Raw genomic sequence first — 120,658 nt, 5'->3', positions numbered from 1 at the left:
CCACAGACAATTCTGTGAGCAAGTTAATAATTTGAGGGAACGTTAAAATAATACTATGCATAATTAATTCAAATGATAATACCAGGGATAGAATACAGTGTCTCCATTCTAGGCACTTTTCAACAAAAGAGTTCAAAACCATTAATGTGAACTGCAAATAAAGAGTTCAATTATATCCACTAAGAACCTGAGTCTCTGGAGAGGAAGAAATGTCACTTCACTTCTCCCAAGCATTGATGCCTGGAGGAGTTATACCTTTATAAGACATAATATCTCCAGACACACTAAGAGAATGAGCTGGACAGTTGCTACTGTGGAAAATGAGTAGTTAATGCTTTCTCCAGGGTAGCTCTTCCAATGCACAGGGTCAGATGGATCATAGCCTGTCCCTTGCATGGTTATGGCTAAGGCTACAATTTACTCACAGGTATTTTTAGTAAAAGTCATGGACAGGTCATGGGCAATAAACAAAAATTCACGGTGTGGGAGAGTGTGGGGGTGGAGCCACTGCTGAAGGGAGATGTCTGGGGAGGCCAGTGCTAGGGGCGGTGGGGCACCCAAGGCCAGCAGGACCAGCTGCCAGGGGCCAGCGGACCGCAGCTGCAAAGTCACAGGGGTCGCAAAAAGTCACAGAATCCATTACTTCTGTGACCTCCGTGACAGACATGGAGCCCTACTTATGACTCCTCTGGGGCTAGCTAGTTCTCCTGGCTGTACTAGCTGCCTGCTACAGCAGTGACCTTCTCAGCTCAGACTCCTGAATTATATATGTTTCCTATATGGGTGTGCTAGGTGTTGGGTGGGTTTTCTATGCATTCACATCCCTCTAGATCACCTATGCAAGGGCAGCAACAACCAGACTCAAAACATAGAAGATAAAATTGGTACATGTATAACAGAAAATCATCTCACTTGATTCATTTTAAAAGAAAGAACCAAATGGAGTGAGTTATTTTTTTCATAAAATTACAAAAACTGTGGCCTGAAAGTCTAAAGGGCAAAAAGCTCTCTGTCAATATCTGTTGCGAAAAAGCAGAAAGTACAGCCTTAGAGAGAGCTTTATTTGCATAATCTTTCTATCCAGAATTCCTTGAGTGATATGATATTTTGAAAGCCATCGTTTCTGTACATAAACTCAGAACTGGTCAGATAGTGAAACTGAGAAGTGGGAGAGGGATGGAGCAAGAATTCAGCTCAAGACTCCTCTCCACAGCAAATCCTCCACTGTTAAGAGATCTTCAAAATGAGAGATGGCACAGATTGAGGACTTTACTATGGTAGATGACACAAATGTGGCACTGAAATCCCAGAGAAGAACAGCAGAGATGCGTGGATTCTGGTGAAGCCCCTTCTATCCAGCCAATAAATGAAGTTGAAATCACCACAGTTGGGTTAGATGGAGGATCCTCAGTCCCAAGGGACTCGGATGAGCCTGCTTGAATGTGTCTGAGGACTCTGGGGCTACACTACCTACTGACACCTAACTGAGAGTGGAGTTTAGTGGATGGGGAAAAGGAGAGTGATGAGGTAAGGAGACATTTGCCACTTGGATGTTCACACCAGCTGGTGGAAAACTCAGTTAATTGTCCACTGCCAAAGTTACTATGAGGAAGTATGTTACTTATTCTTAAGAACATAAGATCGGCCATACAGGATTAGACCAATTGTCCATCTAGCCAAATATTCTGTCTTCCGAGAGTGGCCAGTGCCAGGTGCTTCAGATGGAATGAACAGAACAGGGGAATACATCCCCTGCTTCATGGGTGGCACATAAACCACCAGCCCAGCCCAGACCCTTTTGCCTGAGGCCCCACCCCTTCTGTGCCCCCACTGCAGCTGCTGATCCCTGCCCCAAGCCCAAGGCTTGCTCCTCAGGTGCAGCTGAAGCCCCCAGAGTGCCGGAGCACCAGGAGGGCAGGCACTGTGGCCGCAGCTTCCTCAGCCCTGGAGCACCAGGAGGGTGAGTGGTGTGGTTGCATTTCCCACCATCCCAGAGCAATGGAAGAGTGGGTTGCTTGACAGCAGCCCAGGAGCACCGGTAGAGAAGGCAGTGGGGTCACAGCCCTGCCCAGCCCTGGAGTTCCGGGAGGGTGTGTGGCATGGTTTGAACTGGAGCCACCCCACAGGGAGACTGGAGCCACAGTGAGCAGGAACCGTGTGTTGTGGGGGAGGAGAGCTATGAGTGGAGGGTGAGCCTCCCCCAGCCTTTGATACTGACTGCCCATGCCCTGCCGTCCACTCCCAGTTTCTGGAAGTCAGAGTTTAGGAACACCCAGCGCATGCAGTTGCGTCCCTGACCAGGTTGGCTAATACCCATTAATGGACCTATCATCTATGAACTTATCTAATCTTTTTTAAACCCAGTTATACTTTTGGCCTTCACCACATCCCCTGGTAACAAGTTCCATAAGCTGATTGTGCATTGTGTGAAGTATTTCTTTTAGTTTGTTTTAAACCTGCTGCCTACTAATTTCATTGGGTGACCCCAGGTTCTTGTGTTATATAAAGAAGTAGATAATCAGTTCCTTATTCACTTTCTCCATACCATTCATGATTATACCTCTACTATACCCCTTTCAGTCCTCGATTGTCCAAGCTGAAAAGTCCAAGTCTTTTTCAGTTCTCCTCTAATGGAAGCTGTTCCATACTCTTAATAAAGTTGTTGCCCTTTTCTACTATATATTTTTATTGATGGGAACAACCAGAACACTGTATGGTATTCAAGGTGTGGGCATACCATGAATTTATATAGTATTATTATAATTTCTTTCTAATTATCTATTACAGGGGTCGGCAACCTCTGGCATGCAGCTCACCAGGGTAAGCACCCTGGTGGGCCGGGCCAGTTTGTTTACCTGCCGCGTTGGCAGGTTCAGCTGATCGCGGCTCCCACTGGCTGCGGTTCACCGTCCCAGGCCAATTGGGGTGTCGGGAAGCCGCGGCCAGCACATCCCTCACCTGCTTGAGTGCCATTGCACATTGAGTGGATATTTTCAGAGAACTATCCACGACTCCAAGATCTTTTTCTTGAGTGTGAACAGCTAATTTAGATCCCACCATTTTGTATGTATATTTGGGATTCTGTTTTCCAAGGTGCATTACTTTGCATTTATCAGCATTGAAATTCATCTGCCATTGTGTTGCCCAGTCACCCAGTATTGTGAGGTCCCTTTGAAACTTTTTGCAGTCTGCTCTGGACTTAACTATCTTGAATAATTTTGTATCATCTGCAAATTTTGCCACCTCATTGTTTACTCATTTTTACAGATCATTTTTGAATATGCTGAATGGCACTGGTCCCAGTACAGATATCTGGGGGCCACCACTATTTACTGCTTTCCATTCTGAAAACTGAACATTTATTCCTACCCTTTGTTTCCAATCTTTTAACAAGTTCCTGATCCATGACAGGAGCTTCTCTTTTATCCCATGACTGGTTTACTTTGGTTAAGATCATTTGGTGACAGACCCTGTCATAGGCTTTCTGAAAAGTCTAAGTACACTATATCCCACTGAATCAAACGGGTTCACACTGGTTTGTTGATTCCCTCACAGAATTCTCATAGATTGGTGATGCATAATTTCCCTTTACATTCATTTAGACATATTCTTGCTGTGTTTCCCAAGTTGGTGCTGTGATCCTTTTTTCTGCCCAAGAAAGTTTTCCTTGTTTCATATACAGACTCAGTGGTTGTGAATGGGGAAGTATTGTTATTAAAGACAACCAGGGAAGGTATTTTGTGATTCCAGAAATTCTGGGTGGGGGTTCAAGCTGATAGTGTTTGTTAGGTTTAAGAGGGACCCCTATCTATTTGAACTTGGCCCTTGTTGCTGCTGACTGCACTTGGTGGAAGGATTATGTAAATAAAAGCAAGAAAACCTCTTCTTACTCACTTTCAGCTACTAAGATGCTTCTAGAGGTTAGTATTGTGAGGAAAAAGGAGGAAGATCCCTTACAATTCAGTTCTACGAAATCAAATGTCAGGACCCATAAAATAGCTGTTTCCTTATGGTACCCCAAGAGGAACAATATTTAAATAACAACATGACAACAAACCATTTTGAAGTTTAAAACCATCAGAGCCATATGAGGTGTCCTTTACCTTTAATTAAAGTTGGCCCAAAATGGCAACAACCAAAACTGTAAATATTTCCTCAGAAAATTGAACTATGGAAAACTGTCACCAACTCCACCTGTAAAGGTAAAGATGACAGAAGCCATAACATTTTAGCAACATATTAACATTAAGGAAAATCAGGCAATTTGCTAGTGAGTGGGGGCCCTGAAGTGAGAGGTGCCCAGTGTCCTTCACTCGCATGGACTTCCGTGGAAATTGAAAGCACTCTGCACCTCACAGAATCAGGCCTCACTTGTTTTCCTCTTTCCATGTAATGGAAGTAACAAACCTATGAATTTTAGTAAGCCTTGCTACTTTTCTATCTGTTCTAGACGCTACTGCTATTAGCCATATAAAGCTTTGGCTCCACCCCAATCAACCTGTTTCATCACATATCAACCATTACCCACTCCTCTTGTCTTCCCCACACTCCCTCTCGTCAGCTACCTTCCCCAAACAAAACCTCCTCTCTCTGCCTCCAACCATCCCACCCCTCCTGAGTTCTTTATTCCTCCTACACATCCAGTGGGAGATCTACTGTCTGGAGCTATTTGGGTGGAATGAAATTCACTCTTCTCCCTTATCTTCAAGGATGGATGTTGCAGGACCTGGCTGCCACTGTGACCTGCTGACACAGGGATGGAGCGGATTCTTCATTTCACACCTACACTTAATCTCAGAGGAAGGGGAGTTGTCAGGTGATTTTCATGCCCCATAGAAGGGATAAGATAAAGGGTGCGGAGGTGCTGGCAGACAGATTAGGCTATCAGTGTCCTCTGTTTCCCTGCAAATTGGCTGGCTAACCAAATGTTTACTGCCATCTCTTCAAAGCACTGAGTTCTCAATCAGTATCTTAGGGGCAGTACATTTGATTGCATACTTTATATGTCCCCTCATGACCAACTATTTGAAACCAACAAAACTCACCTAGGAAATTGCTAAGATTCATTTAACCTGGTACAAAGCATATCACAAAGATGGGTGTGGGTTGGTTTTGAGTTCTGACTGGGTCTGCTCTATCCAGGTCTAGTCTCACAGATTTCACACCCACCTCCAGCCCTGGGCTCCTATCCACTGAAGGATGCTGTCTTCTTTCTTTTCTGCTATCTACTCAGCCTCATTATATGCTGGTATCTTCTCTTCTACCTCCCTGCCCCCACCAGACCCCCGATTGGGTGAATATAGAAACCAGATAGGCTACTGGCATCATAAGGCAAAAGTAGTGGAAGAGAACAGCAGCTAAAATAATAAAATAAAAGTATAGAAAGTTTCACAGAGGGATTCTTACCAGTCCCCAAGGCAGCAGCAGAGGCAGAAGCAGCAAGAACATCAGAAGACTCGGTACGGTCTAGATAATCAGGAGAGATATAAAGGTGAACCCAGGCAGCTTCCCGCCAGTAACTCCGGTTGGCTCCCCCTCTTACAGGGAGGAGAGAAGGCAGGGAAAAGACTGCAGGCAGCCACAGAGACATGCCTTGGCAGAGTCCTGTGCAATAGGTGACTCAAAAGCACATGAGGTCTATGACTCATGCTCAGGATCTTAAAAACACAATAGGTCTTGCAGCTCTGGACATTGCCTACCCTACACCAAGCCCAGGTTTAACAAGGTGATAACAGGACTAACCCTTTGAACAGGGCAGTGGTCCCACTTAGCACGCAGCACAAGTGGCCATTCCTTTGAGAAGAGCAATGGCTCTTGTTAAACAATTTAAGGGGCCCTCCCTTTGAGAAGGGCAGTGGCCCTGGTAAACAACTTAACAGCCAGGGAGGGGCGGCCACAGGAGGAGAACAAGAACAAAATGGAGTAAGGGGACAGCTGTAAGAACAAAATGGAGCTGTAACAGACAGCTGCCATTCAGTAGTCTCCACCTACAGCTGCCTTACACTACCTATTATATAGACCATTTATATGGGCCTGGTGTGGAATCCAGGAATAGATCCCAGATGCTTAGACTCTTATGCAGAAGTTTATTAATGAATAATGGACTAATGGAAATAATAGACTAATTCTTCAAGCTATCATGACTTTTAGGTGCCAGTATATCCATGCAAAACAGTCATATGCAATACTTTGGAAATCTAACCCAGAATGACTTGCTTGCAAACCTTTGAAAATACTGCCTATTGTTTTAATCTCATACAGTAGTACGTACCATTGGGTTACTGAAAAGATCAGCTAGAAAACAACTGTTGTATAACAAGCAGGTCTTGCCTTAATTCTGAAAATTAAGTTTTATTGAGAGGCTTGAGATTAAGACATTCCAGAGAATCAATTACTGAAAAATGGAGTTCACTGCCAATGTAAAAGAATAAAGAAGCAGAGAGAGAGAGAGTAGCTCTTGTTTCTGTGGCTTCAGTACAGCCCTATTCACTTCTTACGCCTTTCAGTGAATTTTGCACTGCTCATTGCAACACAAATGGCTAATTTATTTGAAACTCAGTTATTTCTAACAATGTCTTTCCTAAGTACAAGGAACTATAAAAGAGAAGGCAATAAGAATAAAATATCCATTTTTGTCATGTAAAGCACAGGGGGAAAGAGAAATGAGGGTTTAAGAGAATGCTTTGCAATAGATTTAAATAATGCTAAACAATTAGCACTGCTTTGTGGGAGTAAGAACCATAAAGCTTTTGGCCGAAAGGCATTGTAATATAATGACACTGGGCTCTGTTTTCAGAGCATGATGTTCTGGGAGAACTGTAGCATTCAGATGAAACTGGGGAAGATAAAACTATTCAGACCAATACACAGCATTTTTTCTGTTTGGTTTTTCTTAACTCTGAAGTAGCTCTGATGATGCCCAGCTTGTTTGTACTATTGTCTGTGGTCATGCATTTTCACCTGTCCAAAGAAGAATTCCCAATCTTCCAAATACTGTGTAGTTAAAAACAGTCCTGCTCTCACTAAAATGGATTGTTTGGCCCCAACACTGAGCCAAGTCTCTGATTTAAGTGTCAATATGCAGGGAAGCTATTCCATATGACGCTAGCTCCCCATAGATGTAAAATTTCATAATCAGTGCTGCAAGATACAAGCAATGAGGTTGTGTACTCTCTCTGCAGTCACAGAACCTCAATCTTTACATGGGGAGATATGAATTAAGACAATTTTCACAATGATTTTCCATATGCTTCTTACTTTCAGTGAACACATAAATTTATTAAGTTATATTTCAGTATTCAATTAAAGACCCAAAGATGCTGAGTCCCAAGTCAAATACTTTTTGGCATGTTTCCTCTTCAAAATCACTTTCCCCAACAGAAGGTCATAGTGCTGTACAACCTGCTGTAAAAATAACTTCTTCTCCTGAGCAGTGAAAGGAAAATTAGGTTTCTTCTTTTCATTTCAGTGGTTCCTGAATCGCAGACAAGGAATTAATCCTGCTGTTTCAGGAATTTATATCAGAAATCCAAGCAAGAATATTTAACTGCTGAATAGACAGTAACTATTGCAGAATGATCACAAGCAGGCCCAGTAAAAACCTCAGTAGTGGCATGTTATTCCTCCCAGAGAGCATATGAAAGCCATATCACTATAAAACACCCACAGTGCTGTGTGCTAATTATTGTACCTGGACACCCTGTTAGTCTTAACACATTAGTTGGTACTAGACTTTAACTATTTATTGAGAAATGGAGGCATCAGTATAACAAATGACCTTAAGACCTTAATGCAAGGTCTTTCATTTCTAAATACCATTTGTTACTGGTCTCTAAACACAGATGCATTGACTTCCTTGAACCAGTTAGCATCAAAGGCTATGAAACAGCTATTTCAAAGTCTACTGAAATAAGTGTAAATAGTCATTGATAAAATGATATCTACATAGAAAATATGCTTGCATTACATCCAATAATATTTTACCATGTGCTGTTTTCAGGAAACAGCAGAGTTCTAAATCAGAACAAAACCAAATTTCAAAATATTAATATCATCCCCAAAACAGAATAACCTTTCTCTGTCAGTTCTAATGACTAACCACTGGAACAAACTAGCGAGTGAAGTAGTGATTCTCCATCTTTTGATATCTTCAGATCAAGTCTGGATGCCTTCCTGGGAGATATAATTTAGCCGAACAGTTTATGTTTTACTCAAACACGAGTTGTGTGGCTGAATATAGGGGTAAGTGGGTGAAATATAATGAGATATATGTAAGGTCAGATTGGATGATTTAATATGATTACTTCTGGCCTTAAACTCTATGAATGAATCTTTGAATCTTTATTTATTTGTGTAATTGCTATCCCTTTTAATAGTGAAGTTAATCTCTAAATATGATTCCAATGGAAGTCAATGCTGCCTTTGAGTCTACAGGCAGTCTAAAATAATGGGCCAAATTCTCTGCTGATGTAAGTTTATGAAGCTCCTTTGATGCGAAGAGAGTCTCACCATTTACATGAGTAAAGAATCTGACTCAATACTTCTAAGAAAACTGTAATGTGGACCTATTCATCCCAATGGTTGCTTAACTGAAGGCTAGCTATAGCAAATGGTATTTAATGCGGTATTTAGCAGTAAGGGCGGAATGAAATCAGTGAATGATTTGATCCCCATGACTATGCTAACAGGATGGAGTGGAAAGAATTGATGCCAGAGCAGCATTGGAATAAGCTAACAGGAGTAGCAGGGCAACTATGAAGTGGGAAGGGGTAAAAAGAGAGAGAGAGAAAGAGAGAGAGAGAGAAGAAGAAAGTAATAAGATACGTAACTGATGTCCCCTCACATGTTTGCCTGTCAAAGGTTTATATTGTTTTTCAAGTGTTGTCTTAGACAAGCTCTAAGCAGTTTGGGCCAGGGACCATATATTTCTAGATATTTAGATAATGCCATGCACTAGAGTCCAGATCCTGAGATGGTCTCTGTGCACTACCACAATACAAATAATAATAAAGAATAATAATTTTTGAGGGAAAAAGTGACAGGATTTAAAGACAGTCTCAATGTGGGAAGAGAAAGAAAGAGGAATTAAATATATTGAGGTTATGCATTTGGGAAAAAGGATGACTTTTCATTTATCAATAGTGATGGAAAACCCAGGATTTAAGGAGGAAAGATGAGGGAGCAAGTTAATCCATATCTATCTAATGCCTAAAGGTACTTATATGATGTCCATTATCACTGTATCTGAGCTCCTCACAATCTTTAATGGATTTATTCCTGGAATAAGAAGGTTCAATTCCAATAAAGTTGAGAGCTAAACAGAATTTCCCCCCAAAGATTTCAAAGTTCATCATGTTATGTTTGAACTGGTAGTGGGACCTCCAGGATGATATGTCGCAGAGACCTAAATGCAAGACTAAATGGAGCGCTACGCTCCATTGTGAAAAAGTAGATGATGTGTAGGGGGGTTAGTGATGAGATACTATATTTGAAATAGCTAGTCACAGTCTATAGCTGTATTAGAAACAGTAAGGAAGGGAAGACATGCTTTATAGTATGCTTTTCTGGGTATAAAAATAGAATTCTTGTGAATGCTGATGAACCTAATCCTTCTTGAAAGCTGATGAATTCTTATATCAAGAACTGAAACCAAACTCTTTTCAAATGGTTTTTATTTTAAGTTTTTTTATTGAGATGGGCTATTTAGATTGATGATTATTTGGCTATATGGAACACTGGTTTGAGTTTGAGCTCATTGTAAACCCTGTTTCTTCCAGGAAACATCATTGATTCATTTCAGCTTAAAAAAAAAGTGTTTTGTGCTTGCCGAAGGGTGATTTGCTTGTATTGTTTACAGACTGGAAGTAAAATTGAACAGTAGGCAATTTGATTATTTCTACTTATCAATAATATTTAGGGCATTTTCAGACCTACTATTTTGTTAAAACCAAAGATTTCTGATAATACAAAAAGCTGAAAATTGGTTTTGACTGCTAAATCTGAAGTATTGAAAACCACATGGAGCTGGTCACGAAATGTCTAGTTTGCAGATATTTGTACAATTTGAAATGAGACCACATCCACTGGTTCATTTAGATGCACTTTATGTTGAGTTTGCTAGTGCCATTCTGGAAAATATACAGTGGAATATGACATCATATTTTAACTTTGTTATATCCAAAATCAATGGCAAAGCCATACTTCATATTTATCTATTAATGTAATAGATTTGGTTCTGCAGCAGTACCCTAAAAGGAAGATAAATTGGTCAGACTCTTCAGTGACCTTTGTACAAGAACAGAGAATACAGAGTCTGTTATTACTAGAAACAAAATAAATAAATAAATAAACAAACATTAGCTACCTTCTTGTTATTTCAGTATACATAGTGCAATTTAATGGACATAAGTATTTGCCTTTTTCAGAAATGTCAAAAGCATATCACAGTGCTGGCCAGAAAAAAAAACAAAAAGCATTTCTGTTTCTTGAAAATTCAAGGTTTTGGTTTTGTTCCAATGGAGAATACAATAGAGACCTTTTGAATTGTTTGTGAAATAAGGAGAAAGAGTAAGAAAGAGTAAGAAAGAGTGAGAGAGAGAGACTGACTCTGCTGCAGTGGTGGGCAACCTGTGGCCTGCGGGCCGCATGCAGTCCATCAGAGTAATCCACTGGCGGGCTGCAAGACAGTTTGTTTACATTGATCATCCGCAGGCACAGCTGGCCGTGGTTTGTCGTTCCTGGACAATGGGAGCTGCAGGCAGCCATGCCTGTGGATGGTCAATATAAACAAATTGTCTTGCGGCCTGCCAGTGGATTACCCTGATGGACCACAGGTTGAGCACCACTGCTCTATACCTAGCGGTTAATGCATGAGTCTGGGATGTGGGAGATCTTTCTCTCCCTGCAATGAAAATGTCATTGAAACCTACCTGGTTCCACAAAACATTTCCATTTTGATGAAACACTGTATTCCATCAGAGAACTGTTTAATCAAAAATGCTCCAACGAGCTCTACATATCAAGTAGATTCAAAGCAGTGTTTTTGGATCAATTCCCTTAAAGCCTTGATTTTCCACAGCACATAACTTCCTCCTCTTACTTTCTACTATTGTACAGAAAATGGAGATTTTACATTCTTCAAAGGGAGTCTCACAGCTCCTTTCTTTACTTTGGCTTGCTGCAGCTGTCACTTTAGTTCCAACAGAGTCATAAATATTGGGAGGCAGAACTTCTCTCATCTCCTGAAGAAAACAAACATTGAAAAGCAAAATGAAATTTTATAGGTTTCTCTAGAAAGATCAGTGGGTAAGAAAGCTGAATTTGGAGCCATGGATTCTGGCATGATTATTAACTTGTCCCCAACTTTTCTCTGTGTCTTTGGGTATATAACTAAAGGCCAAATTTTCAGAAATTTGCATATACAATTGCACATATATTTGCATACCTAATATGCACACGCAGCTGCTATAAGTGCACATGAAACAGTGGCAGATGCATATGTAAATGACCAGTTATGTTGTGACACTCTGTACCCAAAAGCAACACCCTGGTATTTCACCCCCCCCCCATTTACCATGGTGATATGACTATGACATGTTTTGTGAAAAGTATGACTTGTATGGTAACATTTTAAAAGTCTTAATCTGTTGAATATTAATATCTTGTTGAATTGTATGTGCTATCATTGTATGTGGAATTATGAAGTTTTGCTATATGTTACTGAAATATGTTGTGAAGCTGGTAACACCCACAACCAGCCTTTCAGATACAACAATGGGGCAGCCAGACACTGATGATGGTCCATTAAGGGGAATACATGCTTACAAGGACTACCCCAGGATCTGTATAAAACAGAGACCTCTCAGAGACAGCAGGTAGGCAATGGAGACTGCTTGACTCATGTCATAGCAAAAGATCTTTCCAGTAAGCTAGAGGAACCTATAAAGGAGGGGAAGTGACATAACCATTTGTTCTCACTCCCCCCCACAACTCAACCCCTGGAAACACATCTGGAGGACAAAGACTGTGTAGGAAGGAACTATACCATCAGGGTAAGACACTTCTTGATTCAAATCCTGTCTAGTTTACAGAACTCAGATTGCTATTCTACTTTTATTTTGTAGGTGACCAACACTATCTGTACACCTATAACTTATAATCACTTAAAATCTATCTTTCTGTAGTTAATAAATATGTTTTATATTTGAACTAAAATAGTGGGTTTTGCTTGAAGTAAATCTGATCAGGAACAAGAGTTGGTGCATGTCCTCTCTACATTGAGGGAAGGGCGGACTGGGTAACAAACGTACCTGATCAGGCTTCTGACCAGGGTAATACAGTGCAGGTCTGGGTCCTAGGCTGGTGAGCTGTGAGGAATTGGCTGGAGCCTCTCTATTGTTAGAGAGGAACTTGTCACATATGTAATTTACATGCACTGTTACTTCAGGTAATATCAATAAGTGCATGTAAAAATTACCCTATAACATTTTCCAGTTCAAAAGAATGAAACAATCCTGTAGAATTCCATATCAGGACTATAATTTTCTATTGAATTTTATAAGGTGATAAAAAAAACACACACAAACAGCTATAAAACAGTTATGATTTTCTATTAAATTCCATAGGAATTTTCTACAAGTATAGGCATTCAAGTCTGCAAACGGTGTTTTGACAATTTTACCCTTATTCATTTTGTCTCCGTTTCTTACATACCTAACTTGAAAGGTGTTGAGGATCAACTAATGAATAAATGAGCTGAAATGTATTAAAGGGGTAGGAAAATTAAAAGCATTATATAACTGCTAAATATTATTACTACTTGAATAATTGTCTCAGTCCTCACACAGTACTCTGCCCACTTCTACAAGACTTCATGGCTTTATGTGACTGGAAAAATATGTTTTTTAAATTGCAAAGTTAATCCAGCTCAGAAACGGATTAGCAACAGCACATTACTTTAGCAATGGCACCAAAGCTGATGAAGGGCAGCCATGTCAATGTCTCCAGCTGGGATTACGGCTTTTTAAAAACATATTACATCTACATAAATGTTCTTTTGGCTGCCTGCATCGAGGACCATCTGTTTGGATGGTTAGATGCTCACGTACATGTTGGTAGGACCCCTGCCACTAGGCAGAGGTGCCAGATAACAATGGGTTTAAGATGGGCAGGCCTGCAGAATGCTATGTAGGGCATCTGTTCTATAGGAACAGAGGAGGGAAGTCCATCTTCTGTGACAGCCCCCCACACAGTCACCACATTCCTGCTTGCACTTAGTGACACCTGTTCATAGTTGTGTGCCAAAAAAATAAAGAGTTCAAAAAAGGATCATTCTTAAACAATGGGAAAAGTAAAACTGTTTACAGGCATGTCTGGCTGGCAAAATAAAAATAGGTTGCACTGCAGTGGTCATTTGGGAAACCCCACGGAAGGCTGTCTAACTGGGCAATGAACAGAACTACAAAGAGTAAATCAGACACAGCTATAACCACAACTTCTGCATTTGACAATAGAAATAGGCAACAAATTCCTGATCCCCAGCTGGGTGTGTGATTCCCTTTTTAGAGTTGTAGCAGTTTTTGAACGTTCTAGAAAATAAGCAAAAACTACATGAACCTTCTGTTATATTGGTATAATCTTGCTACATTGATATAATATTATTCTTCTGAATGCATGACCAAATGACTCCAGTGTTTATGAATGCTTCAAACTGAAATAGCAGTGTAAAATCTACATAAATAACAGATATGCATTTACATTGTTTCACAGTCCTGTACATATTAAATGAACAAGGAAATTTCAACATGCATGTGCAAAACTGATTTTCAAATCTTCTATAATTTAAAATAATTTGTAAGTCAGCCTGTAGTTGTCATCAGAAACGAGTCATTTGGGAAATGTCAGCCTGTAATATCTAACTAATTCTAAGTCATGGATACACACACATATCTTTGAAAAAAAAATCCCCCCCCGAACCTTACAACGTATGTTTTCCCATCAAGAATAGCTGAAAGACTTTACCCAAGCTTTTAAAAAGAAAAGAAAAAAACGCCTTTAGGCTGAGACCCTACCTGAAAAGTAATGGTTAAGAATTAGATTTTAAAAATAAAATAAAAGAGGCATAGAGCTGATTACACTCTTTGTTATATATGATACTCACTTAGGGCAGGTCTACACTAAGGGCGGGGGTCGAACTAGGGTACGCAAGTTCAGCTACGTGAATAGCGTAGCTGAATTCGAAGTACCCTAGTTCGAACTACTCACCCGTCCAGACGCCGCGGAATCGAAGTCCGCGGCTCCAAGGTCGACTCCGCCACCGCCTTTTGCAGTGGTGGAGTACCGGAGTCGACCGCGGTGCTTCCGGAGTTCGAACTATCGCGTCCAGATTAGACGCGATAGTTCGAACTCAGAGAAGTCGAACTCACCGCGTCGACCCGGCTGGTAAGTGTAGACTAGCCCTTAGACAGACATTTTGACACTCTTACTCTGAGTGCTACATTACTGTGCAATTAGAGTGTGATCCAGAATCCAGTGAAGTCAATGGTGGTATTACTGAATGTAATGGGTAAAGGATCAGCTCATTAGTCCCATTGGTCTGATTGATAAAAGTATGGGACAATTTGAGTAAGCATCATAATTAAGAGGTTCTTGCAAACCAATCACAATTTCATTTGAATCCATTTGCTGAACAGTTTGAACAAGTTATTTTCCAGACTATTGCGGTGGTTGCAAACAGTTCACTTAGGCTAGTCACTATTCATATTTGCATTGTGTGGTTGGTCTTCTAAGTCACATGACATTTTTCCTGCTTCCTGATTTGATGACTGAACATTTTTAAGATGGAAACTAAGGAAAGGTGAATAGAAACTTTTTCGTGCAAATAACTTGTGCTAAACATTTGGGAAACTTTTGGTATTTAGAACACAGTCTTTAATTCCTAGTAGTATTTCACATACCCATGAATAACAAATAATATGATGCTACAGAACATAGTAAACTAAACGCTTTACTTTTTTACATGAAACACATTTGAGAATATTTAGTAATATATAATTAATATCATAATAATTAAATATAATGTTGAAATATTAGTAATATATATCACCATTAGACCAGTTCTAGTTTAAGCATGTACAAATGAGTATATAATGGAAGCCGCAATGTTAGTTTAACTGCAACATTCATTACTAACTCTGTAATAATGAAGTTGTCAGGCAGAATTTGAGAGACTTCCCTATATGTGATTGTCGTGCTCCAGTGAGTTCTTCTGACTTTATCAGACTAGATACACTTCCACATCTGAGGGAAATTTGGCTTTGTGCTCCATGGCAGTCCTTGGGGGGTGGCATCATCTTCGTTGCCTGAGTACTTCTGCCTTTCTTACAACACGTGCCAAGGTGACAGAGGTGCTTTCATGAGTTGTAGATCATTTTTCTTTATGGACTCAATCATAATGTATCCATGGTTTCATCCATGGTGAATTCCTTTGTATGAAACTCACTCAGCCTGTCTTAATTCCAGTCTTATCCCAAAAGCAAAATGACCTCTAAAGACTCTGATAACTTTCTACAAGAAATGACAGGTGCTAGAGTGAAGCTTCTTCCTCATCTTTTTTCAGGGGGAGAGGGGCATGGGAACTGAATAAAAAACACAGGTATTCCACTTGTCTCCTTAGATGAAACATCTTTAATCTAAAAAGCCTTTTTTGGTGAAAAATGATTTTTAAGTACCTCTATTGAGTTCCATCTCACCCAGCTCACCTGGAAAACAAGTTTTTAAGTACAGCAAATGTTCACTTTTCCAATCAAAGTTGATTTCTTGCCATTATTTTTAATAGTGTTTGCAGTAAAAATTCTAAATTTCTATTTCATATTTTACATCTTTTTTATTATATGGGAAATGTCTATATTTACAAAAGTGGCCATTTTAATTCTTCCATTTTTCTTTTCTCTCATAGGAACCTGTTTACTGCTTTTTTTTTCACTTTCTGAGCCAATTGTTGATGAGTTATTTTTCCATTCATAAGAAAAATATATATACTTAAGTCTAACTTTTATTTTAGATAAACAATAAAACATACAAGAAAAAGATAAATAATATAAAGTCTACATGGGATCATACAGAATATGTGCTGAAATGAACACAAAATGGCTATGTAGAAGGGCTTGGCCGAGGCTCGTCCCTCCGTGGGGTAGTGGGGGATCCCACTGCCTTGCAATAGTTCACTATGATCCCAAGCCCTGGGTCAGGAATGGCCAGTAAACAGTCAGGAGCTCGGGCCCTTAGGCAGGGGCTGAACCAAGAGTTCAAATAGAAGCCCAGGCCCTGGGACAGGGCAGGGCAACAAACACAAAGTCAGGAGCTCAGGCTTCTGAGTGCTGGTGCGAGGGGGAGACTGCCACCCGTGAGTGGGGTGGCAGGGGGGACGCAGGCCCACCCACTCCACTGCGTCCCAGCCCAGGCCCTAACAGTGGCAGGAGACTCACTAGGAGACTCTACTTCCTGTCCTGTGCCCTACCCTCTGTGGGGCGGGTGCAGGACACACTGGCTCTGTCCATGTGAGTGCTAGGGGAGGCTTGTCCCTCCACGGGGCAGTGGGGGATCCCACCGCCTTGTTACAGGCTACCTATCTCTGTAGACCTACATGATTTAGATGATCATTCATACACTATAAAAAATTAACAGTGAATAATCAAAGTGATCCATTTGTCTTTAAACAGGCTGCCCATCCTCTCTCCCCACCAAAGAAACCCCACTATCTGGCAAATATTGTGCATACAAATAAGGAGTACAGCAGCTAAACATAAGATTCTCTAGTGGAAATTCTGCAGAAATACAGTTTTAAATAAAATAGAGCTAAATTCACATGAACTGACTTGCACCAGATAATTCTACCTCTTCTTACTTCTGGCTTCCTCTGACCCTAGTTCCAGAGGGGTCCCAGAACACTGGAGGAGGCTGACTCTTTACCAAATGCTTTCCAACAGTAAGATTTCTTTTTTTATAGTATAGCTGGTAGGAAAACAGAATTCTGTAATGTGACCTCTACGGGCTGGCTCCTCATTTATTCTTTGGGATTCCATATTATAGAAAAGGAGGCAGGTGCCATTTAACTAATATCCTTTTGGGGTTTCATCCTTCAGTGTCTATCTCTGAATTGGACCTTAAATATAGCTCTCGCTCTCTCTCTCCACACATGAAACTGTACGCACATATCTACTTCTTTGAATGTACAATACCACTTTTTTATTAGTTATGTTTCATTTAATTATATTAAAATTCTAGCAAGAAACATTAAACAAAATTAAAATCTCTTTCAGATATGGGGAAGTTTTTGTTTTAAACTGTGCAACTAATTTGTCCAAAAAAGCCATATTTGTCATAGGATAGTTGCTTGAAAATATATTACATGTTATTTTTTTTCTCAGACATAGTTTTATAGGGCAGTTTTTATCCTTGTGTGGTCTTAATCTCAGAAGCATCACCATCAAGTCATTTAACAAAATAAAGCAGGTTACAGTTTGGGAATAATATATTGTGAGGTACCCAGTTCTTCTAATTCTAGGTAGAGGAGATTGGATATCATTATTTAACTGGATTTCCACACACTATATTAATTACAATTACTGCAGTATTTTTGGCACCCCCAGTACGGTACTTACAATGGTAAATATCTTTGACTACTGTGGGTAGTAACTATTCAGTTTTTAATGACAGCAATTGTATATACAGCACACATAACAGACCTATTTATAGGCATGAGATGTTCAAGGCCAATATACTAAATGACATTATTGGAAGAACTGTCATCCCTAAAAGTGGTTTTTAGCCAAGAATTAAGTGACTAGAAGAGAAATTGTAAGAAACTTTTTCTCCCCTCCCCCCACAGCTCCTCTCCCCCCGCCCAAAAAAAGGTTTAATTAATAGAATCCTAGAACCTTAAGATGGACCTTGAGAAGTCATCTAGACCATTCCCTTGCACTGAGTCAGGACCAAATGAACCTAAACCATCCCTGACAAGTGTTTGTCTACCCGGTTCTTAAAAACCTCCAGTGACAATATTTCACAACTTCTATTAGAAGCCTCTTTTAGTACTTTACTATTCTTATAATTAGAATATTTTCCCTAATATTGAACCTAAATCTTCCTTCTTTCAGAGTAAGTCAATTATTTCTTGTCCTACCCTCAGTGGACATGGAGAACAATAGATTTCTGTCCTCTTTATCACAGCCTTAAACATATTGGAAGACTCTTAACAGGTCCCCTTTCAATCTTATTTCCTGAAGACTAAATATGCCCATTTTTTTTAAAAAAACAACCCTTTCCTCATAGGTCAGGTGTCCTAAACATTTGATCATTTCTGTTGCTGTCCTCTGGCAATTTGTCCCCATCATTCTTAAAGTGTGGTGCCCAAAACTGTACTGAATACTCTAGCTGAGGTCTCACCAATGGCAAGTAAAGCAGAATGATTACATCCATCTCCTTAGATATGACACTCCCATTATTATGCCCAAAAGTAACATTAGCATTTTAACAACTATATCACATTGTTAGCTCTTTTTCAATTTGTGATCCTCTACAACATCCAGATCCTTTTCCACAGTACTACTGCCTAGACAGTTATTGCCCCTTTTGTATTTGCTCATTTGATTTTTCATTCCCAAGTGTAATACTTTACACTCGTCTTTACTGAATTTTAAATCTTTGATTTCAGATCAATTCTACAATTTATCAAGGTTGTTTTGAAGTCTAATCCTGTCCTCCAAAGTGCTAGCAATCCCTCAAGATCAGTGTCATCCTCAAATTTTATAAGCATACTCTCTATTCCATTATCTAAGCCATTAATTAAACTATTCAACAGTATCAGACCCAGGATAGACCCCCACAAGACCCTACTGGATATGTCACCCATTTTGACATGGAACCGATGATAATTCTTTGAGTAAGTTCTTTCAACTGTTTATGCACCCACTTATGGCAATTTAATCTAGACCACATTTCCTTAGTTTGCTTATGAGAATGTCATGTGAGACTGTATCAATAGTCTTACAAAAATCAAGATATATCATATCTGCTGCATCCCTTGAAACCACTAGGCCTGTAACAGTGCCAAAGCAGGAAAATATGTTGGTTTGGCGTGATTTGGTCTTGACCAATCTATGTTGGCTATTACTTTTTACCCTTTTATCCTCAAAGTGATTACAAATTGGTTGTTTAATAGTTTATTCCAGTATCTTTCCAGGTATCAGAGTTAGGCTAAGAGATATATAATTCCTCGTGTCCTCTTTTTAAAGATAGGTACTATGTTTGCCCTTCTCTACTCCTCTTGGACCTCACCTGTCCTCCATGAGTCCTCTAAGATAACTGCTAATTGTTCTGAGTTTGCTTCAGCTAGTTCCATAAGTGCCCCAGGATGAATTTCATCAGGTCTTGCAGAACTGAATACATCTAACTTATCTAAATATTCTTTAACCTGGTCTTTCCCCATTCTGGCTTGTGTTCCGGCTTCCCCTTGATGTTGTAAATAATAATTGTGTTAAATATCTGATCAAAATTCATTGATATCTAAAGCTAAATAGGCATTGAACTCCTCAGCCTTCTGTATATCATCCATTATTACCTCTCCTTCCTCATTACGTAGTGAACCTACACTCTCCTTTTCCTTTCTCTTGCTCCTAATGTACTTATAGTACCCCTTTGTATTGCCTTTCATGTCCCTTACTATGTGTTACTCATTTGGTGCCTTAGCCTTTCTTACTTTGTTCCTACATGCTTAATTAGTCTTTTGAATTCATCCTTATAACTTTGTCCATATTTCCACTTTTTTGTAAGATTTAAAAAAAAATTTCAGGTCATTAAAGAACTCCAGATGGATCCATATTGGCCCCTTTCTATTCTTCATATATTTCTTTCCATTAGAATAGTTTTGTTGTACTTTTAATATTGTCTCTTTAAGAAACTGCTAACAGTTTTATCACAACAGTTTTATTGATTAGGAATGATTAATGATTACCTCATTGCCCACACATTACTAAAAAAGCTATTGCAGTTTGTTGTGGATAAAATCTGCTGTATCCCTTTAAAAAAATAGCAGATCAACTATCAGATCTCCTTTATCCCTGCAGCTAAGCACTTGCCACTACTGTAAATAATTGAGAAAGTAGGATGGTAAAGAAAACAGGACAGACTCTTTCAATGAGGTAAAGAAGGATAAAGCTGAAAATCAAAGCCTTCCCAGAGATATTGCTTAAAACCTGTATTCTGAGAAAACCATTAGCATTCTGAATAAAAACAGTAGTGCCAATTAATAGAATAAATGTTTTCCTCATTAAATTTCCAAACATTATGAGAAAATGCTAGATTGAGCCTTGGGGAACAAAATTTATTATGAGCATGAAAAATGTTTCAGTTCTGATGCTGTTCTTAAATGACAGCATAATATGTTCTGGATCATTTGATTTTTTGTATGAAAATACTATTCAGTGCCCAAAAAGGCATATGCTGCTAACGGCATGTGTTGCAGTCCTTTCTTTATGACATCTGGCAACTAGCAAATGCCAGTCAAAACAGAAAATGTCAAGCAGAAACTTTTCCAATAAAAGTATTAGTTCAGATAATAACATAAATAAGCTTCAGTAACTTGCTTCATTAATCCCAGAACACAGTGTGTATAAACAATCTGTAATTTTAACCCCTGAACATTGCATAAGAAAAGACTCATACCATTTTTTTTAAGACTCAGTTAGTTTTTTGCCAACTCATTCATTTAAAAGAGAGGGTGAATTCCAGAGAGGAAAGGGTAAAAAATTAGGGTCTCCAGTAAATTAAGTACTAAAACTGTAAATGCAGTAATTAAATAGCAATAATAAAAATAGTTGGACAACAGGAAATGGACCAGGAGGAGCCAGAGCTGCCTCATGCTTATCTTGTGGGCTTTTGAAGGATAAAGTATGTTAAAGATAGGAGATTTCATTATCATAAGGAAAAAAGTGAAGTGGGATTGTTGCCAAATATGTAACACGATCATCTTAGACCAGAAGCAAATTAGATTCTAGTAAAAGGAAAAAGTGATATCAGAGAGAATGAAAGGATGTTTCTTGATCCTTGTGACAGGTGTGGGCAATTTTGAGAAAGGAGAGTGAGGTGCTGACTAACTTATCTTGGTTCAATAGTATGTGAGGGTATTTGGAGACAGGAACAGACTTAGACATTTTGACAACCAGGCAGAAAACATTTTTGAGATCCTGCAGTGGCCTACCAATCAGCAGAGCAAACCAACAAACCAAACAGCTAAACGGTTTTATGCCCTCTGAAAGCTGGTACCCAGAGTAGCGACTGCCTAGATCACCCACCCCTAGAACCATCTCTATGTGTAGACTAGGATGAAAGTTTATTTCCTAACACAATTTTAATTCTAGAGTGATTATCACAAGTTGTATTTTAATATATTAGCTGTCAAGATAAACCCTTTGTGGGGAGTGTAATGGGGTTCACCCACCACTGTGGTGCCTCCTGCTGGCTGTCTTGGGAATTAGCTCAGTGCCCTCTTCAGGTGGTGTCTCACCACCATCACTCCTGCTCTAGGACCTACATCTCTCCTAGGACCACAGTGTCCTCTCCAGCAACACAGCCCTCCGGCCGTGCCACACATTGTGCTCCCCCCTTCCAGGGGACTTGCAGTCCATTGTTCAGCCACTTCCTTTAGTGGCTACTGCACTGAACTGTCAGGCCATTTTCTCATGGCACCAGCATCCTCTTTGCCCTTGCATCAGGGCCTCAGCCTGCAAACCCCAGCAGCCAGAAGGAGCTGTCTCTCACTTCCCTGGTCCCTGCTAGCAGCACTGCTGTCCAGTGTATTAGCAGCTTCTCTCAGCCCTCCAGAGACAGTCCTTCCTCCCTGGGCTCCCAGCAGAGAACTGCCTTCCTCTGCCCTGCAGCTCCCTTTTTATTTGGGCCTGCAGGACAGGGGCTAAAAGAGGAAGAATTATTAAAATGTAGAGTTAGGATATATCATTTTGTTCCTGTCTCTGCAGCAGGTTTCCAGTGGAATCTTGGTCAAGTTACTCAACATCTCATCTGTAACAGGGGGAAAATCAGACAGTTGTCACACCCTTAGAAATTCAAAGTTCTCTAAGAGTTATCACAACTTCATATCTGAGATGCCATAATTGTTTTTTCTATACTTAGATGAGAAAAAAGTGTGGTCTAGTAGCCTGAGCAAATAATTGAATCTTAGGAACTTCAGACTTCTAATTCTCACACTAATTCTAATAGAACAACAACAATGACAACCAATGTAGAAGTCTTTACTAAGCCAAAATTTCAGGTAGTTAGTGGAAACAATTGATTATAAGCACATGATATAAAGAAAGGAATATCTGAAAATTAAAGGGGGAGGAGGGATATATAAAGTTTGTGGAACACCATATGGATTTTTACCAGGTTTGTGGAAATTTAGCAAAGATTTTCCTTATTTCCAGGGTTTTTACCCAGATTTAAGAGAATCTTTTAAAATACTTTTCTCAAATTTTGCAATGGTCTTTCACATACTGCATCTTAGTAGAAAATTCTAGGCAGGGCTACCAGAAAGTGCTATACAAATATGCAAAATTGGTGGTGAATTTCCTCAGTTTATTGTACCCTTCTGCAAACCACTTAAATACTTGCACCCAGTAACTTACATGCCACTGACTCTTTAAAATAACATTGACGGTTCCTATGTACAGTAGCTACAACAAAGAGCAAAGTGAGATCCATGCTTAGATTTGGGCTTAGTCTTGCCCTCTGCCATTATTTAAGGCCCTGTACCCATTTCTGTTTTTAAACCTCTAAAACGAAAGTAAAATGGCTTGCATTATACCACACTCCTTTTGGTTTTGTTTTTGTTTTTTTCAACATCAGTGTTTGAACTCTGAAACGGGATAATCTTAAACATGATTCTGGTCTACTGAAAAATGAGCACAGCAGCCAGTTGAAAGATAGGAATTGCAGTTTCTCTTTGAACCACTGCCTGGGAGAAGTGTTAATAACAGCACTTGAAAGGGAAAACACTGAACAAAGGTAGCCAAGCTGCTTCTAACTAAACTGGTACTTGAAAGGTTGAACCAGTAGATAGTTTAAGGCTTAGATTTCAGTTTTTAAGTATATTACAACTTTAAAGACGCTTAGATTTGGGGAAAAGGGCAAATGGGACAAATGAGGGGCCGTGGTGAATCGAATCAGCTTGTGGGGAGGCAAAGAGACAGAAGGAAATGTTCCCAGTATCTCCATGAACCTTAAATGCTGCAGTGCATCCAATTTTTTTAATGGATTTTTAAAATGAAATGTAAAATTATGCAACTGTATTTGAATAGCAATAAACCATGCCAGGGAATAATAATGCATGTATGGATTAAGTGTCTACAGTGTATGAGACACAGATATGAAGACAGCTTGCAATTTATAGTCCCAGTCCTTCACAGTGAAGTCAATAGGGCTAAGTGAAATCAATGAGGAGCCATGCAGACACTAGGCATGCTATATTCCTGAAGCAAGCAGAGAAGGAGATAGACACACAGGTGTCTGCTTTGCTGGCTTTATTGTCTGGCTGCAAAACTGAAACTAACAGGAAAGTGAGGCTGTGCACTGGGAACGAAAAGAGTATTGATCCCCCTGAACATTTAAAGGGACAGGGTATCACAAGGTCCACTCCACAGAGATTGCTCTAGGAAGAAAGATATAGTTTTAATCTAATAACTTTTTAATTTTTATATTCATGGGCTAACAGAAAAAATATGGATCCTCAGGAAGAATTTGAATAAAGACAGCATCAGGGTCTGTCTCGCTAAGAAGGCATAATTTATGTTAGTAGGCTACTGGCCTCTTGCTCAGGTGACTGAAGGCACTTAACCTTGATCCTCACAATGCAACAGTGGTATATACACCAAGAGCTTTATCCAAAGCCAACCAAAGTTAGTGGAAAGATCCTTATTTACTGCACTGGGCTTCGGATCAGGCCCAATAGCCTATTAATTTCAGCACATACAGTTGGATCTTTTGCAGCATAATTGTTATACTAATTGTTATTATTAGTTATTTATTTTGTATTGTAGTAACCCTTAGACCAGGACCCCATTGTGCTAGGAGCTATTTGAATGTCTAACATTTAATAGCAGGTTGGAATAAAGAAATGGCTATTATATCATTTTCCAATCCCTAACCCCCTTCCTAATTCCAAACCGTTCCCACAAAAATTCCACTTCGCCATAAAAATAAAAGCTGACATCAAATTATCTGCTACATGTCAGGTGTATCACAGCTTTCAGCTGTGCTGGAGAGGAACCAAAAGATTTTAACAAAAGAGCCCCAACAGCAAAATTCCTAGTGGAACATCTGTCCATGTCCCTCGTGTAGTGCACTTCAATAACATGCCTCTGCCAAGGCATCCTAGCATAGTGTTTCCATTGTGAAGCGTCCTGCCCAGAAGCCTGATCCTGACGGGTTGTGACTGCTGCATAGGATTTCTCCCTTGGTGTCACTGCAGGTGTTCCTGGCTGGAAACAGGTACCTCATGTCCTTCCTTATTGTCACTGCTGCTCAACTGCTCACTCATGACAGGTCTTTGTGTACCCTCATTAGCACTAGCCTCTCTCTTTTTGTAGCTGGGACCCACTGAAGTAAAACAAAAGACCTCACTTCAGATTTTAAAAAATGCCTCTTTTCTGCCACTTTTTCCTCTGGTGGACTCCTACCCCTAATAATCCTCTGACTGGAATCCCTTAAAGTGAATGGAGCCACTGCAACTAAGGAAACCCCAGTAACAGCCCCCTCTCCACTTACTGGGAAGGGGAAGTCAGAGGTATGGCTGCTAAACTACCTTTTATTCTTGCCTTTCTGATACAGTCTTACTATGGCAAAGCTCCACTATATTCCCTCCCCTCTTCAAGACCCCATGCAGTGTTTGAAATGCAGAACATGCCCTAGTAACCATTTCCCACAGTGAGGGTCCTTAGTTCCACCCCCTCCCATATCCAGAGCTCCCTCTGACAGCTCCTCCCCACCAGAGGAAGCTGTAGCAATCTCTTTTTCCTTTTGAACACATACTCCTACTGCCTATCCCTTCATCCAAAATTCTCCCTCCAATTCACTTTCCAAATCAGCTTCCCCATAAGTACATTTGGGCCTGGGGCACAATCCCCATGCACCACAGGCACCATCCCCAGCCACCACTATCATAATGTTGGCCGATAGCACCATTGGCAGGATCCATCAGTCTACACACAATAACTTCTCCATCAGTCTCCAAACAAATGGACTCCTCCACAATCACATCCTGAGAACTTGCTGGAGCAACAAAGCCTCCTCAGAGCCCACCAGCTGAAGTCATCTTGGCAGGACAAGAAAGTAAGAGCTCTCATTCCTTCTCTTGCTAGACAGGACATCCCGCCTTAATACAATTCAGACAATTATTACATAATTTATTGATATTCAGCGCTTGCTTCTGCTTTTATTTAATCCAGTGGGAGCTTCCCATTGACTTTTATGGCAGAAGGAATGTATCCTGAGACATTATTACTTTTAAAATCTACAATATTCATTTTATAAACTGTGCACATGCTAAAATCTATGCAATAGCCCCCTTAATCAAATAACGCACCAAAGAGGCAAAGTTAAGGTTAAGTGGGTGAAAGATATTGGATGGGTAATATGACCATTACTGCTATTAGTAACAATAATATTAGAAAATACCCAGAGACCCAATCAGGATTAGGCCCCATTGTGCTAGGTGCTGTACAAATGCACTTGTACATAGGCACAGTTCCGACTCTAAAGAGAAGACAATCTAAGATAAGACACAAAAAATGAGTGTAACAAGCAAATAGAAGGCATGAAGCAGTGATGGAGAAAATGGGGGAAAATGTTTTATATACAGTCTAAGGTTACATGACCATTGGTAGTGAATATTCATTTATTACATGTCTGGGTACCTTAAATGCACATTTCCTTTCTTTCTAATGTTTTAAGTTAGGGACCTATATGTAAGCAGAGTCAGGATGAGCTCTATCCTGACATCTGGCGGTGAATTGTGGCAAGTTGTGGAAAAGAACCTCAGAGGCTGATCTTGTTTCATAGGGACACCCACCCCGCCTAGCATGAGCCCACAGCAGCCCAAATGGTCACTTTGGCTGCTGTGGGACCCCCAGTTTCTCTGTTATTGGAGCAGGAAGAATAAAGTGTTGTTACCCTGCTTATGTGAATCAAGGACAATGAAACTGTTTTAGGACAGAGAGACTCACCATCAACTAAGTAGCACTCGCTAGACAAGGGACATGGGTTCCAAAACCCAGTGAATTGAGAGATGTTGGGGACAGGTATTTGTACCTGATACTATGGGCCCCTTTTGAGTGCCTGAAATGCCAATTGCTGCTCCTCCTCCCCCTCCCTCTACTGTAGAATATCAGAGCTAATCTTGATCCCATTAGGTGTCAAGTTACAGGCTGCTGAGCTGAATTCATGTTGGGCCAATGGTGCACTAGCACTGAGGCTCCCCTATTACAAGCTGAAATCACTAAAGAGCTAAAATCACTGAGTGCTGTGAGGGGGCCTGAAGCTATGTTGCTGAGTGGCTGGCAGAGCAGAGCAGAGCAGTTTGCGGGATGACTGAAGCGGCTTGCAGGACAGCTGGTGGAGCGTAGCGGCTGGGGGAGTGGAGCAGTTCGTGGAACAGCTGGAGTGGCTCACAGGATGGCTGGTGGAGAGGAGCGGCTGGTGGAGTGGCTCGCGGTGAAGGCTGCAGCAGAACCCCATGGAGAGGTGGGGCAGTCGGCCTTGGATCATGTAAGGTGCCCCTTAACACCGTTGTGCTGCCCCCCCCCCCACAGGCTGGGAGGTACAACTCTGCAGATAAACTTTTGAACTCTGGGGCTGCACTCTCCAGAGACAGAAACTTTTGGATTGTTGGACTTTTGGGTGATTTTTGGGTTGCTGGACTCAAGAGACTTTTGGGGTGTTGGACTTTTGGGACTTTGGGGTGATCTTTTGGGTTGTTGGGTTGTTCATTTATATAAAGCAGACATTCACCTCTATTTTAATTTATTTTAGAAACTTCCTATTTCTAGTATTCACCCTGTCAAGGCAAAACCACAATTGTTTAAAATGTTTAAGAAAGATAACTCAGATTGAGACAATAAAATATACCAAAGTAGTAATCTTTAAATCAGAAATGAATTCCTTCACCATAAATAAAATTTTCCATATGTGTAGTTTGGTGAAAAAGATACTGCCACACTACTTTGGGGTGGGTCTTTTGCTCATGGTTTGTGTTATGAATCCTGTTTGTGGTGTTTCCCCAACATAATGCTGCATTGTTTCCCTCCTTTATTAAAAGGATTTTGCTACACTCAGACTCTGTGCTTGCAAGAGGGGAAGTATTGCCTCTTAGAGGTGCCCAGGGGGTGGTATGTAATTTTTATGGAAAGCAGATAGATATTTTTTGCTTGGTGTCATGCCACAATCCCACCACTCATGAATGTGCTGATCACAGAATAACAGATGAGAAAAGGGAAGTAAAGACGAAAAAAAGAGAGGAAGAAGATCTGAAGAAGAGTCAAGGAGCAAGGATGAGATTCCAATGATTACAATTCCATCATTCGTAACAGATACACGGTTTTCTGTAAGTTATGTATGGAAGTATGTAATCTACACACAGAGATACATTAGAGCTTCTGTAAATAATTCACATTAAATTGTTTATTTTGTGAATTTTTCCTTCTTTTTGGTTTGCAATTTGTCAGTGAATTGATTTCAAAATTTTCAAATATATTATGATGTTTTCAAAAACTGATTTCTATATTTAATAATTCTTAGTCTGCATAATGTTCACTGATGGTGAATTATAAAAATTCACAAATTGTCTTGTATTGTTAGGGCCTGATTCAAAACTCAAATTAGTAAGAGTTTCCACTGATTTGAATTAACGTTGGATCAGCTGGTCATGGGGTATTGTTTCTGTTCTCTGATTGGATAATTTATGTAACTTACTAAAAATAGTGCAAATTTCAAGTTAAATATTCAGATATAACATTCAAAATTTGTAATTCATAAATGCGAAATGTGCACACTTGATTAGTTATTCAGTGTGAAATACACTTTTGGCAAAATACATTCTGGCTAAAAGGTTACTTTTTGTGATTCTGTCTAGCCAAGATTTTTTTATATTATGACAATCATCACAATACCCCGATGCAGCCAAATTGTCTCCCAGCAGCCCTGTGGGAGGGGGAACACAGAGATAAAGTCACCCTTGGACTCTCACCAGGGCCTGAAGATTGGGAACTATTACTATTAATTCCTATGGTTAAATTACTTCAAAACCATTTTTTTTTCAATTGAGGCTATTGATATAACAGCCATGCTAATATTTATAGACTGAGAACATCACAGAAGTGAAGAAAAGCTTGTTCAGTGTTGTTCTAATTGTCTAAATTGCATCTGCATATTATTGGCCTGTAATGTCATGTACTGTGTCCCATGATCTTGTTCTATATAAAACCATTCCACAAGACTTGATAACTTCTGATATTTTCTAATTGTTTTGTGCATCAGTGTGGTCCTGTTTGGTTGTATTATCCATCACCTACTTGTTTTTCAGCTCCCCAAACGGCCAGGTCATATGTTAAAAAAGGTAAAATGACTGAACCGTGTGAGTTTTTTTGCCCCTTCTTGTCAGTACCTTCTGAAGATGTATAGGTAGAGGAGCTGTCAGAATATAACCAATACTTGAGGCCTCATGTTAGTCAGAGTAGCCATTTTTTTTATTGTGATGCTGATTTAATATGACTGTGTGCCTTTAAAGATATTAAAATAGGGAAACTACTTAGATACATTAAGCGATGCAGTGTAATCGGTCTGCAAGCTATTTTAAGTGCTGGAAGCCTTGTCTTTGAAGTGCTATTATTTAAAGAGACAGAAGTCTACTTTTGTATTACTGTATTAATTTGGAAAAAGAAAGCTTAGTTCTTTCTGCCTACCCTGACAGTCCTTCTTACTTCTAAAAAATTACAGTATTTAATTTTATTACCTGATTACAACTGATTTTTAAGTATCCTCATCTCTAAACCATGAAAGAAAAAATAACTCATATAATCTTATGTCATATGCAGGCATATATTACCCTCTAAGAAGTATAATCCTGTTGAATTACATCATGTCAATTTTTTTTCACTTGGTTTGCCCCATCTTTAGCTTCTATAATGTTGGCATTTTTGCTGGTGTACATAGCAGTTCTTAAAACTATGTGCCAAATTCCTAGTTGAATATGTAGATGAGCTGTATGGCTGCCATTGCATTTTCCTCTAGGGTATCTTTGAATAAGACAAGCCAGGAATATCTTGTTCAATTTTGGTAGAAACAAATTGAACAAAAATGAAGAGTTAAGGTGTACATTTCCTCTGACTATATAAAGGAAATGATACAGTATATAGGAGAAACCTGATATTTTGATTTAGGGGTATCTATCTTGGAAATATATACTTAAAACTGTGTGAAGAGTCTGTTTTAGTTACTTTAGCAATGCATGGTTGTTATTTTGATATATTGCATATGAAGCCTACAATGACACATAACATTCTTTCTGGAGTAAAGTTATATTTAGTTGGAAGTTATAATCATTCTTCAATAGTTATGATGGTTCCTTCCAATACATTTTCTCTAGGGTTACTGTAGTACTGCAGAGAAACATTAGCCAATCATTGGCAAACAAGTCATTTGAAATATTAAATTTGTTCCTTTGATGTATCAAATTCCCAGTTGTATTAAACCCATACAAGAAATAAACTAATTTAATATTATCATTGAGTTTATTGCTGTCACAGAAGTGCTAGTCCCCTGCAGTAGTTCCTGTTGCACATTTTCCATATTTAGTCACCTTCAATACCGCAGAACTACATTGCTGAACTGGACATTTGGCATGTCCTTCCATTTGTCCAGGATTGCCTGCAGTCCTGCATAAACAGTACATGGAGGAGTAGCAATGGGAGATTGGTAAACAGCTGGGAAAGCAAGGGGGGAGAGAAGGAAGAGTTCATTTTGAATTCTTTAACTGACAACACTGATTTTAGAGGAAAATAAAGTATATAACTTCCATAGCAAAATGAGAGTGAAGCCATTTGCTCACAGGACAAAGTGTTGTGTTTGTGACAGAGATGGTATAATAAAGTTCAATACAAAAGTAAATCACTTGGATATGTTGCACAGGTCCTTCCCTCTTCAAGCACAGCTTGCTGTTTCAGCACAAACCAGGCAAGTATCTGTGTGACAGAGAGCACCCAGGGTAACTGTAAATCTTCCAAGCTCACACTGATGGAGAAACAGAAGGCTTCCAATGCATTTCCCCCCAGAAATACCATCCTTATGGAACATTGAATATGAACATTATTTATTTGCATGAGCAGGAGCCAGGTGAAGTGGTTTGTAGGGGGAGACACCTGTTCTTTAAGGAGACTTGTGTTTGACAAGCAAGGAAGAACATATAGTGGGTTTTGGAGACCAATTAAATATCTTGAATGCTTATTATAGAACAGGAAAAAATATAGTCTTTAGACAGATATTCCTGATCTGACAAAGGACCACTGTTGGGTTAAAAAAATAGTTGCAATGGAAGAATAACTTGTCACTGTCACAAGACTGCTTGCCTGTTTTGTGCTGAAAGAGCAAGCGGTGCTTGATGAGGGAAGGACCTGTGCAACATATCCAAGCAATGTACTTTTGTACCACAAACCATGAAGTGTTGAGTGGACTCAAAAAGTTTTGATAAAACCATAATGTTTCTGACTGACATCTGAACATTTTCAAAACATTCTAAATTATGTAACCTATTTAGATTGGCTGTTATGGAGCCAGGGGCGGCTCTAGCCATTTCACCGCCCCCAAGCACGGTGCCGGTCGCCGGTTCCGTGGCTCCGGTGGACCTCCCGCAGATGTGCCTGCGGAAGGTCCGCTGGTCCCGTGGCTCCAGTGGACCTCCGAAGCCGCGGGACCAGCGGAACCTCCGCAGGCACGCCTGCGGGAGGTCCACCGGAGCCGCCTGCTGCCCTCGCGGCGACCGGCAGAGCACCCCCTGCGGCATGCCACCCCAAGCACGCACTTGGCATGCTGGGGCCTGGAGCCGCCCCTGTATGGAGCTCTACTACAAGACCACTGCCTATTAGATCACCAGGCCTATTTTTATTCCAAGTTAAACATAAAGGGTCAAGCTCTACCATCATATATGTATAGCCCATTGACTTCAGTGGGAGCTGGATGTGTGTATCTCTTCACAAAGCATGGCTGGAAGAGTTTTACCTTTTTTTTTTTAAGTAATTCCTCGTCTATCTTGAATACCACTTGCTGCAGTTTTAATTTAACATTTATTAGGCCCAAATCTCTCCCTTTACTTTAAAGCAGTTTTGGAAGGCATCTCATGGTATCCACTTACTCAGTACAAAATATTATGGTATTCAACCAAGATTTCAAGGTTGGACATGCAAAATGATAGCTCCCAGTGACAAATTCATTAGTTTGATCTTGCTCTTTCCTTATTGTTGCTAGCAATCCCATAAACTCTACTCACTTGAAATGAAGCTTTGTTAGCTCCATCAACAACAATAAAAAGATCTGAACAGTTAATTTTTTTTTAAACTGAAACACCTGTAAGCAAAGAGTAGGGGATTTTTATAGACTATGGAGATGGAAGCTGAACCAGTGGATTTAGCAGCAAGGGAATTGTGCTGATGGGGGAAAATTTTGCATGCTGTTTCCACCAAATCAATCAATTATCACAGGATAACTTGGATAAAACCTGGACAAGGGGAAAGAAACTAAAAGAGATATATTTTAGCATTGTGAATAGGGCTTATGGAATGAATCAACTGACCCCATACTGAACCAGAGTGGGGAGCAGAATAATATTGTGCTAGAGAAGCCCTGCCCCTCAGTAGGTGCAACACATGTTCCCAATAGAGGAACAGTTTAAAAAAGCAGACTGGTAGCCCAGGAGAAGGGGAAAGATCTCCATGTGGCACCAGAAAGCAAGGGTGATGTGAGGCAATGTGCAGGGGATGGCAACAGCTTTGTAAAGGCTGCTTTATCTGCAAGAATTTGGTACCCCTCACTTTGGGAATTGAACCCCTGAGAGAGATTGACAAACTGAATTGGGGAGTCCGAATTGGAGAGTCTAAAAAGCCTGTGACCATGTCCCATTGTGAGGAGCTCTAGGCTGGTAGGAAGTGACCCAGGGAATAACAGAATTTGAAGGAGCTCAGTAACAGGGCTGGACTCTTTAAAAAATGCCCAAGGGCCTAGGGTTGGAAGCTGGTGGTGTGGGTTGGCCTGGGTCCCCCTACTCTTTGTAGTGATGAGCTCTGCAGGAGCAATTGGAACATGATGGGGCAATTGAGGCTGCAGCTTGGACTCCCTCAGGAAAAACTAGATTGGCAGAACCTATTGGAGGGGAGGGATAGCTCAGTGGCTTGAGCATTGGCCTGCTAAACCCAGGGTTGTGAGTTCAATCCTTAAGGGGGACATTTAGGGATCTGGGGCAAATATCTGTATGGGGATTGGTCCTGCTTTGAGCAGGGGGTTGGACTAGATGACCTCCTGAGGTGTCCCTTCCAACCCTATCATTCTATGAAATATAAGGCCATGAGCTGACCACTAGCCCTGCAGATCGCCAGACCTTCCTGCTACAACTCAGATTAAGATTGACAAGTATAATTACTACAAAGGAATTAGACCCTGGCCTTGGCCCTTCCCTGTGTCTTTGGAGAAGGCTATTGTTCACAGTTGTGATTGACACAGTTAGTCCTTGTTAGGTTTCTTGCACTCTCTCCTTGCACACCCAGGCAGGGGATGTGCAGAAATGAGCTGGCTCCCCAACACTCCACTTTTTCTCTGCAAGCTAATGAGCTTGACCTCCTGTGAAGCAGGCACAAAAGGTACTCCATGGATTAATGAAGAGAGATGCTGTGAGTTGACTGTGGCTGGCACATGTCCCCTAAACTGCTTTATGTGCTCAATCTCCACTGGCCTCGAGGAATGCTCTTTACACACAGAGATCACCTTCTGCACAGTAAACTGCATTAATATGCAGTAGCTGTGCCAAGAGGCTGGCCGTTCTCCTTTATTAATTTAAACATTTTAATATTCTCTATATGCAAAACATAATTAGAATTAATGGACTTTAGTGCTAATGTGGTGCTTGAAGCTAGCTAGTGCATTAATCTTCTGCATATGATAAACATGAATTTTGAATCCTTTTACCACCAGCAAGGCTAGAAGCTCAGCTCAGTCTGCTGATGTAGTGTGTCCAGATAATGATCATATCAACTGACAGAGAGAAGGAATCATCCTCCTTTTGATGAGAGAAGCAATTGGTCCTCCAGGGATGAAATAAAACATGACTGAGTTGGAATGATTGTTAAACAAGATATTATTATTAATCTATGAAGACATTGCCACTAGTGGGGCTTCAGTAGCCTGTATCAGATAAAAAATAGATATGGGTTTCTACAGACCCTCCAACATACTGTACCTGAATGGTCTCTGAGATTTTCCTGATGAAGAATCACCATTTGCAAGAGCTGTTAGTGCTTGCACATGGCTTGCTATTTCAAATTGTCCTGGAGAGAGATGAAAAGGAAACATCTGTATTTATGGAATATGTTAAAAATTCAGTTTGACAGCGAATCTGGAAAATAAGGAAAACAACCAAAAAAAGGGATTACAGTGCTTACTAAGTTACCACACTGAATATACTGAAATATTTCCCTTTCTTAGATCAGGAAATAACAGCAGTAGCTAAGGGCTCATCTACACTGAAGATGCTAGAGCGGCACACTGCTGAATCTCTGTAGTGCTTCAGTGTATACATTACTTACACAGATTGTTCTCCCATCAGCATAGGTAATCCACATCCCTGAGAGATGGTAGCTAGATCAATTTTTTTTTCTTCTGTTGACCTAATGTTGTCTACATGGCGACTTAGGTTAGCTTAACTACACTGCTCTAGGGTATGGATTTTTCACACCTGTGAGTGACATAGTTATGCTGACCTAGTTTTCTAGTATAGATTAGGCCTAAGATACAATGCCGTGTCTATTACACCAGATGGAGATTGTCAGAGAGCAGCAACTCTCCATCCATGCATTTCCCCCTCCTTCTGAAATATGCCCTTTATGCTGGGGTTTGTGAGGCTGGCAAAGAGTTAGTACAAAGCGGTCAAACTAGAGGCCAAGATCTAGTCCAAAATGTATCAGCTTACCCTCATTCTCTGATCACTTTCTGTGACATTCTCTCACATGTCAGATCTGGCTCCCACCTGCTGTTTTGTCTTATAGGAAGATCCAGCTGCAGTTATTTCTGACATTAGTCTTCAAGGGATGGTCAGGCACCTTGCTGCTCTGCTTTGCCTTTATTTTTCATGGATAGTTTGTTCCCCTTATTCTGGTAAGGTCTCATCTTCTGTGAAGGGTCAGACAGCCTGTTCCCTACCTCTAGTGAAGCAGGAAGCAGCAACCCTTTTAATGGTGCCCACTGATTTACTACTTTCACACTGAGTGACACTCAGGAGTGTTGTTAGTGCTGTGGAATGTTGTTGCTGGTGCTGTAGTATTGTTACTGCTGCCAATGTTGTGGTTCTTGGAGCTCTGATGTCAGCTGCACTGACTGCCAGTGCAGCATGTTAATTCAGCAGACCTCAATGTTATTCACTAGAAAGACTACAGGCTTGGTTCTCTGAATAAGGTGTTTGGCCAGGTTTATTGTCAACAAAGCACAGTACTAACACTGCATAGAAGCTACAGATACACTAACGCATGTATGCCCACTACAGTGGTACCTGCTCAGTCAGCACACCTAGATGCTGTCCGCTCAGAAAGTATAAAGATGCCCCTCCTGTGGCTTCCCTTTTTATACAATGATACAAGGAAGTTATGTATTACACTCCAGATGTTTTTAGTTACCACTCTTATCCTTGTACCTACTAGTTCAAACAAAACATCCTCATCCATTATCCAGTCATCCCATCCTTATCTTACAAGGTTTTGATGTGTTTCTATACAACCTCTTGGGAACTTGCTTATGTAGTTTCATGAGAACTCTGGGTGTTGTACCATTCTCTCTGTCAGGAAGGTGCTTACTTGGTTAGCCAACACCTGGTGTGGTACTAGTCTGCCAAGGCCAGGCCTACTCTTGTTCACAGCCTTTGGTTCATACTGCTAGTTATGACTAGGGCCCCTGCAAGGCCTACAAGGAGTACCTATGTCCCAAAGTGCTTCTGAGTACTGCAAGATCTCTTTCTCTCCCTGTGAAAATTTAGAATTAGAGATGTGCCTAAGCCCGAACTTGAATGTAAATCTAGATTTATAATGACCCGCAGTGTAAGGTTGTGTAGTTATGAGCTTCTGGATTGGTTCCATCTCAATTTATAACCTAAAACAAATATCCCTGATATAATGGCACACATAGATACAGCACTAGAACCCTTCATGTCATAATTATATAGCAAGAGCAGCAGTTGGTACAAGCCCCACACAGAACACCTCCTTTACTTCCTTACATCAACCTTGTTGATACTGCTCTGTGTCACAGTTGCATTTAAGGATGGAAGACCTGATTCTCTACCCTCTTATACTTTTTGTAGTCAGTGTGTGAAGTGGGTGCAAAATGCCACTACTACATTGGCACCACTTGCCTGAGTAACGCAGGTGGGATTTGTCCCACAGTTTATAATCCATCAATGTGCTGATTTCTTACACACATAATTGATTGCAAAACTCTGGTTGGTTATTTCCCTATCATAGTCAAATTCCACAGATCCATATAGTCCCACAAGTGCACCCTTGGGATCTTCAGCAAAATAGTAGATAGTTTTTGTCTTGTATGTAAGTTATAAATGCCACAAAAAAAGTCATGAATGCTTTTTAAGAATAAAGGAGGTGGACATGCTTATCTTAGGTCTGATCACCACACCTCTCAAGCAGGCATGAACTTGGTGCACTTCTGAGGGATGTTCAGGTTCCCTTCTCTATAAATTCCACATATTCCTCCATTATTAATAAGCTGATTATTTCTTTGTGAAAAAGTCTTTCAGGAACAAATTAAAATACAATTTTAACATGCGAATTTTTGTTTGTAACAAACTGGGGCGGTGTGCGTCTATATAAACCATTAGGCCATGGAGCAACTGAATAAGCAGGAATAGAACAATTTAATATGTACAAGTTCCCTACAGTGAATTTAATATTCCCTCTGAAGCAGTTATCCTCATCATATCATGAATTCTATAAAAATTAACAATGAAATCACAACTGCATATTACTTACACTTTTTTTTCTGTCAAACTTCATATTCAAAATTTTATTTATAGTACATTTGGAGATTGTGCTTTGCAAAATAAATTATGATTCTAAGCAAAATTTCACACACATGGATGTGACAGTCCTATTTGTATATTTCAGAAGGATCTCTCCCTTCTCTGACAAGAAATAAAAGGGATTAATTATAATGATGAAAAAGAAAATAATATGAAAGAAGTTAAGGAAAACAAGGAATGAATAACAAACTCCAGACAAACAAACATGAAGTGCAAGCTCCCTGAGCCTATATATGGTAAGAAATAGGAATGTTATCATACATTATCTTTTTTACTACAATATTATGGTAATTGTTTTATTTTCTTCATAGGTGCATTCATGTAGAGTTAAACATTGGTGAAATGTTCACAAAAAATGGCATAATTGCAATGTCCCATAACAGAGATTCAGACCTTGGAGCTTGTATACAGATATATCAAAATAAACCTTTGAAGCTTGATCCTGTTCCTTACCTTGTTAATTCTCACCATTCATTTTGAGGTGGATAATCTAGGTTTGTCATCCAGCCTCTGACTTGGCCTGTGTTTGCAGTCAACCTGACCTTCTGTTTATTAACATTTTTAAACTGTAGTGCAAGTTAAGCAGATGTGAATGGCATAGAACCAAGCTAGGCCTCAGTCCGGCCATCTCATGTGCATGCCGCTTTCTCTAGCACCACTGATGTCTACCATATAAAATACCTTGCAATACTGGAGCCTATGGGCCCAGGCCTATAAGCTGTTGTGAGTAGTTCTCATTCATGTGAGCGATCCCACTGAAGAAGTATCACTGAGAACAGCTCATATGAGTAAAGTATTCACACACCATATTTTTGATAGGCAACTTTTGAGTAAATACATCATGAATCACAGCTAAAGATTTAGCTTATGTCATTTACATAATGAATTCCAGTTGTGAATACACACTCACTGGCATTTGAAGATTCATACAGAGAACATGTAAAACTAGTTAAAAGGCTGGTTCCATTTCAAGTTTGAAAAGAGTCTGATTCATATAAGAGACTACACTGACTTGCATTTGTAATCGTATTTTCTTAAAATAACAGGGGAATATTTGAGCACTAATATAAACACTATTTTGAAGGGTTTCATCTTTTTTTAAAAATTGTGATATTTACAATAATAATAAATTATCTACCTAATACTTGATAAATGGCTGTGGTCATTTAAGAGGAAAAGATAATGCATATTATGTAAAAGCCAGACACTTATATTGGTGAGCAGTTGCAGCAATATTACTACCCTGTGTAAGTAATTGCTCACCTCTGTAAGCAAGGAGTTAACAATGTATTTTTTTCTCTCTACTTTATTAGTGTATGTATTTTGCTGCATCATGATGTGGCATTATCATGACGCTTATTTAGCCCTGTATGAATCAAGTATTTCTTGCATTATAATTGCATCAGAGATTTCAATATAATAAAACTTGTACATAAAAAATAATCACCTCCTGGCCAATAATATGCATAACAAGTTTCAATTTTATGTGAGCCACAATGGGAAGTTTTAATGAAAATGTTGACAGATCTATAACCATCTCAGGGTAGTGTCCTCATGCTTTAGTACCAAAACCTACTGAGCTCCACTAGCTCTTTGATTATTCTTATTCCCACATAATGTATACTGAGCTTAACTAGTATAAATAATCAGGTGCACCTGCATAATACCACTTAACAGGGTTTCACATATTTGATTAATAAATTTTCTTTCTGTGCTGAGAACATTTAATACTGAACCATAGCTAAGAACAGAAGCAATGGGAATTTACTTTTCCAGTCATAAAGACAAATATTAACCAGTATTAACACTTCTATTGTATACGGTTAAGTGCAACTTCCTAAACTACTGAACAATATACAAACTTACTATTTTTGTATTTTTGGGAAAGGTAAGAAGCATTTTTTTCTTTAAAAAGTGGCTGAATGTGAGGTGAAAAATGCTGCACAGCACTTAAGCAGTGTGTGATGTTGCACTCTATATGATTTTATGAAAATATGCTAATGAGTGTGAATATAATGTAACTGGATTATGCTTCATGCAAAAGGTCTCTTGTAAGGTATCATTACAAAGCTTATAATCTACTGAGTGTGGTCATCCTATTTGTATAAATGTATAACTCTTGTATCTGAAACTAGAAATATGAGATATAACTCTGAGGTCCTATTGTAGTTTTGCAAACTGTGGGCCATTAATGGTGGTTTGGAATCTTGATGGCTCCCATCAACCAGGACAACTGACTGTGGATGGCTCTGTTTGCTTGCAGGCCTTTCTGTGAGTCAGGCTGGGAGGAATGAGGACTTGGAGTCTTACAGTGACATATGATCATGTCACCTGAACTGGAATCCATCTTTAACCTCGTGCTTTTCCATTTAGAAGGAGGGGTGGGAACCCAGAGAGGGACAAAGGATTCCCGCCCTGTGCAAAACTTATATAAGGGGGTGGAATAGAACAAAAGGGGCTGCAATCATGAGAAATCCCCGAGCTACCACCTGAGCTGGAACAAGGACTTGTACCAGAGGAAAGGATTGTTTCCAGACTAGGAAGGCATGCAGTCTGTGACAGAAGCTTATTGAAACATTTCTGAAGGTAAGATTTTCATCTGTAATCACTTTCTTACTGTATTAGGCTAAGACTTGTGTGTTTTATTTTATTTTGCTTGGTAATTCACTTTGTTCTGTTTGTTATTACTTTGAACCACTTAAATCCTACTTTTTGTATTTAATAAAATAACTTTTTACTTATTAATTAACCCAGAATATGTATTAATGCCTGGGGGGGAGGGAGCAAACAGCTGTGCATATCTCTCTATCAGTGTTATAGAGAGTGAACAATTTAGGAGTTTATCCTGTATAAGCTTTATACACAGTAAAATGGATTTATTTGGGGTGTGGACCCCATTGGGAGCTGGGCATCTGAGTGCTGAAGACAGGAACACTTCTTAAGCTGTTTTCAGTTAACCCTGCAGCTTTGGGGGGACGTTGTTCAGGCCTGGGTCTGTGTTTGTAGCAGGATAGTGTGTCTGGCTCAAACAAAGCAGGTTCTGAAGTCCCAAGCTGCCAGGGAAAATAGGCTTGGAGGTAGTTTCGGCACATCAGTTGACAGTTCCCAAGGGGGGTTCTGTGATCCAACCCGTCACACAGTGTCTCTCTTAAGTTGTAGCAGAATCCTTTTAAGAACCTAATTTCAAACACTAATTTTGGCTTGCTCACTTATTATGCTACAGAAATAGATTTCTAAATCTCTAAAAGCCTTTTCCAGCACTAAGTAAGTGGTGTCCCTAGCCCCTGTTTGCCAGAAGCTAGGAATGGGGGACAGGGAATGAATCCCTTGATGATTACCTATTCTGTTCATTCCCTCCAGGGCATCTGGCCATGGCAACTGTTGGAAGACAGGATACTGGTCTAGATGGACCTTTGGTACATCCATTCTTATGTCTTATGTGTTAAACTTGTTAATACTCATAGCTTTAAAACAGAGGACGCTTTCAAAATGGCAGAACCCTGAAATATGCATAATTCAATATCTGGCCTTCAAAAACGTAAACTTGACCACAATAAAAGATAGTAAGGGCCAGATGCTTAGCTAGTATGATTTGGCATACCTCCACTGAAGTCAATGGAGCTATGACTATTTATACCAGCTGAAGATCTCTTGCCCAGTTGTTCTCAGAAATCAAAATGTCTCTAAAAAACCTCTTTAGAATTTCAAAATCAACTCAAGGCAATGTAACAAAATGTAGTATATCCTACTGGCGAGTGTTACAGGTCTCCCTCTGTGCCTGTTCTGATCTAATGCCCCAGATGTAGATTTTAGCTCTAGTTGTCCCCGGTTTGTTGGCCAAAAAAAGCAGCATCACAGTATCACACACAATGCTGTGTGAATTGGCTTATAGAACATTTCCAGATCCAGAAAAACAAAATCACCTACACAGAGGACAAAGCAGGAAATATTGAAAAGAGATGCTACAAAATTAATATATGACTCGTGGGACTTCCTAAAGGAGCAGAACCTCAAACCACCAAGAGATTTTTTTGTATCAATCTAATGATCCACTGGATCTGCAGGTAAAATGAAATAAATTAACAATTAAGAATTCATCAGACACTTACCCCCAACTTCTGATTATACAGCTGTAACTTTAAAGACAAGTGGTAAAATTCTGACCCCACCCCACAACCCCCAATAAATCAAATTTAAAGAAAAACTAACCTAAAGAGAAGAAATACTTTGAGTGTCAAAATATTTATATGTGTTTAAATTAATGCTAGTAATTAAAATGTCAATATAATTTGTTAAATGAACAACACTTAAATTATTCATTTTATTCATTATTTCAGTGGTATGTACTTAGCTTCAATAATTATGCATTAATTAATAGGGAACTTGTCCTGCAATAATTTTATTTAAGGCTGTCGATTAATCGCAGTTAACTCACGCAACTAACTAAAAAATATTAACTGTGATTAAAAAAAGTAATTACTTTAATTGCACTGTTAAACAATAGAATACCAATTGAAATGTATTAAATATTTTTGGATGTTTTTCTACATTTTCAAATATATTGATTGCTATTACAATACAGAATACAAAGTGTACAGTGCTCACTTTATATTATTATTTTTATTAAAAATATTTGCACTGTAAAAATGATAAAAAATAGTATTTTTCAATTCACCTCATACAAGTACTTTAGTGCAATCTCTTTATTGTGAAAGCAACTTACAAATGTAGATTTTTTTGTTACATAACTGCACTCAAAAACAAAACAATGTAAAACTTTAGAGCCTACAAGTCCACTCAGTCCTACTTCTTGTTCAGCCAATTGCTAAGACAGGTTTGTTTACATTTAGAGGAGATACTGTTGACTGCTTCTAATTTACAATGTCACCTGAAAGTGAGAACAGGCATTTGCATGGCACTTTTGTAGCTGGTGTTGCATGGGATTCATGTACCAGATATGCTAAACATTCTTATGCCCCTTCATGCTTCAGCTGCCATTCCAGAGAACATGCTTCCATGCAGATAATGCTAGTTAAAAAAAATGTGTTAATTAAATTTGTGACTGAACTCCTTGGGGGAGAATTGTATGTCTCCTGTTCTGTTTTACCTGCATTCTGCCATATATTTCATGATATAGCAGTCTCGGATGATGACCCAGCACATGTTCATTTTAAGAACACTTTCACAACAGATTTGACAAAACACAAAGAAGGTACCAATATGTGATTTCTAAGGATAGATACAGCACTCAACCCAAGCTTTAAGAATCTGAAGTGCCTTTCAAAATCTGAGAGGGACGAGGTGTGGAGAACGCTTTCAGATGTCTTAAAAGAGCAACACTCCGATATGGAAACTACTGAATCCGAACCATCAAAGAAAGAAACAAAGAAAGTAAGAGAACACCACTAGCTGTCACCTTCAGCCCTCAACTAAAACCTCTCCAGCGCATCATCAAGGATCTACAACCTACCCTGAAGGACAATCCCTCACTCTCACAGATCTTGGGAGACAGGCCAGTCCTTGCTTACAGACAGCCCTCGAACCTGAAGCAAATACTCACCAGTAACCACACACCACACAACAAAAACACTAACTTAGGAACCTATCCTTGCAAAAAAGCCCATTGCCAACTCTGTCCACATATCTATTCAAAGGGCACCATCATAGGACCTAATCACATCAGCCACACCATCAGCAGCTCATTCACCTGCACATCTACCAATATGATATATGCCATCATGTGCCAGCTATGCCCCTCTGCCATGTACATTGGCCAAACCGGACAGTCTCTATGCAAAAGAATAAATGGACACAAATCAGATGTCAAGAATTATAACATTCAAAAACCAGTCAGAGAACACTTCAAACTCCCTGGTCACTCAATTACAGACCTAAAAGTTGCAATACTCCAACAAAAAAACTTCAGAAACAGACTCCACTGCTAATTTTTCCCCTACTGTTACTCACACCTTCTTGTCAACTATTGGAAATGGGTCATCTTGATTATCACTACAAAACATTTTTTTTCTCCTGCTGATAATGGTATGGCAACACCCATTTTTCTGTTCTCTGTGTATATATATCTTCCTACTGTATTTTCCACTGCATTCATCTGATGAAGTGGGTTTTAGCCCACAAAAGCTTATGCCCAAATAAATGTGTTAGTCTCTAAGGTGCCACAAGTACTCCTCATTCTTTTTGCAAAAAAGAAAATCAACCTTCTGCTTGTGGCATCTGACTCAGATGATGAAAATGAGCATGCATTGGTCCACTCTGCTTTGGATCTTTATTGAGCAGAACCCGTCATCAGCATGGATCCATTTCTTCTGGAATGGTGGTTGAAGCATGAAGGAACATATGAATCTTTAGTGCATCTGGCACATAAATAACTTGTGATGCCAGCTACAACAGTGCCGCTCTCACTTTCAAGTGACATTCTAAACAAGACATGGGCAGCATTATCTCCTGCAAATTGTAACCAAATGTGTTTGTCTGAGCAATTGGCTGAAGTAGGACTGAGTGGACTTGTAGGTTCTAAAGTTTTACGTTGTTTTATTTTTAAATGCAGTTATTTTTTGTACATAATTCTACATTTGTAAGTTCAACTTTCATTATAAAGAGATAGCACTATAGTACATGTAGTAGGTGAATTGAAATATATGTTTGACAAAGTGGGTATTCATGCATCTGACGAAGTGGGTGTTCACCCACGAAAGCTTATGCTCCAATACATCTGTTAGTCTATAAGGTGCCACAGGACACTTGGTTGCTTTTTACAGATCCAGACTAACATGGCTATCCCTCTGATATGATTTCTTTTGTTTTTTACAGTGCAAATATTTGTAATAAAAAATAAATATAAAATGAGTACTGTACACTTTGTATTCTCTTATTGTAATTTAAATAAATATGTTTGAAAATCCAATATTTAAGTAAATTGTATTATATTATTGCTTAACAGTGCGATTAATCACAATTTTTTTTAATAGCACTATTAATAGCAACTAATTTTTTTTATTGCTTGACAGCCCTAATTTTATTACAAACTAACTTTTGATAGTTCTGATAGAAAGCAGTCTACAATTGCTCCTAGTCTACAGTAACATTAAGGGACCCTACACAATATGTCATTAATATCCTTTTCATATGGAAGGGCTCAGAGTAATTCCATTTTTTTAATATTTAGTATAGATATTCTGAGTTATTGATCATTTTACTTGACTGGGCCCCAATCCTGCAAACCCTTGTTCTTGAGTTACTCATGTGTACTACTGTATGTCTGATGAGAAGCACAGATTGTTAAAGACCATATACACAGATATATTCACAAATTAAAACACAAAGAAAACAATTGTTCAATCAATCAGTGATCATATATGATAATATTGCCAAATAAATGACAATTGGGTTAGTATCCTAATAGGTTTCATACATACTTTAGGAATAATCATTATATAGATATATGCCAAACACCAAACAGCCATTAACAGATCCCTCTTAACAGATCAATTAATCTTGAGAGAGAAATTAAAATCTCTGCAACAACAATCATTGATACTTCTCGAGAAACAAAACATCAAGCTGAAGAATTTCAGTAGTAACATGACTTTATTACCATTTCTAAGATGCATTCAGCTTTCTCATATGCCTGTCAATGTTTGTTTTGAAATTTGAAATTGAAGACACTCATATGACTTCCAGATTATGCTATCCGAACCATTATACTTGTAATTGTAACAGAAGAAAAAGGACAACTGATGAAAAAGTAAGAAAACTTTTTTAAAGTTCTACTTCTTTCACCGTCAACATAAGCACATTGTTTTGTTTTTTAGTACCTTAGAAATCCCACAGATCACTGAAGAAGAAAGGGTAGATTTTAAAGCAAGAGATATCAACAAATAAAGTTCAAAGTGCTAAAAGGGACATTCCAAATGACTGATGTCCATGGCTGGTAGGCCCAAACAGTGGGTTCCAAAATTCTGTCAGGTGTTTCTGGCGCCTTGCATGTTTCAAATGTTCTGTCCTTCCTTTGAACAGGGAAAACTGATAGTTTGGAAGATGTTATAATCACACTGCTTTAAAAAGGTAAAAAATCCAGACAAATGACTAATGTTAAATCAATCTAGACAATAAAATACTGGCAAAAATCTTAGCAAGCTGTTTATGCCTAACCCTATCATTACTAATTCACACTGCCCAGTCTGGCTTTGTTCCTTGGACAGCCACAAATCATTATAGTCATAGATGACTAAAAACCATTCTTCATATTAAACAAATGAATACTAGCAGTTTTCTAGCATTAGATGCAGAGAATATGTTCAATAGAATTCTTTGTGACCATGTTTTATAGAACTGGAGAAATTTAATCTCAGACATCTATTTATAGCCTCTGCCAAAATGTTCTTCAATTTTCTATGTGTATTCTTTTATTTGAACATTTCCCAATCAGACTTTCTTCTTAAAAAGCAGCACAAAGCAAGGATGGTTTTTCTCCTCTTCTGTTTGCTCTATCCATTGAACTACTTGCAATAACTATCAAGGTCTCTCCAGAGATTCAAGGCCCCACAATCCTTGATAAAGAACATAAAATTGCTCTTTTCACAGATAACATTCTGCTTTATCTCAGTGAAACACCAGAAGCCTTACAGGCTTAAAGAACTATACATAGTTTTCATGTAAATATGATCAAGTCAAAAGCAATACCTTAGTTCACCCTTCCAGAAGGACAAATATCACCAATTTAACTAAACAAATAATGCTAAATCTGAAGCTCTAAGCTCTGGCATACATTTTATGTCATAAACCTTCATAGATGTCATAACTAGCCATTATCTATGTTTGTTTAAGTCAACTTGGCAAAAATGAATGTCCTTCCTTGACAGTTGTATTTCCAAGCCGATCTACAAGTACTTATACCTGCTTTGTATAAATAAGAATATGCCTGGCTAGAATACGCAGCAATTTCAGATATATTGAAAGAGATCAAGAATCCGTTTGTTGCGGCTCTAAAGACAGAAAACGAAATAAAATATTAGCTATATAATTCAATGTAATGTTTGTTATTGGTTACATTTGACAGAAAATCAAAACAGTCCTACATAACAATAAACTAAATAAGCATATTGCTCTTTTATTCTTTCCAACCTGATCTACTGCTTCCAAAGTAATAGTAAACTACATCCTGTCCTAAAGACCACTCTGCAAATGTGGAAAAGGGCATTCAGTTCCTTAAGTATAGTACCAAGTTCTTCTTGATTTCCCACATATATAGGCTACCAGGTTTCCTCTAGAACAAGTTGATGCTAACTTTAAACAAGAGGATGTGAAAGGGTGGTTAAACATTGGTAGTGAAATTCTGGCCTCAACGAAATCAATAGCCAAATGACCATTGACTTCAAAGGGTGCAAAACTTTACCTTTGATTTTACCTCCAGGGCACAACATTAAGGAAATGTGAACTACTCAGAATTAAATGTAATACACTATGTTAGGATTTCAATATTTGCCTACAATCAGACACTTTCTAGCTGTATTTGCTAAAGGAAACATTCTATAACTGTGGAATAATTGGTTAGAAGAAACACTCATATGGTGGCTTAATCCCAAAAACCTCCTATCCTTACTGCACAACTTCTTCATAGAGAAACATTTGCAAATGTATACTCAAAATTTTATATATATTCTCTATGCAAAATCTTAAAACTTCATTTTAGAATAATGAATGGCAGAAAACACTGCAGTATATTTTCTTTCAATGTAGGAACTTATTAAATTTTGTTCTGGAGATTGCTTGAAACTTAAACCAACTGGAAGAATTTTGAGTGTGAATAATGCCAATGTTCAGGAAAACTGATCCTGTTTTCAAAGGCAACTTCAAAATTTATATTTCAAAATTCAGAAAGTTCAGTTTTAGTGTCCGGCCACTTTCAACAATTTTGCAGAAAGTGAATTTTCTGGGTCACTAAGGGCCAGATCCTCAGGAGTTAGGTACCTAAATGCCTCTAAGGTTCTGGCCCTGAATGCCATAATAAAAAAATAAAAATAATGTTCACAAAAAGTATTTTGTCATAAACAATAAATAATTAGATGTGGTTTAAAATTTTCAAAAATAACTAATGGCTTAAGAATCAAAGTTACAGTAACTGTACAGTATATCTCTAAGTACCTGGTTGCTGGGTATAAATCACATAGTTAGAAGTTCGGTAGTCACATTTGCTCCAACATTTCATCTTTGTGGGGGCAACTATGCACCTAATTTCCATGTATAAATCAAGTAACTGAGCCCACAAATCTCCTTAAGTAGACGTGCAAATTATATATTTCACTAATTTAAAAATCAGTTATTCAGAATGGAGTTTGGTACACATAGATATTAATGTATCAGACTGATTTTCTCATTTCCCTCATCATTAGTCTAAAACAACCCTGACTGACAAATGTGAGGAAAATGGAAAACAGGGATTTTGAATAGGAGCACGCTATTCCATCTTTCTCCTCTTTCAGTTCAAATATTATTGAGATACCAAAAGTTAGTTTAGAAATAACAAGAAGCTTTGATACAGTCTTAGTCATGGAGGTGCAAAGTATTAAAATAAATCCAAGATCTAACTAGATTCTAGACAAAATACTGTCTCTCTCTAATAGTGAAGGATGACAGAGAATATTGCAGCTAAGGTGGAAGATGTGCACACACATACACACATTGCCTATGAAGGAATCCATCTTACCCAGCACCATAATAAAATAAGAACATCTGTAGGACAACTTTACTGGCAAATACAAACTCAATCACTTCTGTGCCATATATGGTATAGATTGTATCACTAATAATTCTTTTGCTTTAGTGAGGTTTACCTGAGGTGAGCAGGGCAATGTGGTGGCAGGGTGAGAGAGATGCCAAGGAGATGGAAACAATATAATTAATTAGATAGATGGGGTAGAAGTGCTGTGATTTAGGGCTAGCTTCATCTCTGTCCCATTCCTTGTATTTCAGGTCTCAGGCTTTTCTCTCCTGGAGTAGAATTCCACATTTCTCCCTCTCTCTTAGACCAGGTTCTAGGCTACAGTACCTTATGTATTGATTGGGCATTTGTAGTTCTTCCCTTTGGGACCCTGCAACCATTCATGAATACAGTGACCAGACAGCCTTCTTAACATAAAAAACATTGTTTAATTTTTACAGTAGGAATAAAGCATTTAAAGAAAAATACTTTCAAAGAAATGTTTATAAGGATGTCTTGTCTATCTTATTCACAGGCTTACCATTCCCTGATGATAGCCAAACCAGGCCTGACTTCTTTAGACACCCCAGCATGTGCCTATATCAAATTAAACAGCTCCCCAACAACTGTGCCCAGCTCTGGAAAGAGTGTCTTTTTATCCAGCCATAGTTTGTTTGTCCTTTTCAGATACCAGGCTTTTGTCCTGCTTGTCCAAACCAGTTTGCTAGGCTCCACAGGAGGTCAAGTCAAAGTCCTCAGATCCAGTAGCTCTCCCATTATCCTCCAACAACCCTCCCCTCTACTGTTACTATTGGATAGCTTATTGTGATGAGGTATATAAACCCCACACTGATTAACCATAGGTTAACAAGTGCCCAAGACCAAACAGGCTACTGGGTGACTCCTGCAGAGGTCTTAAGGCATAATTGGTGATCAAAGCCAGCTGTGGAGGAGCTGGGTCTTCATAAATGAAGGAGTGCAGCCCAGTCAGAAAAAGACCAGGGAGGAGAGTCATGAGACAAATAGCTGTGACTTTCCTCTCTTGGGCTAAGGGAAGCAAGAAGTCTGGAGCCAGAAACAAAGGGTTCTGAGCTAAGAAGAAGGTGAGTGAATCCTGGGGCCAGAAGCAGCTTGTTCTGAGCCAGGAGGAAGCCTGAGGCAGTCCCAAGAAGCAGTGATTGTAAAGCTGAAGGAACATTTGAATTGAAGTTTGACAGACTGGAGGGTGAGAAGAACTCTGTTTGTAGTCATTCTCTTTGTAGCAGAGAGTGAGGAGACCTGAGGGGAACAGGAAGGCTCCTGTAGGACAAGGAAGAATCCTGGCAGTGAGGAAAAGATATTTGGGAGACACAGGATTGGATTAAACTCCCGTGTCTGACCCTGACACAGGGGTAGGAACTGGACTCCTGAAAAGAAGCTGTGAAAGGTCTTTCATGTTACAAAAAGACCTCAGGAACAGGTTGAGGAACAGGCCTTAAAAAAGCTAATGGTAGGAAAGCAGCAGCAAAGTATCTGACAGAGCAGACCTTGGTTGCTTTTGCTAGAGTCCCCGGACTAGAACCCAGGCTAGGGGATGGGCCTGGGTTCTCTTACCAGCCAGTGGGGAAAGTGGCACAAAGCCCCCTGATAAAAGAGTTAAGAACAACTTAAAACCCTGAGAGAAGGTTGTGAGGACCTCAGGGCCTAGACTTCAGGACCAAAGACCAGACTTAATGATTGGGACTATTTGTTAAACTGTGTTACCCCAGAATGGTTATAACTACAATCTGATGTGGCTGTAGGGCCAAGTCACAAGAAAAGGCCACCACAGGACCATAACAATCAGCAGTGGGTGATTGGTGGGCTAGAAAGAATTGCCGCCACAAGAGGGATCACTAACATTGAATCCTCCCTTCTACCCTATTTGACCCACTGTTTTCTCTTCTTTTTTGTTTTCCCAACTGCCCTGTCAATTTCACCAGGTATAGGCATACAGTAAACTTCCCAATAACCAGGTCAACACTCAGTATTCATAAACTATTACCAAGCAGATCACATTTGTCAAAAGAGGGATATGAACAGAAGATGTGAGGAGAGAGAAGCCATATAATAATTAAGGTATATTTCTTCTTGCTAAATTATTTTAGCTTCCTTCTGTAAAAGCATCATACAGATTAAAAAAAACCCACAAATCTTCAGGCTCCAACTGACAATTCAATGGTGCATCTGAAGATGGAAGAAATAATACTCTTTGAAAACTCTGCCTATATAGATGGCTCAGCCAGCAGGGTGTCAAAAGTGTTTATAAAAAGCACTGCATCTAATATAATAATAGCATTCTTTGAAGTATTGTGCTGTGTCTTTTTAATATATTGTTCCACCCTATTGGTTCTCACTGTGGCAGCAGTTTTTGAAGCAATTTAAAACATATTTTGTGGGTAACTCAATTGCTGGTTAAATAGGTTATTAAATGAAGGAGAATTAGATTGAGATTGAAATATTTTTTTAAATGATTCTCTAGTTGTTGGTTGAGATGCCAGGTGTTATATGTGCATTTAAAGACATATGGACAAATATTGCCCTGACTTACTCCTTATTCAATCCCATTGACATTATTAAGGATACCTCGGATGTAAGTCCACATAGAATTATCCCACGGTTTGTCTGCAGCTCTAACAAAGAAAATAATGGCTAAAATTTGTCCTTATTTATCCTGCTTCCAGGCATAGTAAGACTAAATATATGTAACTTAAACTGTGTGTATATTTACATGCATACATTTTACAGAACACATTGTGGCAGATATGGCAATTTCTTGCAACATCCTGGAAAAACGTCACTGAATTAAGTTAAAACTTATTGAACTAAATTTAAGAATTTTCAGAATGCATAGTATTAAAATGCAAATGTTCATGTATTAGTGTGGGATTATATGTAATGTTGCTGGGCGTGGGGGGTGGGAGGGAGGAGTGTGTGTGACCTGACTAATGTAAACCCTGGGAACTGTTATGAGCTTCAAAAAATATTTGAAAGAAAGTGAACTCTTAAAGTGAAGTGGATTTCCCAAGAAATCCTTAGGGGAGATGTATGCAAATAACAGGAGAATGACACAGCATGGACAAACTCCAGTCAGAATATCTGCATCCAACAAAGATGATGGCTGGGAGCCAGAAGCCTGAGAGTGGGTGCCCTTGGTGGACTATAGAGGGGAAATACAGGTGCGGTTGACCTGACTGGTGACACTCATACTAAGACTGGGGCATGTATGCAATGCTGATGTTGCAGTGCAATTGAAGGATGCTGAATTGTTGGATGTTTTTCTTCTACTCATTTCTAGTAGTTTTAAAATCCTAGTAGACTTTTCAAAAAGATTAGTGGTGAAATTTGGGGTGCTGATCAATATTACCTTTTTTCAATAACAGACTGTCATGTGCAAGGCTATATATGAACTATTGCTGAGCATTTAATGGATGCAGCATTTGGCTATACAATTACATGCATTATTAGTATATACTCACTACTTAATAGAGGTCTTAAGCTACTTTACCAAGAGTATGAAAGATTCTCTATAACTACATTAAAACCAAACTTATCTTATTATAGATGGTGCTGTCAGCTGCATCTCCATGTCCTGAAGCCAGGTATGGTTATAATTGCCTTCTCATATATCTGAATGCCATTATTTCCATAAAGTGTGGTTGCATTATTTTTATACACACACTTACACACAGACACACACACAGTAGAATATATAAAGTGAAAGCTTATTGAGACAACATGAGAGTTCAAGTCCCTTGCGCATAGTGCATTGCTGATATCAAAACCGCATTTAAATCTGTTGGCAGGGAATTACTTTGGCTGATCTTGAAACTTGAGGCCTTCCTGACAAACTCTAATATGTTCCAACATCTTGATGTTGACTGAAGCCGTGTTCTTGTAAATGGGAAAATAATTACCTTCTTCCAAATTAGGCTGGGCATACAACAAGGATGTGTTGCTGCTACAGAATTCTTCAGTGGCATCATAGACAATGTACTTGACCAGACACTAAGTAGCTGCACTTTAGGCATATGCCTTGATCAGAACCTCACTGATGTTGATTTTGCTAATGACATACTGCTAATTGTCAAATCAACAGACATGCTAGTTTTAGCATTTAAAACCCTGGAAAAATCAGAGGCAAATAATGACCTGAAAATAATTGGGGTAAAACCAAAATTCTTCTCATCTTTGATTTTGAAGACACTGCAGGCTCAAACTTCTTAGTGGACAACTACCCATTCAAGAATGTCAGTGATTTCATCTTCCTTGGCTTTCTTGTTGATCACATGGGTGGTACCAATAAAGAACCTGAAGCCCATACTGCAAAACCATTGTCAGTAATGGAGTGCTTCATTAAGAATGTCTTTCACAAACCAAAGACCCTGGATAAGTAGAGAGATGAAACTGAGGCTATACAATGCTTTGCAATTCAGTATTCTGACTTATGGGATTTTAAACATGACTCCTCAGTTTCAAGAATGGTGTCCAATTTCTTTTCATTCATGAAGTATCTTCAAATGATCGAATACATCACATGGTATGATTTCAAGTTGAATGAAGAGATCTATTTTCTAAGTAAACATGCCCTGTTTTCTCAAATGGTCACCCAATACTTTCTAATGTCATATGGTCATCTATTCCAAATGCCTACCAATTTCTCTGCAAGAATTATCTTTGACTTTGACCCAATGAAAGCAGGATGGAAAAGACCCCCTAGAAAACCTAAAACTGATGGCTGTATGGCATCAAGACAACTCTGTCCCTCAGTCATTTTACCCCATAATGCAACAGATTTGTTTCATGACAGAACATCCTGGAGCCACATAACACATCTGGTGGACTCTATGCTGTCCAATCAAGAGCATGAGAACTAACCAACCAAACAGAATTAAGGTTACAAAATCAAACATTCAAAAGACAGGAATTTTCAAAAGTTAGGCTCTCTCTTCTGAAATTGACTTAGCCATTATGTATATCCTTTATATTTTATGGAATATATTAGCACTGGTTCAATGATTTAAAAACCACCGAGAAATATAAGCAATTAATATATATATATTAAAATATACATTTCAATTAACGGGGCCATGCTATTAGTGCCCATTAAAATTTGGATGACTAATGATATCCATCAAAGTATTTGAGAATATCATATTCTCAAAAAATGGTGCCCAAAGCATATTCTTACCGAGTATTCATTGTTTGCCATCTTTTATCTACTGTTTATCATTCTTTTTCCTAGTTTAATTTTTGTGTAGGTCATCCAGTTTGGTCACTGACCACAAATAATGAATAGCTGTAGTGAACAGTTTGTGAACCATCCATTCTGAAAGTGATTCAGCCAAATTATCCAGCTAATCCTTATGAATAATGAATACATATGCAGAAATCCAAGAATATATCTTCAGTGTTGCCAAACCAAAAAAGACTTCAATTCTTCAAGTGTTTTATCCTATAAATATAATTGAACTACCTGTATTTAGTATCTTAACAGCAGTTTGTTAAGGCTTTCAATTAAAAAGGGAAACAAGAATGGAAAATACTACGTGTAAGATGGCTATGTTAAGATTATTCAACAAAGCTTGTCTTTTGGAATGTCTTTACTTCTGAGTGCCTGAGTTTCTGAAGAGGCATTGTGTTGTATTCCCTACTATTCTACTTGTAATATTTTAGATATCTAGTGTCTGTGCTAGAGAAGCAGAAGGACTCCACAGTATGGTTATCCTTCCTTTAAATAACAGGCACTCACCTTTGCAGTATCCTCCTCCTCCATTGTACCCCAAAGACCCTATAGGTTAATGGATTCAAAGCTGGAGAAATGGCTGAGCAAGATCTGGAGTCCAGGAAGGCTGCTGAATGGGCAGCTAAATGGAGAACATACATCATATTCCTCTAAGTTCTTCTGATAGAGCTTGAGGGGGATCAATGGGATCTGCAGCCAGCAAAGAGGGCCCTAGAATACAGAGATTTGGAGAAATGAACTGTGAGTCCCTGCTCCCAACTCCCACCAATGGTGGGTTGGATCCTACAAATGCTGATCAGTTTGGCTGTAATATTGCAATGCAATTTAAATGTGAGAGTCATCCCACTGAACTCAATGGAGCAATTAAGGTGCTTATAAATTACAAGATCAAGTGGTTTGCAGGATTGAGGACAAAGAGCTCAGATTCTTGCAGGCTCCAGATTGGAATGATTTGGGTTAAACTTCACAAAGGAATGCTCTTGGAATTTTCTGTTTCCCAAGGAAAACTTTAATGAATTTAAATCTAAAAAGGCCTGGGCATGTTTTTATTATTATTATCATTATTATTATTATTATTTATACCTTATGGTTTTTGTTTGGGTTTTCAAAAATACAGTAAATAGAAAGGTTAGACACATTGTCATTGCATGGATACAGAACCTAAAGAAATTCAGTGCCAATAACTCCATGATTCATGTAGTCAGACTGCATAACTTCCTAACTCAAATCTTTGTAGACATGTGTGACAATACACTTCCCACAAACATTTGTCATACCATCTCCTTCTGAATTGACTGCTAGCCTGAGAATGCCCTATAATCACGACAGCAGTAGCTTCAGAGGCATCACCCATGCATTTAGGATTATGGATTGTCCCTTCCAGAGTGTGTTCGCTAGGAACAATTAGAAGCGCCCTAGATATCTTGTTAAGGATTATTAGGTAATATCTGCTCTCACTTTCAGGATCTTTGTCTCTTTTCGTGTCTAGAAAATGGGTAATGTCAGGCCATTTCCCATCCCACAGAAGATTACATGAAGGGGATGGGTATGATGACCACTAATGTTTTCTGAAATTCCCAGGTTTGGGTGCAGGTCCAGAAAGAGTGGAGAAAATTTATCCACTTAAATGACAAGAAATGGTAAAACTTAAATGTGCCCAAAGCCGGGGAAGGAGATAACTCTGGGGAAGGCTATTTGGAGGGGGGCGGGGGACAAGGGAGACTAAAACAGTGCCAATTTCATCAGCACAGATCTGTGAAAGTTTGTGGGACTGACTGTTAGCAGAAGGCACTGGAATCCTGAACCTACCTTCATTTTAAGTGGGGTATGGGTTCTACGAGACAGCTTGTATAGCCCCTACTTATTATTCATAAAGGTATTGGCAATTAGAAGGAAGATTATTTTTAATCAACTGTTTACCATTATTTTTTACATTTTTGTCATAATGAATGAGTGATTTTATCCAAATAATCAATCATGTATAAAAGTTAAACATTTAAAATTAAACTCATGAACTCTCTGGCAATCAGAATAACAGCTCTTTATCGGACATGTATCAAGAGCAAACAGCTCTTCTCTCTCTCTCTCTCTCTCTCTCTCCGCTTAGTCCAAGAACAAATGCTCTCTCTGTTGCATTTCAAAAGCTCATGCCATCTAGCAGTGTACAGCAGAGTATGTAATACTGCAAACCGTGTCTCAAATTTTCTTTGGAACATATTTTACAAGAACTTCCCTCTTTCCTCCACACACATTCAATTTCTTAATTCCACTACCCCTTTTTTCCCCTACTACATTCTATTTTTGTGGTCTGATGGACAACAAAAAAGGGTTCTTTGACCATTATGGTCCATTGTTTGAGAATCATTGTCCTTGCTCACATTCTTCATTCAGTATACTTAGGTTCATAGGTTATACACAGTTAAGTAAGACATAACATTGATGATAATAAACATAATATTAATGTTAAAAAGTCTGCAATGTACATAGTGTGGCATACTTTCTGATTACAGTGGAGTGCTGGTGAGGTCTTGACAGTTAAAATAAACTTTATATACTCTGTGTGTGTGTGTGTGTGTGTGTGTGTGTGTGTGTGTGTGTGTGTGTGTGTGTGTGTGTGTGTCTTTCATTCATTGTAATCCTCCATTTCCCAGGACTACTTTTCTACAAAGATACACTTCCAATTGTAATAACCTTGCCAGTCTCAATGTAAAGAAATCTCATTAATGTTCTGAATTATAATAATTCAAAACTAATTTCTGTAAGCATACTTCTAAAATGTTTTCATTTATGATTTCATTGTTTTTTTCTAATATATAATTTTTCAACAGGGCAGCCAAAAAGTTAAAAAGTACAAATTGGCGGATCAACAGCTATGCTAGATTGAGTATGCCTCAGATACATTTGTTTCAGAAAACTAAGTACCCATCTATAGATGGCACAACTACTTCTGCAAAGAATCAGGAATTTCCAGACCCATTAGATAACTACATATCTGCTAATTGGAGCAATATGATCCTACAGCAAATCAAAAGTAAAATAAAATACAAAAACAAACTTATTTTCCTTAACCAGCCCCCAAATCATTACCACCACTTATAGAATTGTCCATGTTACATAAAAACAGGAGAACGCTGAGTCAGCACAGAAGTCACTGGCACCAAAAATAACTATTTAAATGCTCCAGTAAAAGGGTTACTTAATGTGGCTATTAATATGTAATGATTTCTTTTGGACACTGATCTTTGAACAATATATTTGTTAATTAAATTAATTCATCATGTCCCTTTCATCCTGAGCAAATGGTAAAGGCTGGTGAAAAGTGTGATAGATATTTCCACATAAAAATCACTCATCAGAAGAAAAGGAAAGCCTGGACCTTATGATGATCTAGTGAATTGTCTCAGACAAAGCATTCAGTAGACAATCCTTCAACTGTAAAGTTACAGATAGCTAAGGGCCTTGGCTATGACTGTATTAATTGCTCAAAGGAAAATCTTACATATTTGAACTCTGTTGCGAGAAGTTTTTCTAGTATAATTTAACAAATAATATTTTTTGTCAACTGCCTAATGTACGGTAATTGTTGAATATGTGTAATTTTCATGACCATGTGGGTTGTATGCACAGAATTGCACATTGAAAGCAATGGCTGCCAAGTATATGTAATAACAATGGCAGATGCAATGCAATTTTAATGAGAAATTGTTCCTACCATTGTAACTGTCTGTGGAAGTGAAACTCTCTCCTAGAGGTTCTACTGTTTTTCCAGAAAGAACAGCTTCTTTACTGTTCTTTTCGGCATTAAACCAGTGTGCCTTGGCTCTTGGGTTCTTCATTTACACTTTCATTTACTCTGCAACTATCTTCTTTGTTGTTCTTGAAGAACCTTTCTGAATAAAAAAAAATAACCCTTAGGTAGCAGGATGCATTAACAAGATCATTCTTAGCTTTATAAAAAATAATGTGATATTGGTGTATAACCTTCATGCAGAATTGTATTGTTGAATTAAGTGCAGGAACAATACTGAATTTCAACTGTTTTGTTTACAGACTTCATTCCTGATATTCAGCCTTATTTTTCTTTTGTTCAGTTTCCTCAGCTTGTTTCTAAGGGCACCCTTTGGGGTTACCATTTATTATTATTATTAGGATAGAATCTGGAAACCGCAAAGAACAACAAGGCCACATTACGCTAGGCATGAAACAAACACATAAGAAGACCTGTTTCTTGCCACAAACATCTTAGCTTCTAATTTAATCCTATATACTTGTTTTTTTCTTTTATGCATGTAGGTATTTATCATATTTCTCTTTAGTCACCATGTAGGTTGGTTACACCTATTTAATTATCTTAATCTCCATAAATTAATCCCTCCAGTTTCTTAATCAACTTTATTCTTTTTCTCTGAACTCCTTCCAGTTTCTCTACCTCTTTCTCGTATCAAGGTGCATTTATGTTGTACTTACTGTATGTAATAATTTGAAACATTGGTCCAGATCCTCGGCTGGTGTAAGTCATCGTAGCACCACTGAAGTCAGAGCATCTGCACTGATGGTATACTAGTTGAAGGTCTGAGTTATTGTTTCATTGGCTCTTTCCCCATTTTACTGATGAGTTAAGAGACTCAGGGAAAGTAAAACAGATAGAAACAGAGATATTGAGCCAGATCCTCAGTTGGTGTAAACTATCATAGTTCTGTAGACAAAAGTACAGCAGCCAAAGATCTGGTCCAAAGTTTCTAAACTTCAGTTCTGATATTTAGTACTTATGTCCACTAAATCGTATCAGTAACACATCTAGCTTATTTCCCATACTCCTTGCATTTTAATTGATGGTTTCATTAGAAAACTAATACTTTTATTATTAGCATTTGTTTCACAATTATTCCATCTTCCACTTTATTTTTGTATGATGAAAGAAAGGCATGTCAGATTATTTGGGTTAAGTACAGGCTGCCTTCTCCACCATTCTATATATGTCAAAGCCTGCCTATGAAACCTTTCCAGGTTTGAACCTAGGAATCTGGTAGCCCATCTGCTTAAGATGAGACCATCTAGGATGAATTCAAACAGTCACCATTTCAATGTTCTTCGAATCCACTCTCTTTCTCTCTCCACCTTTGCTACGTGCAACAACTGGCCTTCAGTAGAACTAGGAACATGGTGAGAAAAATTGTTTACGTGCAACAACTGGCCTTCAGTAGAACTAGGAACATGGTGAGAAACATTCCTTTAACAGTATTCATTTCTTTTTTTTTTAAATCTTTTTTCCAAACATTTTTGTGAGTAAGTTTTATTCATAGAAATGTTTCCAGAAAGTGAATTTTGGGACTATAAGTCAAAAATTGTTTCAAATGAAAACAAAAGTAAAATGGTTGTTATTATTTCAGTTTCTTGACTGGAAATTATATATTTGACTTTGAATATACAATCACAATCTGAATATTGAATTTTGGATTTTTACTACTTGAAAGAATAGTCTCCAAACAGTTTACAAATAAGCCATCAGCTAAAATTTGTTTACAAAAAATGTACAGCAGCTGGACAGTTGCAAATAGTAAAGAAATGTATAAAAGTTAGTTTGTGAACAATTTGCTAATGGACAAAGGTCTAAATTTGTTTAATGCATCATTCATTATGATTTGTTCACTCAGCTCTAGTGTCCATTATCAGAGTTCACCTGACTTCCACTCACCCTTGATATTAAATGTATCTTTGAGATCACCTGCATCAATCTGAGTGACTGAATAGCAAAGTCCTTGAAGTTATCCTTGGTTTTAATCAAATCTGCCATATCTATGCACTTTTGGCACTTAGGGCCTCCAAGGTCATTGTATCCAATGAGAGTGCATCACAGTTTTTATCCTCACAACCCCCCTGTGAGGTAAAGAAGTATTATTCCATTTTACTGATGGCAACTGACAGGTTTTTAAAGCTATTTAAGTTCCTAAAGATGCACAGAAGCACCTAGTAGGATTTTCAAAAGCACCTCTCACCTGTCTTTTTGAAACGTCTTTCCAATAAAATATAATATTTTTCCCTGAAGCCTCTGGGCCTTTTATTGTGCAAATAGTCACTGATTCCACATAAATGTCCATTCTCCAGTCCAGTATCATAACAAGATGCTCATGAGACTGCTTGTCCTGTAAAGATGTTTCAAGTAAGGAGAGATTTGTATGTAATGCAGAAATATTACATATGAATGGTAAGTCTGAACAAGACCTTTTGTAACTACAAGGAGATCAGGAGTTAAAAATGTTGGTTGTTTGCCATCTTTATAGAGCTGTACAAGAATGTTACTTTGGCTGTTCAAATATTCCAAAGAAAAACTTTCAGAGAAGTAAGCCGGCTAAAATCATTTAATATGTAAATAGGGTGTCAGCATCACTCTTCTACAATACATTTTGCCCGGGATAGGATAAACTATAACTCTTACTAGTTGCTCATATTGCCAGACAGCCTTATATTTTATTTTAAACAGGTGTTTAAAAATACAAACAGACAGGCAAACTCAGGCCAACCATTAGTGTTGTGAAGCTGTTGAAAACATTCTTCAACACTCTAACAGTGTGATTTTTTTTGTACTGCTCTAATCATAGAGGAAGACCATTAGAAACACAAATGTATAGTCTCTGTTCCTTGATCATGGTCTATAGGGTCCCATTCCTAGCCAGCTATCCAGGAACATGTGGATTAATTTGTCACAGTATCCATATGTTCATTTGCAGTCAATACAGATATGCTAACATTTTTTGCTGTTCCTGCAGCTGGTGTCAATGTGGCTGTTATTATTTCACTAGTCTCTTGTATTTTGGGATCTTCCAAAACATTTGAAATCTGTTTCATGCACTGTATTTAACTTTCTGGAATCTGAGAAAGAAGAAGGTAGAGAATAGCATGGCCGGCAGCTCTTTATTTATGAAAACATCTTTCTGAAGTTCTTGGCCTGCACTGGAGGAAGTATGGTTTCAGTTAGTCCCCTGAAACTTGGATCAAGCACTCTTCCCAATACATATTCTTTCTCTTCAAACATTTCACTGTTAAAGTCTGTAGACAGCTTAAAAGCTAGGCCCTCTGCCAGGGTTACTACAGCACTGTGCCTCATTGATTTCAAATTCAGTTAGCATTTGTTCAAACCTGATGTGCAGATACCTTGTAATTGACAGCACCTGGATTAAACTTGCATTATCAGCACCAAGTTGTGAGTGAGCAATTGAAAAAGGCGTAAGGTGGTAACCAACCCAAGCAATAAGAAATCAGTGGCTGGAGATGAAGATAATTCCCTCTTTCCTATTTAGCAATTGCTAATATATTTATGTAGAGTGTTTTGTTTTGTTTTTGAAGCCTCCCTGACATTTAGAAGGAACCAGAATGAAAATTTCCATTTATATAATTCCTTTCACCCTGAAACTCCCCAAAAGTGCTTCACAGACAATCTATATGACACATGACATTACAGAAATGCTGCCACTTCTGGGGGGCAAGGATTGCAGACACCACATTGTACAAGTAGATGGGAAATTATGGCCAGGGGTAAACACTGATGCTGAATATGTGACATGAGATATTTAATGCCTATGCAAACTACATGGGATCTTAGATCTTAAGATATCACCTGAATGTACATATACGCTTTCTAGTTTGGAATGTATTTTCCTTGGAATATAGCTATTTCAAACCTTATACTTAGATTACTAAATTTGATCTTCCTTCATCGAGGAGTAGAGTTTGCCATTGAAATAACCATTGCTGCTGATGGTTGGAAAACTGAAACCTTTCTGAAACTGCTTTATGGTTTTTCTTGCTTGGGCCAAACAAAGCTAAATATCATGTATTAATAGATTTTATATTCATCTCCTAACTTTTTAAAATACACTGGCTATTCTGGTGGAAGTCAAAGTATGGTGGATGGCCTGCATTATGAAGTGTGGACATAATGGTATATATGCACAGCCACCAGTGCAAAGAATACCTTGACATAATTTTCTGATGTACAGATCGCAGGAGTGCATTCAGGCAGTTGTGAGATTGGATGATTGACCAAAGTGTGATTGATTCTACTTTATTTAGAAATATCAGAATACTAGACTTGATCGCTTTCAGATACTGTACTTAATTCCAAACATGGCATATATTAATTGTATAAAATGGGATTTTTCCTATAAAAATATGAATTTATGTTGTTAAATGTAGCAATATGGGGCACACCAAATATCTGATTCATTTCCTTAGCTGGTTGTTTCCTCCTACTACTAAAATGTTCCTTACTCAAGGAATAAAAACAATAGAAGTGCTCAGTTCCCTGTGATTCAACTTGTGTTCTCTAGGATGTAGCGCTATTGCCAGCACGTGCATTTTTTCTATTCAACTGCATATATATGGCTACCGATTAGCAAATTCCAAGCCCCTAAATTTATTAGTGAGTTTGACTTCACTGAGTCAAATGCCTTCATGGCACAGTAACTGGAGTAGTATGATCTAAAGCAGTGTTTCCCAAACTTGGGACGCTGCTTGTGTCTGGTGGTGGGCGGAGCAGGGCCGGTGGCTGGGACCTCGGCTGGCAGGGGCTGGCAAACAGAACCCCAGACCAGCAGCACAGGTGGCAGATGGAACCCCAGACCGGCAGCGGGCTGAACCGCTCATCCCACTGCTGGCCTGGGGTTCCGTTCATCCAGGCAGGCAGCAGGCTGAGCGGGGCCAGCGGCTGGGACCCTGGCTGGCAGCACAGTGCCACTAAAAATTAGCTCGCATGCCGCCTTTGGTATGCATGCCGCAAGTTGCCGACCCCTGTAATAGAGTGATGCTGCCATCCTATCTATCTATATCTATATCTATAGATATAGATATGTATCAGGTTAATTGGAGCACCTGTAGTCAATTAAGGCCTTGTCAGGAACCTAATAAAAAAAACCCTGCTTCAGGTGGACAGGGTGTGTGCGAGGAAGGAAACAGGACTGAAGCTTGGAGGTGTGTTGCTGAGAATTGAAATACCAGAGAACCAGAAGAAGGGATACCCTGCCGCAGCAGGGAAGGGAGACGCCCTTCCCCAGTGTTAGGGACCAAGGGTAACACTACCCAAGGGGGAAGAGGGTAAGAAACCTGCAGGGGTTGTGATGGGCTTTCTTCAGAGGGAAGAGCAAACCCAGACCCCTTCCCCATTTCCCTCCTCTACCAACTTCCTGGGCCACTAGTGGGGCCCTTGGCACCCCAAAAGCAGAGGCAAGGGGTGGCGTCCTAGCTTCCCGCCCCCCCCCGCCAAGAAAAGCGCGGGACCCACCATACCAACATCGTCCATGTTGCTAGAATATATAATCCAAGCAGTTACACATAATTTCAGAGAGATTGGATTAGCGTCTAGTTTAAATGTGAATTAGATATTGTTTGCATCCCTAGTTATAATTTATATACACCAATAAATAACCAATTAAGCTTCTTAAAGCAGTCATATCTATATTTATATGATGTTTCTCTCTAGCCCTGATGCCACTGTAGTATCTAAGCTTTGGTTATGGGATTGTCTGCCTTCAGCTTCTCTGATATCATGTATTACTTGGGTATGCAGAGCCTCATCAAGCTGTGCACTAGCATTTCAGCAAAAGAACATCTGAAAATGAAAAGGAATGTTATCATACTATGGGTGTCCAAAAATCAGCCTTGAATGTAATGAAAGGTTTGCTGGAAACCATGACAAAGGGCAAAACATTAGTGTCCAATCAACTCCGCAATGCGCTTATTCCAAACATATGCAGCTGGGCAATTTGGATTGTATTCTTTGTTAAGTTCACCATTTAAGACTCTCCCCGCCCCCTCCAGCCCTGTTTAAATGTGCATGTGATTCAAGAGCCTTTCCAGGTGATATTTCACCATGGACATGAAGAGAAAAATCATGAAAAGACTCAGATTGATTTAAACAGAGATATATAAAACATTTTCAACACTGTGTAATGTTTACATTTATAATACAATTTTTGTACACATTTATTTTGAGGAACATTTTTTCTCCCAACAAACCCTATCAGAAAAACAACAAACAAAAAAAAACAGACTGAAACAGTAAAATAACGGTGGGAGAAAAAAATAACATAAAGTAATGATACACCGTCTGGAAAGGAGTGAATTACTTGACAATGGTTAGGCAGTTTAGGTGCATATTATGCTGATCAATATTGTCTTATTGTTTCCTTGTGTTCTCCTGTTGGTTGGTCCCTATCCAGCTGTCATTTCTTGCCTTATGCTTAGATAGTAAGCTCGTTGGGCCGGGTACTGTCTTTTTGTTTTGTTTGTACACTGCCTAGCACAGTGGAGTCCTAATCCATGACTAGGTTTGTTAGCACTACAGAATAAAACAAATCAAGAATCTAAATGCCAACTGCAATAAATACAAGGACTAGAATACAAAAGAAACATTGAAATCACTGACATCCTTTATTGCCCATGGTGCAAGGCCATTGCTGATCTGTTTGAATTAAACAGTAGAGATTATTTCTTTTGAAGGGTCTACTTTGTGTTGTTATTGACATGACCTGTGACCATATAGATTATTGTTGTAACCAAGATCCTATAGTTGCACCAAATTTTGTACAAAGGAGGTCAAGTAAGGTGTCTGTGGAAAGGTTGTACTTTGCTAGTTATGATTATGTTGTCTGTATGTGTGTATCATCTTTGTATTTGAAGTTATGAATATTGGCTATGTACTTGTATCTCAGTGTGTTTGATTCTAAGTAGCATCTGTGAAGCATTTGGTCAGCTTCTTGAGAAAGGACTATTCTGATTAAATGCCCAATCAAGAAACACTTAATTGACTTTGGGAGATACCAATCCACATCTGAGCTTTCCTGGGAACATTCAAACTAACATGTAAACAATGGCATCGGCCTGCAAAAAGCTGAATCATTCATGGACATGTGACTTGCCCAGGTGGCTACAAACTCTATCTTGTTGCTGTGATTTTGCACAGAAGAACAAAGGGGTTTCTGCCTACAAGAGAGAGACTATAAAAGGCCCTGGAAGCCTCTCCATTTTGTCTTCAGCTGGCTCAAGAGATGGCCTCTCCACCCCAAAGAGATGCCTGAAAGAAACTGGGACAAAGGACAGTAACTACAGGGGTGTGAGTGATTGCTGGATCCAGGCCATAAACTACAATGTTGGTCTGAAAAGGATAGGAAGGAGTTCAGTTTGTGAAAGACGTTTATTGGAACATCTCAGAGGGTGAGATTTATCTGTATTCAGTTTCCTAACTTATTAAGGTTAGACTTGTGTGTTTTGTTTTATATTTCTTGGTAACTTACTTTGTTCTGTCTGTTATTATTTAGAACCACTTAAATCCTACTTTTTATACTTAATAAATCACTTCTGCTTATTAATTAACCCAGAGTAAGTAATTAATGCCTGGGGGAGCAAACAGCTGTGCACATCTCTCTGTCAGTGTTATAGAGGGCAGACAATTTATGAGTTTAGCCTGTATAAGCTTTATAGAGAGGAAAACAGATTTATTTGGGGTTTGGACCCCATTGGGAGCTGGGTGTCTGGGTGCTAGAGACAGGAGCACTTGCTAAGCCATTTTCAGTTAAAGCTGCAGCTTTGGAGCATAGGTGAGAGCCTGGGTTTGTGTTGCAGGAGATTAGTGTATCAGGCTCAATAAGACAGGGTTCTGGAGGCCCAAACTGACAGAGAAAATGGGATCAGAGGTAGTCTCAGCATGTCAGTTGACAGTCCCAAGGGGGTCTCTGTGACTGAATCCATCACATACTTCCAACCCACACTTTCAGATTGAGCTGCTGCACAACACACTGTGTAATAATATATTGCAAATCTCTGTTGTTTGCCATGGGATTTCAGATGAGTTTATCACAGATAATCACCCACAAGTGGCTCTATGATGGTTCTTGGGATACCCAGGATTGTGAGTTACATGAGGGTGTCTTCCCTCTGGTAGCTGAATGTTAGCTCCTTAACACTACCAGTCTGTCAATCACCCAAGCACTCTCGTCTGTGGTATGCCATCCCTGTCTTTGCCTTCCATGTTAAAAAGAAGGTGCTCCAAGTGCCTTAAAGTCCTCACCTATGAAACCCAGCCCCTGACACTGGCTAATGGAAATCTCAGATTCTCTGCTCCCAAAAGGAACAGTGTACCCCAATGTATCAGTTTTACCTTAAATCGCCTCTCCTGTATAATATACAGTACTTATGAGCACTTATAATAAAACAAAAGTAAGTTTATTTAAGAAAGAACATAAGTCCCACCAGAAACAAAAGAGAATGATGGAAACAAATGGTTACAATACAAAACAAAATAATAAAATATGAACTAGGGCCTATGCCTAGTTACCTTTCCTATCTCAGGAAATATGTTCCCTCCTACACCACAAGCCTGACTGGTTTCACTGGAACCAGGATCTAATTTTTCATGAAACACACATGCTCAGCAAGAGGTGTCCTCAGTGAATGGATACAGAGTGTCTTTCTCCATCCTGTGATATGCTGAATCAGTCTTATGTCTTTATTCATAGAGAGGGTAATCACATTGCTTTACCATTCCTTTTCACTTCCAAGAGGTTTCAATGTTTATAGTTTATCTTTGATGGTTCCCCATTGACTCTTATGGGTTGTTGCAGCAGTGGACAATTGAATAATACATTATATTATCAATGAGCCAGGGAGGGATTATAACTTTCTCCTGCTTGAATGGGCCATCACTGAGACATATGATTCCTTGTGACTCACTTTCATTCCAAAACCAGAAGGGCAGAATTTTCAATATAGTTACATTATTCCTTAAATATTACTTATACAATTCCCTAATGTATATGAGTATTGATAAGTTTCCTGCTTTCAGTAGAGACCTCACATACTACCATGAAAACAGTGTGTTAAATGTAGTGAGTTTGTTAGGTATGAGAGCAGAGTTGCTTGTAAAAGAATAGTGAATGCTTTGTCCGTTGGCACCAATATGCCTCTATGTCATAGGCTCATGTTGGCAATTCTCTCGTATATAAACTCAAGCATATCAGGTCAAGCTCTTAATATACGTAGTCAAGTGGGTTACCAGAAAACTCAGTACAGATAGGTACATGATGCCTTTTTTACTTGAAATCTTTAAATCAGCTTTGACCTTCTTTGCTAAATGGTATGCTTTAGCCCAGTTAGAAATTACAGGAGGGATGCAGGAGTTACTTTGGGTGAAATATTATGGCCTGTTTTATGCAGAAGGTCAGACTAGATGATTATAGTGGTCCCTTCTGGCTTTAAAGGCTGTGGCTGTGAAATTCCTACCAAAGGAACAGAAGACATCTACACAAAGACAATGTTGCTGATAGTGCCTGCAGGGGGATATAATGAACAAATCCCCATCCACTTACTGACTATGAAAAATATCAGGGGCAGCAAACACAGGCCTCTTGTGGTAGATCATGTCACAGCAGAAAGACCTTCTTTGAGAAGAAGTGGCTGTGTTATCAGCAAGCCATCAAGTTTCAGAGATGACAGTATGGAGGTACTGACTGATGACCAAGAAGAAGAAGAAGAGTCCTCATCACTTAGAGGATCTAGGTCACTTTCCTTGATCTTTATCCTACAACTCTGTGGGTAGGTCTACAGAGGAATAAAAGACTGCAGCATGACCACGGCTGGCCCAGGTCAGCAGACTTGAACTCACAGGGTTCATACTGTGAGGCTAGAAATTGCTGTGTAGATTTCGGGCTTGGGTGAGAGCTTGAGTTCTGAGACTCTCCACCTTCTCAGGGTTCCAGAGCTTGAACTTCAGCCCAAGCTCAAACTTCTAAACATCAATTTTTCAACCCTAAATCCCAAGCCCAGCGAGCTCAAGACAGCTGACCTGGACCAGCACAGGGTTTCTTTTCCCATAGTGTAGAAATACCCTGTTTGTGTGCTCTCTTAATTGTCCACTTCTCGTATGTGGTGGTTTTAATATGCTGTTTTACTTCTAGTACAAAAACTTCCTACCACACTGTTATTTATAAAGTGCATGGTCTCTCACATGGATATCATATCTCATACTGAAAAGTATATGCTCATTTCAAAATTTGCTTACTGGAGGAGCTTTATAAATTTCACTTCTCATTTTTGTGAGAGTCTTCAGATGTATTGAATTATGCCCAGTTATCACTATATAATACAGATGGTATGTAGGACTGTTTATCTAAAATAGCAGACAACACAACAGTCACAGTTTTACTTCTGGGGAGATTCTCAAAGGAACAGAGGGCAGTTACATTAGGTACCTAATTCCTCCTGAAAGTCTGTAGTATTTGGGTGTCTAACTACACTTTTAACTTTGAAAAAGTTTATTCTTCTTGCTTACCTTAACATATATATTCATGTAGTATTTTGTCCTCTCAGATCAATTTTTTTCCACCACTCTATATAGGTCTGTGTTATGGTTGCTACAGGAATCACCACTTTAATTTAAAATTTCCTAATTTTCTTCCTTTAAAATGTCAAGTAGTACACAGTGCCCCTTTTCATTTAATTCCCTTGATTAAAACAAACACTAAACCCACCCAAAGTGAGTGTGTACACATTAAAATAAACAGAATAAAAGTCGGTATTACAAATTCTGGGGGTTTGAATTTCCAGAACTTTTCCAGCAGTAACACTGCATTCATGTATTTTCCCCACATTTAATATGCAGTTATTACCATTAAAAACTCAACATTTTGAGTTAGAAAGAGTAAATATTACTACACTATACCACACTGCATGCAATATAGTCTTATAAGAGGTGGTAAGCAGTGCTATATCTGTCACTATGCCGTGGCAATAGTTGATGGCACGTACTACAGTAAAATCAGCATAATGAACACCAAGATCTTGCATCTAGGATCCAGCAGGCAATGCTCTTAAGATTTTTTGTAAATGACTCAGTTCTCAGTTTTTCCCACCATTTTTAATATGGTACAAAGTACAGCACCTGCATTTTTATGCAGGTCTATAACTGACACATATGCCATATAGATTAACTAAATGTAATTTAAAAGAATGATGTACTAAGAGTTATAACTACAAAAAACTCTATAGTAGACTCTGGAGTCTCCTGAAATACTTCAGTATATCAATTTATTCTGCAAATATAGTGCACATACAGATGACCTGACACCACCATTTCCTCATAGAAAATGTTCCCCTTCATTCTATGAAAGGTATAGTGATGAGATGTGGCAGTCAATGAGTTAAAAAGATAAAGGCATTTTTATGGAGTTTTTGTAGTTTTAGAAATATTCAACTATAAACCTAGTGCACTGGGCACTCATTTAGGCTTCAAATCAAAACATAGCATGAGCCCTGACCAGGTAACAAGTTAGGGAGGAATATTATACGTGCCTATGGCTTTGTTCTGCCACCTCCCAAATTTTTAATAACCCTTGAAATCAAATTAAATCGTTTTTTTTAAAGTCTCCTTACAACATTTTAGGATCCTCAATTATATTTGACTATTTTGTAGGGCCCATGTGTGTATGAGTCATTAAAATAGGCTCCATTGTTAAATAATCACAGGGCTTGGCACTTCCAAAATGCCAACAAATCGTCTGGGTTTTTTTTTACCCGTTTGGCATTTCAAACTGAACAATTGAAATGTAATAGCTGACTGAGATGGGTGTCAGGAAGGATTTACACCAGCCTTACACCAGATGTTGACCAACATCTAAAGCAGTACTTACCTACTCCTGTTTTCGAAGTGTGCCCTCTGGAGCGCAATCCTCTAAAGGAGGAGACAAAGTCAGAGACAAACCAAATTTAGAAGAGGGAGAAGCCTGAAATTAGATGGAACTAATTCTTGCAACATAATGGTTTCAATAATCTTATTTTTATAAATCAGCATTTCCAGTTTTAATAAGTTACAGTACTGACAAGAATGTGAACATGAGGTAAGATATGGAGGGATATGTACAAAGGATGATAATAATACTTAGGGGTGTCACAGTGTGACTGGCCCTTTGAAGTGGAATCAGGGTCCAGTGCATCTGGACTGATTTCCTGCTGTTCAACTGAGCTAAAGGGAAGAACAGCAGGAAGTACCTTGTGTTTGGCTTTTATTCATAATAGGAACATGATCATGTTATATCATCTCCTTTGCAGATATTGTAGCATATTAGTACCAAAGCAGTATGGCCCACATATTCAAAAGTGCCTAGACCAGATCATCAAACAGCTGCAGGTGGTTGGCATATAGTAGGCAATAAAAAGGCTCCAGCACGGCCCTGAGTCAGCAGGAGGAAAGGCCTGTGGGAAAGGGCACACTCCAGGCAAGAAGTGTTTAGACAGGAGGAAGGGTTGTGCCCAGCTTGGGACTGAGGAAAAAGAAATGAACTTTCTAGAGGGCAGACCATCAGGGAGGAGAGGCATGATCCACCTGAAATGGGCATGAAGATTGGTGGGTCTCAGTTCTGTTTTTAAAGACTTTGTGTGGGTCTTAAGACATTGGTACTCAGAAGGTGAATGTTTTGAATAACTGTGTGGACTTTTTAAAGGGACCTCAGTGGAGGGAAAACTGAGACAGACCACAACAGTGCAACAGAGCAACAGTGGCCAGTAAGGAGTGCTACAGGACAAGGATGCCCTTTGACAAGGGGTCAGCAGAAAGACAGAGGACTGTAAGGGACCTCCTGGATCCTCAAGTTTAGTCCCTGGCTATTGCAGGCAACCCTGGTTATAAATTTGCCAAGTTTCAACTTAAATTGTATAATACAAATGAAATACTGACCTTTAAAACGAATATCCAAATGGAACTTTCAGCCACCTTACCTTCCCCTCTTCTTCAGACCTACATGCTCTCTGCACCATGGGGATGTTCACATATTGACACTGTTTTGGCTGGAGGGCACACACATGGGGATGTGCTAGTCACCTTCACCCTTCCACTCTTTCTCATAAGAGGGGAGCCATGAGGAACCTATTTTCCCCTTCTGTTTGCAAAAGGTTACCAGCAGAGTGGGAAGCCAGAACTTTTTTCCCTATGGAAGGTACAATGGAGGTATTTTTATGATGGGGAAAAGTAGTCAGTAGTCTTTTCTTCTTCCCACATGGTTAGGCAAATAAAGCTTGCCTGTCTGACTAGCCAGACATGCAGAACAAGGAATAATACATTTTTAACGCCATAAGTTACCATAATGATAATCTAGGATGACCTCCTGTAATAACACAGACTAAATAATCTCACACAGTAATTTGTGCATGAACTCCGTTTAAAGTAAACCCAGAAGTATTCTGAACCTGTCCTCAGCACTCAGAAAACTTCTGCCAGGGAACATTACGAGTGTTCAGACATTCCCCCCTCCTTCCCTTTAAACGTTTAGAACAGGTTTTTTTTCCAAATCTAGATGCTTCAAATTAGGGATTAGGGAGACTATTTAAACACCTAAACATAAGATGCTTCATGCTGGACACACTAAACTGAGACACAAAAATTAGTTAACATGCCTGAAAATGTTGGTCTTAGTGTATATTTAGTCTAAAGAGACTGAAAATTAGTGGCTCGAAACTGGGAAAATTCTTCTATGAGATCAGCAGCAGAAATGGTGCCAAACTACTCTCAAAACAGAAATTATTCTCCTCTAATGACTTCCATGCTTCAAGTACTGATGTGTAATGGTTTTAGGGGCCAAATATTTTGAAAAGCAAGAAATAATTAGGCAAAAGAGGGTTATTTATGCATCAGTGCTCTGCATTCCAAATCCTTCCTACCCAAATCTGGCCTGAAATGAAAACAGTGTCAGGTGAAAAAGATATTCCTATTCTGGGATGAGCTACAGCAGCTGTGGAGACATGACATATTTGTATAGCTAAAGCTATATGTGGTAATAGAAGTGTCACAAAGCAAATGCAAGCAATTGGGAAAAAATCGAGGCAGATACACCCTGGAAGATATAGTTTGTAGCCCTCTTTCTTGATGAATATATTTAACTTGAATCTATATAAACTTGAAAGTGCTACCCATGGTCATAGTGGTCAGTCATTTGGCTGATGGGCACTGGAGATGTCTCTGAGTACTATTTTGTGCTGTTTTACTTTCCCTTGTACCTCTCCTCCTTTCAACAATGGACCACCACTGTATCTTATGCCATGGCGTTCATCCATTCCTGCTGTGTTGGCAGCCATTACTGTAGGTAACTGTAGAGGAAAGTGTGCAATTTCAGTTTTCTATACAATTTTCTGGGCAATTCACTGTGCGCATTGAGTTGAGAAGGGGTACATAGGAGTTTTGCTTGGCTCACCAGTTACCCTTACCATCCAAGTTTACATTTGTACACTTGTCCCCCCCCCCCCCAATTCAACTCACATCCTATTTTTTTTCTTTTATAATTGGCAAATCACTCTGTATAAATGAAGGACACTTTGTTTTCAATGCAACTGAAAATAAATTCTGAAACAAGTGATTATGAGCTTCTGCTCTGTTTATTACACTTCTGAGAAGTCATGATTTCATTAACTGTGGGAATTTCATTTGCATCACAAGAATAACGAATTAAGAGTAACTACGTTTTCTTCATGATTTTCCTCCCTACACAGTCTATAGCACATTCCCCCACCAAAAAAAATTCCTTTGAGTAGCACAGCCACAGCCAACATTTTGTGGGGAAAGAGCTGCTCTGACTGAGAATTTTAGGGCAGCCTTAGATTACTTTGCAACCCTGAATGAAGCATATTATTAAAAGTCACTAGTACGATTCAGGATCTGACCTATGAAATCCATTAATTACAGTGGATTTACTCCTGATGTACATAGGGATAAGCGAGCTCTGAATCAGGCCCAAATGGCTGATTGTCACAAATTCAAGAATATCAAAACACAAGGAGAGCATCAGGATAAAATCAGAGAGAGGATCAGCCTATTCAAGTTTCATCCTGTAATAAGCAACTCACTCCTCATCAAGTTGGGGGTTGGCCGTGGGCAGGAGGCATGAAAATTACACCATTTTTTAAAGGGGGGGGAATCAAGCACCTCCAATCATGGAAGCTAGTGGAGCTGTTAAAATACAGTCACTGCATCATGAGTCCCTTGGAACATAATTTCAAAACAAATAGGGACAGCACATTTACATCCAAGGCAAAGTGTGGGGTTTGCATCAGTGAACAGCAACACTTTCATGGCAGTCACATTAACTAAAAAGGGTAGGGAGCAGCAATCAGCATTCCATAGCAGAGGATAATCATTATGATGTGCCGCCTCTGTGTAAGGAAGAAGAAGGTAATAAAGCAGGGTGCAGGGGAATAAGGCTTTCCAATAAGCACTGCTTAAATTTACTTGAACCTACCACCACCATCAAACTCCTGCCCAGGTGATGGATGTCACACTTTAACTATAGTAAAAGTTTACTAAACATTGTGGGCAAGTAAAAACATCAGAAAGTGCCTTTTGCTTGATCTTTATTCATAATGGTAAACTTTTCACATGCAAGCAAGGCCTAAATCAACAAAATAGATGCTAACCAATATGAGGGCTTGGCTACACTTACAAATTTGCAGCGCTGCAGCAGGGTGTGAAAACACACCCTCTGCAGCGCTGCAATCTGGGCCTTCTCCGCCAGTGTGATCCCCCAAGCCCCCAGCCAGAGCCGCGCGCTCCATTCCCCCACAGGATTCCCCACAGGGAGTGGAGTGCAGACAGGGCCTGGGGAGTTTTTCCCCCCCGCTGCTGGCTGAGACTGCTTTTTCTGCTACACTTCAAAAGCGCGCGCGCGCTGCGCGGCGGCTGGCGCAGCGCTAAGCCAGCGCAAGCGCTGAGCCAGCGGGAAAAACTCTCCAGCCCCTCCCCTCAGCTCCCCTGTCTCCAGCTCCTGTGGGGCTGGGGGGGCGGCTCTGGCGGCTGGGGCTCTGGGCGCTTGGCTACACTGGCGCGCTGCGTTGCGCTCGCGCCCTGCCGCTGTTGTAAGTGTGTGCTGCCACCCGCTGCTGGCTGCTGCCCGCTGTAAAGCCGCGCTAGCGCTTCTGCGCGCTGCGCTCGCGCGCGCTTAAGCCTGAGTCCCAACTGTCTGATAGTGCCTCCAAGACCCAAGAAACAGGGTCATTGACATGGCTACTGACTTTACCCTGACAAGTGTTGTTGTAGCTATGTTGGTCTTACCATATAAGAAAGAGTGAGGTATTATCTCTTATCAGACCATCTTTGGCGGAGGAAAGAGAAGCTTTAAAGTTACACAAAGCTCTTTCAGGTGTGGAAAAGGTACTCAGTGTCACAGCTGAATACAAGATGGAACAGATTGTTTAGCATAAGTAATTGACACATATTCTGATGAACCATTCAAGGTGAAGTGGCACATTAGCACCCCTGTAGTCACAGGACAAAAAAGGGGGTTAACAGGGTTACAGATGATTCTAATAAGCCATAAATCCAATGTCTTTATAAAAATACAAGATTTCAGTGTCTAACAAAGTTATGAATTTAAGCTCCCAAGCTTCTCTTTTGAAGGTGTTGTGTAGGTTTCCTTTGAGGATGAGGACTGAGAGGTCAGATATGGAGTGATCATTTTGTGGAAAGTGTTTGCCTATAGGCAATATGGTTATTTGCCTTTTATCATTTTTCTGTGTGAATTCAGTTGAGAGCATAGTGATTCATGAACTTACACAGAAAAAATGATAAAAGACACACACAAAAATATCACCCTTGGGCAAACACTTCACAAAATGATCACTCCATATCTGACCTCTCTGTCCTCAATTCTCAAAGGAAACTTTCAAAGAGTAGCCGGGGAACTTAAATTCATGATTGTAGTGTCTAGTAAATTTATGGTCTTAATAAAGATACTGGATTTATGGGTTATTATAGCCATCTGTAACCCATTTTTTGTTCTCGACTGCAGGGGTGTTAACAGGCCACTTCACCTTGAATAGCCCCTTATAATGTATTAACTACTTATGATAAACAATCTGTTCCACCTTGTATTTAGCTGTGACACTCTGAGGCTTTGGCTACACTTACACTTCAAAGCGCTGGCAGCGCAGCGCGCGCGCAGCAGCGCTGAAGCGCTAAGTGTAGTCGCGCGCCAGGAGCTCTCTCTCCTCCAGCCTCCCCACTCCACCTGTGTGGTGTGGAATGGCGAGCCGCGCTGGCGCCCCAGCGCTGCGCCGGCTGATGGGCTTTTTGCTGCTGCGCGCTTTTTGCAGCGCTGGCGCTGGAGAGGGTGTGCTGCAGCAGCTGCTGCAGCGCTGCAAATTTGTAAGTGTAGCCAAGCCCTGAGTACCTTTTCCACACCCGAAAGAGCTCTGTGTAAATTCAAAGCTTCTCTTTTATTGGCCCAACTTCTGCTGATGAAAGATAATACCTCACCCACCTTGTCTCTGAAGTTACCATGACAAAACAAATAAATGACAACAGATTCCTCTTTTTCCTCCTAATGGAGTGGGAAAGCAGATGTTCCAATGCAGGGGCAGGAGCCTGGTGGCCTTCCCTGATACACAGCAGGATTTTTAGTGTATGGTCTACAGTGAAAGAATGGTATTTATACAAAGGGTATATACTAGGCAAATAGATTTGGGTATATCAACAATATCTTATTCTACATCCTTTCTATTGGTGTATTTACATATTAATGGACTATAATATATTAATATGTAAATACACCAATAGAAAGGATGTAGAATAGGATAGTGTTGCTATAGAACTGTATATCCTTTCTATTGGCGTGTTAAATTGTATATGGTTAAATAGAGAATCTGTGTCCACATTAGAATTATATAGCGTGGTTCAATAAAACCAGTAGAAAGTATCTCATTCTCAATAATAATCAATAATTATTTTTAAGAGTAATTTCTATATAAACCCTGTTACATTTTCCACACTATCTATTGGTTTCATCCCTTTTACATTCTTTAGGGGTTTCCAGCTAGAGTATAAAAATGTTCCATAACAATAAACAATTACGTGTTTTAGATTGCGACTTACTCAAGTTTTCTCAACACCCAAATATTATTGTTACTTAGTTTTCTTTTCAACCATAATTTTATTTAACCTCATGTGGCTCATTAACACGAGTAACTCACTCAACTACTTTAAATAAACTAAAGAAAACTTCACTAGTGTGGTAGTTGCATGGTCCCCATTTCCTACTCAAAACTTCTCTGGGCCAAATCCTTTAGAAACCTCAAATCCTTTAGAAACCTCAAACAGAGGAGAAATTTGGAATGGAGCGCCACACTCCCCAAGGATAAGGGGATTAGTCACCTCCACAGAACCATCTTCCCAAGCCCTGAAGAGATTGTTCTGTGCCCAAAAATCCATGTATATGGAATCATAGAACTGGAATGGACCTTAAGAGGTCATCTAATCCATTTCCCTGCACTCATGGCAAGACTAAATATTATCTAGACCACAGGTGTTTGGGCAGAATAGGGGCCCGAGGCTGGGATTGTGGAAAACCTCTTATTGTGCAGCATCTCCTAACACAAACCTAAACAGAGGGTATGATCTAGCTCTCTTGGTCTGATTTTCAAAAATGATGGGCAGCTGCAGCTCCAGAGGCTCTGGCTATTCACCAAAACACAAGAAGGAGATGTTCTGATTTTCTCACTGCACGATATGCTCTTGGTTTCTGAGTTTAAGTAACTTTGTAACAAACTAACATTTTGATTCACTATCAAGGTTTGTCATTATTAGTTGTTATATTGTGTCCAAAATTTACTTAGTGATTCAAAATATTTAGGGTGGGAAATTGGCAAAAGAGCTGTAATGGTTAACATGTGTTCCTGAAACAGTCCAGTGAGTTATGCTTGGAGTTATGAAGTTTGAAGAATGAAAACCTCTCTCAATAAACCTTCAAATACTTTACTGAAAAGGATTATTTAGTGTGGTTGTTTTTTTCTATACCAGGGGGGTAAAATGATGGTGATTTCTTTCAGCATCTGTTTCACCTTACCTTACATTGCAATACAAAATGTATGATTATTTTTTATATTTTTTGCTGATTATCTTTGTGCAGAACGGTCACTTAGGCAAAACTGTGAAATTGAACAAAATAATGAAACCAACTAGGTTAATTCATCAGTAGGTGGAATGAAGGCTGAATCTTCACAACAGCTATTTTGATTTTTTTCCCAAACTTTCTGCATGTCCATGTTCTTATAGAACTCTAAACCAGTACAACTTAATTGGAGTAAGATCAGAAGGAAGCTTAAAATCTTTTATGTGTACTGTATACACACAAAAATTTGGATATTTTGCACTCTTTGGGTGACCCAAAGCAGCCATGAACTAACTTTATGTACCAAGTTAAGCAGGGTTTATGGTTGCTTTACATCAACAGCACTGCACAAAACCAGTAAGTGTGTTAATGAATCTGACTTGTATTATTAATATATTCTTTTTTAAATTATAATTCCAATTAAACAAATATATATATGTGTTTATTATTGAGATTATAACAAAGAAATACTGTATATCATGATCACATTCCATGGTCTTCACTGGAAGGCACACAAAAAAATCAACCAAACCAACAATAAAATAAAATAAAACTCCACTATGTAATTCAGTTTAGATTCTTTTCTTTCTTGGAAGAGGCGAGTTTTGCAGCCAAATGATACAAAAAATCCTAAATTATGGATCAATTTTAACTACCTCCTACTGTGTGCTCTTTGTTGCCATTGAGTCTACTACCTGAGGAATCTCTGTATGACTTAGCCTTTCATTCCTGCCACAAATGTTTTGCCCTCAGCTTCAACAACTGTGGTCTTATTTTGTTAATCAAACTGACATATTTCCCCTTTGGTACCTACTTAGATGGTCCCTACAGCTTTGTCCTGTGACCCAATGTATTTATTTAGACATGTTACTGAACTCAAAAGATATGATACTACTGTATGGTACAGTCTCTTGGCAGTTAAGCAAGGAACATGCTTTTCAGGAAAAACAGACCCATTATCATTTGAATCCCTGATCAAATATTAACAGTTCTGATAGTTCTGTACTGTATTGTATAAATGCCTAATACAGGGGTACTATCCACTCATAGTGAATGTGCTTCTGGCAATCCTGAAGAATGAGGCTGCTGCTTCTGGGGAAAATGTAAAGGAGTTTACTTTGTAGCTAAGTAAAAAAATCTAAATCCTATAACACCCATAGTCCTGGATATTTTCTGGGGAATTAATGAGCAGCTTTGCCTCAAGCAACTTACCCTCCCAAATGGACACAAATTCATTAATCCCCAGGAAATGCCCTAGGCTGCATTCATTATTGCATAAATAATTCTCTATAACAGACATGACATTCATCTGTTTTTTTAGCCTGAATAAGAATTTTCACTTTGCAGGGTTAAGAGAATCCCTAGCACCATTAATTTAATATTGCTTAATTCAGATTTCTGTTTTCTGTGTAATCATAATAAAATACTTATATTTCCACAATATTTCCTTAAAGTAACACGAAGCTGAATGCTTCAACAGCAAATGTCTGCTCTGCATAAAAAGACAAAAGAATGAGTTAATAATACCAAGCTTAGCAACTTATTTTACGTTTTTCAGTCACTGTGCAGACATTAATTACACTCACAGCATCCCAATGACATTGGTAAGTGTTATTCTCCCCAGTTTTGTAAAGTGACACAGAGAGGTGAAGGCCCAGTTCCTTATGATACTTAGGCACCTGCTTCTTTTGGTAGCAAAGTCCACCACTTATGAGTCATTCATACCTTCAAAGCTGCTGCTTGGCTGCCACCTAACCCCACATGTGCTTAAGGTCCGAGGCACTGAAAGGCATCTCTATACTGCAGCTACCAGGTGTGATTCCTAGTGCACATAGAGAGACTCGCAGTAGCTCAGCTTACGCTAGAAACAGTAGTGTGGACCTTGCACCACTGACAGCAGCTGGGGCTAGCTGCCTGAGCTGGGACCCAGGGGTTAGGTGGGCTTGAACCTGGGCAGCTAGCCCAAGCCACTGCCAGTGCTACAATGCTCATACTTTTATTTTTAGCATTTTAGCTCAAGCTGAGCTAGAGTGAATCTGTCTACACTTCCCAGCTGTAGTGTAGATACACACTCACCATACATCACTCAATATTCCCAAAGCCACCTAAGCGCTGTTGCCACCCCACAGCTAACAAGTCACTCAGAGCCTTAGCTCAAGCCAAAGCCACAGAGCAGGATTTTCAAACTAGGTGGGGGAGTGCCTATCTCACCAGCAGGGCCTAATCCAATCGGTGTGCTCAGTGAATAGCTGTCAGAGGCTAGGACATAGATGGTCATATCCAGTAGTCGGAGCAGCAATTAGTAGCCAGGAATAGGGGCCCAGGGTGAGAAACGGAGTCAGAGCTAAGGTTAAGAGAGGGACTGGCTGCACTAAGGCAAAACAGGAGCAGGACTATAAACAAGACTGGAGCAAAACCTACCATGGCCATGAGCAAATGCATCAAGCAGCTACCAAACGACTGCTGCTGTTGGTCTTAAGATCAACTAATCTACTGACTCTTTCTGCCAATCAGTCAGTTTAGCCAATTGGGCAGCCTACTACAAGCCAGTTACACTCATTAGGTTGCCTGGAGACTGGGTCTCCTGCAGGTCCTGTCCTACCTAACACCTGTTATTTGCCAGCCCCTTCACCAGGATGGCCAGTGCAAACCACCAATAACCTGGGGGGGGGGGGGGGCGGGGAAATAGCTCCTGCACAAAAGCCAGCCAGGGGGTGTAGGGACATATAGCACAAACCTGAGAGATGTATTGAGTGTGACCAGAATTGAGAGAGAGAGATGGTTTCAGTTTCTTAGGCATAGGCTACTTAAGCAGCTAACCTAGTGTAGGTATCTGTCTCCAGGAGATGAGTTGTGGCTGAAGATTTTGAGTGGAGGCATCTATCTCTGGCCCATGAGCCAGATGCACCAGATCAGCTTCTTAGGCAGCTATGCCCCTCTCCTTTGTATGTCACCCCGGTGATGTTGTGTGACTCCCCATTCAGTTTGCTAATTTCTGCCTAACTCTCCCCATTCATTGTATGGGAATCTGAGGGCCTACCTTGGGGCTGAAAATTCCTGTGGATGGTGGGCTACCTAGAGGTTGGGCATTGCTCCATTCAACACTGCAATGTCTAAGTGCCTTTAATGATCTGACTAAAGTGACTCGACCAAGGCCACACAGCAAGTAAGTGTCAAAGGCCCACACTGGTAACATTTACAGATATATCCATGGGAGGGGTTTCTGGTGGGAGGAAAATTCCATGAGGAATTTTTATGGGATCAGTTTATTAGAACTCAGTGAACCTATGGTATTTTCATGAGATCAGGGTTATTCACAAAGACACCTCTTTTCTCTACATTAGCTCTGAAGGCTTCTGTTCCCATTCTGGCTCCCTGACAGTACAGCTCTAGTGGAATCAAATTGCTAGGAAATCCCAAGCAAGCAGCTGCCCCCCAGCAAATACTACCTACTAATAATGGTTCTTACTGAGAGAGTTTCCTAGCACAAAGGGGGGAGGGCTCGTGAATAGTTAATGCAGTCCCAGTCTCCATTTGGCTTGGAGGTAACCTACCACACAGAGTAGATGGAAGAATTAGGTGTAGAGGTAGAGATCCCCTCTGTGTTTCTTCTATTGGGAGCCCTACTGGACCCACAGACAGATTAGACCTAAGGAGTTTGTGTAACCAACTGGTGAATATGTTACAGGTTCCCCTTGGTGCCAATCTGCAGAGGTTAGGAGTTGTTACTATGTCTGCTATGGTGCTTTAATGCTTTAGTTCAAGTTGTAGCAGCTCATGCTTTTTGGCTATGGAGGCCTCTGGTTCAAGCTCCAGTGTGTCAACTAAGAGGCTGGCCATCAAACTTGAGCTTTTAGTTTCTTCCTCAGTCCAGCTGCAGTTTTATGAAAGATTTTTCAAGCATTGTCATGACTGACTAAGAGCCTCGTTAATCCCAGAGGGAGTGTGGTCATGCAGCTGTAAGGAGGGAAACAAACATTTGCATGGTCTTACTTTGGATGCCAAAAATATGTCGAGTTTAATATATTCAAGTTATCTTCTTTTTGTGCAGTTCTTGCTATGGTACATATGCTTCAGATCAAAAACAGAGCTTTACTGCTAAATGGTGTTGGACGCCCATTCGTACACTTGTTTTCCCTTCGGCCTTTCAGAACTTGTTTGATTGTTGGCCTATTACTCCTGAGCAGTTTTTAAAGCCAATAACTTTTGAACCACTGCCAAATGAAGGCTCTATTCTCTTGATGTCCTGTGCAAGCGGTAGAAAGAGAAGACTTAATCTCTTTTCTCAAAGCTGGATTCAAAATGTAGTCTCTCAATACATAAAATAAATAAATAAATAAATTACAGACGACAGACTAAAAGCTTGATCTCTGTGAACAGAAAGGATGAGCTTTATTGTATGGGATTCCCAAAGCCTGAGTCACTCTACACTCCCCCTTGTTTAATAAAACAATTTCACAATTGAAACTGTCTGATATATAAATGCATGGTATCCTCCTGTGACTTGCATTTGTTGTTACCCTTTTCTAACAGCAACAGATTTTTTTTTCCCCAAATGGAGCTTAAAAAATAAATAAAATCACATTATAAGTACAAATCAGAATTCATCTGGAAACTCTTATTCTTTAGCATTAAGAGTGAGCTACCATGCATGACTGAGACTAGGTGACTTATAATGTGTCACTTTTTTGGGGAAGAAGTTATTACTTGTTCACATATATAGCATGCAGCTATCTAGCTGTAGTATTAAGCCACTGCCTCTAAACCAGGGGTTCTCAAACTGGGGGTTGAGACCCCCTCAGGGGATCCTGAGCTTATTACATGGGAGGTCGTGAGCTGTCAGCCTCAACCCCAAGCCCCGCTTTGCATCCAGCATTTATAATGGTGTTAAATATATAAAAATGTGTTTTTAATTTTTAAGGGGAGGGTCGCACTCAGAGGCTGGCTATGTGAAAGGGGTCACCAGTACAAAGGCTTGAGAACCACTGCTCTAAACCATTACATTAAATTCATAGTCTGAAGGTAAAAAAAGTGGCTCTTCGTTATACCAGTACAAAACCAGAGTAACTCTAGTGTAACTGAAAGCAAAATTTGGTCCCAAATGCCCATGAACACCAGGATCTGGTTTTTATTCTGTACTGCAGAAGAATACATTTTTAAAATATCCTTGACTAGGCTCAGACTAGCCTCTTGAACCAGATTCCAGTTGAAGTCAGTATAAACAAAACCGATATATTTTACATCTTCCAACTAGTTAGGGCTACATGACTTCAATTGTAGTATATTACTTGATGATAAATGGTGCCATAAATGATACTGCAAGCTATAAAGTTGCAGAATAAATAAAAGCAGAGTTCAGTGGAGTTCATTTTATTTTCTTTGAACCATTAACCAAGCGTTGCTATTATCTTCTCTAACAGAAACTGGTGATTACAAAGGGTTTGCATTTTCTACTGCTGAGCTGAATAGACAGATTAGAATGCCAACAGATTCTTTTTTTGGATGGAGATGCCTCATTCTGTTCTTCCCAGGGGTAAATATCCTCTTAGCTGTGAGATTGTACAGGGTACACAAGAGGATCACTTCACTGGGAACTGGGAAGAAGTTTCAAGAGCAGGTTTACTAACAATCTTAATCCACTGCACCACCAATCCATTTGCATCCTTACAAAATAAATGATAAAAGAAAAAAAAATTGCACAGCTAAAATAATTTCATGATCTCCTACTATTCCTTTTATATACTTGTGACTATCACTTTAAATGATGGAGCACCTCAGCATTAGTAGTATAGTAAAAACATTGAAACAGAAGAGCTCTTTTGATTCATTCCACTTCTTTCTGGCATCGGGAGTACAGCTACTCCATTTTTGCTCTCTTTATTTTTAGCTGTTCTAAGGGAAAAAAAACATACAGGAATGAAATGACCAGAGGATCTGGTTTATCTCTGAAAAAAAAATTGATTTGAAAAGACATATATCGTGATCTACTTAAGGAAGATACTTATTTCTGACATGTTGCTGACTAGGCTTCTGATACATATTTTGATATTTCACAATGAATTATGTCAAATTATCTGCACCACTACACAATGTAGTTTATTACATCAAATTATGGCAAGTCACATCAGAAAAGAGTAGTTGTGAGAAACACACTATTTTGCATAATGGATGCTACATATCAATTAGAGCTGCATGGATATTAAAATACCCACTTCTGCCTTTAACCCAGTGCACTTGCCTGTGACTGATAAACAGTCCCAAATTGTCACATCCAGAAGATGACCCTGTAGGAAGTTAATTATATGACAAAAATCACAGAAGTTTCTTAGTATTGTAAAGTCAGTCACAGAAGTATTAGCTTTTAGAGGCATTGTTTCAAGGAATGATGAATGTCATACAATTGGGTAGATAAATGCATGATAATCAAAATAACTATCCTGTCTCTGAGAGTATATCTTGCATGATTACAGACACCTGCATCAAATTCCCCAGCAACTTACATGGGGGTGCAGGATCAGGCCAGAATTCTCCAATGTCATGGTGGATACCAAATATCTCATCAAATAAATATGTAGATTATGAATTTCTCATTTATATATCAGGATCATTAGCAGTAGTTATAACTAAGATAGCATCTGAATTTTCATGATAAACCCTTGCTTAAATTGCTCATAACTAACATTTGACTTTTTTAATTTTAAAATTTCAAATTTTGACATAAAAATGATATTGGACTGATTTTTTTCCACATTTTTCAATTTCCCAAAACATTTATCTTTTGAGCTAAAATTTCTGAGGCTGGTCTCCACCTGGAGGTATATTTTTGCTGGAAAGTTTGATCAAAAATAGTTCAGCATTTTTAAGTCCAAGGACTGTAAAAAGTAAAGTAAAATACAGTTTTTCCATTTTATGCAGGACTTAAAAATGGCTGAACTATTTTTGATCAGACTTTCCAGCAAATATATGTATAAACTTTCTTCCATTTCTTTAATATCTTTGGTGCCAAAATGGCTGTGGGTGGAGCACTGAAATTTTACATACAAATAGCCCTAATTGCTCCTTGACAAAAATTGATTTTGATTCGACTGAGTTGCGAGGGCTAGAAAAATGCTGTTGATGCATGGTATGATTTTTACCCCAGTTTTACAAATATACTGAAGGAAATGAGGCTGAGTTGTACATGTTTATGGAGCTAACCTAGGTGTGCTGAGTTCTTTCCTCGATTAATGTATTGCTTCTGCAAGACAGAACATTCCAAAGGTAAACAGCCAAACAGTCATAGATTATGGAATTAAAATTAAAATAATAAAAAAAAATTAGGAAATTCCATCAAGCAATTATGTTAAGAGATTGCTTAACTTTACAAAAAGACTTGTAAATCAGGAACTGCAAAACTTAAAATTGCATGCAGAATCTTAATTCTGGCCCCTCTTGCATGTTTATGATGCAATCTTTTCCTACTCTATTACATGCTGCTTCTCAAAATGTGCTGTAGAATATTGTACACACCCTTCTAAAATGCTTTGTGCATGGTGAGTGGTGAATTCGCTGCTGATATAGTATAGCACATAGTGAACATGGCAAGGTCCATCCTCACTCTTGCACTTTCTGTACAGTCAGTTTGCCTATGTAGTGCAGTGAGCATTAGCAGCAAATGCTGAGCTATTCTTTTTCTGTATATGTAGTTCCTGTTTTTTTGTCAGATGGACTGTGTAATTTGGGGCCAGTTCACCCCTGGGATAGCTTTTATATATGGGGTGAAAAGGGCCAAAGTGACATAAAAAGGGTCTAAAACTATAAGCCCCAGATCCAGCCAAGGGAGATTTCTCAGGAGCAGGATCTGAAAAGGACAGCCATAGGCTGATTTATGAGGATGCCCTCATAAACTCTGGATTAGTGAAGGCACGTCTCAGGAGAGACATATCAAGAGCAGGGCTTCAATAGGTATTAATTTGGGGTTTCTGGGCAGTCCTACTGCATCTAGGAAGCTGGGGACAGGCTGCTGTAATTTAGAGAGGCTCTGCTATAGCAGCCCAGAATTGAATTAGAAGGGTGCAGGAGTGCTATAAAGTTACATGACCACACCCCTCTCTGTCTAACTATGTGCTGGTCCCCTCAGAGGTGCAGCACAGAATCTCACTCTTATTATTCAAGGAATAAGATACTACTTAGAGCAGGGGTCTCAAAGTCCCAGCCCGCTGGCCATCTGCGGCCCGAGAACCTCCCCACTGCGACCTGCGGAGGAGAGATACAGGCAGACATGCTGCCAGCAATGTCTGCTGCAGGCGCCCCTTACCCCTCACCCACAGCTCTCATTGTCTGGGGGGAAGGGACTGAGAAACCATCACTAGTTGCCGAGCAGAGTCAGCCATGGAGGCAGCATCACTTCTTTCCACAATGACTATAAACAAGTCAAAATACTGAACACAACTATCTGATGCACACCTTGCTGCAATCCTGAAGGTTTCAACTGCTCAGTCACTGAGGCCAAACATCAACAAAATGACAGAACTGAAGCATTTCCAGGTGTCTGGCAAACACTAAACACTCTCTGATTGGTGAAGAATTGTATAAAGTTGTATGACAGTTTTATTATTTCTAGGAAATTCAAAATAAAAAATACAATATAAACATTTTCTTTTCTGAGCACCATCTTCAGTGACATTATTGGCCTGCTGGGAGGATTTGAGGACTGGCACTGGTCCTGAGGTAAATTGAGTTTGAGACCCCTGAATTAGAGTAAGGAAATCACAGTCTGGGACTTGGGGATGATTTAGACCCCTGGGAGCTCTCTCTAGGGGGAAGTGGTCTCTATGCTCTGTGGTGTACTCAGACCTTCCAATGGTGTGCAAAGGGGTGGGAAGGTTCTTTTTATCCTCCTCTCTCCCCCAGAAACCCATGTAAGGGTGAGTCTCAATCTAGCCTCACACATCAGAATGAATTGCCAGGTTATGAAGACCTCATTGGCTATATCGGGGGTGGGGGGGTAACAGCCAATTTGGATTTACTAATTTAGACTGACTCCAATTAAAATAATGTTAGTTGGTGAAGGTTAGTGCTAGTGTTATTATTAGGTAGTTCTCTCACTGTATATGATTCTCCCTAGTCTCTTATTGCACTTTCAGTTAGTAAGCAAATAACCTGAACTGGATTTGCATACAGCCTATAATGAATTGTAACTACTACAGCTGTTTGGGCTCAATGAAAAAAAAATACACTAAATAATACCATAGTCTTTCATTTGTCAGGTAATGTGAGACAGCCAATAGTTAGGCAGGGCTTGTGGGAAATGGAGAGACTAGGCCCTGTTCTTGCAATAAGTTCTATGGGAATAGACTCTGTCCCATGGGACTGTGCACAGGTGTAGAGACCCGCCTATATGTAGCTTGTTGTGGTATTCAGGTCCAAGTTACAACGATGAGATACAGTATATTAATGAAGCAGAAGTCAATCTGGGTAGAGAAACTGGTAATACTGTTTTGTGGAGGGTTTTGGAATGAAAACCAAAACATTTAGAAGCTCTCTGCTAAACAGAATTACCATTCACAGCCCCAACTTCAAGACCTTGGAGCAGCGGACCCTGAGCTGTTGAGGAGCCATGAATCAGGGGTCCCAAAGCTATGATTCATGGCTCCCTCTCAGCTCACCAGGTGAGAGACAAATTTGTGAGATGAATTCTGTAGATAGACTGCCCCCTATGGCCACCTTGTAAACTGAGACACCATATTGTTATATTTCTAGAAACTGGCAAATAGTAAGAAATTAGCCCAGTTCAACATTTGAAAAGAGAGTTTGCTATAAGTAAAGGAATTTGGGAATTAACACTAAATCCAGGGGTGAGCTGCAGGCAGCCAGCAGGGATGGATAGGGATTGAATGGGGGCAAGGGTCCGGGGAGCAGTCAGAAAGAGCAGGGTTGGATGAGGTGGTGGGGCACTCAGGGACAGAGAGAGGGGGTAGTTGTATGGTAGGGGCCATTGAGAATGAGAGGAGGGGTTGGGTGGGGCGGCAAGGCAGGCAGGGGGACAGGGGGGGGGGATGGGGTCGGGGGGAGTGTGTGTGTTAAGGAACATGAGGGGTTGGATGGAAATTTGGCAGCTCATCACTGACTAAATCTCTTTGTTATTCTTCTCCTTTTCAATTAACTCTAATGGCATTTGTCTTTTTCGTTCTCAGTTCTAAGGGCAAAGCCTGAAACTTTGTATTAACAACAGGAGTTCTGACACTCAGTTTCCTGATATTGGCTTTGAATCTCAGCATGTGTTTAGATACTTGGGAACAAACTGGAGGAGCTCACAGTAGCTATTGAAAGAGGGATTAAGTAATTCATTAACTCTGGTTTCAAGGAATGGATGTCTAATTTTTGTAATCTTCTTAAGTGTAAAGGGACAGCAGTCCAGTTTCAGAAATGTCTGTTTTCTTTGATTAAATATGCATTCTTTCTTACAGGTCCTTAATGTTCATTCATTTAACAAGCCAGGCAGAATTCATCACCAGAAAGTTTTATTTATACACACAAATAATCAAAACATTTGGAATCTTCACTCCATTTTTTTTTATTTGCTTGCAAGTGTAGTTCCACATAATATGTGGACAAGAAGCCATTAATAATGACAGAGTAATATACAAAAAAATATTGATTTTGTTCAGCAAAAAACTAAACCTGAAATTCATATCTTGAGGAAGAAGGATTTGATGTTAATAGTTTTTTCTTTCATGAAAACCCTTGAAACAAGTCTCCATAATTTTTTTTAAAATACCTTTGCTAACCTATAATAAAAAGAAGTTACATTATATCCACCATATCCTTTGCAGTTTCCTGTATATGCTAAACATATTTGGATGTTATGGGCCAAATCATCAGATGAGGGAAATAAAGAGTTCATCATTCCAGATCTCCCTGGTAGACCTACATCAGTGTTTGCTAGTTTTTGGTATTGAACTAGGATTCACCTTCAGTTCAGGGTGATGTATTAGTTAGTGGTTAGAGTGGTTCATTGGGTGAATAACCATCTGAAACCCGACTTATTTCATTAGCTGCTAAGGATGGACTAGGGTCTCCACCTCATGCTTTACATTCATTTTACTTAGCTGACATTAACCACACCAGGTGTGAGGCAATGTAGATTCAAGCCCAGTATGCACATTGTTGTGATAATGGATTTCTATACAATAAACACAACCTGGGCTTGATACTGCAGGCTTTACTCACATGAGTAGTCTCATTGACTGTAAAGGGAGTAAAGTCTACATATGAAAAAACCTTCAATATTTAGCCACCAGTATAGAATAACTAATGCTCCCTTTTACCTAACTCTACTGCTAGATTAAAATTGCAATATTACATTTGTCAGACATTATGTGAGAACAGAACTTACAATTTGTTTGGATTTTTCATTAAAGAGGGAAAGTGGTTGAAGCAGAGCATTAGCAATCAAGATTTCTGGGTTCTATTCCTGGCTTTATCAGCAAGTCAGAGTATGGTCCTGGACAAGTCACTTGGCATATTTGTATCTCACTTTCCCTGTCTGTAAGCTGGAGATAAAACTTCCAGACCATGCTCATCAATGTAGTGGCTGAGTGACTTCTAGTAGTACATTAAGCAAAGTGACTTAACATCAGTCACATGTTACTTGTTCTCTCATCCTTTCCACAAGAGAAAAGCATATGCAGTGGAGTGTTTTGTTTTGACAGTTTATTTAATACACACACCACCTGTTGATATGTGTTTATATTAGAGAAGCCAAGGCCAAATAAATACTCCTTACGGATTGAGTGGAAAGTGGTGAGGTTTATGATGGTGTTTAGTAGCTGAAGAAATTCATTCCCAGTCTTGGACCAGTGCCAGGGGAAGTTCTGTCTCCTGCGCAGATGAGCTTTACTCTAGTTGTTGAGAGTTCCATTGTGTCAGTGGAGTTTAATTATCAACCACAGTCTTGATACTTGATCTGTAAGGCCATGGAGTGCTTTGAAGTTAAGAACCAAGACCTTGAACTTGATTGAAAGTTCTATGAGAAGCCAGCATTGAGAGCACAGGAAAGGTGTGATGTGCTCATGGTAGCCTGTGCTTCTGAGGAGATGTACTGCAGCATTTTGTATTAGTTAGAGTTTCATGAGTGCTGAAGGTTTTATGGTGAGGCATATCATATTGGTATAGTCTAGCCAAGGGGTGACAAAGGTATAAATAACTGAGGCTAGGTCTTAGTCCTCCAGGATAGGATGGAGTCTCCTAGCCACCTGGAAATGGTAGAATGCATTACTCAAAGCCATTACCAATGTGAGAGTTCAGTTATTGATGAGTCATCCAAAAGTACTCCTAGAATAGAGATTTAATTGACTTACTGTGGATGAGAACCTTCAATTAAAGGAGACTGCACCACAGCTGCAAACTTCTCAAAATACTGTTCTCTGCCCACCAACATTACTTCTGTTTGGCTGAGGTTTAGCTTCAGCCAGCTGTTCTTCATCCATGACATAATCTCATCCAAGCACTTGGCCATCTTGGTGGTAGTGGTGTGATCGTATGTGGTGAAGGTTAGCAGAGCTGTGTATCATCTTCATATTGCTGGCACTTAAGTCCTTGTTATATGACTGTAAAGGACCATCAAATAATTAACATTTAAGTGGCAGTTGTCAAATTAATGGAGGCAGTAGATTTTGAAATATATTAACCTAATTTTTTGGTGTTTGTTCACACAGGATGCAATTAACCTGGCTTCAGAGGACCCCACAAGGCTGCAGCATTCTGTGGTGGAGCTGCACTGGAGGGTGAGGGAAGCTACACTCTAAGTACCTGAACAAGGAGGCCCCTATAGCCTCTATATCCCATTAAGGATATGGGCTGGAAAGGGACCAAGGGATAGGCAATGATATCTTGATTACATATGTCCATTGGCCTTCAGAACATATATGAGGGTCAGAGAGGGCTGGAATACAAACTCTATTCCAGCCCAGGTAATGCAGTAGCAACCATAAGAAGTGGGGCTGTGCTGCTCTTCAGTGCCTTGGCTTCACCTCCCAATACACTTCCCCCCCCACACACACACACTCACAGTTCATCTGGACTATGCGTAGGTGGAATTAATTTACTCCAAACTTTGAAAACTTGCTTGACTAAACGTATGCATCTAAGCCACATTTACAAGGCCCAGTTGAAAAACAAGCTACTATTTTAATGCAAATACACCAGTTTACACCAGCTGAGAGTCTGGCCTCCAATTTCATAACTGGAACAGCATACAAACATCCATATTAGATTCTCTACGGTCCTGCTGTGTCAACAGAATTCTCTCTCTGTCCTAGGATTGAAGGTTTCATGCTCCAGCTTCTATCACTAAGGGTTCTATTGTGCAGTCTTGATCCAACAGCACACATAATAAAAAGGAGTCACCCACTCCCATCACATATGCCAGGTTGAATTTTATAATTCTGCAGTGCCTTGAGGCACACAGCAGGGATTATTCTTCAGAGCCCCATGCCCTCTACATTATTGCTTATCTAATAAGTAACATCAGTGCAGGAACACTGCTCCAGGCTGTTTTACATCAGAGAGTTGACATTTCAGCACAAAAGCAAAGTGGCATATCTTGAGTTAACATTAAACATTTTAAAATAAATTGGCTATTTCCTGTATCCTCTCTCATATAAACAACGCTAAGCATGAAAATATGATGCTATAATTGCTGGCCTTTGTAAAAAACTGTAAAAACATTTAGAAACTGAAGCAAGATTTCATGAAATGTTGCATCACCATGTTCTCTGTTGGCTAAAACAAAACTTGAAACTAGTAGGTTGCATCTGCAGCTGAGCCCAACACAGAAAACTTCCCAAGCTTAGCAACAGATCCATTTAATTCACCCAAATATTCTTTTATACACAAAAGAGTGTGATTATGTAAATATACAGTAGAATAAAGGTAGTGCATGAAATTTAATATTATTATGTGCAATATATTATTCCCATATAATGGGAATTGTATGAGTAAACCCTCACATAGATTACAAAGTGAGATCTATAGTCAGATTCTGAACTTAGATATACTGGTAAATAAGGGGAAAGATGGTCCTAGGCACTACTCTAGCATTTAATAGACTTGGGACCAAGTTCCTAATGCACCACCAACTTCTGTGACTTTAGGCAAGTCACTTAGGGCAAGATTTTCAAGGTATTTAGGCTCCTAAAGATGCAGATTGTACTAGGCTCCTATCTGCACCTTTAAGTGCCTAAACCTTTAAAAATCAGGCCCGTAGCCTCTGTTGCGATGTCTACATTGCAACAAAAAAACACAAAACCACAGCAATGATCTCAGAGCTCAGGTCTATAAAATCAGGCTTATATTACGGCACTAAAAATAGCTGTGTAGAGGTTCCGTTTCAGGCTGGAGCTCAGGCTCTGAAACCCAGGGAAGGGGATAGGTTTCAGAGCATGAGCTCCAACCTGAGACAGAATGTCTACACAGCAATTTTTAGAGCCATGAGGCAATGCCAAATCTGTAGGGAGAGGAAGGGGGTTGGCGGCAGGGATGGGGTTGGCTACCTAGCCATAGGGAACTGAAGGACAGAGAGTATCTATGAAATGGGAATAATAGTACTTATCTACTTCACAGGGATATTGTGAGGATAACTACACTAAAGATTGTGAGGTGCTCAAATACTATGGTAATAGAGGGCCATGGAAGTACTTAAAACAGTTAGACTGAGTAATCATACCGACATGTGTGATGTAATTTCAGGCTTATATCTCAGAATCTGGCCCCTCCTAAACTGCAGCAGCAGTATTAACTAAAGACAGGTGCACACCAAAACCTCTGGTCCAAACACTTGAGAAATTGAGGCCCTTCTCTTATTAGCATACATGTCTTGAGAATTCAACTTCACAGTCAAAAATCTTCCTTAAGATTAAAAACCAATTAAAACCTTAAGTCATTCTAATGTTAAGAAAAATTGTGCACAGTTTTGGAATTACAGATGCAAGCTGTAAATGATGTATGAAATAAAACAGTTTCACTTAGTACACTGCTGTGCTGTTTGCTGTGTCCTATAGACATTCCAGCACACAATATTCAGCCCATTGACATACAGTCAAAAATATCCATGGTAACACAAAATCACAAAAAGCAAAATAAACAATATATTTTTAAAGCATTCGGTATATATTCTGTTCTACCTGACTCACACCCCTCTCTCCCTCAGGCTGCACTCCCACCCTTCAAGTGTCTTGCTGACTGGAGCCTAGAGAGAAAGAAAGGCAGGGAGGGGAGACTTTCTTTCTTTCTTTCTTTCTTTCTTTCTTTCTTTCTTTCTTTCTTTCTTTCTTTCTTTCTATACAACTCCACATACACATTAGCATGTTTAAAACATCCTTTAAAAAGTACTTTTGACAGGTTAATATTTCATTCTTCCCTGGTGCACTTCATAGAGATTGTGTGACTCACAGGCACAGAATAAGATGGTTTCCAAAACAAAGAAACAACAATGGAAGCAGCTTCTAAGCAAATGGAACCATTCACTGTAGCTTTAAGGTTCCTTCTTGTGATAAGGTGCTGTATAATCAAATCACAGCAGCATTACAAAATGACATACACCTTCTTTAAACTCATTGTCACTGATTCTGTCCTCCCACAAATCTTACACTGATATCATCCCACTGAATTCAGCAGAGTTACTTTTGGTTTATAGAACCAGGGCCAGTGAAACAAGGCACCTGACAATCATAGAGCAGATTTAGCTGATCACTCACAAATATTAAGAATTTCCAGTCATTCATTGGTCCCAACTGTGCTGCAAAATTAACCAGTAATTCTGCATGAGTTGCCCAATTCTTGTTTGAACAATATGTTACAGCGAAATTCTACTAAATCTATATCTCTTACATTTATTTATACTTTTCAGATAGTGCCAACATACATGATAATAAAGATGTATGTTCTATCTTTGTATCCATTCTCTCCTGCACTTCACTGGCAATGCTCCTTTTTGGTGGAAGGGTTGTTTTGTTTTGCCTTTTTGCATGATTCATCAGAGTCCATAATAAATTAAACCCAGCTGGTCCAGCTTGTTAAACTACCTTTTTGTTCTGCTGCTGGAACATTCATGTGTTCTAACAGTAATGTCATATGGCATGGTCATTCAGATGGATGGGACATTAGAAAGTAACAGTTGTACAGCTAGCAAGTAATTCAAAGTGAAATGACTAGGCTGGTAGCCAGCAGGGATTGCTGTTATCATTTATATTTTAGCTGAAGTTGTAGGGGTTTGCAGGTTCTTAGCACCTCTTAGGATTTTTCCTAGAATCAGTAGTTGAGTAGCTCTTAATTTGTATAGACATGGTAAAAAATTCAAGGTTTGGGGGATGAAAAGAGCTGTAGGATTCAGGAATAGAAAAGATGTAAAGATATAACAGACAGTTTGGCTCCAAGTCTGACCAGTAATCTGAACAGTTTGTGTCCCTCCATAGCACAAAGCAGGCCGACACCTAATGGATCTGGTGCTTGGCAGTTCTGCACTGCATAATGGGATACCAAGTGGTGTAGAGCTAGTATAAGGGGCATGGTTGGGGAAAAGAAAGCACGACTGGGTTCTCCAACCCAGGGGTCTACTCCAGTTATCCCAGAAAACACATAGCCTGTTGACAGCTGTAAAGCTTCAATGGAATCAGACTGGCTCTAAGACTGGATGACCTGAAGGTCACTTTTTTGCACTTGCTCGTTAGGTATGCCTGAGTGTTCCATGGCCACAGAGGAAGGTTTGAGCAAATATCTAATACATATTGCAAAACATTCATCTGATTCTCCTCTGCATTGCACCTGTTGTCATCATTTACACCTGTACACAGTGAGAGGAAAGCAATTCCAAATCAGAATGGTAGCACCATACACCCACTTCGCACAAGGGAGTGGAGAATCGATCTGAGTAGCTTTAAATGATTGCATTTACTTTCAACTCTTTTTTCTGTTTCTAAAGTTCAAATACAAGCAGCATTCCTTGTCCTTCCATATAGACATTTGCTTTTACCATATTTTGAGCTCATATTCATTACCTTTCATACAGGTTCAATTGTCCTGACTTCTGCACTGTTAGGAAAGTTTGGGGTGAGATTCTGAACTGCCTCTCTAAGGGGCCGAGCACAGAACTCATAAGACAGGTGAGGTGGGGCTATGGTGGCTGTCTTCTACCATCTCTGCACCAGGGAATCTGCCGGGGCTTTTAGGGCCCCTTTACACTAATCTGGCCCTTTTATCCAATGTAAAGAGACTGGAGAGCAGAAAGGATCTCACTTTTGAACTCCAGCAATCAATAGCTTATTTCTTTGTTAAGAGGGGAAAAAAAATCCAAAATGACTTGTGTTCACTGTTTATACGTGTTCTGCAGCATATGAATGGGGATATTATGTAGAAAAAGCAGAACACAATTGACAACTCTCAGACAGCAGCTATCCAGAGTCAGTAAATGGGAAGCCATCTATCGACTTTTTATAGCTCAAGTATTTGATCCCGCAATGAGCTGAGAATGGGGGCAACACCTGTACCTATGTGAAGCCCCAGTGCAGACCACAGGGCTTCATGTGTTCAATAGGTTCTGTCTGAATCCATTTGCAAGATCAGGGCCCAAAAAGATATGCATTTTCAGGGCTGGATTAGGGCACAAACATTATAGACTCATGCCTAGGGCCCCAGGTCCTAGAGCACATGATTACATCAGAATGTCAGCTTGTCTTGTGAATGAAAGCACAGCTATAAACTGAGGATGAAAGCATAGCTAATCTATGAACAGATGTAGCAATGAGTCTGCAGACAGCCTGAAACTGTAACATTGAGAGGCATGAACTGAACCATCCATATCAGTGGGATGTTAAGTCTGACAACCACTATTCTGGGAGGCCCCACCAACATCCTCCTAGCAGAGGACTCTGTGTGTGACATGAGAAGTATGAAGCAGACCTGGACTGTCCACACACCTATCCAAACAGACACAGTATGGCTGCAGGTAAGTACTGGTTGCCCTGATGCGGATGAGAAAGATCTTGTCATCATAGAATATCAGGGTTGGCAGGGACCTTAGCAGAGCATCTAGTCCAACCCCCGCTCAAAGCAGGACCAATCCCCAGACAGATTTTTACCCCAGTTCCCCAAATGGCCCCCTCAAGGATTGAACTCACAACCTGGAGTTTAGGGGGCCAATGCTCAAACCACTGAGCTATCCCTCCCCACTATGAGGAAGGAAAAAAGTCCCTGTGCTGCTTCCCCTTCCTGTCTGAGCTGGGAGAGGACCAGCCCAGGAGCACCTGAGTGGTGGTGTGGTGAGAGCACTAGATTCATCCAGATTTTCCATTCTTCCTCACACCATTTCAAGATAACCTCTGTCTTTGAGACAGCAAGTTTCAATATCTCCAACAGTCCAGGGCAGACAATGTGTATCACTATTGTATAATTAAGCCCTTTTTTAATGCTACCAGGTTGGGATAGTCTGTAGCAATTATTAGCGCTTTCCATAGAAAAGTTTATCTGCCTTATATAAAACTGCCTTATATTTATAACTTACATATAAATCTGTAAAATACATGTTAAGGAATCAATGCATTTCTTATTATAATTTTCCACTACTGCCATAGTATGTAACTCAATAATATTTTTGCATTTACATAGTTCATTTTTGCTCATAGATTGCCAAGAGTTTTAAAGAAGAGAGCAATGTAATGTTTGCTGCCTTTATATTTTGTTTGCTTTGTAAATAGTAATATCTGTCAAAGTATTAGGTCTGAATGATTTACAGTAATCATCAAAAGTGTTTATTCAATATTGACTTGACTTGACTTGATAACAGGGAGGGAGATTGAAATCGGTAAAATTACAGCAATATACCATAGCAACAAAATGACATGTATCCTCTAACTAAGGCCTCTAAAGGTAGTGATGGAAGGGTTTTACAAAACTTAAACTATTTTTTAGAATCTGCTCAGTTCACTCTAGAAATTATAAATAGCAAAGATATGTGAATAGAAAAGTACATATGGAGACCAAGGCTTTTTTAAATGGATGCATAAAGTTAGACTCCTAAACCCATGGTTGCACACGTCAATAACTGATCTCATTTTCAAAAGTTCTCATTGACTTTAGGTATCTATTTTTGAAATTCATGGTCAGTTAAAATAGTCCGGCATGACACAACATCAGTGAATCAAGTTTTGACTTAAGTTTATGCAACTTCAGCTGACACCTGTCAAGTTCCAACAGAACAACAAATGGCAGAATTTGACTTACTACTCTTTTAATCATTATACTGCTAGCAAAATTGTACGTGGTTACTGCTATGGAAAATGAGCACTACTTAACCCTTTCAAGTATCAGAGGTTAGCCGTGTTAGTCTGTAGCCACAAAAACAACGAGGAGTTAGGTGTCACCTTAAAGACTAACCGATTTATTTGCATAAGCTTTTGTGGGTAAAAAATCCCACTTCTTTGGATCCATGGAGTTCTCTAATTTTCACTCCATGCATCTGAAGAAGTGGGTTTTTTACCCATGAATGCTTATGCCCAAATAAATCTGTTAGTCTTTAAGGTGCCACCAGACTCCTCGTTGTTTTTTTTAGCCCTTTCAGACCATGTTGTGAGTCTGGCCAGAATGTTTTAGGAACTGGCACTGCCTGAGCTAGTTTGAACAAGGCCAGAATGTATTACTTAAGTAACAAATACAGGGCGTTTGGCACAACTACATAAATCCTTTTATTGTCAGAGGTCAGTGCCAGCACTTTTCAAAGGGAGAGAACAAAGATTATTTTAATCACAGTTGATACAAATTCTCAGTGAGAAACTGTATGAAATAATAATAATAGTTAAAAAAATAAACATAAATTATGTTGACACATTTAGCCTGGAAATGTAATATTAGTGAAAAGCACAGTTCATAACAACAATAAAGTACAATCAAATTTCCAGACATATTCTTTAGGTGCAAAAGTTAGCAACATTTGAAAAGAGAGAGAAGGGTTCCATACTTTTCCAAAATTATCAGCGTGAAATATCCAGTATTTTTATTTTCTTTTACTTACATTAATACAAACTATTCATAAAATGGTACCTAGTCATATAGGGATTATAGTTTAGATACAGAAATAGTACCTTTCATTCTAGGACCTCAAACCACTTTGGGGGAAGTATATTGTGGCAGATGTCACCAGGTGGCACTGTTACACAATCTTCCAAGTTCTTTTTGATAGCGTGTGAGCAAGTTTTGACTCTTGGGATGACATGCTATTTTATTGTTAGTTTTGGGTATGAAAGGTTCTGTTTAGAGGAAACTTTGGTATCATGGGAGTTATGTGAGTATTAGGAGTGTTTGTTGTTCACCCTGGGCTCTGATTAGAGTCAATTCTTCAGGCAGAGTTGTTCCCTGGGAACCAGCCATTGATGTTGTACTGTGATTCCTGGAAGAAGATATTGCCTAGCATGTTGTATGGCCATCTCATTTCAGGTTTGGTGTGTATTTCACTTAAGAATTTACCTAAACCCTGAGTCAATGATTTTTCCTCCATTGAAAAGTCAACCTGTGTCTGCAAGGCCCCCAATATCTCATACCACTTGGTATCAAAATGGGACAATAGTATTAGACAAAGGGACAATTTTATTTTCTTTCTTCTCTGCTCTTCAAAGTCATGCATTACAAATACACATTTTTTGGCTTTCTGGTTTGTCTGTAAATATCTTCTGCCCTGGGACTTTTGTGTATAGCATGAGGATCTTCCTGTTCTGGGTGTACTGTTTCTGTAGAAGTCCCAGCCTTTGCTATCTCAGGAGATAGGAATAAAGCTTGGGTACCAAACTCTGATCTTCAGATCGCAGCAGATTGTCTGACTATCAGGCTGCCAGTGATAAAACAAATTTTAGCAAGCACCTTTTTCACTTTCCTGTGGTGGCCCAGGAATGGAGATGGGCCTATTCTGAAGTCCTAATCTCATTGCAATACCCCAAATGCAGGTGAAAGGATCAATGTGATCATTTCATTGTAATACATATACATGTAGGTTTGGTGCTCCATTTTTTGTCACTAAGGGTCCCATCATGAAGTCTTGATCCATAAATGTACTTAATTAAAAGAAAGAATATGATAGAGTAATCTATCATAAATGCCATGTTGAATTACATACTTTTATATTGCCCTTAAGCACACAGCAATGACTATTTTTCAATAACCAATGTCTCTCTCTTATTGCTTATCTAATAAATAACATCAATGCTGGAATCCTGCTGCAGGCATCTCTACATCAGTGAGTTGACATTTCAAAATACCGACAGTGTCATATCTTGAGTAAACACTTCTAAATAAGTTGGCTATTTCCGGCATTCTTTCTCTTATAAACAAAACTAAGCATGCTGCCTTTACTGGCATTTGCGAAAGTGCTACAAAAATCTGGAAACTGAAACAAGATTGCATTAATACTAATCAACATGGCCAACTCAAACCTTGAAATTTCCACCGGTCAAGTTTGATTTGAAAAAGAGAGAGAAATAGACCCTGAAAAACATAAATCCTAAGGCAACAATGCTTACCACTAAGCAATTTTTAATAGTGTCTGGATAAACCAGTACGAAAATGTACTTATCATCTGGACATTCTCTTTTGCAAAACAGTTAAACTTGATTCTTGACCTGAACAATCTTGCAATAAAGAAATGTTATACGACACAAAACATAGCTGAGTATATACCATAGATTAAAGTACAATATGAGAGAGACAGTGTTTGCAAGACAAAAACAAGTTATTTATTTTTATGGCTGGATTTTATTTGGTTTATAGTTTCATTCACTCTCTAAGACTACTTCTGCTTTTCCTTTTATCTCTACAATGGCTGTGGTATCTTTCTTCTCTTCCAGCTTCTAAAATTTAAATTAAGAATTTATCAATCTTTCATCTAGAGGTAGATCAAATTGCTTCCCAGGTGGATCACTGCAAAGGTGCAGAATCATTGGGCCACAGGTTTTTGCACAAGAAGGGAATCACATCAGTAGTATACACTAGGGTCATTCATTAGAAGTGAGGTTTTAGGCTCAGCCTTCCTTACACAGTGAAATGTAGTGAAGAATTAAGCCCATTTAAATGTGCCAGTGTAGCTTCAAGTTTTTCCATATTTCCCTTGTGTTTATCATATACATCTAACAGCCTTGGCCATATCTATCCTGATAAATCTGAAACATTCCAGACATCAAGTATTTAACTTTATGATGTTTTTATAGCAAGTTTCTGAATGACCAACAGCTTGCTATCTTTTTATTTCATTGCATTTTGGGGTTGGGAGGCAGGAAGATAAGGGCATTATTTCATATGCCTCTTCTTTTTAGAAGGTTCCAACAGAACATTTGTTTTTACCTCAGACTCAGAATCTGGGGAATAAATGGGGATTGCTGAGTTTAGATTGTTACCAAGACTGCTGCTGCTATCAGGCAGAACAGATGCTGCAAGTTCTTAAGCTCCTGCTATTTCTATCACAGCTCTTCTTTTACAGTTTGTACTCTTTTCCCAGTTTGTACAGCGAAAGAGTTCAGGGAGGATTGGGTAACAAATCTGCTTTTGGTTTTGTTCAGAAGAATGACTGATTTTCCCCGGGCTGACACTTGACAGCCAACATTAACATAAGTTTTGGAGGTGTTCTTAGTGAGTCTGTGTACTTCCGTAGGGGAAATTGTAGGGTCAGTCATGACCCGCTAACACATTTTTAAAGATGTTAAACTGTTTCTATGCTAGATACAAAATCATGTTTAAATTAATGCTGGCTAACATGTCTTTCAAAGAAACCTATTTTCATAACCTGGAAAAAGCCAGGACATTTAAAAGATGATCTAATTTAGATTCTGAGCAGCTATAAGGTGTTGGTTAAAACAAGGTGGGAATCTTTAACCTAAATCTTATTTTAGCCCACTCTGGGAGTAAGTTAGACTAACTTAGACTCCATTACAATTGGTAGACTAGGTTCAAGTAAGAAAATCTAAATCAATGTAAGGAAATCTAACTTGCATCCTCTTCTGTATCACGTCTATATTTGGTCCACTATATTAAAAATGTTTGCATATTACATTTATATGATTAAAGAAACTTACTGGCATTTTTTTTAAATAAGTAGTGAGACCCTGACAATTATGCCATGGAAGATACTGTATGTTTTCTGTTTTACAATTAACTCTGTATTGTTTTTTTTTCTTTTTTTAAGAAAATCATGTTGTCACTAAATGGCCCAATAGCACATATTAAACTGTTGTACAGTAATTATCTAGTGAAATAATCTCAGATAAGAAATTAAAGGGACACAAATTTGGCCCCAATTTTCTTATTAAAAAAAAGCTTGTATAAAAGAAGTGTGTAGAAAATTTAAAACCAAGAGAAATATATTCATGGTATTTAAATCTTTTCCCAGTGATTTCCATGTTATGATGACTGATTTTCAGTACCACAGTTATCCAAAATCCAACATAAAAATAACAAAAATTCAGGTATTCTAACTAGAAATAATCAAAGTAGTAAAAAAAAACCCTAAATCTACCAAAATATCCCCATAATTCCTTTATTTTATATTATGAAAATTAGCAGGTATAGCTTGTATTTATACTGATTGGTGGAACTAGCAAATCTACATGTGCTTTGCAAGAATTATATTCAATTCTTATTTCCCAATACTTAGGGCAACTAACAATTTCTATATTTGTTATATATGAAGTATTGTTGTAGCCATGTTGGCTCACCCACCTTGTCTCTGTATTTGTTATGATAATTTATTGATTAATTACTGATAATAGTAATACATTGCACATATGTACTGTTTTTTCAACCATAAGTCTCAAAGTCCTTTACAAAAACACCTAAGAATCATTAGCCGCACTGTACAGATGAGGAAACTGAAGCACATACTTTTTAAGTGGATTTTTTTCAGGATCACATGACAACTCAGTGTCAGAGCGGGGACAACAAACCATGTCTCCAGACTTCTAGTCCTATGCCTTGCTACTGAACCACATTGTTCCTTTTTAAAAAAAAAAGCTACGCACATTCTGATTAATTCAAAATGATTGCCCGATAGTGATTTTGATGTTTTAAAAGTGTGCCTGGTGAACTGGAATAATTTAGCCCTATTATCATCTACTTCTATAGCAGATCTCTGGGACAGCATAAGACATTGGCCTGCTAGAAGACACCTACGGTGCATTCAAGAAACAACGTAAAATTTCTCTGAGTAGTCACTTGAGTACTGTACTACAGTGATGGTACTTCTAAAGCTTAGAAGTAAGTAAGCAGACCCTTCATGTGCTTCTAGAGACTGTTTCTTGTTCCCTATCCCAATGCTTTCTTGTTCTTTCTGTAATTTGACATGTTGAAGAATACTTAATTTATCAGATCACATAAACATTCAAAAGGAGTGGACTAAGCTAAGACTTGCCTGCCTTAAAGATTGTTGTACCCTGCCAGAGTGGAGCTCTGCCGCTATTGTATGTGAGTCCTGTCTTGTTTAGATTATAGGTCCACTTTTCTTTATACCAGTGAAATGTCTCAATATCTTTCAGCAGGTGTACCAGCCCAACCTGTGGTTGTAGATACCCAGTCTGCTTAGTATATACATGCACCATAAAAACCCAGGAGGAGTCAGATAGATAGAAAAGCACAGATGCATTACTCAGAATTACAACCCAAAATAGACTGTAAAGTGTAGAACCATAATTGTTTTTGTTCATTTGTTTTTATTCTTGATCATCAAGAGAATATCTGAAAACGCTCTGATGGCAAACCACTTGGGAATCATATATATTTTAATGGGTTCCCTGTGCAGTGTGCAATTCCTATAGATATACCTATCCAATCTTTTGTTAAGATCAGAGTGACATTTAAAAGAATTGCAACAGAACCTCAGAGTTATGAACACTAGAGTTAAGAAACTGATCGGCCAACCACGCACCTCATTAGGAACCGGAAGTACATAATCAAGCAGCAGCAGAAACAAACAAACATACAAAAAAGGAAATACAGTACAGTATTGAGGTAAACATAAACTTCTAAAAAATAAAGGGAAAATTTTAAAAGAAAGATTTGACAAAGTAAGAAACTGTTTCTATGGCTGTTTCGTTTTAATTAAGATAGTTAAAAGCAGCATTTTTCTTCTGCATAGTAAAGTTTCAAACTGTATTAAGTCAATGTTCAGTTGTAAACTTTTGAAAGAACAGCCCTAACATTTTGTTCAGAGTTATGAACATTTCAGAGTTATGAACAACCTTCATTTAAAAGTAGCACATGGGACTTTGGGACTAAAGCAAAATCATGGTATCAGAGGAGGAATGTAATATGTTTGAGTACCAAAAAACAGCTTGCAGTTTTTCAATTATCCAAAGTCTGTGGTTAATTTGATGATCCCCTTGGGACCAAGACTGCCTGAGTATTTTAATAACAGTCCATTCCTCATTCAAATACATTTCGCAGATTGTCTATGACATGATTACTTTTCTGTTTATAATCTTTCAGGCTGCTCTTGTTTATAAGAAGTATGTAGTAGCTTTCTGAGGCAATAAAGTTAATAATTCCCGTGGGAAGACTGTCTCATTGAAAAAAGCTAATTGTGGTCCAATCACATATCCTGCAATTTTTAATGTATAAATTTCCATTAGAAATCAGTACTGATCCTACTCAGTAGACTATGTTGATAATTTTGCAAATGACGATCAAATGAGGTAATTATTTTTCCCAAAAATTTGGGACTCAAATATCAAGGACATTTCTTGAAAACAAACTATTTGAGCAACAGGGCTGCCCAGAGGATTCAGGGGGCCTTGGGCAAAGCAATTTCGGGGGCCCCTTCCATAAAAAAAAGTTGCAATTCTATAGAATACTATATTCTCGTAGAGGCCAAATTGCCCCACTTGCCCCCCCCCCGGGGTGGCCCTGTTAGCAATAGTTAATGAATCCCATTCCTCCACTCTCCTGCCCCATTCCCGCCCTCCCAAACCCCTTGATGTCAGCAGTCTAGGGCCCCAATCCTGCAAACTCTTATGAATATTAGTAACCTTACTACTGCAAGTAGTCCCATTGATCACTGTAGTAAAGTTAAGCACACACATAAGAATTTTTAAGATTGGAGCCTAAAGGTATGTCTACACAGCAAAGAAAAACCTGCAGCTGACCTGTGCTGTGTTCACTGCTGGAGCTATCGGACCTTTTCACTCCACAGGTCCTAGAACAGGGGTCGGCAACCTCTGGCATGTGGCTTGCCAGGGTAAGCACTCTGGTGGGCCGGGCCAGTTTGTTTACCTGCCACGTCAGCAGGTTCAGCTGACTGCGGCTCCCACTGGCCGCGGTTCGCTGTTCCACGCCAATGGGCAGGAAGCTGCAGCCAGCACATCCCTCACCTGCGCCGCTTCCCGCCGCCCTCATTGGCCTGGGACAGTGACAGTGAGAGCTCCAGTGGGAGCTGCAGTCCACCGAACCTGCCAATGTGGCAGGTAAACAAACTGGCCCAGCCCACCAGGGTGCTTACCCTGGTGAGCCACGTACCAGAGGTTGCCGACCCCTGTCCTAGAACCTGGGCTCCAGCCTGAGCCCATAAGTCAGCAATGAAACAGCTCCACAGCCTGAGCCCCGTGAGCCCAAGTTGGCTGGCACAGGCCAGCTGTGGGTTTTTCTTTGCTGTGTAGACATACCCTGAGAGACCTACCTATTCTTTTGATATCCGAGGACTTGTCTAGATGGTGAATTAGTACACAGCAAGGTGGGGTGTAAATGAACAGCACGTAAGCATACTGTGCATTAATTGGCCATATGGACCCTGCTACCAAGCACTAAAAGCTCCTTAGTGTGCTTAGGGAGCAGGTCAAGGCACATTCAGGAACATTTAATGCATGGTAGCAGGGTCCATGTAACCCTGCAGCAGTCTAGTGAGCTGTAAATTTCCCCCCAGATTGCTTCACCGTAGTTGTCCATCTAGATAAGTCCAAGTGTAACTTTCCCTTATGCTAAAGTGAGGTAGGTACGCACATCACAGGGAAAATAGACCCCCTCCGTTTGATGTACTCATTGTCTGAAAGAAAGAAAGAAAAAGTAAAGTAAGAAGCATCAAATGTAAACTGCTCAGTTTTGACTTTGCTAGCGGGCGCATCAGCAATATTGCATGCCTCTGACAACAGATTGATGAAGAGAAATTGCATCTTCACTAGAATCCTGGCATTTGATAAAGGGGAGGACTGAAGTGACAATAGGAACAGCAGATGGAGGACGACTTCAGTGTCATTAACTAAATTGGAAACAAGTGCTGCGATTTAAAATAATTGTTTCTCTGTTCGTATGATAAAAGGATTGCTGAAGATTTTCTCAGACACAGATAACCTGGAATGCTATGGCTTAATATGGTTTTATTTGTTTCACTTCAAAACTGTCAACCCAAGGCTGACCTAGACATCTAGTAACAGAATAATATACTGCCAAGATAGGGATCTAAGTTTATGACTAAGATTGGTAACTTGCTCCCTGGAGTGTTATAGCTTGGAAAGCTAGAGAGGCAATGTGCTTAGCTCCAAGTAAAGGTAAAAAGAGGACATGGAACTGCACTGATGAACTTTGGAGAGAAAGTTTTCTGGCCACTCTCGGTTGTTGATAAGATCCCAGTGGTGCAGGACCTTCACAGGTGGGAGGAGGAATAGAGAATAGAAAATCAGGGCTAATCCTAGCGTAGTCCCTAGATAGTTAGCTCTTTTTTCTAGTTTTAAAACTATGTCAGAGCTTATTCTGTCAACCTTACTCATGCTGAGTAGTATCTTACACAGCACTGATTTGAATAAGACTATTAGCAGTGTGAGGTGCTATTCAGCATGAATAAATATTGGTAGAAATGAGATGAAGGTCTTCAAATTTGCAGACAAAGAGGAAGTCACTTCTGCAAAAACCTACAAAATGGAGAGAGAATGAGAGATTTAAATTCTGCTCTTTGACTAGAATCATTGCAGAAGTAGGTGGGTCTTGTGATGCATCCCATCTGCCCCTTTAAATTATGCTTATACTTAGGCTAAAACCAGACATAAGAAATCATTAGCAACCATGTCCTCAACCAAACTGTCCTCAAAACTGGGAAAGAGAATGCTAAAACAACTGTCAAAAGACTGGAGAGTGACTCCCACAGATGCAGCAGCTGAGGCGGCAAAAGCTCAGGCAGGAGACATTTCTAACACTTAAATGATTGAAAAGATAATTGCAGAAATCACCACAAACCTAACAAACACCAAGGAGGTAAAACTTGAAAGACTTGAATCTAAAATTACTGCATGGTGCTTTGTTGTTAACAATCCAGTAATTTATTGGAAGGAGCAGGCATTTCAGACTGGTGAGATGGCATGAACACTGAACCCAGCGTATGTCAGGAAATATTAAGCTGACTGTGAAGAGTACTCTTTATTTGGAATCCTGTCCTGGATGCATTTCTGGCTGGCCCTCATGGCTCCTCCTGCTGTCAGTTTCTTCAGTATCAGAGGGGTATCCATGTTAGTCTGGATCTGTAAAAAGCGACAAAGAGTCCTGTGGCACCTTATAGACTAACAGAAGTATTGGAGCATAAGCTTTCGTGGGTGCATCTGACGAAGTGGGTATTCACCCACGAAAGCTTATGCTCCAGTACTTCTGTTAGTCTATAAGGTGACACAGGCAGGGCCGGTGCAAGGATGTTTTGCGCCCTAGGCAAAACTTCCACCTTGCGCCCTCCCCCCCGTGCCCCCGCCCTGAGGTGCCCCCCCCAGAAGCTCCCTCCTTCCGCCCTGAGGCGCCCCTTGTGGCAGCTCTCCACCCCACCCTCCCCTGAGGCGCACCCCACAGACCCTCCAGAGACCCACTCCTCACAGCCACACTCACTGGCCTGCTGGAAGTGACTATGTCCATGCATGGGCTGAGCCCGCAGCAGTGCTGGGGCTGGTCAGGGATCCCTCTGGCCACTCGGAAGTGGCACAACCAGCCAGGACAGAGAGGGAGCCCGGCCTGCCCCAGCCAGGCTCCCTCAGGACCCACATGCCTGGAGGGGCCCCCAGCCCAGCCCACGACTCATGCCCCAAGGGCTAGGCAGGAGAGAGGGGGGTGAAGAGGAGTGAGCGGTGGGGCCTCGTCCGGGCAGAACCTCGGCAGAGTGGCTTGGAGAGGTGGAGCCACAGTTCGGACACCAGGGTCTCTTCTGTGTGTGGGTCTGGCGCCATGGAGCCACTGGCGCCATGGGAAACCTAGTACTACTGAGTCCTGACTCCACCATGCAGCTCAGTGCCTAACTCACACCTAAGCCCCAGTGGGATTCACAAGGTGGCTATTACTCCCACCTATTGTGCCTGCCAGGCCCAATCTAGTAGATATGATCACAGGTTGCCTTAGAACATATCTAGTATATTGAGCATTACACAAAACACAGCCAGAGGAGGAGCCCACCCATCCCCTTATAACCTGTAGCTCAGTGCTTAGAGCACTCATGAGAATGAAGAAGACCTGGTGCCATAACCCCATGCTGCCTGATGTGAAGCAGAGATTTGAACCCTGGTCTTCCACATGGTTGGTGAGGGCTCTAATGCTGGGATATCAGGTGTAAGAGGGAACTACCACCTCTTCTGTGTGTGTGTGTTTTGTTTGTTTGTTTGTTTGTTTATTTGCAATAGAGCAAATAGACTCTTAACTCCAATAGAGGGTTCACAACTGTTAATCCAGAGTAGAGGTAGGTGCCTCCCTCCAGCCTGGAGTTAGACACCTAACTCCCTTTGAAGGGTGGGGCATAAGCCACACCCCTCTCCTTGGCATTTCCTATGGCTAGTTAAGTGGCTTCTTGCTCAGTGTCCTGACTTCTGGGAATCCCATTTTTTAGTCACCCAACTCTCTGCATGCATTGTATAGGAAGCCTGAACATCTAAGTCAGGGTTGTGAATTATACTCAGAGGCAGGGCCTCTAAATGTTAGGTTTTGCAATGCTCATCCTAAATTCCCCAAGCAATTTTCTTTCAGCAGCTGACAGGATTGAGACCTAAGCACTGAGGGTGGGGGGATCAGGGAGGAGTATGCATATATTAAACCATAAGAAAACTGTACTGACAGTACAAACCTCATCCCCCAATTCTATACAGTACTAAAGAAAGAACTCAGCCAGTGGTCAAGGTTATACAAAACAAAATTTCTATCATGTCAGCTACAGCATATGGGCTCAAAGCCTTGGAGAAAAAACCTTCTGTAACAAAGAAAAAAATACAAACCTGTCATAAAAAGTTCTTCAGATGCAATGCTTATGTTATTTGCACTGGAAACTTTAATTGTCACATAACCAGTCTTCAATTGCCAAACAAACAGGGCTACATACCAAAAGAAAAAGGAAAACCAAATCCCCCAGTTAGATTGCACAGATGTTTGAAGAAAAGAAACCCCAACAGAACCATTTTTTAAACATTTCATTCTCCTGCTTATGCAGTGTATTTGAGTATCAAATATTTCTTAGTCTGAAGCAATCTGGTATAAAAATAATCTATTTGCAAAACTAGGAAATATTGGTACATTAGCCACAGAGACACAGATAAAAATATTTATTTACAAGACTAAAGTGCTTGTATAACTTACTTCTTCATGATCCCTTTTTCAAACCAACATATGTTTGTATATAACATTTATTTAAGACAAACACAGAAATATCTTGAATCAAACAAGAATGATGACACCTCTCTTTTTTCTCTCCTTCTTGTGGGAAGACCATAACTTTGCTGCACACAATCAAATTAAAACCTGGAAGCACAAAGAACACTTAAGAGCAAACAACAAAAGCAAGAAAAGGAAGATTACAAAGTAGAAAAGTAGACTGTGAAAACATTAGCAAACATGATTTATATACTATAAAAACATACCATATATACTCATTCATAAGCTGATTTTTTTTAGTAAAAAAGGGAAGCATCCGAGGAGGGGGTCGGCTTATGAATGGGTATAGAGACAGGGACAGGTGGGACACAGCCCACCACCCCAATAGAGGGGGAGAGGAGAGGCAGCACAGCCAGCAGAGCCAGAAGGGATGAGGTGGGGCCAGAGTCTCTCCTCTTCTGGCCACAATGCTCTCCCCACAGCCTCCAAAACAGCTGCAGTTCTGTGGCTGGCAGGCTGCAGCCACGCCACCTGGCCTACTGGAGCAGCTCCAGCCAGGCCAGAGACATCCTTCCCTGGCCCGCCCCAGCTAAAGTGGAAAGGGATGGGATGGGGAAAGTGTGGGGGTCCCGGGCTAGGTATGGGACAGGGAGGGATTACACAGGAAGGGGTCATATCGGGGGTGGTCACCTACTCCCTTGACCCCCAGCTTCTCCCCCCCCCCAAAAAAAATTTCCCCACCTGTTGCTGTCCCAGCCCATCAGGGTAAGCCGCTGGCAGGCCGGGACACTTTGTTTACTTAGGTTTACCTCCAGGCCCATGAACGCTTGAGGTAAATAAACCATCTCGGCCTGCCAGCAGCTTATCCTGATGGCCTGGAAGCCAAAGTTTGCCAACCCCTGAATTATAGGATCGGCTTATGAATGAGTCATTAAAAAAATGCCATTTTTACTTATCCATCTTGGGGTGGGGGGGTTGACTTATAAACAAACTGGCTTATGATCGAGTGTATATGGCACTTAAAATGTTGGGGTAAGTTAGACTCGTTTGTGTTTCAAAAGAGCAGCATAATTTTACTTTTGTTAAGCCCAAATATTAGCAGTAAATGCTTTTAATAGTAATGACCCCCAAAATTGAGTGTGTTCTCTTGCTTTGATTTAGTGAATGGGTGAGATTCTGTACACAGAACTCACATTCCAAGAGAAAAATGGGCTAAAGTAGCTTTAAATCACCTTTGTGTCCTTCCAATCCCAAGCATCTTTAGGGGTAGGATTGGTTCCTGGTATACTTTAGAAGAGTGGTTCTCAGAGCCGGTTCACCGCTTGTTCAGGGAAAGCCCGTCAGGCCGGGCCGGTTTGTTTACCTGCCGTATCCGCAGGTTTGGCTGATCATGGCTCCCACTGGCTGCGGTTCACCGCTCCAGGCCAATAGGGGCTGGCCAGCACCGCTTCCCGCAGCCCCCATTGACCTAGAGTGGCGAATCGCGGCCAGTGGGAGCCATGATTGGCCGAACCTGCAGACGCGGCAGGTAAGCAAACCGGCCCGGTTCCCTGAACAAGCGCTGGACTGGCTTTGAGAACCGCTGACTTAGAGAACATCTTCTAAAAATCTTTAGAAACACATTGTTATTCCAACCATAAATTTTGAATCCCTCATGCTACTACAGCCTTAAAGGTAATGCATTTCAGGTTACAGATATCTCACTTATTCATATTTTTCCTGCAGGATAAAATAATCCCATTGCAGCTAGAGCTGTGTGAAACTTTTAAACAAAATATAAAAGCAGATTAAACTCAGTCTTCACTTCATGTTTTTGTATTTACCCAAAACGTATGTCCGATGGCTTAAGTCTATGTGGCTGTCAAAGTTACAACAGCGTACTGGTGTTGCACTGTGGGCCACAGTTCTGCCTGGAATCTGTGCCATGCTCAGTGCTACATCCCTACTCCTGACACCCTGGAACCCTATAGTGTTGCATTCTGAAACCCTACCCCTGACATGTCCCTCCCACTAGCAGCCCTACCCCAGCACACCCCTTGCACCAGGGCTTGCAAGGGAGTTCTTGGAAGACTGTGTCCATCAGTTCCTGTGCAGGGGAATCCACCAAGAGCTTTTAGGGCTTCTTAATGGCACCTTGGCCCTTTTACTGTCAGCCAGAGCAGGGGTAAGTATCACACTCAATGGGAATTTAGCAGTTGAATTTAATGGAAGCAGGATGTAGTCTGAAATAACTAGGTGTACAATCTAAAAAATAATGACTTGGAAGTACCAGTGAAAATAGAAATGTTGAATATATTAAAAAGAAATTTCTCAGGAATTACATGTTTCATCCTATGGAAAGAAAGATGTAGTAGAAATTGAATATATTACCACACACATAAACACACACACAACCCATAACTACATTAAAAGACCATTATTAAGGTTGCAAAGTCAATCACTCAAAAGTTTGAAACTGCCCCACCACACATACTTACACCCTTTCTTGTTAACCTGGTGGTAAGAGACACAGGACCAGCCTTGTAGTTCAGGTTTCTTAATTCCTGAGTGAGGGATGCAGTGCTTATAAAATGCTAAAAGCTATCAAAACTGACTATGGTTTACTTGACTAACTTAAATTTAAATCAAAACCTAATAAACAAACTAAGAATAAAACTTAGGGAAACCAAACTTAGGGAAACCAAACTTAGCCTAGTTCCTTTGAAACTTAAAGTTTAAGAAGAACAAGTACAGCCTACTAATAGTAGCAGTCATCGCAGATAGATAGAATAGATAGAGTGGAGGAAGTAAGTGAGAATAGAGATGGAGTAAAGTGAGAACTGGAGAGAGAGAATGGAGCCCCCGATTGAGGTGGGTCACCTCTTTTATAGAGCAAATGCTGGAAATCCTTCCTCTTATGCCCAAATTTCATTCCTCACCCACAGAAATGTTAGGTTTCAGAGTAGCAGCTGTGTTAGTCTGTATCCGCAAAAAGAACAGGAGTACTTGTGGCACCTTAGAGACTAACAAATTTATTTCAGCATGAGCTTTCGTGAGCTACAGCTCACTTCTTCGGATGCATAGAATGGAACACAGACATTCTATGCATCCGAAGAAGTGAAAAATGTTAGGGTACACTTGCCCCATAGGCTAGTATGTATGTGTGTCTGAATGACAGGTATGTACGCACTTGTGGTGTACTTGTTAAGTCTGTGGGTACAACTTTGAAAACCCCCCTATGCCATTCTTCATTGTCTGTTGGTCTAAAGGAAAGGTCATAGACATAGGCGTGGGTAGTCATCTATTTAGGTAACAAGATATAGGTAAACTTTGCTTTCTGAGTAAAAAGGTCTTAATATAGATATGTTAACTTTGCTTAGCTTAACATACAGGATATGGCCTGTAGGTCTCTTGCATTACAGCCAAACTTACTTGAATATGAATCTATAAACCTATTACAATAAACCAAATACTGTACTTAAACTATAAAGAAAATTATATATATATATACAAGCAAGCAGGTTAGTCCTATAGGCTACAGTACACCAGCACTAAAGGGGGAGGAAACACTTTGCCAGTGAGTTTCACAGATTTTGTTGACAGCAGAGGAATGGGGAGACTCAGGAATCTTGGCTTCTGATCCAGGCTCTTGAGGTGAGTATGCTTTTAGATATCTTTAAATACAGTCTAAAATCTAAGGCACTCTTATCATCCTGAAGAGCTATATCATCTTACTCTCCTTAGAGACCAATTTAATTGGTTAACAATGTTAATAGCAAAAATATAGCAGAAAAGTTTGCTGTGATCTTTCCCAGGCTAATAGACCATGAGCAAGCATGAAACCTGAAACTAAGGTCAAATCCAGGACAACCTGGAGGGAGTGGGGGATGGTTTACTATAGGTACTCTGTTTGAGAGACCCCTCAAACCAAATAGAATCATAGACTCATAGAATATCAGAGTTGGAAGGGACCTCAGAAGGTCATCTAGTCCAACCCCCTGCTCAAAGCAGGACCAATCCCCAATTAAATTATCCAAGCCAGGGCTTTGGCAAGCCTGAGCTTAAAAACCTCTAAGGAACGAGATTCCACCACCTCCCTTGGTAACCCATTCCAGTGCTCCACCACCCTCCTAGTGAAAAAGTTTTTCCTAATATCCAACCTAAACCTCTCCCACTGCAACTTGAGACCATTACTCCTTGTTCTGTCATCTGGTACCACTGAGAACAGTCTAGATTCATCCTCTTTGGAACCCCCTTTCAGGTAGTTGAAAGCAGCTATCAAATCCCCTCCTCATTTTTCTCTTCTGCAGACTAAACAATCCCAGTTCCCTCAGCCTCTTCTCATAAGTCATGTGCTCCAGACCCCTAATCATTTTTGTTGCCCTCTTTCCAATTTTTCCACATCCTTCTTGTATTGCAGGGCCCCAAATTCTACACAATACTCCAGATGAGGCCTCACCAATGTCAAATAGAATGATCATGTCCCTCGATCTGCTGGCAATGCCCCTATTTATACAGCCCAAAATGTTGTTAACCTTCTTGGCAACAAGGGCACACTGTTGACTCATATCCAACTTGTCATCCACTGTAACCCCTAGGTCCTTTTCTGCAGAACTGCTGCCTAGCCATTCGGTCCCTAGTCTGTAGCAGTGCATGGGATTGTTCCGTCCTAAGTGCAGGACTCTGCATTTGTCCTTGTTGAACCTCATCAGATTTATTTTGGCCCAATCCTCTAATTTGTCTAGGTCCCTCTGTATGCTATCCCAATCCTCCAGCAGATCTACCACTCCTCCCATTTTAGTGTTGTCTGCAAACTTGCTGAGAGTGCATTCCACGCCATCCTCCAGATAATTAATGAACATATTGAACAAAACCGGCCCCAGGACCGACCCTTGGGGCACTCCGCTTGATACCGGCTGCCAACTAGACATGGAGCCATTGATCACTACCTGTTGAGCCCGATGATCTAGCCAGTTTTATCCACTTTATAGTCCATTCATCCAGTCCATACTTCTTTAACTTGCTGGCAAGAATACTGTGGGAGACCATATCAAAAGCTTTGCTGAAGTCAAGGAATAACACATCATTAGCATTGCAGCCTCATGCAAGAGGATCACAGCATCATTTCCTCCCTTCCATCTCCATCAACCAAAACCCCAACACAATGTTATTTCTTTTTTAAAAGATATTCTGTAGTTCCACCCCAAATTAATGGGATTGATGTAGGAATTACTGGATGAAATTCTGTGGACTGTGTTATTCAGAAAGTCAGATGATCTCTCTCATCCATTCTGACCTTCAAATGTATGAATCTACTGGAAGGGACTCTTTTCACTCTGAAGTATATTGGTGATGGCTGAGGAAGAGGTTAGGTTAATGTGTTTATCTAACTAAGAGAAATAACTTGGAAACATAATATTGATGTTTCTGTACGTAGATTGGCTGTAATTTCTGTCACAGCCTCTGCAACTGGCTTCTGTCTCTGTGTGTGAATGTTTGGTCTTATTTATTCCAAATTCAGTGAAGTTACTTTGGATTTACACTGAGGTACTTAGGAGAACGGAATCCTCCCCCCAGTGCCTATGCTTGTATGTATGCATATAGGATGACTTTATTCAAGCAATCATTACTTATTATTGAGGAATAGCAAAATAATTTCTGAATCCCCAACAGGTTTTTTCATAGCTGGCTGATATAAAATAACTGCAGCTCAAGGTTACTGCTTCTATTTTCAAAGGGTTTCTTCTTTTCATGAATACACAATTTTTCCAAGCTCAACTTCTGAATGCCTTTTTTGCCTTCCAATTCCACCATGCTTTAGACATTATTCATATCTCTGTGGAGCGAGTAGAGAGCGACCAAGTCACCTGCAGGGGAAAAAAAGAGTTTCATGATATTCAGAAAAGCATATTTTATTCTGTAAAAGTGCATACCATATTTCCTCCCTTCCTGCACTATATCATAATCACAAAAGCAGTGATTTATTTTATTTTATTTTTTTTATGATTAGGGCCTTTTAACATTAGACTTCTTTCTACTGGAATGGCTTAGCATCACTGTCACTGAGAATGGGACTGTAAGGTCATAATGTTCAAGAATAAACTTCTCTGCAAAGGAAATATGATATTATGGCACCACATGCTACAGTCATTATAGGTTGTTTTTTGTTTTGTTTTACTCTTTCTTAATCAATCCTCTTTTTCAGGCATTATATGACTAAGCCTATAAATCCACTGTGTGCTGAAATTTCTCAGACAAACGCTCTTAACCTAGAAGTAATTTGTTAAAATCTTTTGGGAATTAAAAACAAACCTGTATAATGTGTGTGTGTACTTCTCAAGTTATGGGAGAACCAAACTAATGTAGTCAAATATAGTTTTATTTTAATTTATATTTTGTGTTGAGATCTATATGTGGTGTAGTAAACCAAAAAAAAAGCTTTGGATTGTTTTTCTAGTGATTTTTTATATAAATAGTCTAGTAACACTTGAAACATGCAGTTTTGATATAGCTGAATATTGGTCCAATCCTGTAAGACATTGAGTGCCTACTGTAAGATATCACTGAGATCACTGAGGTTAAGGGTATAGCAAGATTCTTAAATATATAACACGAATATCCAGAGTTATAATAGTTATTATTAAAAGAAATAAACTTGAGCTTTGCAAAGGATATAAACCCACAGAAAGTCATAGAGTTTAAGGACAAAAGGGACCACTAGATCATGTAATTTGATCTCCCATATGTCACAGAACACCAGCACCACCCAGTACCCATACACTAAATCCAACAACCGCAATGAGACCAAAATATTACAGCCCTCAGGAGATTAGACTATTATGTGCCACAGGTAGAGAATAGGAGGGACTGATGTACACTGCTGCTAGAAGCCTCCTAAATTGCAGGAAAATATTAAGTGGCATAAACCAACCTCCAACTCTGGGGAGGTTAGGGCTAGGAATGAACTTTCCCTAGACTGCTCGCTGTAGGTTTTCTTGCATTCTCACTGAAGAATGAAGAAACTGTCATTGTTGGTGACAGGATATTGAACTAGACAGACTGCTATTGTGGTCCAATGGTATCTTGTGGGAATGAATTCCAAAGACTAATTGCTCAATGTGTGAAAACATATTTCCTTTCATCAGTTTTAAATTTGCCACCTTTCAATTTGATTGCATATCCCCTTGTAGTGCAACAGAAATATTTCAACCAGTTAATGCATTTAAAACTAGAAGTGTCTGCTCCAGAACATCAGAAATTAAATCTCTAGTGAGCAAGACCTCAGAATCTACAGAAAAAATGAACTACATTATTGTTAAAAGCTTGATAATTTTGCGTCAACCCTGTTTACCTTGTTCATGTGAAAAGTCCCACTGAAGTCAACACAAGACAATAAGACTATCCACAAGAATAAGGAAAAAGGATTTTGTCTTTGAAATTAAGATATTTATTCTTGTAATTTCCCCCATATTAAAGTTTATCTATAGTTGAACCAATATATACTAAATATCCTGAAACTTTCTCTAGCCTCTGGAGATCATTTAACTAGATTTCATAGACACAAGGAATCATTAATCTTTGGAATCCACCTCCTCTGAGAGTTTATAAAGATTCACATAAAATGTTTTAAACACTTTCTGTGTTTCCTCAAAAGAATTAAATAAATTACCTTCTTGGACTCTGATTTCCCCCAATTACCCTCAGTGATTCTTTTCTTTTCATCAGTCATGCATGTAATCATCCAGCTCATATAATAAAGCCACAGATCAAGTAATGAACTTTTCTACTTTTTCCATATGATTTCATTTGCATTTAAACCCAATTACAGAATCACAGAAATTAGAAATGAAATACTTGTTAGGTCACCTGGTTCATCCACCTCCCTATGCTGTATTGATTTCTACAACTTATTTACACTTGTGAAAGTGAGAGTAAATACAACCAAATCCAAATGGTCTGGCATTTTAAATACAGTTTACATTTCTGTGCCATAGATGTAAATAACTATACAAGGGTCAGGGCAGTGGAGTGCCAGGCCCATAAGGAGGGGTTCTCTTTCTGGACCTTAATTATACTGCATTGTTAACCTAGGTCTGTGCAGACCTGTGCTTGTGGACTTATTGTTTCCAAGCTCATGATTGAGCATCTACACTGTGTTGTAAACCTGAGTTTACAGTTGCTGGATGCAGGTCTCACAACCATGCTAATGCATCCGTACTGCATTACGTAGACCTTTTGACTTGGGTCTTTGGCATGAGCTGCACCCACACTGCAAGATGAGAGGCCTTGTACCAGCATCTCAGCGGAACTCGGACTCAGACCAACCCTCTTGGGTGGGTTCTAGGAGTTGAGTTGTGCATGTTTGCTAACCCAAGTCAGACAGATTTGTGTATGGATGATAGGGGATGTGGGGAGTTGGGCTCAAACCTGAGTCTGAGCCCAGGTTTCTAATGAGGTGTAGACATACCCATAGAGGCTGGTGCACAGGGTGACATTAGGGAAAGGCCAGCAGATCCCTAATTACATAAACCCATTAGCTCTAACACCCCTCACAAGTGATATATACTATCATCTAACATCACTTATAAGTATCATAGTGGGGCTGCAATCAACAATGCACCATATAGACTTGAGTTGTGATAGGGTGGGAGCTATCCTGTAATCCTGCACCTTTAACAAAGGTGGGTTGCAAATTTCATCTCCTCAGGGCACCCACACTTCACCTGCATCGAGCCCATTTGCAGGAGACGTGAATTTCATTCAATGTCCATTACAGAGGGACAAAAAATACATTTGTAGGGACATTCTTATCCCATGTTCAAGTCAGTGGTCATTTTATATTATATCACATTAACAGTGCTCTCTGCAAATGCTTAATTCATATGGCACTTAGAACATGAAAACCCATGGATTAAATATTTCAAAAGCACCTGAATGACTTAGGAGCCTAAATCCTATTTTGAAAAGTGACTTAGACATTAGGCCTCATCTACACTACAAAATTAAGTCAACATACAGCCATCTAAGTAATTCAAGCGGTGGTTCACATGGACAGTACACTCCTTTTGTTGACATTGTGCATCCTCACCAAGGGAAGTGGGGCATTGTGGGGCACTGACTGCTGGAGGCTCCCCCATTCTCTGGGGCTGACAGTGTAAGCTGCAAGCCTGGCATGGGGCTCACAGCTAGAGCTCCACTGCCTCTCCCATGGCTGACAGCCGAAGCTGCGAGCCTGATGTGGGGCTCACAGCTGGAGACCCCTACCCACCCCAGGGGTGAGAGATTGGGCTGTCAGCCCCCAGGTGTGGTGGCTCCAGCTGTGAGTCCCACATGAGGCTGACAACTTACAGGCGATATAAGTAATACAGTGTCTATACAGACAGTGTGTCACGCACCATAACTACAAAGACCTAAGTACCATGCCTCTTGCAGAGGTGGAGTTATTAAGTCAATGTAGTGGGCAACTTACATTGGTGGGAGCACCATTGCAGTGTAGGCACTTACCGAATTAGATTGATGTGAGCTGCCTTACATAGACCTAACTCTGTAGGATAGACCAGGCCTTAGACATTTAGGACTCTAAATCTACCATTTGTGGGATTATGACTGAACGCCTCTAAAGCTATGTCCTATTGACTTTCAGTGGGACTTAGGCTCCTAAGGGCCAGAGTTTCAATACTATTTAGGTGCCCAAAGATACAGATAGGTGACTAGTGTTTTTTTCAAAATTGCCATAGACTTTTAATGGGAGTTAGACCCCTAACTTGTTTAGGCACTTTTGAAAATCCCACTAGATGTCTATAAGGATATTTAGGAACCTAAATACCATTGAAAATTGGCCCAAGGCATTTAGGTGCCTAATGCCCTTTGAAATCAATGGGAGGTAGGCATCTAAATACCTTTAAAAATCTGCCCTAAGTGCCTAAGTAAGCATGAACATGGGACTTATGACCACTTAAGTGCTTTTGAAAAGTTTATCAGTAAATAGCTTGCTGCACATATATCTTACTAAGCTGTAGTATCACTTTCCATTTCCATTGTAGTCTCTTTCTCAGCATTGCTTAACAGGCTACATTACAAGCATAAATGTGTAAAATCAAACCTTGTCAGCCAAGTGATTACATCTAATATCAGAGTGGGTGAGTGTGATGGATTCCCCGGGGTGCAACCTGGAACTGGGGTACCGCTGAGCCCTTTGTCTTACCAACCTGGACTCCCTCTCATGCTATGACAAGCTGCAAACCACTCCAGGTCCTGCACTTGCACAGACATCCATAGGCAGGGACACATGCAGCAGAATTACATGAAGGCTTCTCCTGCCACTCATGAACTAACAATAGAGACACTCCAGCCATTCCCTCAGCTCCCCAGCCTAGGGTCCGAGAGCAGTACTGTCTTGCCCAGGTGACCAGTGTAAGTTTATTACCCAGTATGTCCCTCTCTTAATGTGGAGGGGACATGAACCAGCTCTTGTTCCTGAGCAGATTTCCCAAGCACTTTATTCCAAAACCCACTGTTTTAGGTAAAATATAAAAAGATTTATTAACTATAGAAAGATAGATTTTAAGTGATTATAAGTACTAAGCGTACAGCTCAAAGTTGCTTATCTATGAAATGAAAGTAGAATCGCAATCTGAGTTCTATAAACTAGACAAGATTTGAATAGGGTGGCCAACTGTCTAATTGCACAAAACCAAATACTCTTGTCCACCCCCTGCCCTGCCCCTTCTCTGAGCCCATGCCCCCATTCAGTCCATTGCCCTCTCTGTCTGTTGCTCACTCTCCCCCACCCTCACTCCCTTTCACCAAGGTGGGGCAGGGGGTTGGATTGCCGGAGGGAATGCAGGGTGTGGGCTCTGGGAGGGAGTTTGGGTGTGGCAGAGGGTGCGGGATGTGGACACTGGGCTAGGGCAGGGGGTTGGAGTGCGGGAGGGGGTGCAGGTTCTGGAGGGGGTGTTGGGTGTGGGAGAGGGTGAGGGGTGCGAGATCTAGGAGGGAGTTTGGGTGTGAGCTCTGGGGTGTGGCAGGGGGTTGGAGTGCAGGAGGAGGTGAGGTCTGGCTAGGTGGCACTTACCTCAGGTGGCTCTCAAAAGCGACCAGCACATCCCTCTGGTAGTGGCACCTAGGTGGGGGGATCTCCGCGCACTTTCCTTGCCCACAGGCACTGCCCCCGCTGCTCCCATTGGCCACAGTTCCCAGCCAATGGGACCTGTGGTGTCAGCACTTGGGGCAGGAGGAGCACGCAAAGATGTCGTGTCCCCCCCCCCCAGGACTTCAGGGATGGGACGGCCGCTTGCAGGAGCAGCACGGAGCCAGGACAGGTAGGGAGTCTGCCTTACCCCTGCTGCACCACCGGACTTTTAGCCGTCGAAAAATCTCCTGGTTTTCCCACTTTTTAAACCCCCTACACTTCAATCATCCTGAAAGTCCTGATTTGCTCTACAATGGTACATCGGAGACTACAAATTAATTAAGTTTGCTTTATCAAGTATGTTAATGTTTTCTAAAACACTCTTTTAGATTGGATAAATAAATGTTTGAATACATATGCAAACTTTATCTGAAACTTTAAAATCCCTCCCCATGCTTCAGGGCATCAGTTAATTGGCACTGGAGTTAGGAAGGTCATTCTCCCCCCCACCCTCCGTATAGTGTAGCACAGTTGGTGTAAATGATTGATGGGTTTCCTCCGCTCCTTCAGGCATTGCCAGAAGCTTGGGCTGATCAAGTTTGCAAATCTTATATTCTCAACCACGCCCTTAAACCCTTATTCTACAAACCTTCTGCCTCAACAAACTCCTTACACTTCACTACATGTGCTGTCTTCCTGGGAGTAGAAGACAGTTATAGACACTGACAAAATTATTTCTCTGGCCCATTATCTTCTTCCCTTAGTCAAACCTGGGTTCCCTTTTTCATTTTCGTAGATCACTAGCTCATATGCTTCTCTTAATTTGCTATGGCACAGACTATGCAACTGTTTTTGGTTTCTTTAGAGCATTTGTGGCTTTGACTTTCCCACTGCTGTATATTTAGGCTTAGATGGATTAGACTTTTATCTGTACATGTTGGTAAATTTTAGTGTCACTGGATACACAAAAGCTGATGACAAAATATCTTCATTGATAATACAGATGGGGAAATTACAAAAAAAATGCTTCTTGAGAACTTAGAGTTTAATTTAAGGATATTTACTTTATATATGTTGACATTTTGTGTTTTAATTGCCATAAAGCTTTAACTATTTGCATCTCAATGTCTACTGTTATTAAATAATTGTCTGAAATCCCCATAATTTCCCACAAATATGAAAATGTAAATAGATAAAAATAGAAAATCAGTATTATCTGTTTTAATTATAAAAACAAATACAAATAAAATGATGCTAAGCCTATGTAAATTTTCCTACTTCCTTCCTTCCTAAAATGAAACAAAAGAGTCACTTTCTGACTTTGGAATGAGGCTGGAACCATAACCACTAGGAACAGTCTATATCTAACTCACCAGTTAGGAATACTTTCATAATTGGAATAACAGAGACTTCGTGGGGTAACACACATGACTGGAGCACTGTCATAGATGGGTATAAACTGTTCACGAAGGACAGGTGGGGGAGAAAAGGTGGAGGAGTTGCACTGTATGTACAAGAGCAGTATGATTGCTCAGAGCTCCAGTATGAAACTGGAGAAAAGCCTATTGAAAGTCTTTGGGTTAAGTTTAGAGGTGAGAGCAACAAGACCACCAGACCAGGAGGATGAGGTAGGTGAGGCTTTTTTTAGACAACTAACAGAAGTTTCCAGATCAGATGCGCTGGTTCTTATGGAGAGCTTCAATCACCCTGATATCTGCTGGGAGAGCAATACAGCAGTGCACAGATAATCCAGAAAGTTTTTGGAGAGTGTTGGGGACAACGTCCTGGTGCAAGTGCTGGAGGAACCAACTAGATGCCATGCTCCTCTGGCTCTGCTGCTCACAAACAGGGAAAAATTGGTCGGGGAAGTAGAAATGGGTGGCAACCTGGGCAGCTGCAACCATGAGATGGTCAAGTTCAGGATCCTGACAAAAGGAAGAAAGGAGAGCAGCAGAATATGAACCCTGGACTTCAGAAAAGCCAACTTTGACTCCCTCGGGGAACTGATGGGCAGGAACCCCTCGGAAGTTAATATGAGGGGGAAAGGAATCCAGGAGAATTGGCTGTATTTTAAAGAAGCCTTTCTGAGGGCGCAGGAACAAACCATCTGATGTGCAGAAAGAATAGAAAATATAGCAGGCGAACAGCTTGGCTTAACAGTGAACTCTTCGGTGAGCTTAAACACAAAAAGGAAGCTTACAGGAAGTGGAAACATGGACAGATGACTTGGGAGGAGTATACAAATATTGCTCAAGCATTCAGGGGTATAATTAGGAAGGCCAAAGCATGACTGGAGTTGCAGCTATCAAGGGATGTGAAAGGTAACAAGAAGAGTTTCTACAGGCATGTTAGCAACAAGAAGAATGTCGGGGAAAGTGTGGGACCCTTACTGAATGGGGGAGGCAACCTAGTGACAGATGATGTGGAAAAAGCTGAAGTACTCAATGCTTTTTTTGCCTCGGTCTTCAGACAAGGTCAGCTCCCAGACTGTTGCACTGGGAAGCACTGTATGGGGAGGAGGTGAGCAGCCCTCAGTGGTGAAAGAGCAGGTTATGGATATGCACAAGTCCATAGGGCCAGATGCAATGCATCTAAGGGTGCTGAGGGAGTTGGCTGATGTGCTTGCAGAACCATTGGCCATTATCTTTCAAAAGTCCTGGGGACTCAGGAAGGTCCCAGATTAATGGAAAAAGGCAAATATAGTGCCCATATTTAAAAAAGGAAAGAAGGAGAATCCGGGGAACAACAGACAGGTCAGCCTCACCTCAGTCCCTGGAAAAATAATGGAGTAGGTCCACAAGGAATCCATTTTGAAGTATTTGGAGGGGAGGAAGGTGATCAGGAACAGTCAACATGGATTCATCAAGGGCAAGTCATGCCTGACTAACCTGATTGCTTTCTATGAGGAGATAACTGGCTCTGTCAATATGGGGAAAGCGGTGGACGTCATATACCTTGACTTATCAAAGCTTTTGATATGATGTCCCACAATATTCTTGCCAGCAAGTTAAAGAAGTATGGATTGGATGAATGGATTTTAAGGTGGATAGAAAGCTGTCTAGATTGTTGGGCTCAATGGGTAGTGATCAACGGATCAATGTCTAGTTTGCAGCTGGTATCAAGCAGAGTGCCCAGGGGTCAATATTGGGGCTGTTTTTGTTCAACATCTTCATTAATAATCTGGATGATGGGATGTATTGCACCCGCAGCAAGTTTGCAGATGACACTAAACTGGGAGGAGTGGTAGATATGCTGAAGGGTAGGGATAGGATCCAGAGTGACCTAGACAATGGGAGGATTGGGCCAAAAGAAATCTGATAAGGTTCAACAAGGACAAGTGCAGAGTCCTGCACTTATGACAGAAGAATCCCATGCACTGCTACATGCTGAGGACTGACTGGCTAAGTGGCAGTTCTGCAGAAAAGGACCTGGGGATTACAGTGGACAAGAATCTGGATATGAATCAACAGTGTGCCCTTTCGTCAGGAAGGCTAATGGCATATTGGGCTGCATTAGTAGGAGCATTGACAGCAGATGGAGGGAAGTGATTATCCCCCTCTATTTGGCACTGGTGAGACCACATCTGGAGCATTGTGTCCAATTTTGGGCCCCCACTACAGAAAGGATGTAGACAAATTGGAGAGAGTCCAGCAGAGGGTAATGAAAATGA

General features: G+C 39.9%; 1 long non-coding RNA gene across 1 annotated transcript; it reads right to left on the bottom strand.

Annotated features, from left to right (window-relative positions):
* Positions 1–11,170: 11,170 nt before the first annotated feature.
* On the bottom strand, positions 11,171–78,198 carry LOC120406550. The gene is made up of 6 exons (XR_005599346.1): positions 78,102–78,198; positions 68,046–68,086; positions 56,081–56,258; positions 52,876–53,079; positions 33,545–33,632; positions 11,171–11,240 (listed from the first exon to the last, which is right to left on the bottom strand). It is a non-coding gene; the product is annotated as an uncharacterized LOC120406550 (long non-coding RNA).
* Positions 78,199–120,658: the final 42,460 nt, after the last annotated feature.

The sequence above is a fragment of the Mauremys reevesii genome, linkage group 5 (assembly GCF_016161935.1).
Source record: "Mauremys reevesii isolate NIE-2019 linkage group 5, ASM1616193v1, whole genome shotgun sequence".
Taxonomy (NCBI): domain Eukaryota; kingdom Metazoa; phylum Chordata; order Testudines; family Geoemydidae; genus Mauremys; species Mauremys reevesii.
The sequence above is the reverse complement of the archived record's forward strand: the minus strand, read 5'-3'. Positions and strand labels throughout refer to the sequence as shown.